Genomic DNA, 144,179 nt, shown 5'->3' on the forward strand with positions numbered 1-144,179 from the left:
AGGCCTGAGGGTGTGTGGTACCATGCATTGGGAAAGTATTCAGACCCCCTCACGTTTTCCACATTTTGTTACGTTACAGCCTTATTCTAAAATGTATTAACCCCCTCAAAAAATACCCCTCATCAATCTAAACACAGTACTCCATAATGACAAAGTAAAAACAGTTTTTTATAAATTTAAGCAAATTTATCCAAAATACAAAACTGAAATATCGCATTTACATAAGGATTCAGACCCTTTACTCAGTACTTTGTTGAAGCACCTTTAGCAGAGATTACAGCCTCGGATCCTCTTGGGTATGACTCTACAAGTTTGTCACACCAGTATTTGGACAGTTTCTCTCATTCTTCTCTGCAGATCTTCTGAAGCTATGTCAGGTTGGATGGGGTGCGTCGCTGCACAGCTATTTTCAGGTCTCTCCAGAGATGTTTGATCGGATTCAAGTCCGGGCTCTGGCTGGGCCAATCAAGAAATTCAGAGGCTTGTCCCAAAGTCACTCATGCATTGTCTTGTCTGTGTGCTTAGGGTCGTTGTCTTGTTGGAAAGTGAACCTTGGAAGGTGACGCTTGGCATTCAGGCCAAAGAGTTCAATCTTGGTTTCATCAGACCAGAGAATCTTGTTTCTCATGATCTGAGAGTCCTTTAGGTGCCTTTTTGGAAAACTCCAAGCGGGCTGGCATGTGCCTTTTACTGAGGAGTGTCTTCCGTCTTGCCACTCTACCATAAAGGCCTGATTGGTGGAGTGCTGCAGAGATGGTTGTCCTTCTGGAAGGTTTTCCCATCTCCACAGAGGAACTCTGGAGCTCTGTCAGAGTGACCATCGGGTTCTTGGCCAAGGCCCTGACCAAGGCCCTTCTCCCCAGATTGCTCAGTTTGGCCAGTCGGCCTCCTCTAGGAAGAGTCTTGGTGGTTCCAAACTTCTTCCATTTAAGAATGATGGAGGCCACTGTGTTCTTGCGGACCTTCCATGCTACAGAGATTTTTTTCTACCCTTCCTCAAATCTGTGCCTTGAGACAAGGAGAGCCCACAATCCTGTCTCGGAACTCTACGGACAATCCCTTCGACTTCATGGCTTGGTTTTTGCTCTCAGGTCCAATCACAATTGAATTTACCACAGGTTTACCACAGGTGGACTCCAATAAAGCTGTAGAAACATCTCAAGGATGGTCAATGGAAACAGGATGCACCTGAGTTAAATTTTGAGTCTCATAGTAAAGGGTCTGAATATTTATGTAAATAAGGTATTTCTGTTTTTAATTCTGAATAAATGTGCAAACATTTCTAAAAACCTGTTTTCGCTTTGTCATTATAGGGTATTGTGTGTAGATTGATGAGGACAAACATGTATTTAATCCATTTTGCAATAAGCCTTAACATTACAAAATGTTGAAAAAGTGAAGGGGTCTGAATACTTTCCGAATGCACTGTGTATGGCCAAGATATGATGGCTAAGGGCTGTTTTTATGCACAACGCAACGGTGGAGTGCCTGGATACAGCCCTTAGACGTGGTATATTGGCCATATACCACAACCCCCCAAGGTGCCTTATTGCTATTATAAACTGGATACCAATGTAATTAGAGCAGTAAAAATACATGTTTTGTCATACCTGTGGTATACAGTCTGATATGCTTCAGAGGACAAAAATCAGTTAACCACCTAACCGAGGAACTCAATTTAACCTTGCGCAATACCCTAGATGCAGTTGCACCCCTAAAAATTAAAAACATCTGTCATAAGAAACTAGCTCCCTGGTATACAGAAAATACACAAGCTCTGAAGCAAGCTTCCAGAAAATTGGAACGGAAATGGCGCCACACCAAACTGGAAGTCTTCCGACTAGCTTGGAAAGACAGTACCGTGCAGTATCGAAGAGCCCTCACTGCTGCTCGATCATCCTATTTTTCCAACTTAATTGAGGAAAATAAGAACAATCCAAAATTTATTTTTGATACTGTCGCAAATCTAACTAAAAAGCAGCATTCGCAAATGGAGGATGGCTTTCACTTCAGCAGTAATACATTTATGAACTTCTTTGAGGAAAAGATCATGATCATTAGAAAGCAAATTACGGACTCCTCTTTAAATCTGGGTATTCCTCCAAAGCTCCATTGTCCTGAGTCTGCACAACTCTGCCAGGACCTAGGATCAAGGGAGATACTAAAGTGTTTTAGTACTATATCTATTGACACAATGATGAAAATAATCATGGCCTCCAAACCCTCAAGCTGCATACTGAACCCTATTCCAACTAAACTACTGAAAGAGCTGCTTCCTGTGCTTGGCCCTCCTATGTTGAACATAATAAACGGCTCTCTATCCACCGGATGTGTACCAAGCTCACTAAAAGTGGCAGTAATAAAGCCTCTCTTGAAAAAGCCGAATCTTGACCCAGAAATTATAAAAAACTATCGGCCTATATCGAATCTTCCATTCCTCTCAAAAATTTTAGAAAAAGCTGTTGCACAGCAACTCACTGCCTTCCTGAAGACAAACAATGTATACGAAACGCTTCAGTCTGGTTTTAGACCCCATCATAGCACTGAGACTGCACTTGTGAAGGTGGTAAATGACCTTTTAATGACGTCAGACCGAGGCTCTGCATCTGTCCTCGTGCTTTTAGATCTTAGTGCCGCTTTTGATACCATTGATCACCACATTCTTTTGGAGGGATTGGAAACCCAAATTGGTCTACATGGACAAGTTCTGGCCTGGTTTAGATCTTATCTGTCGGAAAGATATCAGTTTGTCTCTGTGAATGGTTTGTCCTCTGACAAATCAATTGTACATTTCGGTGTTCCTCAAGGTTCCGTTTTAGGACCACTATTGTTTTCACTATATATTTTACCTCTTGGGGATGTCATTCGAAAACATAATGTTAAATTTCACTGCTATGCGGACGACACACAGCTGTACATTTCAATGAAACATGGTGAAGCCCCAAAATTGCCCTCGCTAGAAGCCTGTGTTTCAGACATAAGGAAGTGGATGGCTGCAAACTTTCTACTTTTAAACTCGGACAAAACAGAGATGCTTGTTCTAGGTCCCAAGAAACAAAGAGATCTTCTGTTGAATCTGACAATTAATCTGGATGTTTGTACAGTCGTCTCAAATAAAACTGTGAAGGACCTCGGCGTTACTCTGGACCCTGATCTCTCTTTTGAAGAACATATCAAGACTGTTTCAAGGACAGCTTTTTTCCATCTACGTAACATTGCAAAAATCAGAAACTTTCTGTCCAAAAATGACGCAGAAAAATTAATCCATGCTTTTGTTACTTCTAGGCTGGACTACTGCAATGCTCTACTTTCCGGCTACCCGGATAAAGCACTAAACAAACTTCAGTTAGTGCTAAATACGGCTGCTAGAATCCCGACTAGAACCCAAAAATTTGATCATATTACTCCAGTGCTAGCCTCCCTACACTGGCTTCCTGTTAAGGCAAGGGCTGATTTCAAGGTTTTACTGCTAACCTACAAAGCATTACATGGGCTTGCTCCTACCTATCTTTCCGATTTGGTCCTGCCGTACATACCTACACGTACGCTACGGTCACAAGACGCAGGCCTCCTAATTGTCCCTAGAATTTCTAAGCAAACGGCTGGAGGTAGGGCTTTCTCCTATAGAGCTCAATTTTTATGGAATGGTCTGCCTACCCATGTGAGAGACGCAGACTCAGTCTCAACCTTTAAGTCTTTACTGAAGACTTATCTCTTCTGTAGGTCCTATGATTAAGTATAGTCTGGCCCAGGGGTGTGAAGGTGAACGGAAAGGCTGGAGCAACGAACCGCCCTTGCTGTCTCTGCCTTGCCGGTTCCCCTCCTTCCACTGGGATTCTCTGCCTCTAACCCTATTACAGGGGCTGAGTCACTGGCTTACTGGTGTTCTTCCATGCCGTCCATGGGAGGGGTGCGTCACTTGAGTGGGTTGAGTCACTGACGTGGTCTTCCTGTCTGGGTTGGCGCCCCCCCTTGGGTTGTGCCATGGCGGAGATCTTTGTGGGCTATACTCGGCCTTGTCTTGGGACGGTAAGTTGGTGGTTGTAGACATCCCTCTAGTGGTGTGGGGGCTGTGCTTTGGCAAAGTGGGTGGGGTTATATCCTGCCTGTTTGGCCCTGTCCGGGGGTATCATCGGATGGGGCCACAGTGTCTTCTGATCCCTCCTGTCTCAGCCTCCAGTATTTATGCTGCAGTAGTTTATGTGTCGGGGGCTAGGGTCAGTCTGTTACATCTGGAGTATTTCTCTTGTCTTATCCTGTGTCCTGTGTGAATTTATATATGCTCTCTCTAATTCTCTCTTTCTGTCTTTCTTTCTTTCTCTCGGAGGACCTGAGCCCTAGGACCATGCCTCAGGACTACCTGGCATGATGACTCCTTGCTGTCCCCAGTCCACCTGGCCATGCTGCTGCTCCAGTTTCAACTGTTCTGCCTGCGGCTATGGAACCCTGACCTGTTCACCGGACGTGCTTGTTGCACCCTCGACAACTACTATGATTATTATTATTTGAACATGCTGGTCATTTATGAACATTTTAACATCTTGACCATGTTCTGTTATAATATCCACCCGGCACAGCCAGAAGAGGACTGGCCACCCCTCATAGCCTGGTTCCTCTCTAGGTTTCTTCCTAGGTTTTTCGCCTTTCTAGGGAGTTTTTCCTAGGGAGTTTTTCCTAGCCACCGTGCTTCTTTCACATGCATTGCTTGCTGTTTGGGCTTTTAGGCTGGGTTTCTGTACAGCACTTTGAGATTTCAGCTGATGTACGAAGGGCTATATAAATAAATTTGATTTGATATACCATGGCTGTCAGCCAATCAGCATTCAGGGCTCGAACCATCCAGTTTATAATTTCCAGTAATTTGCAGATTGCAAATTGACTGCAAGAAGCCCAATCAGATATGATGTTTGACTAAAACATAATCATTTCAAACCTTGCTGACATTAGCATATGATCACGTGTCTCTATTAGGCATGGGAATACCTTGGAACAGATTTCTTAAATTAAAATCACTTGGAGCTCATTTCCTGGTGTTTTTACACTTTAATGTCCAACAATAACAATACATTTAAAAAAAGCCTGACAAATCTGAAGATGAGAAGTAAGGCCCACATGGTTTCAACCATGCCTTCAGAAGCACTAAATTCCCCAACAACCACATGTCCACCCAGTGGTAACACTTCTCAGAGTGCAATTGCCCGCACCAGAATTACATTTTAGTCATTTATCCAGTGCTTACAGTTAGTGCTTTCATCTTAAGATAGCTAGGTGGGATCACCACACATCACAGGCATAGTAAGTAGCCTAGTGGTTAGAGCATTGGGCCAGTAACCAAAAGGTTGCTGGTTAGAATCCCTGAGCTGACATGGTAAAAATCTGTCATTCTGCCCCTGAACAAGGCAGTTAACCCACTGTTCCCCGGGCACCGAAGACGTGGATGTCGATTATGGCTTTGATTATGGAGTCACTTTAAACAATGCCACTTTATATAATGTTTACATACCCTACATTACTCATCTCATATGTATATACTGTACTCTAAACCATCTACTGCATCTTGCCTATGCTGCACGGCCATCGCTCATCTATATATTTATATGTACATATTCTTATTCATTCCTTTACACTTGTGTATAAGGTAGTTGTTGTGAAGTTGTTAGATTACTTGTTAGATATTACTGCACGATCGGAACTAGAAGCACAAGCATTTCACTACACTCGCATTAACATCTGCTAACCATGTGTATGTGACCAATAACATTTTATTTTATTTTATTTGGCAGCACCTTTCTATCAGCAAAATCAGTGCTGGTATGGGGGGAGGGGGAGTCAAGTGCAAGTGATGGTTCAGGACATTTTATCTTTGAGGTGAAGCGGGGGATTATTTAAGATACTCTGAAGAGCTAGGGTTTAATGTGTTTTTGGAAGATGGGCAGGGACTCTGCTGTCTGTCCTAGCTTCAGGGGGAAGCTTGTTCCATCATTGGGGTACCAGGACAGAGAAGAGCTTGGACTGGGCTGAGCGTTAGCTACTCTCCCTCCAGCCTCTCCCCAGACAGAGATTACCCCAGCTGCGGTGCCTGTACCATGGGCACCAATGAACCCTGATGAAGGCTACCCTGGAAGTCATAATGAGGGTGCTGCTATACCACTCCTAGAGCAATCAGACCTCACCCTGGTAACTCCTGCTGGGACTGACCTGGAAGGGAACCCTGAAGAAAATTATGAAAATAGTGATGAATAAATAGTATGTTGTGATGACCATGAGCCCATTGAAGCCAGACGTGACCCAAGCATCTCAGGATTTGTCCACAGCAAATACAACCCAGTCTGACCAAACTACCGAGGACCCTGGCAAGAGGTACACTAATGGTTTACTGTGTTGAAAGATTAGTGCATTTATGGTTTTAATGTGTTTGCAAGCAATCAAAATGGATCCTCTATCTGTCCAAGTGATGCAGGTAATGGTGGTGATAAAATACCAGTGGTGAAATGAAATTAAAATGAAGTCGTTCAATTCCTATTGTTAGAGGAGGTTAGACTTTATTGCTCATTATGCATTTTTTTCCAGGTTTGAACCGCTCCTGATATGACCTGGCGCCCTGCAATGGTCTGACTTTGAATACATGGTTAAATCCTGAGCCCTTGGGAAATATTTGATTTCAGGGATTAGAAATGCCAAAAAATAAGTGATGTGGTCTGAGTAAATACAACATTTATACACTCATTTTACATGGTCCCATTTTTTTCTCAGTACAGTGTCGGGGCTTCATCAAAATGTGATTATTCAAAGATTGTCTTATGAGTTGGTGACCTCAAGTGGTGAATATCTGGAAATACACTTTCGAACCAGTCAGACCAAACCTAACAGGACAGAGTGCAGTAATACTGAACTCTTCAGGAAAGGAGCCCAGTGAACTGCTCTTCCACTGCACACTGCTGGTATGGGTTGGAGCTGATCTCATGAACACCATCTACATGGCCCCATATTTGAAGCAGGTTTATATGGTTGATTTGCTTATGTTTTATTTTGAATCTATATAGTTATTGTCAGGCATGACTGTCAAAATGGTTCTGGTTGAGTCGGCCAATTGTTATATTTGTAAATTATAAAAAAAATTGTGCGACAACTACAACCACTGTAGTTGAATGCATTCACGTTCACGACGCCAGATGGCAACAAAGTCATTTTGCCAAGTTCAAACGCATTTAAATTAGTGACGTCTTACCTGCGCCGGAAGTGTAATTCTTAAACGCTGATGTGTTACCTTCATTGAGATCTCGTTACAGTTGAACTTCAAGGCTGTGTTTGGTATAACAGTCCATCCAAATTGCTCAATACTGTACAAATCGATGTCAAAAAAGGACCTACTTCGCGTACGTGAAAGAAGCAGCAGCACAGGGTTGAGGAACTAATGGCGGTAGGTGGATCTTTGATCTGCTTATGTTTCAGGTTGGGCAGACAAGCTGACGCCATAGGATAACGAGTCTCCTGTGCTTTATAACACCACATTAACTAATTCACCTTCAGTTATGTGAACCTATTGGCTAATTAATTTAATAGAATGGTAAACTAATGTGTATCAAAGCCAATTAATTAGTTTGAGCCGACGTTAGTTAACAAACCCTACACAGCCTGTCTCCATATTGATGCTAGTTAATTGCTGGTAAGCTATCTTCTGAAGTCCATGCAATGTTGACTACACTAATAGCCCACCTTTATAATGCACACAGCCAAAAGGTAAGGTCGGCACTAAAGGCAAGAAGCAAATCTACGAGGAAAATGAGGGGACACTCAAGTTCTACACCAGAGTAATCTTGGGAGCCAACGTAAGACACCATCTTCTTTTTCAATGTTACCTTTTGAATGGGAATTGGGACTAGTACAACACCTGACACTTGTTTCTCTCCTAGGCGATATACACTGCGTTAAACCTCTTGGTCTTCTATAGCTCTTCAACGTTTTGGACATGGGTGAGTGAGTTCACTCTGTATGTTATTGACATTGATGCCTCCTCTACTGTTGAGCAGTAAAACTGAAACGGGACTGATTGGGGATTACTAACGCTCTCTACTTTATTCTTTCCTCCTTCTCTCTCGTTCCTCCCTTCTTGGTCTCTCCCCCACTCTCATTCCCCCCTTATCTCTCTTCTTCCTTCCTCCATCTCCTTCTCCCACCCGTGTAGTTTGCGCTGGTGTTTGCCCTGGCAGTGTATGTGGGCAGTTACCGCTCCATGACTGCCATGGCCCAAGCAGTGTTTGGTGAGGATGGGAGTCTGCTCGACGGTGGGATAGATCTGAACATGGAGCAGGGGATGGCAGAGTGAGTGCTCACACTGCAGGAGTCTGTTTGTTTCTGTGAACATGAGTGTGCGAACATACAGTGTGTGTGTGTGAGATAGAATTGGTGAGTATTACAGCATGTTCAACATGCATGTAACAATGGTGCCCTTATCTCCCTTCAAAGGTAGATCTCTCAAAGCTATAATGGTAGTGTGGTGCGTCATGATGGATTTTTTTGTCGTTATAGGCATCTGAAGGATGTTATCCTGCTAACTGCTATATTACAAGTGCTCAGCACCATCTCCTCCTACTTCTGGTACCTTTGGCTGCTGGTAAGAGTTTATCCCATACTTGTTGTACGCTCTCTCTTTGGTTGTTTATTTTCCCTTTCTCATGGCCCTCATTGATCTTTTAATCAATCTGTGTGTGTGTCAGGCCCCGGCCCGAGCAATGTTCCTGCTGTGGGTGAACTTCCTAGGCCCCTGGTTTTCGGCCGAGACCCCTGGTGCAGCCCCAGAGGAGGTGAATGAGAAGAAGCAGAGACGACAGGAGCGCAGACAGATGAAGAGATTCTAACTTGGCAGACTGCCGTAGTATTTCTATACACAGAATGAATCTAAGTACAGCCAGGAACTCTACAGTTAAGTTATTCAGGAGGAACTTTTGATGTGTGCACAAAGACGTCCAGGTATGGATAAAGAATTGAACTGAACCCTGTGGGTTATCTGGTTTTCCTCTCTCCCTATCCCTCCATCCTTCCAATTCTTCCTCTCCCCTCTATCATGATCCTTTTTCTTCACATCTGGAGAGGAAATCGTCCTTGTTGGGCTGATGACCTCATCACCAATACATGTTGTCATATACCTTGGCCTGTAATTTGTTTACATCCGATTGTTCATAATCTAGGTCGATGTATCACACCAATTTCATCTGAACTAGTGAAAAGGATGTGGTGATCTTACCCAATGGCAGACCTTTTATTTTAGACTATGCTCATCAGATCACACGCTCATGCCCAATTCCAAATAGACCACTAGCCACTACCACCTAGGTGCTAATCTAGACCAAGGGGGAACTATGACCTAACTTTTACAGATATTTATTTCAGATCTACATGCAGTGCATAGGGTTAGGTGCTAGGTGTTGATTTGGAATTGGGCATATGTGACGAAGGTCAAAATTAAATCGGATTGTCCTTTGTCCGCAATGCACAGTTTAAAGGCATTGTTCTCGCGGAGACTACATTCACTGTTAATGCTGCATATGTTGGCTCAATCGGAAAGGACTTTTACACTGAACAAAAATATCGACGCAACATGTAAAGTGTTGGTCCCATGTTTCATGAGCTGAAATAAAAGATCCCAGAAATGTTCCATACGCACAAAAAGCTTATTTCTCTCAAATGTTGTGCACAAATTTGTTTACATCCCTATCAGTGAACATTTGCTTATATAATCCATCCACCTGACAGGTGTGGCATATCAAGAAGCTGATTAAACAGCAGGATCATTACCCAGGTGCACCTTGTGCTTGGGACAATAAAAGGCCACTCTCTAAAATGTGTAGTTTTGTCACACAGATGTCTCAAGTTTTGAGGGAGCATGCAATTGGCATGCCGACTGCAGGAATGTCCACCAGAGCTGCTGCTATAGAATTTAATGTTAATTTCTCTACCATAAGATGCCTCCATCATTTTAGAGAATTTGGCAGTAAGTCCAATTGGCCTCACAACCGCAGACCACGTGTATGGCTTCATGTGGGTGAGCGATTTGCTGATGTCAACGTTGTGAACAGAGTGCCCCATGGTGGGGTTATGGTATGGGCAGGCATGAGCTACGGACAACAAACACAATTGCATTTTATCGATGTCAATTGGAATGCATAGAGATACCGTAACGAGATCCTGAGGCCCATTGTCATGCCATTCATCCACTGCCATCACCTCATGTTTCAGCATGATAATGCACGGCCCCATGTTGCAAGGATCTCTACACAATTTCTGGAAGCTGAAAATGTCCCAGTTCTTCCATGGCCTGCATACTCACCAGACATGTCACCCGTTGAGCATGTTTGGGATGCTCTGGATTGACGTGTACGATGGCATGTTCCAGTTTCCACCAATATCTAGCAACTTCGCACAGCCATCGCAGAGGAGTGGGACAACATTCCACAGGCCGCAATCGACAGCCTGATCAACTGTATGCGAAGAAGATGTGCCGCGCTGCATGAGGCAAACGGTGGTCACACCAGATACTGACTGGTTTTCTGATCCACGCCCCTACATTTTTTTTAAGGTATCTGGGACCAACAGATGCATATCTATTCCCAGTCATGTGAAATCCAAAGATTAGGGTCTAATTTAATTTATTTCAGTTGACTGATTTCCTTAGATGAACTGTAACTCAGTAAAATCTTTGAAATGGTTGCATGTTGCGTTTTATATTTTTGTTCAGTATAAATGACACAATCTGATAGCGGATTTAGACAGTGTATCTCGACCCTAATCATCGTTATCGCTCCCATCCTTCACAGTGCTTAAAAATGATTTGATTATAAACAATAACAATCGTGTATATACATTTTTAACATTTCAAGTGCATTTCTTCACCGCATAAATAAGCAATAGGAAATGTAGTGCCTTCAGAAGGTATTCAGACCCTCTTACTTTTTCCACATCTTTGTTGATACAGCCTGAATTTAAACTAGATTAAATAGAGATTTTGTCAATGGCCTACACGTGATATCCCATAATGTCAACATGGAATTATTTTTTATTTTTACAAATTAGGATAATTATTCAACCCCTTTGTTATGGCAAGCCCAAATAAGTTGCATGGACTCATTCTGTGGGCAATAATAGTGTTTAACATGATTTTAGGAAGACTACCTTGCATCTCTGTACCCCACATATACAATTATCTGTAAGGTCCCTCAGTCAAGCAGTGAATTTCAAACACAGATTCACCCACAAAGACCAGGGAGGTTTTCCAATGCCTCGCAAAGAAGGGTGGCTATTTGTTGATGGCCAAATGTTTACAACATTGTAGTTACTCCACAATAATAACCAAATTGACAGTGAAAAGAAGGAAGCCTGTACAGAACAAAAATATTCTAAAACATGTTTGCAACAAGGCACTAAAGTAATAATGCAAATGATGTGGCAGAGCAATTACATTTTTTGTCCTAAATAAATTCAATGTGTTGTGTTTGGGAATGGAATGTAGCTAAGCAAAGGCGGAGGAGAACCTGGTTCAGTCTGCTTTCCACCAGACACTGGGAGATCAATTCACCTTTCAGCAGGATAATAATCTGAAACACAAGGCCAAATCTACACTGGAGTTGCTTACCAAGAAGACCGTGAATGTTCCTGAGTGGCCGAGTTAGTTTTGACTTAAATCTACTTGAACATCTATGGCAGTACCTGAAAACGGTTGTCGAATGTCTAGCAATTATCAACAAGAATTTGACAGAGCTTTAAGAATAATTAAAAAAAAAAAGAATAGTGGGTAAATGTTGCACGATCCAGGTATGGAAAGCTCTTAGAGACTTACCCAGAACTCACAGTTGTAATCGCTGCCAAAGGTGCTTCTACAAAGTATTGACTCAGGAGTATGAATATTTCATTTTCAATACATTTTGCAAAAATGTCTAAACATGTTTTCACTTTGTCATTATGGGGTATTGTGTGTACAGTAGATGGATGAGAGGGATTAAATAGATTTGTTCCATCTTGAATTCCAGTTGTAACACCGCAAAATGCGGAATAAGTCAAGGGGTATCCATCAAAATGCTGGATTTCACACCATCTCCATATCTCTCAACTGAATGACCCAGGCTGTGTCATCACTTCCTTTTGCAGAAATGATAGAACTGTCGTCGCAGATGCTCAAAGGGGAGCGATGGAGGGTAGATTGTAGAAAACAGCTTCCTGTGGCTAATGCTTCCCCAGTGAGTGTGTTATTGCCTGAGTCATTGATGAGCATAGGCAAGGTGCTAGGAATGGGACTATGACCTATGACTGCTGCTCTGGCTTTGCCAAAATCATATTTGAATAATACACAAATAAAATGGAAGTATATATTGAGGCACTCGTAGTTAGTTGGCAGCAACTTGTGTGATCAATATGCCTATACAATGTAAGCATGTCAAAGCAGAGGTGGTTGATCTCTTCAGAAATGTCTGCCTTTTTATAATCAGCCAACACAGTACCAGTCAAAAGTTTGGACACACCTACTCATTCCAGGGTTTTTCTTTATTTTTACTGTTTTCTACATTGTAGAATAATAGTGAAGACAAACTATGAAATACACATGGATTCATGTAGTAACCCAAAAAGTGTTAAATACATTAACATATTCTATATTCTTCAAAGTAGCCACCCTTTGCCTTGACAGCTTTTGCACATGTTGGCATTCTCTCAACCAGCTTCACGAGGAATGCTTTTCCAACAGTCTTGAAGGAGTTCCCACATGTTGAGCACTTGTTGGCTGCTTTTCCTTCACTCTGTGGGCCAACTCATCCCAAACCATCTCAATTGGGTTGAGGTCAGGTGATTGTGGAGGCCAGGTCATCTGACCCGTCTAATGTCCATTGCTGTTGTTTCTTGGCCTAAGCAAGCCTCTTCTTATTATGGGTGTCCTTTTAGTAGTGGTTTCTTTGCAGCAATTGGACCATGAAGGCCTGCTTTTACGCAGTCTCCTCTGAACAGTTGATGTTGAGATGTCTGTTAATTGAACACGGTGAAGCTTTTATTTGGGCTGTAATCTGAGGTGCAGTTAACTCTAATGAGCTTATCCTCTGCAGTAGAGGTAACTGGGTCTTCCTGTCCAGTGGTGGTCCTCATGAGAGCCAGTTTCATCATAGCGCTTGATGGTTTTTGCGACTGCACTTGAAGAAACTTTCAAAGTTCTTGAAATGTTCTGTGTTGACTGACCTTCATGTCTTAAAGTAATGATGGACTGTCATTTCGCTTTGCTTATTTGAGCTGTTCTTGCCATAATATGGACTTGGTATTTTACCAAATAGGGCAATCTTCTGTATATCCCCCCTACCTTGTCACAACACAACTGATTGGCTCAAACACATTAAGAAGGAAAGAAATTCCACAAATGAAAATAACACCTGTTAATTGAAATGCATTCCAGGTGACTACCTCATGAAGCTGGTTGAGAGAATGCCAGGTGTGTGCAAAGCTGTCATCAAGGCAAAGGGTGGCTACTGTGAAGAATCTCAAATATAAAATATATTTTGATTTAACACTTTTTTTTTGGTTACTACATGATTCCATGTGTGTTATTTCACAGTTTTGATGTTTTCACTATTATTCTACAATGTATAAATACAGAAAAACCCTGGAATGAGTAGGTGTGTCAACTTTTGGCTGGTACTGTATGTAAGCCTAGATACTATTGCTACAAAGTCTTAATGTACATATTATTAAATTGATTTCAGTATATAAACAATAACCTGTCATTTGTTTGTCAACAAGTATATTGTTTGTATTGTTTGTTTTCAATAAATGTATATTAAAGTAACCTTTTCACGATTTTAAATCAAACTTATTGTAAAACTTTAACGTTCGTGTTTTAATATTTGGGGGACTTTTATGGTCACCTGACCTTAAAGGCAGTTGCTACATCCATTTTCGGACTCTTAAATGAATTATGTGCACCTATTGATTCTTGAAGAATATAACTTATAAATGCCTCATAAACTTGGTTCAACTGCTGTACCACATTTGAACCCAAAATATAACTTTGTTTTACGCCAATGTTTGTGAACAAACTATATAGCCTCAAAGCATGGTTAAAACTATAATTTTGATATCATGGATGATCAGTTTTTGCATCCATAGCTCTGTCTTTGAATTTGAGAGTGGTTACATTTCTCCAGCCCCATCCCTCAGCTTTTTACCGAAACAGGTGGGTTGTCCTCTTATTGTTTCAATGGCAGATTGCCGCTTTAATGGAGCTTGCTTCACAATGCTTCCAATTCAAAAAGAGATTGTAAACATTTTTGCACAATCCCTGTATTTCTATGGACCTCTTCCTCTGTTCAGAGTTTGAACAGGAACCTGGTCTGAACTTCAGGGAAACACTCTTAACGCCACTTCGATATTGAAGTTGCATTTTTGTAGCAGGTTAGGAAACTGAACAGGGTTAGAGTTTGCGAAAATGCTATCCTAACCTGCTACAAAAATTACTTTGAAAACCATGTAGCGGGTGAAAATGTATTGGTCGTGGGTTGCAGGTTTTTGGGCTACTTCTAAATTGCACCAGGGCCGTCATGGCATTTTTCTTAAAAATATATATTTCACTGTGACCTGCTGCTGCTGCCTATCAGGTAGTGAGGCAGCCTGTTGCTGCTTGAGTGGTGGGGAGGGCCGGAGGGTTGTGTGTATGTTGAGCCTGAGGCTGCAGCTGAGTCACTTGAGTGACAGGAGACAGTCATGACAAATTTTTACCAGTTGTAGGTAGGCTATTTAGATTTGTCATTATGGAGAAATATATTTCCAACCCTCTTTCATAAAACATACTAATGCGCTAAAACTGATGTGCATCAAAAAATAAGGCGACAATGCACAGGGAAACGACTAGGCGCTCTAGAGCGCATTATACTAATCCTCAGTTCTTGGGTCTGGAGTGCTGCGCCGGTGGAAATTGTAGATGGAAGTTATGGAACTCCCTCGTGTGCTTCTGATATGGGGAAAAGGCCACAATGAAACTGACATTGAATGTGGAGAGTGATACTTCCAGGGGTGCAAATTTCACTGGGGACGGGGCCACATTCTGAAATTGCATTTTTGTCCCTCACAGTTTTATCATTGGAATGTGATACAAAACGAGGCAAAGGTGTGCTTTAGGGCCATGCGGACGCCTCCGAGCAATCGGGTAGGCTATTTGACGTGTTTATCCGACTGGATAAAAAATATATATATTTTATGTCCCCCCCACTTCTAAAACCAAAGTTGCGCCCCTGGATACATCTGTTGGCCATTAAGTAACCTATTCATTTCTATGGAGGCTACAGTAGCCTACCATTTGATACAATGCATTTGTTGTTGTAGAGTTGTTGTTGTAGAGTTGTGTTATTATGCTATTATTAATGGCCATGTTTAGTTAATTAAATTGGAAGTTATCAAGCGTGATCATGGTCACAGTCTTATCACATTTGCATCAGCTGTTAGAATGCATTATATTGAAGGTAACAGTTAGTCAGATTAGGCTACAGGTAAAAAAGAAAAAAAATTACCCTGGCTGTTGTTGACAGGTAATATCCATATAATTAATATATTATTTAAATGTAATTATTAGTGATCTAAATTACGACCCCCAGCCTCAGTAGCCTATTCCAGTAGGCTATTGGGCAACATAAGCCCTTCTTACCTAGAAATCACCTCGCTATTCATGTTAAATAAATTAGTCTGTCAATTTGAATTAAGCAAACTGCTAAATCGTTCATTTTACATCGTGCCTAGGCTACTGTAGGCTATCAGGGGCTATAGGCTACCTGGATCTAGCTAACCAAGCCATGGCAAAATTGAATTACAACCATAAACCCAGATTTTAGTAGGCCTAGCCTATGCCTATTGAAATGTCAAGTCAATCTTGCTAATTGGCAATTTTTAATGGTTTGTAGTCTTAACATCAGCCATACAATAATGGCACAATTTCCAGAAAATAGCCTAACATTCTTTTGAAGGTTATCCAAGTGTTTCTTGCACAGAGAGTTCGAGATCATTTGTCCAACTTTCATCCCTCAAACTCTCCTGTTGGATTTAGTTATAGTTATGCACATGCGCATAAGGGATTTATTCACAATGAAACGAGTTAAATCGACATCCATTGTTGGAAAACGATGTGGCGAGTATAAAATAAGGGCGAATTATATTTTCTCTTGCGGCATATACAAAATCCTTTATTAGTCACCTTAGTTGGCATTAATTATTATTTTGATGGAAAACTGAATTTGTCTTCTTTCGCCGTTACAAGTTACGTCGATATTCTTTCTTAATTTGCTCGATAACGTTATGGGAAAAACTCTTCTCTTGCTGCTGAAAAAAATGGTTCTAGATTTCAGGCTTTGTGTGCGGGTCTTGGGTAGTCATTGGAATATACATTTTACCTTGTCATGGCAACCCTGAGTGTGTTCCTTGAACTTCAGACACCCGGAAGTGAATAAGTGATCTCATCGCAAAGCCCAGTTGCTAAACTGCAAGTGTGGATTGGTGTCGGCGTTCCATAGCAAACAGCCACACAAACATGACATCAACAAGGACTGAAGGAGCCAGACAAAAACCAGATTCGTAGTTGGCATCAACTAGCTAGGGATTCTGGTCTTAACCATTCTCTTTTCACCAAACATAGCTAGAGATATTCTACTGGCAATTAGCTTAAAATGCAGGTATGTTCTGTATTATATTTTGCCCTGCCCCAGGACGAGCAATCTAATTAGGTAGCTACTGCACGGTAGCTAGCTAATTGAGCCGTTAACGTTAGCGAGTTATGCTAATTTAGCTAACTGGTTAGTTAATAAAGTTCAACGTAACTGTTTAACCATCGAAAAAGCGTTTACTAGTTACGTTAACTAACAGTTATTAGAATTTGCATGACTTTGACATTTGCCCAAATTGCAGCCTGAAATAAATTGTTACTTTGTTTGTTTTGTTTAAGATAACAGTACATAGCCCGCTAGTTAACTAAGCCTGCTAACTAGCTAGCGAACCAGTTTGCTAACGCCAACAGCGTATATTCGACTATCTAGCTTGTAATAATCCTCCCTCAGCTTCAAGATAAGCTGACAGGGGGCATGAAGCGGAGAAGTTGTGCCACCATCAACAATTTGTCATACAAAGTATTTTCCCTTTGCCTCTTGTTCCTTCATTGGAGAGAAGCTAACGGTCTCATCATACAGTCAACACACCTGAACCAGCTAGCTCTGTGTGAATAATAACAACACTCCGTTGAGTGTTGGACGCTCAAGAATCACCATGGCTGTGGCCAACACCACCAAAACATCATGGAGATTGCGTGAGTCGAGTCTCCATTTCACTAACCCTTTCAAGACCCTAATTCAGGCCCACAATTGTATTCGTTTAATTGACCCAGAGATTAATCATGGTGTGTTGTACATCATTTTCTGTTCCAGAGGAGATTGTAGCCCACTCCAGTAATGTGGTGTGTCTGGCCCTGGGGAAGAACTCCGGTCGTCTGCTAGCCACTGGGGGAGAGGACTGCCGAGTCAACATTTGGGCAGTCAGCAAACCCAACTGCATCATGGTACAGACTAGTTAGACCATTAGGGAAGATGTGTGTGTGTGTGTGTGTGTGTGTGTGTACAGTTTGATCTCTGCTTATTTCTGGTGAATGCTGCCTGTCACTAAAACTCTTATTTCCACCTCTCTTTCCCTTTCTCTTTCCCTCTCTCCCTGTCTCTTTCTCAGAGTCTGACAGGCCATAATAACCCAGTGGAGTGTGTAAAGTTTAATAACTCTGAGGAGCAGGTGGTGGCTGGCTCACAGTCCGGATCACTGCGCGTATGGGACCTGGAGGCTGCGAAGAGTGAGACTGCATTTCTCCTATATTGTGTGTGTGTATGGAGAGGTTAGGCGTGTGAGATGTGGATATGTTTATACTAGAGTCAACTAGACCTAGGCTACCAGTTGTTCTGAGAATGCCATAACAATATTTATGTTATTTTATCCCAGTCCTAAGAACTCTAATGGGACACAAGGCCAATATCTGCAGCTTGGACTTCCACCCGTTTGGGGAATACCTGGCATCTGGTTCCATGGACACCAACATCAAGGTGTGTATGTGTGCTGCATTAGTGAGTGTTGTTAAGAGCTCTACTATGTAGAGTACCAGTCAAAAGTTTGGACACACCTGCTCATTACATGGTTTTTCTTTCTTTTTACTGTTTTCTACATTGAAGAATAATAGTGAAGACATCAAAACTATGAAATAACACACATGGAATCATGTAGTAACCAAAAAAGTGTTAAACAAATATATTTTATACTAAATATATTTTATATTTGAAATTCTTCAAAGTAGCCACCCTTGCCTTGATGACAGCTTTGCACACACAGTATTAGTGCTGATTCAGATCCTACAATGTAGAAAATAGTGAAATAAAGAAAAATCCTTGAATGAGTAGTGTCCAAACTTTTGACTGGTACTGTATGTGGATTGTTATGTGATATCTGTGCTTAAACAGAGTTTTTCTCTTTCAGCTGTGGGATGTACGGAGAAAGGGCTGTGTGTTCAGGTACAAGGTAAGACTTGCACTCGTGTGTAATTCATACCCAACTGAAGAGCACCAAGGTTAATTATCGACTAAAGCTTTTTTGTGGTTAGGTAGCCCCCCCCCTCTCACTCTCTGTGAGCGGCCTGCTGGCTGGTCAGTGGCTGATTGTTTTGTTAGCCGTGGGAGTGGGTCTGCTAATCAGCACTAATACTGTGTGTCTATGTCTGGCAGCAGGACTAAGCCAGGGATTACAGTGAGACGGTGAACACTGTCTTGTCTACCCTGGCCTGGGGGGGAGGGGCTGGGGACTGACCCAGCCCCTTCACTATTATTATGTGTGCTTATCAATTTCATATGGCATAATGTGTGTGTTTGTGCAGGGTCACACTCAGGCAGTGAGGTGCCTGGCCTTCAGTCCAGATGGGAAATGGTTGGCCTCTGCTAGTGATGACAGCACCATCAAGGCATGAACCCACCTACACATTGTCAGAAGCTTACTTTCACATGTTTCTCATCTCGCATGACTGTAGTCAGTTTGTAAACCAGGGCTCTCCAACCCAGTTCCTGGAGAGCTACCGTTCTGTAGGTTTTTTGCTCAGCTGAGTCAGGTTAGTTACAACTGGGTCTTGAGTGAAAACCTACAGGACGGTAGCTCTCTAGGAACAGGGTTGTAGAACCCATTGTATACTCTCAACCGTATGTTCAGAGGATTAATGAGTTAGCCAGCTAACTTGCCTAAGTATTTTGAAATAACTTTTTGGAAAAATAAGCTTGAAATGGGCATGGCCTAATTGACTCAAGAATCAAACACAAATCTAAGTTTAACTTTCTTAATGAACCAGAAAATCAATAGTTACTTCGGGTTGTTTATCAAAGTTAGCTGGCTAACTCATTAATCCTGTTTTGTAGTTATACCCCTCTGCATATAAGTTCTCCTTCTATAGGCACAGATCTGATATCAGCATACCGGATTCTTAAGGGCAACATCATAATATTCCTAGCTGTGCCAGTCAGGAACTCATATTGCCCTTTGACCTGTGTGTCCTAGCTGTGGGACCTGACTGCAGGGAAGATGATCACAGAGTTTACAGCACACACCGGAGCCATCAACATCATCCAGTTCCACCCCAACGAGTATCTGCTAGCGTCAGGCAGCTCTGACAGGTATGGTATCCACACACACACACACACACACTCTGGGGGTGAAATATGGTAAATCAATTCGTATGAGGTAACTGAACATTTGCTTACGATGGCTTCAACTCCATTACTAAAGCGGAATGCCTTAGTGTATGTCTATTCCCTACAGGACCATCAAACTGTGGGATCTGGAAAAGTTCAAGATGATTGGATCTTCAGAGGGAGAGATGGGACCAGTCAGGTGAGGGCTACCTTCACTATTAACAAGTGTGGTTGGCGGGACATCACGATATTAGAAGTTCAGATACAACTAACACACTATACTGTATATAAACTATCCCTACATCCTTTTTCCTCTCCCCCATTTCTCTCTCCAGGTGTCTGGCCTTTAACCTGGATGGCTGCTGTCTGTATAGTGGAGCTGTGGACTCCCTGCGTGTGTATGGCTGGGAGCCCGACCGCTGCTTTGATGTGGTGTCAGTGGGCTGGGGCAAGGTGGCAGACCTGGCTATCTGCAACCACCAGCTGGTGTGTGAGCGTGACATTTACTTTCAAATGTTTTACATTTGAGTAATTTAGCGGACACTTATCCAGAACGACTTAGTCAATGCATTCATCTTAAGATAGCTAGGTGAGACAACCACATTTCAGTCATTTGTAAGTACATTTTTCCTCCGCAAAGTCGGTGCTAGTAGGAAAAGACAAGTGCGAGAGTTGGTGTTTATTTATTTTTAAAAAATTGGGGGGGTTGCTCTTTTAATGTTACTACTGTGTTACTGCAACCGTGCGTGTGTGTGAGCCATAGGGATTACATTTACATTTTAGTCATTTAGCAGACGCTCTTATCCAGAGCGACCTACAGTAGTGAATGCATACATTTCATACATTTTATTTTTTTTCTCCGTACTGGTCCACCGTGGGAATCGAACCCACAACCCTGGCGTTGCAAACACCATGCTCTACCAACTGAGCCACACGGGATCTTATTAAATGACTATTAGGGATTCTTTATGTGAATCTGTGGCGTCAGCATGACAATTTTACATTTATTACTGTCACTGGAACTGTTGCTGTTAGTTTTACCCAACCCCTCGTTTTTTTTTCTTCTCTACTGTCCCCCCCCATCTCTCTCTCAAAGATTGGCGTGTCACACAAACTGACTAATGTTTCGTCCTACGTGGTGGATTTGACGCGGGTGAAGAAGTCTGGCTCTGTGATCCAAGGCGTAATCCAGGACGACCAGCCGCTCACGGAGCCCTCCCCGAAAGGATCCACGCTGCGACGCAACTACGACAGACCCCTGACCACCTGCAGCACACAGAGGTACTTCCCACTTCCAAACGCCGCTATTCTACTTTCTATGGAGCGAACCCTAACGTGAGATGGGCACACTTAACTCAGATTTAGCGTTTGTGCCCTATATGCTACGGAATCTGTTTTCAACAAAATCACCTATGAGTTGAGTTAAAATCGTAGCGGTTCAAATCATGTGGTCGTCTGTAGCTTAGTTGGTAGAGCATGGTGCTTGCAATGCCAGGTGGCTTCCATTCCCAGGGACCACCCATATATAAAATGTATGCACGTTGCTAAATGGCATATGTTATAGCAAATACTGCATCAAAACAGCATCCGTTAGTTTCCGTTGTATCAATAAGCAGACTAATTGAGGGTGTGCTCTTCCAGGGTAAAGCAGAGTTCTGAGTCAGACCGCCGCAGTCCCGAGGGGGAGAGGAGGAGCCCCAGTAGCGAGGACGAGAAGGAGTCCTCCGCCGAGATCCGTAACCCTGAGGACTACAAAGAGATCTTCCAGCCAAAGAGCGCCATCTGTAGGCTCATATTACATCTTACGTTTCATTGCTATCTAGTCAGTGTTCACACTAACAGCAGAATGCATGTATTACTACATTAACCTCTAGCAGTGTCTTAATCATTCTTGAATTTCATACTAAAAGTCTCCTTGTTTCCCCCTTCCAGCTCGCACCCCCCCAAAGAGTGAGCCCTTCCCTGCCCCCTTGGAAGATGGTGAGTCCCTTCTACCAAGTATGAGCAGTATTACATTTGTGTTTGTGGTAAAACTATCACATTGATCTGTTGTGTATAAGATGTGTTGCTGTCCTTTGTTTGTTGTATTTTAATATTTATGTATTGTATAGAAGTACAGAATGGGAGATGGATAAAGAAATGAAGGGCGCAGTCGGTCGAGCTGGGGCTCGAAACCCCGTCGTCAAGGTGCGTGTGGGGTCTGCTTCACCAGACTCCGGCACTCATATTCAATTCTCTCTCTCCCTCTTTTTTCTCTCTTTTTCTCAGAGAGTTTTGTGGTGAGGGCTAACCAAGGGTTGGTGGAGCTCATGACTCCTATGACTGACAGACAGCAGGTTTGTACTCTACACCTGTACTGTATAGCTGTGCTTGTGTGTATGTGGGATTGCCTCTGTCAGTGTGAGTTTCTCTATGTAAATAAGTTAGAGTTGTTTCTAGTGTGTGTGTGTGTGTCACTGCAGCCCGGCCTGTTGAACCTTCCCGTGGCATCGTCCACTCCGGTCCTGAGGGTGGAGCCTACCGTGGTCGCCACGGCGCCCCGTCCCATCCCTGTGGTAACCGCACGACCTCCGACCTCTAACCACCCCCCCGCACCCCACCCAGCCCCCCCACCGGTCGTTGCTATGGCGAAGGCCAAACCCCAGCCCAGCGTTATCCTCTCCACCAGGAATGAACCAATAGGACTCAACGTGGGAGATTTCCTACCTGTGAGTGTGTATATACATGCATCACACACACACAATCATGTTTGTTTCATTTACCATGGAGAAATTTCACTCAGACACATCACAATTTGTATGGTTAAATTCTAATGTATTTATGAATAATTCAAAAAATCACATCACTTCTTATCTTAGTTCTAATAGTACTAAATCATTTATTATTTCAACAGTCCATTCACAGTAGAGGCCCTCATTCTTCGCTCACCCAAGTCTTTCTCCTCTGATCAGAGAGTCAGCAGGAGCAGTCTGCCTTGGGTCTTTCTCACTCCCACACTGTAAAAGTAAACCCTGCGCTCCACCTCTATGTGCCAGTTGGCCAGGCAGAGTTGCTCCAGCTCATGCAGATGCTGGCTGTGCTAGCGGATAATCGCTGTGTTTCTGAGCTCGTACCTCCAGTACTGCTCGCGTTCCCAGGAATTCTGGTTTGCCACCTGCACAGTGCTCCTCACACTGTACTTACTGTGTGAGGAGTGTACCCAGGAAGATAGTGATGCTCCTGTGTCATCCATGGTATAGACTGGTCAAATTGCTGGTGCCAGAAGCTGATTTGAGAAAAATCTATCAGTCTTACATAGCAGATGCTGGTCACACGTGTAGTCTTTTGAATGTATTTATTTAACTAGACAAGTCAATTAATAAGAAATTCTTGGTTGCCACCAAAACTGAGTTGGTGCCTAACAACCAAAGATTGCTATACATTCAAATGTGATATAACATTCAAATGTATTCTTATGGTTTAGATTTGCCATGGAACTGTTTCAAATCAGCACATTTGAGGTCATGAAATTAAAATATTGTTTGCCATCTAGAATTGTCATGTCAATGGAATTTAGTATATGTTGTTTTTATTACTCGTATAGCCTTCAATACAAACTGAAATCCATAAGCATACAATGTATTCATACAAGTAGCCAGAATAATTACTGAAGCAAAGTCAGGAAGTCGGCATGGGAGGCTGATGCAGCTACTTTTGGTAGCATCGAGTGGTGGGAGGCAGAATCACGGTCACAGGGATGGAGCAGCATGACGGTCACGGCCAGCGGGGAATAGTGGGTCAGGAGACGGGTCCGGAATGATTCAGGAGAGCACCGCCCTCACAGCTATGCCATAGCTTAGCCACTTGACTTTGTAGGTGGAAAGACCGCTAGCTAGCTACTCGTTCACTGCCAACAAGTAGCACCCACTTGGATGATGCCCCGGTAGCTGCTGCCGGCGCCAGTAGCTCAGTGGAATAGTACAGTTCTATTATTAACCTCTGACATCTCCACTGTCTTTAACTTCAGACTTCTTCTCTACCACAAGCCCCATAAGATAAACTGGGTATAGAATGAAATGGAACACAAATAGTAATTTAATGCACATGTTACTGATCAACATGTAAAATCAGCTCAACATTAAACCTACCATAGTGGTACAGTTTTAAATTCACTCAGAAATGCTCCAATCACCTAGTTGTGTACGCATAAAAAAAAAAATACAAAAACCAAGATGGTCAGCTTTTTAAAAACATGCGCATTGAAATGGAATTGACCCCTAAATGTATGTAGGTTTAGGGTGTGATCGAACAGGTGTGTGCATTTACCAGGTTCTATACGTTTGGGTATCTCTGTTCCTAGCCTGCTCGTAACAACCGGCCCAGTGTGCTGGGTGATGACGAGGCTCTGGCCCAGATCCGAAAGGGCCACGACACCATGTGTGTGATGCTCACCAGCCGACACAAGAACCTGGACACCATCAGAGCTGTGTGGGGCAGCGGGGATGTTAAGGTATGGCACTTAACAGACAACGCAACATTAAAATTGCTCAACACCCGATGCTCAAGGTTCATGCAACATTAACATCGCTTGAAATAAATAATGACTTGACTTTCAATGTTAAACTCGGACAACGTCCTTGACAGACGATGAGTTTTTGATTGATTAGCTGTTTGTGGCATGAAGTATGGAGAAACGTTACTGGCTGCCTCTAGGTGTTTTTTTTAGTGGTTGCTGCTCTGTCTTCAGACCTCCTTGGACTCGGCCGTCTCGATGAAGGATCTCTCTATCGTCGTGGACATCCTCAACATCGTTAACCTCAAACCGTGAGTGGATGTTGAACCGGGTGTGCACGACAAACGACTACAGATCTTTATTTAGCTAAGGAGGCGCCACACATACTCTCGCTGTCACTCTTGGTGTTGGTGTGAGCACCATGACTGTCCTCTCTCAAGTGACATTGACCTGTCCCCCCCCCCCCCAGGTCGCTATGGAAACTGGACCTGTGTACCTCCATCCTGCCCCAGATTGAAGAGCTGCTGCAAAGCAAGTATGAGAGGTGAGACAGCAGAGACGAAAGCGATAACAAATCCGTGTGTGTGTGTAAATGTGTATTAACCCGTCGTCTCTCCCCGTGTGGTCAGTTACGTGCAGACGGGTTGCACCTCTCTGAAGCTGATCCTGAAGCGTTTCTGGCCTCTCATCTCAGACACGCTGACAGCGCCCCCCTCTGTTGGGGTGGATATAACACGGGAGGAACGGTGAGTTTCAACCACATTTTAGAAATCCTAAACCGGCTTGAACTTTTAAACCATCTATCTGAACGTGTGCGTTTAATGCAACGGTCAATAATCCTGGTCCTGGAGAGTTACACTACGCAGCCCATCACTAAAGAACCATTGCTCTAGTCCCATATTGCTTGCAGAAAGACTCCGATACATTTGGATAGAGTTCATACTGCCACAGTGAGGCAGGCCATTTCCATTGCAGACTGTGTGTTAATGGTTTTTGTGTTTGAGCCCAGCCACCAGAAGTGCAAGGCATGCTACAAGCAGCTGAAGAACCTCAGCAACGTGGTGAAGAACAAGGCCGACCAGGTGGGTCGCCACGGCAGCGCCTTCAAAGAGCTGCAGCTGCTCATGGCCCCACTGGACTACTGACAGTCGACTGTGCAACTGGAGATGCACAGACCCGAAATGGCTGAGCACTGTGCTGTGAGGACTCAAGTCTGACTGACTGCATTCTCTCAACCATCTGAGTGGTAAATCAGGGGACAATCACGGATTCACACTGCGTGTGGATGGACTGAAGGAATGGACGCAGAAACCGGGTGGGATATGAGTCCTGTGCCCATTGCATCCAGAAGGAGTCCATGTTAGAGCTCACTGAGTACGTGTGTTTTCAGGGCGCAGCTCTATTTAAACACTGGGCACTGATGATTCCTTAATCTGTATGTATTTGTCTGTGTAAGAGTAATTATGTTCTCTGTAACCTTGACATGAGAGCACACACTTTAATTCCACACACACACAAACCTTACTAGGGCCGGGTTTCAATCCGATTGTGGCTTTTAAAGGTAATGTTCACGAGGAGATTCTGTTCAGTAGAAGCTGCATATTTCAACCTGCGATCGGATTGAAACCCGGCCTAATTTACTCTGATTTCTATTTAAATATTCTCTCAATCTTTTTCTACATTCTGTACCTGAGATGTCAACCCTAGATGCACTCTTTGAAAGTCGTTAACACTAAAAGAACATGTTTTTCAAATAAAGTATTGTTTAAAAAGGAAAGTCTAGTTTTAGGCATGTTTCTGGAATTGATCAGCAACAAGACTTGTTAAGATGTCTGTAATTCCACTCCAACAGACAGTGGTAGTGTTTGAAAGGCGCGACAGATGTCTAAAATTACAAGAACAAGGCAGACTAGTCCATCCACCACTCCATAGGGCAATGTTTGTTTCTTATAGAATGTTGCAACTTTATCGGTCCCATTATGGCATCTGTGAGCACGTGGGCAGCGCCATTAAGGCCATCTCCATTTTTTTTCTTTTCGGGAAGAGGCAATATCAGGTGGGACCAATTTTGACTGAACAATGGTGTCCAGTCAAAATTGGCTATATCACAGTAATTCATAAAACCAAAAAGCAATTTTTTTGTTTAAGGTTAGCGTTAAGAGAAATTGTAGGAATAGGCAGGTTTTTATTATTGCCAGGATGTCACGTGTCCTACTTGTACACCTGTAACAATCTCAGTATGAAACAACTATTTGATCAAATAAGCCATTACATCTTTTTGTTAACCAAATTGGGTTCCATATGAGAAGAAACCGCTACCTGCAATCTCTGTCCAGCTTTCAACTTAGTCTTGAAAGTTGTAATAGTAGAATGCGCAATTTCAAAATTGGGTAGTGCATCACTTCTTTTCATGTTAGTCATTGCAGACATTTATCCAGAGCATCGACAGATTTTTTCACCTAGTCAGCTCAGGAACTCGAATCAGTGACTGGCCCAATGCTCTTAACCGCTGGGCTACCTGCCACATACTTTGGAGCTATTTATCTTATCAGAAATGTCAGCTAAAGTTATTTTATTTAAGTTAAGCCCATTGTTGTAATTTTGTCACTCAAACTGTATAGAATTGCAAGACACACTTTAAAACCAACATTTACTTTGCACCCCATGACTATGTAGAAATGCAGGAAAGAAGCTTTAAACCTGCAAAATTCTCAAAAGCAACAAGAGGGGTGTGAAGTGCTTGTGGCCATAGAAATAGACATGGTGACTGCTTGGGAAAAGTTTGGGTACACCTGTTCTATGCAACCATCCTGAACCAGTTGGTCAAAGAGCATTGTCTCCGAGTCGGTGTTATAAAACCTACCGTTTAGTAAACGGTGATGAAATATATGCTGCTTTAGTGGTTATATATTTCAACAAACATCTGCTAAAGTCCTGTGGTCTCAGAGCTCTATAGAGACAGCATAAGACTGTAGAGTTCCATTTGGTATTGAGTGTTTATTAAAAAGGGTGTACAAAAACAAGACTGTAGAAACCTACGGCAGCAACAAAGACAAAAAGCAAGCAGATACCCATCAACAACCGACATGATGCAGCGTGTCCTCAATGTTCCTTGGACATCCTGGTAGTGAAGGGAACATTGGTTTAACGTTGAAGAAACACGACCGATCAGCTGATCAAATGTACTAAGCATTCCTATTTACACTGGATGCATTTTCAAACAGTTCACAAGCTGAATCACTCCCGCAGGGGCAGCAATGTCTGTAGCTACATATGTGTCTGTTCTGTGAGGCGATCTGTTGTCATTGGCTGCTTGTGGTCAGCCATAGGGAGTAGGATAAAGCTGTCCTGGATGCGGATCTAGGGTCAGTTTTGTGTTGTGTCCCTATTGGATAACCTGATCCTAGAAATGTGCCTCTGGGCAACTCCAACCGGCAGCATCCAATAACAGGAATGGCATTTCCTGTCTGTCAGGGAGTTTGAGTCGGTCTAGCTTTATTCGCAAGAAACACGACAACATGAACGTTTCCATGCAGTACTGAGGCAGCTCTGTATTGCCCTGGAGAAATCTAAAACACAAACGGCTACACAGGAAGATAACCGATCTCTGCACTCACGTCTCTATCGCTTGCGTCTTATTGGGCAAAATAAGCCCAGCTCCATATCTGTGGAGTACCCTGATTGGATGAGGGGGAGAAGAGACCAGGATGGAACCCTCGTTAAAAACAAAAAACAAAAGGAGACTTAAGGGATTAAAAACATCTCAAACACACATATATACTGTATATGCATATTAGCATAATCCGTAACTGGAGCATTGTTAGAAAACACATCAAGAAGGTAACAGCCTTGTTTAAAGTGCATTTTTACCCAGAAATACTGTGATTAGAAGGACTATACTGTTAGTGGATGATGGGACTGGTTAGCACTAGGGGTGTGGCATTATGGTGAGGGGTGGCCAATGGGAGAATAGATCACAGGCTCAGTTGAAGGGTCAAAGGGGAAGGAGTGAAAGGTGGGGTGGAGTTGTTCTGGGCTGTGAGGAGTAAAGGGTTTCTTTATGAGAGTTGTTTTTAGGACACGGGCCTGTGTTACTCTCAGGTGCTCCTCCCATTTGGCCCCTAGTCAGGTGTGGAAGTCTGGTGTGTTCCTTCAGGGGTATAGACGAGGGCACGTAGTTACGATATGGGGGGCTGTACAACAGTCCTGGCTAAAATGAACACCTATCGATTCCTTTCAGCTATCAGTGGTAATGAAGAAAAGGAGAACTGGAGGCCATTTTAGAGCATTGGGACCGAGTCTCGCTATGCAGCATGAGGCGGCCTTCCGCGAGGGTCAAAGTTCATATCCCCCTCTTCATCCCTCTGCTGTTCAAATAGCTCAAATTAAAATGTCACCGTTCGATCGGTCAGATCTGATAATTTGCCTACTCCAGTTGCTCTCACCCATTGGCTGAGTGAGATCAGCAGAAGGAGACAGGGCTGATAGTGGATAGGTTGATCCCAAAGCAGAGAGTTTCTATTGGTGGGTCAAGGTGCTGGTTAACACCCTCCTGTTCAGATAGCCCAATGGCTGACTGCATCAGGGTCTGGTTTCATTCTGAATCCATTGGAGCCTTCAGACAAACAGTTTCAATCGTCCTGTAGGGGGAGAGTAATAGGTTTAGGAAACTGTGAATAGTGGGGAGTGGTGTCCCTGTGTTAATAAGACACCTTCACCCACACACACATGGATCTCACTACAACCCAGCCAGAGAGCAGCACAGATGGAGGAAAGGAAGAGGTGATGTATCCACAGATTCCACAGATTCCACACACACACACACACACACACACACACACACACACACACACACACACACCCCAAATCCATATAGACAAGACACACAAACACCCTCACATCATACAATATACATATCACATTGATAAGAATTACATTCAGACAGACCGTCAGTCACAGACAAAATCACAGACAGCCAGAAGTCAGACAGTCTCAAACATGTACGGACACCTTCACCCACACACACACACATGGATCTGCAGATAGAGAAACAAAGCTTGCAGTCTCTCACATAGACAGAGGGACAAGAGTCAAGACCCACACAAACAGTTTCCTGGGGTTAGAGGCGTGGTGTGTTAGATAGGTGGGCATTGACCAGGTGACATGGGTGGGCACTGGGCACCATGCCATGCTGAGCATTTACTTTCCATGCCAAGCGACCAATCAGCATAAACCCCTACCTACCTGCCCACCGTCCCCCACCAATGGGCTGGCTCTGCCTAACAGCCTGTCTGCAAACCAACCAATCAGACCAGAGGATCAGGACACAGGAGTGAATGGATTCACACTGACCATTCACACCTCACTTGAGTTCACTTTGTTTGTGTATATTTTGTATCATCCCAATAATGGTGGCATGTGTGTGTGTGTATGGGGTGTGCGTGTGTACATGTTAGTGTTGTTGTATATTGATGGGTCCCAGGGTTCTTGGTGACAGTGTACCTGTTGAGACCTGGGACTAAGGGGTGTGTTTGTATGTGCGTGTGTATACACATTTACCTGTAGAGAGCTGGGACTGAGACCTCCGTCGTGTGGTGGGGGTTTTGGAGGAAGCAGAGAGGGTGGAGCCGGCACTGCTGGCTCGAGAGATGGGGAGGGGCACGGGAGTCACCGGGGGAGAGTCCAGCTGCAGAAAGGTCAAAGTTCAATTATAGAAATACCAACGTTCAAGATCCTCATTCAACCCCATTCCGCTAAGGATCCGGTCTAACTGGATTACGATTGTTTCTCATCAGACTGAAACTTAAGTCGATCTTAGATCGATTGTCTGGGGCCAAGTTAACCTCCCATTTCATGTAAGAAAGTCATGACTATCATGCTTTTAGGGAAAGAGGATCATTTACATGTGCGCTTGACCAGTTCCAGTCCCCTTTCTAATTTGTATGTAGAAAGACTGAAGCTCAGTTCTGGTGACATTTTAATAAAAATAAAATGATGTTGACACCTGACATTACCATGTTCTGACCACTAGATGGTGTCAGAACCATCTGAGATGGTGGGTGTCATGGCTTGTTGAAAGTAAATGGAAGGACCCTGCTGCAAGCTTGCGAGTTCCACTTTGTGTACAGGTGTAAACACTTCTCGAACCCAGCCTGGATGCATCTATTATGCATTTGAGTGCAGGCTCTGTCTGGCATTAACTCGGGGAGTTTTCATCTGATGAAAGCAGTGTGTTTGAATGGTCACCTGTTGAAATGATCTCCTAAATTAACAAAGTGCATAACTAATCATAACTAAGTGGTCATCAGGAATGGTCCATAAGAGAGACCGTTTTCAGCACCTTTCCTGAATGTGTAAAATCTCTGCACCATTTAGTGGTCAGAACCTGGTGATATGAAGATGAAGAATTGGACATAAACCTAAAAACTTCAATTACTAATTCCTCTGAACAGGGGGAGAACAAAAAAATTTTGAGCACCAAATTCACTGAGAATACATTATAGGATTAATAAACAATACATGAGCCACAGCTCAATGCTACTTGTCAAACAGAGAATTGATACCGTATACTCATTGTTGGGTTAGGATTGGGCGTGGGTGCCTTTTGGCCATTTCTTTGGATTCCTCATACTCATTGTTAGAAAAAAAGTTTGGTCTAAATTGGATGTTAGCTACTATATTTAATGAATATTGTATGAATCCTAAAAATGTATATGGCCAATTTGGGTGCAATCAACTACCTTAATTTTTCAGATTTCAAATTATATTTCAACAAAATAATGTTGCAGAAATGCTACTCTTATCGGTTTCTAACAGAAACAATTTCAGAACAATCTGAGACGGTGGATGTCATGACTTGCTGAAATAAAATCAAACGACCCAGAGGCTTTTTGGAGATAACCTTTTCAAACATCCTGAGCCTACTAGATCTTCTTTGCTAGACAGTGGGTTTCCCGACCTGGATCATTAAGGGCAGAGGGACAGAATGAAACCTGATGCCCCAGATTTGGCTCAGTGATCTGGGGAAGGTTTGACGTAAGGCCTGGGCTGACCTAGCACACGTGTGTGAGATTTCATGTGTGAGTGCGTCCCTCACTCTCTCCAGGGTGCGTGTGTGTTGTAGGTTACCTCCGCGCTGTCGTGGGTGGGCGAGGAGGAGGTGGAGGAGTTCTCCCACTGTCTCCTGGTGGCGTTGCCCAGCTCAATGGTCCGTACCCGCTGGGCAAACTTCAGAGAGCACACCGACTCACTCATGTTACTGACCAGGGGAGACACCTAGAGAAAATACCTTCTGATATTAGCCTGAAGTCTAGCATTGACGGCTTTGATCATTTTATCATAGGCTAATATACAATTTAATTTGAAACCCCATACCCCCCCACCCCTCTCTCCCTCCCCAATCCCCCCTCTACCCCTCCCTCTCTCACCTGCACCATCATCAGGGTCTTGCTGTCCCCGCTCAGTGAGTCAGACAGCAAGTAGGTGAGCCGGGAATTCCTGAAGGGCACGTGGGAGTGTCGGCTCCGTAGCGCATTGATGACGTCACCCAGGGCCGACAGGGACTTGTTGATGCACTGGGCCTCTCGCAGGCGGCTGCCCTCTGCCCCAGATTTAGCAATCCGCTCTGAGCCAGCCAGGTCAACCAGGTTCAGCTTACCTAGTAGAGGGTGTACAGAGATATCATCCTGAATGACTGTGTGTCTGTGTACCTTGTGTGCGATGTCCGGTACAGGAAGTGTGTGTGTACCTTGCGTGCGGTGCCCGGTGGAGGAGTTGACGCCTGCTACGGTGATGATGAGGAGGGCGTGAGAGCGGGAGCTGTGTTCGTTCAGATTGGTGCAGGCTGTGGCCCTGTTCATGTGACCCAGCTCAAACACCTACACAGAGGGCACAGGCCAGGGGTTAGAGGTCAAGGGTCATATGAAGTGAATAACTGCTCCTTCATCCGCACAGGCACATGGCAGAACACACACAGGACCAGATTTCAATCATTAACACACAAACTAATCTGTAGACCAGAGACAAATCCAGGCTTTGGCACATTCCACTCGTTCAGGGAACACAAGATGAGAACTCAGTCTCAGGCCTGAAGAACCGTGGGAGCCATCTTATTAACTGACACATGATTGTAAACAACGCCCAAGTTCAGCTTACTCTAAACCTCTATTTAATTGGAAAACAGTACTGAAGGAAATGTATTGCTTTGGGGTTTCGGTAAGGAATACCATTTGGCACTGTGTGATTGGTAAGTAACACCATATAAACAAAATGTGATTCACTGATTGCAGATCAGAGCACAAAGCTACCTCACTAACCCAACGTCCTGTGGCAGGCATAGTGTAAGTGGTAGTAGTAGAACGGTGGCCTCACCCTGTTGATGTCCTCAGGGCTCTGGACAGTGAACTCCGTGAGGCCCGGCACATAGAGGTGACCACTACCGTCTGGGTTCATCTTGATGTCCAGCTTCTCACCCTGGTTGTCCCCCAAAAGGTTCCTACACGAAACAGCAACACACTGTCACAAAGATGGTTCCCACTCAAAGAAAAAGACTGTCTTAAAATGATACCCATACGGCACCACTTTGGGTGTATGGTGTCATTTCCTATGATATCCCCCAACAATATTCGGCAGATAGAGAGATAGATGGATAACTAGATAAATCGTTTTTTTGTTCATTTGAGCTCTGTATCTATCAAGATAATCTGTAGTCAACTCTCCAACTAAGTGAGGCCAAAACTGCTTCTCTCATGTGTTGTGCCATTCCACCCCTCCAATTCTCTTCTCGTGGTGAGTCCTGCTGTCACGCTTTGGCAGAAAGGACACACAGATGTTCAGAGATTACATAACAGAGAGACGGTGAGATAGACAGAGGAAGGGGATAGAGGGAGAAAAAGAGGGAGGAAGAGAATAGAGGGTGGGTGGAGAGGAGCTCGTGTTCAACAGATGAACCGAGGACGTTAAATATAATCCACTTTTATATAACTGCTGGCCCCATGCACTCAAATTGCTTACACACATGCACACAGGAACTGTGTCAAAGACAGCTTAGGTCTAAATCCCAATGAAATAACGCTTCAGCCGTGATCTAGAAAAAGTCTTCTCATAAAGGTACGTATTGTAACTACGTGACCCCTTGCTTCCGCTCTGTCATTGTGTAACCTCTGAGGCAAGGCCGCACCTGCACTCAAATCCAAACCTACTCACCCTGTCTGACCTTATACTGACGCGTGTGTGTGTGTGTGTGTGTGTGTGTGTGTGTGTGTCCCCCCTCACCGTAGGGTCTCGTTGTAGATCTCCACCATGCTAACAGTGATCTTGAAGTCCCAGTCGGGCGCTTTCTCAGTCACCTCAGAGAACAGCAGTCTGAGAGCCCTCTGGTTAATGCCCGGGTCCTTGGCCACACCCTAAAGACATTTGCTATTAACAATCACTACAACACATCTCTTGATTTCTTTTTAACCTTAATTTATCTCCTGTGGTATGAGAGAGAAGGAGAAAGAGCGAAAGTAAGTAACGAAGGGTGTGTGTGTATTAGCAGCGAATACCTCCATGGTGTAGGTCTTTCCTGAGCCCGTCTGTCCGTAGGCGAAGATGCACACGTTAAAGCCATCAATACAGGACGTCACCAGGGACTGGACCTCCTGGAACACCTGGTTAGCCAATCAGAGAGGGACAGTTAGGATGACAGGTGTTGTGATTGGTGACAGTAAACCATTAGAATATATAGAGACAGTGACATCCTTTAGGTATATCTCGATAATTAAAAAAAGGGGCTTCCTCTCATGTCATTTCCTTCATCTGTGCTGATGAGAAACATCATGTTGCTTTTACCTGTGGATGCGTTTTCAGATCAGTAAAGATGAAGGCAAGGAAGCCACTTCAGACTATTGAGATGTACTCCAAGTCATGATGTTCTACTGACCTCTTCCTGTGTGGCCTGAGGGTGGAACACCTTGTCCAGTTCAAAGGTCATCAGTTTGACCTTGTTGGAAAGATAGAGTAGGGCATCGTCGTCTGGGTCAAAGCTGACCATGTTTTCGGCAGAATCATGCTCCCCCCGGCACACCGGCCGCACCCGGCAGAACACCCTGATGTTACCTGGGAAGTGAAGGCAGAGGAGAGACACATTACAATACTGTTTTGGGACAACAAATGCAAAGATCCACTGCTTTTGAACAGAATTGATCTGTTATGTCCACAGATGCACCTGTGGAATCAAATCAAGCTTTGTCACATGCACCGAATACAACCTTACTGTGAAATGCTTACTTACAAGCCCTTAACCAACAGTGCAGATCAAGAAGAGTTAAGAAAACATTTACCAAATAAACTAAAGTTAAAAATGTAACACTAAAATAACAATAACGTGGCTATATACTGGGGTACCGGTACCGAGTCAATGTACTGGGGTACAGGTTAGTCGAGGTAATTTGTACATGTAGGTAGGGCTAAAGCGCCTATGCATAGATAATAAACAGCGAGTAGCACCAGTGTAAAAATAAATGGGTGGGGGTGTCAATGTAAATAGTCTGGTGGCCATTTGATTAATTGTTCAGCAGTCTTATGGCTTGGGGGTAGAAGCTGTTAAACCTTTTGGTCCTAGACTTGGCGTTCCGGTAGCACTTGCCGTGCGGTAGCAGAGAGAACAGTCTATGACTTGGGTTATGGGAGTCTAACAATTTTTTGGGCTTTCCTCTGACACCGCCTAGTATATAGGTCCTATTTGGCAAGAAGCTTGGCCACAGTGATGTACTGGGCCTACCCACTACCTTCTGTAGCGCCTTATGGTCAGATGCCAAGCAGTTGCCATGCCAGGTGGTGATGCAACCGGTCAGGATGTTCTCGATGGTGCAGCTGTAGAACCTTTTGAGGATCTGAGTACCCATGCCACATCTTTTTAGTCTCCTGAGGGGGAATAGGTTTTGTCGTGCTCTCTTCATGACTTCTTGGTGTGCTTGGACCATGTTAGTTTGTTGGTGATGTGGATGCCAAGGAACTTGAAGCTCTCGACCGCTCCACTACAGCCCCGTCGATGAGAATGGGGGTGTGCTCGGTGCTCATTTTCCTGTAGTCCACAATCATCTCCTTTGTCTTGATCACGTTGAGGGAGAGGTTGTTGTCCTTGCACCACAGATGCGGATGTGCTGTTACCGGCTGCCCCGTCATGAAGTCCAGGATCCAGTTGCAGAGGGAGGCACTTAGTCCCAGGGTCCTTAGCATAGTGATGAGCTTTGAGGGCACTATGGTGTTGAATGCTGAGCTGTAGTCAATGAAGAGCATTCTCACATAGGTGTACCTTTTCTCCATGTGTGAAAGGGCCGTGTGGAGTGCAATATAGATTGCATCTTCTGTGGATCTGTTGGGGCGGTATGCGCCAATTGGTGTGGGTCTAGGGTTTCTGGGATAATGGTGTTGATGTGAGCCATAACCAGCCTTTCAAAGCACTTCATGGCTACAGATGTGAGTGCTAAAGGTCGGTAGTCATTTAGGCAGGTTACCTTCGTGTTCTTGGGCACAGGGACTATGGTGGTCTGCTTGAAACATGTAGGTATTACAGACTCAGTCAAGAAGAGGTTGAAAATGTCAGTGAACACACTTGCCAGTTGGTCAGTGCATACTTGGAGTACCCGTCCTGGTAATCCGTCTGGCCCAGCAGCTTTGTGAATGTTGACCTGTTTAAAGGTCTTGCTCATATCGGCTACAGAGAGCGTGATCATACAGTCGTTCGGAACAGCTGGTGCTCTCATGTATGCTTCAGTGTTGCTTGCCTCGAAGCGAGCATAAAAGGCATTTAGCTCGTCTGGTAGGCTCGCGTCACTGGGCAGCTCGTGGCTGGGTTTCCCTTTGTAGTCCGTAGATTTCAAGCCCTGCCATATCTGACGAGCGTTACAGCCGGTGTAGTAGGATTCAATCTTCATCCTGTATTGACGCTTTGCCTGTTTGATGGTTTGTCTGAGGGCGTAGCGGGATTTCTTATAAGTGTCCGGATTGGTGTCCCGCTCCTTGAAAGTGGCAGCTCTAGCCTTTAGCTCGATGTGGATGTTGCCTGTAATCCATGGCTTCTGGTTGGGATATGTATGTACGGTCACTGTGGGGAGTATCGATGCACTTATTGATAAAGCCGATGACTGAGGTGGTATACACCTCAATGCCATTGGAGGAATCTCGGAACACATTCCAGTCTGTGCTAGCAAAACTAGCAAATCTACTGGATGTACACACTATACACTAGCTAGTATGAATGGCTGATAACACACACACACACACACCTCTCAGAATGCACGGTCAAGGGGTCGTACCTTTCATGCGCACCAACTCGTTGTGGCATTTCTTCCTCAGGTTCATCTCTCTCTTGTACTTCCTCAGCAGCTCTTGGTTGGCACTGCTCACCTCGCCTATCACCTGGCAGATCTCCTGCTTGGCCTCGGTGATGGCCTTCTCCAGCATGAAGGGGAAGTCCTGAACCTGTCTCTTCAGGCAGTTGTAGTCACAGGTGAGAGTACGCAGGGCTGGCTGCAGGGTCAAAAGGTTCATACGCACACCTGGGGACAGGGAGGGACACACATACATTTGTTACATCAGTAAATAACGACAAAAAAACTGAGCACACAAACATTCCTGGGTAATATTCATTAGGAAGGGCAGCAAAATTGAATAAAACCTGAAGTGAAAAATGTTTCGCAGTGTGCCCTAATGAATACTGCCCGGGACTAAGATGTGCATACGCGCAAATGCAAAAAGTACATTGGCATAAAAGTCCTAAACTTTCGGCTTACCTGCCAGGTTGTCATGCACGGCCTTCATCTCGCTTTCGGCCCTGATGAAGGCCTCCTCTATCACCCTGTTCTTCTCCTCCTCCAGGTTCTGCATTTCAGCCTCTAACTGGCCCTGGGCCCGCTCCATCTCCCCCTCGTACACCAGGATCTACACGGGACAGAGAGAGGGAGGTTAGAGGGGGTTGGACATGGGGATTGGAGTAGATCTTGGGACAGTACCAGCACACCATACTGGTCTAGGTGGGGACTGGAGCGTGTTTGGTGGTGTACCTGGAGCTAAGGGCTGAGAGCTAAAATCTAGCATAAAAGCTAACACAGCACTGGAACTCAGATCTAATAGCTACCAGGGCATTTGAACTAAAGGCTGACCCTTAACATCTTTGTTGAGATCTGAAGCCTATAACTAACTCATGGAGCTAATTAAAGGTTAGCTCCCAGCAAAACTATTGGGTTTGCTTCTTCTCAGCTACTGGATACATGAATGGATTCACAATGGGTTGGGAACCATCATTACAGCTAAAAGCTAATCCAAAACCACACACTGCACCCCCAATACAAGACTGGAGGACCCTCAAACAGATTTAGGGCACAGTTTTTGCAAGTCACTACAGCACACAGGTTTTTGGTAGGGGTTGAAACCACACAGATGGGCAGAGTTTGGGGAGCAGGGTACCTGAGACACAGGAAGTGATGTAGTGAGAAAACAGGAAGCACTATGAGGGGCCTAATGTGTCTTTCAAGGGGGGGGCCCAACCTTAGACAACCTGCAAATGACCTCGCCATTGCCCCTTCCGACGGCCTTGGAGAGCAGGCCGCAGATGCGGCCACGGTCCGCACGCAGCTAGAACCAAACGTAAGCGAAGAGAGAGGGGTTAACATGGCCCACGCCACTACAGGGGAGGGGATGGGACGAGGGTTGAACCATTCACCTCTACTGGGAGGGGAGGGTGTTTTTGTGAAGGACCGTACCGCCACAATCTACTACAAGGGGGTGAGTTGGATTGTACCAATGCTGGTACCAGGGGGAGGAACGAGGAGAACTTGAGAAACAACAAAGACCAACTGGTTAAGGAGCCAATGGGATTAGGAAGGGGCACAGAGGGTTATGCGTGTGTGAGAGTAGTATGTGTGTGTTGTTAGATGGTTGTGTGTGTGTGCGCGCGTCTGTGTACATGTACATATCCTTATGTGTGTACCTGAGCTCGGAGCTGGGTGCTGGTCCTCTGGGAATCGTGCAACTGTGTCTCCAGCTCTCGGAGCAGCTGTCTCTGCAGTGATAGCTGCTCCTGCAGGGCGGCGCTCTTGGCCTGGGCCTCGGCTACGGCCTGCTGAGACTCTGACGACTCCACCTCCACTATCTCAGTCACAAACTGGACGGATAGAGAATAGAGAGAGCGAGATAGATAGGGTAGGAGAAGAGAGAGAGAGAGAAAGGTGGGGAGCCGGAGAGAGAGATTGATATCGTGAGATCATCAGGGAACACAATTCAGCAGCAAATGCTCTCGTAACATCCCAGTCATTCATATAACTCAAAAACATTGGATAGGTGGTAAGCTACCGACATATAACGTACCCATCCTATCATTTCAGATCTATGAGGGACCATTAAGTAACATAGGAGCTAGCAAGGGGTTGTTTTTGAAACGGGACAGTTTTTCCCCGATTCCTCACCTTAACCTGATGGGGCCGGGCGGCCTGTCTGGCCAGCTCCTCCTCACAATCTCTGAGCCGGACGCTCAGCTGCTGCTCCACCTCCCCCTGCTGACACTTAGACTCCTCCAGTTGCCCCTGCATCTCCCCCGCGTGGCGCTTGGACTCCTCCAGCTGTCGGCTGAGGGTCTCCACCCTGCTGGCCTTCTCCAGGACCTGCTGCTCCAATTCAGCCAGCCTCTTCTGCCTCGGTCTGGCCTGGCTCTCCCAGCAAGACACCGCTTCACGCAGGGCATCCGCATCCTATATAACACAATGTACAGTTATAATACACCACACATACTTATAACACAGCCTCTTCTCGCTCTCTGGCCTGGTTCTTCCAACGAGACACCTTCCGTATCCTACACACACAAGAGCTACAATAGACACATAAAAAAACACGGTTTTCACAGCCTCTACCCTCACTTGATTCGCCCATGCCACACCCACACCCATACCTGGCTGTGGGGGCAGTCAGTGGCTGTGCAGGCCGGTGGAGGAGCCTCCTGGAGCAGTGAGGTCTTGCATGCCTTCAGCTCCTGCTTCAGCCGCTCGTTCTCGACCACCAGCAGCTCCAGGTGCTTCTCCAGGTCGGTCGCCCCCTACAGGACAGGAGGGACAGGCACATGCCAGTATCACACAAAGGCACCACACAGAGGGATATCAATACACACAGGAAGGAATTAACACGCATTCACACACACAGCAATGCACAAGCACTTTTTCCTCTGACTATTGTTCATTATCTGCCCCCCGGACACAAACATCAGGAGACAGTGAAACAAAAGAACACATACACATAACATAGCACTTGCCCCCTCTCCCTCACCTCCCCCTCTTACACACACTCACTCACATGCAACACCTTAGAATGCCTGTGAAGCAGAAGTGTGTCACGGTGCAATCTTACACCTGGAAGAAAAGGTGCCAATTATCTTGAGCTTGTCTTTCCCAAGCTTCCCAAAAATGTAGGCCAGCTGGGTTCTGCCCTCATTCTCTTTTTCCTTTCCTTTCCTCTCCCCTCCTCCCTTACTCACCAGTCTTTCTCCTCCCATTTCCTCCATTCCCCTCTCTCTCTCTCTCTATTCTACTCACCAGCTCGGAGCGCAGTCTCTCCACCTCCTGGGTCTGGTCTAGCAGCTTCTCCTCCAGCTCCCCCACCTGTGTGCGCAGCGCTGCGATGAGCTGCTCTCCTTCCTGAATGAGACGGTTGCTGTGCTGCTGATGCTCCTGTGGCTCACCCAGCCTCTGCACTGCCCTCACACCTGCAACACACACGCACAGTGATAATACATTATATACACGCACCCACAGAATTTAAAAACAGACACACACGCCATCCAGCCCCACAGTATTGGATAATGCGTGTTGACAGTCGGTCACAGCCATGACACACAGCCCTCTTCTTGCTGACAGGCTGGCTTGTGTCAGTACTGTGAACACCGTCCTGACAGACACAAACCATTCGGAGTCATTCACTTCACAGTAATTACTGCCGTATCAGTCACGACTCACAGTCCTGTTTTTACATCTGCAGTTCTCCTTCCTAATACTCTATTACGGATCTCCCTCTCTCTTCCTCCCTCCCTGTATCCATCCATCTCCCCGTTCCTCTCTCACCGTTGGGCAGTGCTGTGTGCAGCTCCTCTTGTAGAGTGTGTATGACGTTAGTCTTCTCCTGCAGACTCTGTTCGTGACTCTGCTGCAGTCTCTGCAGCTGCAGACACCGGGAAGCTTCCTCGCGTCGCAGACGCGCCTGGAACTCACACACTTTCTCCTGCAGTGTCTAGACACACGCACACGCACGCACACACACACACACGGCAAAGGTCACAGGTTAGAAGCCAGACAGGTCGTTAATAACGTCACATTTCCAAGGGAAAAAAATAAAAAAATAAAATCTGAATGTACACTTTTGGAATTACAGTAACACTGCAATGCTATCTAAGTATGTACACAGAGCACAATGGATGATTGGTCAGTTTATAACATCATCCATGTTCACAGGTCTGATCAAAACTGAGCCATCCAGTCAAGTCTATAGGTAAATCGATTTGAATTCAATCACTTTTTGACTGCATCCATTTTGATTTAAGCAACATTTATTATACATGTTTGCCCATGGAAGAAGCAGTCAGAAAGGGACTTTTTGGACCTGAACGCCAAAACATTCAGGAGATAAAGGTGCTCGATGTTGACCCATTTTGCATACCCCACCATGCCATGAGACATCCATGTCTTCATCACTGGAAAAGTGATGAGTTTTATATAATTGAAAAGCTTATTAACAGTGTTGTCAAACTGTATTATTTCTTGAAAATATATACATTTAAAACATTTTATATTTTAAACCTTGAACGTCATTTATCAAAAAACGGGTAAACTTATTCAAGTGTCTCAACTGATGGCGGGCACAACACAAAAACCTTAGATTATGGAAATGGGCTCTAAACTACAACAAAAATCGGAGTTTTTGCGTTTTTAGACAATTGACTTGAAAAAGTAAAGAAATGACAATTTGTATCAAAAACAAAAAATATTTTTTTTCTCCAGAAATTATAAAAGTTTGACATTTTACATTTAACATTTAAGTCATTTAGCAGACGCTCTTATCCAGAGCGACTTACAAATTGGTGCATTCACCTTAAGATATCCAGTGGAACAACCACTTTACAATAGTGCATCTAAATCTTTCGGGGGGGGGGGGGGGGGGTAGAAGGATTACTTTATCCTATCCCAGGTATTCCTTAAAGAGGTGGGGTTTCAGGTGTCTCCGGAAGGTGGTGATTTGACAACCCTGTTTGCAAGCTTATAAATTGTATAAATGTCAACCGGTGATCTTTTTCTACCAGTGATGAAGACATGGATGTCTCATGGCATGGTGGGGTTTGCTAAATAGGTCAACTATGAGCACTTTTATCTCTTGAATGTTTTGGCGTTCAGGTCCAAAAAGTCACTTTCTGAGCACTTCTACAACAGTAGATCTCATTCAAATCAAAAGGGGTGCTGTCAAAAAGTGATTGCATTCAAATGGATATACCCCTACACCAGTGGTTCAAACAACTCCTCTGGGAACCCCAAGACATTTCACAATTTTTTTACTAGCCCCGAACTGCACTCACCTGCCAGTTTATTAAGTACACCACCCAGTTTACGAAAATGGATCGCTCCTACAGACAGTGAGTCACGTGGCTGTGACTTGCTATATAAAGCAGCAAGACAGGCATCCAGTTACTGCTCGATTGAACGTTAGAATGGGCAAAACGAGTGACCTAAGCGACTTGGAGTGTGGTATGATTATCGCTCCCAGGCGCGCCCGGATCCAGTATCTCAGAAACGGCAGTCCTGTGGGCGAAAACAGCTCGTCGGCGAGAGAAGTCGTCGGAGAATGGCAAGAATCGTCCAAGCTAACAGGCGGGCCACAAACAGACAAATAACTGTGCAGTACAACTGTGGTGTGCAGAACGCCATCTCGGAACACACAACTTGTCAATCCTTGTCACGGATGGGCTATTGCAGCAGACGACCACACCGGGTTCCACTACTACCCACTAAAAACAAGAACCGGCTCCAGTGGGCATGTGATCACCAACACTGGACAATTGAGTAGTGGAAAAACAGCGCCTGGTCCAACAAATCCTTATTCCTGTTGTGTCATGCTGATGGCAGATTCAAGATTTGTTTTCCTGGCACACGTTAGGTCCCTTGATACCAATTGTGCAACAATTGAACGCCACAGCCTGTCTGAACATTGAACAACCCCTACCAATAGAGCATCTTTGGGATGAGATGGAATGGGATGTTCGCAGCATGACTGTACCGCTGTCCAATCTGCAGCAGCTGTGTGATGCCACCCCTGTAGAACATTTGACACATTGTAGAATCCATGCCCTAAAGAATTCAGGCTGTTCTGGAGGCAAAGGTTGGTCCGACAGTACTAGATGGGTGTACCTAATTAACTGGCCAGTGAGTGTAATTCACCTAATCAAGGGTTTGATGATTAATTGAAGATTAAAATCAGGTGTACTAGTTCTGGAATAGACCAAATACATGGAACTGCATGGGGTCCCCGAGGAGAGGTTTGAAAACCACCGGTCTATACAACTAGACTCGGATGCAGAGACGAAACTGCTATTCTACCCACTGAAACCACCTACAGCCATACAAATCAGACTTATGAAACTAAGACTACATACAGAGACACGCAGAGACAGAAAGAGAGACAGAGACAGACAGAGAGAGCAAGAGAGACAGATCTAACTAGAGACTGTAGAGAGAGCGAATGAGGACATTACATAGGCAGATGTCCAGGCACAGGACCAGGTGACCTTCTGTGGATGAAAGCGGGACGGGGAGGGGAGAGAGGGATGGGAAGGTGTACAACAATGAAAGGTGTAGAGGAGTGGAGGAAGACAAAGCGAAATGGCCGATGAGATGAAGGAGAAACAGCACAATGATGAATGAAAGAGGAATATGGAGGAAATGCAATGGTTTGTTGAAGAGACAGACAGCTTTTTGCGTAAGTTCGCGCGTGTCCAGTTAAAAGCCACGCGTCAAAAGGCACGGACAGCACAGTCACCTTTAATCTGCAAGATCTGTCGCTATGAGGCGCCAATGTCATTTTATGAGGTGCTGATGTGAGCTTTATGACTCTGCACTGGGGCTGTCAACTGTCTAGGTTGGACTACTGCAAAGCTCTACTTTCCGGCTACCCGGATAAAGCACTAAATAAACTTCAGTTAGTGCTAAATACGGCTGCTAAAATCCTGACTAGAACCAACATTTTTTATCATATTACTCCAGTGCTAGCCTCCCTATACTGGCTTCCTGTTAAGGCAAGGGCTGATTTCAAGGTTTTACTGCTAACCTACAAAGCATTACATGGGCTTGCTCCTACCCATCTTTCCAATTTGGTCCTGCTGTACATGCCTACACGTACGCTACGGTCACAAGACGCAGGCCTCCTAATTGTCCCTAGAATTTCTAAGCAAACAGCTGGAGGCAGGGCATTCTTCTATAGAGCTCAATTTTTATGGAATGGTCTGCCTATCCATGTGAAAGACGCAGACTCTGTCTCGACCTTTAAGTCTTTACTGAAGACTCATCTCTTCAGTAGGTCCTATGATTGAGTGTAGTCTGGCCAAGGGGTGCAAAGGTGAACGGCAACGCACTAGAGCGACGAACCGCCCTTGCTGTCTCTGCCTGGCCGGTTCCCCTCTCTCCACTGGGATTCTCTGCCTCTAACCCTATTACAGGGGCTGAGTCACTGGCTTACTGGTGTTCTTCCATGCCGTCCCTAGGAGGGGTGCATCACTTGAGTGGGTTGAGTCACTGACGTGGTCTTCCTGTCTGGGTTGGCGCCCCTCCTTGCGTTGTGCCGTGGCAGAGATCTTTGTGGGCTATACTCGGCCTTGTCTCAGGATGGTAAGTTGGTGGTTGAAGATATCCCTCTAGTGGTGTGGGGGCTGTGCTTTGGCAAAGTGGGTGCAGTTATATCCTGCCTGTTTGGCCCTGTCCGGGGGTATCATCGGATGGGGCCACAGTGTCTCCTGACCCCTCCTGTCTCAGCCTCCGGTATTTATGCTGCAGTAGTTTATGTGTCGGGGGCTAGGGTCAGTCTGTTATATCTGGAGTATTTCTCCTGTCTTATCCGGTGTCCTGTGTGAATTTAAGTATGCTCTCTCTAATTATTTTTCTTTCTTCTCGGAGGACCTGAGCCCTAGGACCATGCCTCAGGACTACCTGGCATGATGACTCCTTGCTGTCCCCAGTCCACCTGGCCGTGCTGCTGCTCCAGTTTCAACTGTTCTGCTTGCGGCTATAGAACCCTGACCTGTTCACCGGACATGCTACCTGTCCCAGACCTGCTGTTTTCAACTCTCTAGAGACCGCAGGAGCGGTAGAGATACTCTCAATGATCGGCTATGAAAAGCCAACTGACATTTACTCGAGGTGCTGACTTGTTGCACCCTCGACAACTACTGTGATTATTATTATTTGACCATGCTGGTCATTTATGAACATTTGAACATCTTGGCCATGTTCTGTTATAATCTCCACCCGGCACAGCCAGAAGAGGGCTGGCCACCCCTCATAGCCTGGTTCCTCTAGGTTTCTTCCTAGGTTTTGGCCTTTCTAGGGAGTTTTTCCTAGCCACCGTGTTTCTACACCTGCATTACTTGCTGTTTTGGGTTATAGGCTGGGTTTCTGTACAGCACTTTAAGATATCAGCTGATGTAAGAAGGGCTATATAAATACATTTGATAGCGGCAGATTAGGATCCTTAACATGAGGCGTTGGGCAGAACAATGCAGAATACCCACACCCGAGTGATCTACTACAAAGCAAGATCAATGACTTAGCCAGCTAACTTGGCTAAATATTCTGAAATAACTTATTGTATAGAAAGATAGGCATGTCTGGTTGACCCAACAACCAAAAATATACCTTAGTTTATCTTTCCTAATGAACCAGAAAATCAGTACTTATTTCTGTTTGTTTATCCAAGTTAGCTGGCTAACTCATTGATCCTGCTTGGTAGTAGACCCCTCTGTGCTGTGTTCAGTGGGGCACAACATTGTCGAACGTTCTGATGGAAACATCCTATGTAGAACAGACAACAGGTGTGTTGTTGTGACAGTGTGTGCTCTACCCTGTGTTTTTCCAAAGGCAGACAAAGTAACACAATCCCGAACACACATGAAATGAAACCACAAGAGGGACACTATGCAGACACAGGATTCTCTGTTCTGCAGAGTACATACAGAGTATACAGGATAACGACAGCTAGGCTGTGTGTGTGTGTGTGTGTGTGTATTTGCATTGGTGTGTGTGTTAGAAGCTCATTAAAACCTGATCGATAAATCGACTGTGTCTCACTCCCCAGGGCTCTTACTGACCTGAACCCCCCCTACCAGTTTAGCCAGTGAAACCAGGACAAACAAGTGTCATGTTGAGAAAAGACCCACCAATATGAACGATACGCTAGCCACATTGACCTAGTGTGTGTGCGCGCGCGCGCACACAGTCATCTCACCTGTATGAGTAGCTGTTGGTCGTGATTGTGCTGGCTGGTTTCTAACTGGTCAGTAGTGGTCAGAGCGGTGCGTTGTGGGAAAGTGGCTGCGGGTAGAGACAGGAAGGCGCAGTCCTCCTCACCATCACTCATCAAAAAGTCCACCGAGCTCGCTACGGACACACGGGAGGGACAAACAAAGTTTGGAAACACAAACATACACTGTACACTCACAATTAAACACAGTACACAAACAAGCCTGAGCCGAATGGGTTGATTGTGTTCTTATCCACTGTGGCAGAGCTGATCCTGTATTCACTTGAGTCAGAAAAACAATCTCTATACATCTTTGTCCCTCTACCCTTTTCCATCTTATCCCAATCTCTCATTTCCTCTCTCTACCTCCACTTATACATGTGAGAGGTAATTTTCTATGGCCCACTCTTCTCCCCACTTACCTTTCTCCCCCCCTCTCCCTCCACTATCCATTATTATCTCCTCTCCCCTCAGCCGAGAGTGATTCTAGGCCTCTCTCCCCTATTTTCCCTCCCCGACCTTCCAAGGTTCGCACAGACAGTACCATGGAAACGAGCACAGCTAGATAAGCAGTGTGATAACACAGGAACCAGCAGGTGATACATTAACTCCATACAGGCCTGTTTACCTGTGTGTATGCATGTGTGTCTGGTCACCTGTATGGGGCCCCAGTCTTATCAACCTGAGGACAATCAGTGCCCTGTACTACTGCACTGGGTCTATTCTACACACAATCAACCCTACAATATTAACCTGTATTGACACACATACTCACACTCAAGCACAGACGTGTATTTCCTAACACACACGTAAGAGCAATTTAACTGAACAAAGCGCCTTATACATACAATGGTTCACAGACTAAGGCAAACACACACCAAGAAAAACACACTTATTCAGGGAAGTAGTGCTTAAAGTATCCCCCACACAGTCCACAAATACATTGTGTGTACAGACTGTGCGTACACACTGTGCAAATCAGTTTAATACACGGGTTTACTCGTACCTCTCTAAGGCTGGGAAAAAAAACAGCATGCATTCGGTAACTGATGACACAGCAGATTAAGTCCCAACAGCGGAGTCACACACGTACGATACAGACACACAAACTCACACACCATTAGGACACACATTGTTAAGTATTACACAACTGGACACGTTAACGCTACCATCCTCTCCTCCTCTACCTTCTGCCCTCCGCTAGCAACACTGTCCCTTTCTCTCTGCCTCTTTCTTTCTCAGTCACTCTCCTGCTTTCTTTTCTGCACTAGCACAGTCACAGTTCTGCTGCTCCATCGTCACCTTGAGCAGTCCTGCAAGAGCATTAGCGCAGAGAAACGCACACCCACAGACCGATGGACACACAACATGGACGCACACAATAGGTCCAGTGTTTGCACTCCTGGCCCCTGCACTGTAAGGGGATCAGCTTTAAGATCTGTACCTGCTAGACGCACTCCTTCAGCTGAGAGAGGTAGAGAAAGAGAGAGAAGCCTGGCACACACTCACTCACTCACTCCTCACCGCTTTCTCAGACAGCTGGCATACACTCCTCCTTTCCCCTCTCCAGTCAGATACAATAATTCCTTCTCCTCTCCAGTATTTCCTGTTCTTCCCAGTTTCACCGAGAGGCACAGCTCATGGGAATCTGTCACACACTCCTCTCCTCTTAGTAAGAGTCCTGTCAGACAGGCAGAACACACCTCTCCCATTCCCTCCCTCCCTCTGTCATCCCAAAAATGCAGCCACACTGGTTTAGTCCCACAGAGGGACTCCCTTGCTGCCCAATGGGGTGGGCCTACAGAATCCACTCACCATCCAATGAGACGTCTTTCTTCCAGAGCTCCTGCAGACAGGGGGCGTGGCCAAGGTCCCAGGTCTTTCTTGTACCGAACATGACCGCAGGGCTGAGCAGAGCACTGGGTCTCTGGACCGGCTAGAGAGAGACAGAATGAGATAGAGAGAGAAAAGAAAGCGCGAGAGAGAGCGAGAAAGAGACAGCGTGAGATGTAAATATATCTTTCTATTTTTGTCACTAAGCAGACGCTCTCAGTGCATACATTTTTCATACTGATCCTCGGTGGGAATCGAACCCACAACCCCGGTGTTGCAAGCATCATACATGGGATTACATACACAGAGTGAGAGAGAGACAAGAGCGATAGCTTGTGGTCAATATTCCCTTTGTTATAATTTCATTGCTATTATTGATTTAATAGGTTCTTCTTTGGCAATATAAGAACTTGTCATGCCAATAAAGCTCAATGAAAGTTCAGCAGTAACGTGTCTGAAAGAGAGAAAAAGACAGACAGTACGGTATATGAGAGTGATAGGAGAGAGGAGAAAGAGAGCATTTGTGTGTACATCCGTTTACACAGTGGGCGGTGGGAACAGCCTTCAGAGTTCATGAGGAAACAGGAGAAATGAGAAAGAGATGGACAACATTCCTGCATGACTGATAACCACATTCACAGCCAATACTGGGTTTTATTCATTAGTCAGACACCATTTACTCCAAACAGAAAAAAACATTTTGCAACTATTGGCCAATTTCAGGTAGGTCCCTCCCTATGTCATTTTGTTAGCTTCAGCTTGGTTCCTAGTGAATACATCCCTGGTAACCAGTTACCTGTTTACTACAGCCACACCGGATACACGAAAACTGATCTGGGCCCGGTTTCCGATAGCGATGGAACTTAAGCTGTTTTTTTCATCACGTGTAGTCTGTTTTAACGATGTATCGTTCCTATAAAACGGCCAAATTACTCACATGCATTTCCCACAACACCACGTAGGGAGAACTTTCAGTGTGTCCATACGGATAGGACTGAAAAAGAATGCAGCACTGCTCTCGGATCAGCTTTCTCCATTCAAAATCTTACCTTAACATTGGGAATTATTCCACAATACTGACAATGGATCAGCTCCTAGAGAGATATCACCTACAGCGCCTTCAGAAAGTATTCACACCCCTTGACTTTTTCCACATTTTGTTGTGTTATAGCCTGAATTTAAAATTGATTAAATGTACTGTTTTGTCACTGGCCCACACACACACACACAACTTCATAAAGTCAAAGTAGAATTATGTTTTTAGATATTTTTTACAAATTAGTAAAGATTTTCTTAACAAGTCAAACTCACTGTGTGCAATACTTTTTAGTGACTACCTGATCTCTGTACCCCACACATGCAAGGTCCCTCAGTCGAGCAGTGAATTTCAAAAAGATTCAACCACGAAGACCAGGGAGGTTTGCCAATGCCTCGCAAAGAAGGGAATCGATTGGTAGACGAGTAAAAATCTTAAAAGCAGACATTGAGTAAGTTTACATACACACTAATAATTCAATATTAAACTGATTACGGCAGTAGGCAGATTATGCAATATTCATGTAAACACCTTACTCTGCTGATCTTAAATTGGCGTGAGGTCAAAATCGAAGTAAGCATACAGCGATTAAAATACCCGAGCAATCTTTAGAATTATTAGGACATGTAAACACCTTAATTGGCTTTCCAGCAGTGTAAAAGATTTAGATGCACTATTGTAAAGTGGTTTTTCCACTGGATATCTTAAGGTGAATGCACCAATTTGTAAGTCGCTCTGGATAAGAGCGACTGCTAAATGACTTAAATGTAAATGTATTTGATCTGTGCATCTGCCAGCACCAGCCGCGTGAGCCTCCCTCTTCAGCGTGACTGAAGTGTCTTCAGAACAACTGAATGTATGCGTCTTAGAAGTAGTGTTCACATAGAAAATGTGTATGTCTGAACTCAGAATCAAATATGCCTCCCAAAATGAACATTTGATGTGGTAGAAATTTCATTTTAATTGCCGATTTTCTGCCATCAGGTAGCCTGATTTCTGATGTGTACATGTAAATAGGATTATTATGGAAATCGTTCTTCTTGCAAAGCATATACATGTTTCTATGGTGTATCAGTTCACCCAGTCACTACAAAAACACAGGCGTCCTTCCCAATCTGTTGCCGGAGAGAAAGGAAACCACTCAGGGATTTCACCATGAGGCCAATGGTGACTTTAAAAGTTCGAGTTTAATGGCTGTGATCGAAAACTGAGGATGGATCAACAACATTCAGTGGTGGAAAAAGTATCCAATTGTCATACTTGAGTAAAAGTAAAGATACCTTAATAGAAAATGGCAAGTAAAAGTGAAAGTCACCCAGTAAAATACTACTTGAATAAAAGTCTAAAAGTATTTGGATTTAAATATGCTTAAGTATCAAAAGTAAACGTAATTGCTAAAATATACTTAAGTATTCAAATTCCTTACATTAAGAAAACTAGGCGGCACACTTTTATAATTTTTTTTATACGGAAAGCCAGGTACACACTAACACTCAGACATCATTTACAAACGAAGCATTTGTGTTTAGTGAGTCTGCCAGATCAGAAGGCATGACCAGGGATGTTCTCTTGATAAGTGTGTGAATTGGACCATTTTCTGTTCTGCTAAGCATTCAAAATGTAACAAGTACTTTTGGGTGTCAGGGAAAATGTATGGAGTAAAATGTACATGATTTTCTTTAGGAATGCAGTGAAGTAAAAGTTGTCAAAAATATAAATAGTAAAGTACAGAACATGCATCAAGTTTGCAACAAGGCACTAAAGTAAAACTGCAAAAAATGTGGCAAAGCAATTCACCTTTTGTCCTGAATACAAAGTGTTATTGAATTTGCCCCAAGCATACAACACATTACGGAGTATTACTCCATATTTTCAAGCATAGTGGTGGCTGCATCATGTTATGATATGCCTGTAACCGTTAAGGACTAGGGAGTTTTTCAGGATAAAAAAAAGAAACGGAATGGAGCTAAGCAAAGGCTAAATCCTAGAGGAAAACCTGGTTCAGTCAGCTTTCTACCAGACACTGAGAGCAGGACAATAACCTATAACACAAGGCCAAATCTACACTGGAGTTGCTTACCAAGATGGCAGTGAATGTTCCCAAGAGGCCGAGTTGCAGTTCTGACTTAAATCTAGCTGAAAATCTATGGCAAGACGTTAAAGTGGTTGTATAGCAATGATCAACAACCAGTTTGACATAGTTTAAATAATTTTAAGAATAATGGGAAAATGTTCTACTATCCAGGTGTGGAAAGCTCTTTACATTTAATTATATCAACGTAACCTTTATTTAACTAGCCAGGCACGCACCGGTTTGAGTGTGTCAAGAACTGCAAACGCTGCTAGGTTTTTCACACAACAGTTTCCCGTGTGTATCAAGAATGATTCACCACCCAAAGGTCATCCAGCTAACTTGACACAACTGTGGAAGTGGGAAGCATTTGCGTCACATGGGCCAGCATCCCAAAGTGACACCGAAGGGCAAAAAAAAGCATCCAACGTTCTACGAGTGGTCTGAGGCAGTCGGTAAATAAACTTTAGAAACGATTGTTTTGAGAAATAGCACAGATTTAACAATGCTCCTACAAAGGTTGTAACGATGAACTCAGCCTTATGATGCTTTTGGGAAACTTGGTCCTGCTTGGCTAAGTTCATCATTAGAACCTTCGTAGGAGCATCGTTAAATCTCTGAGCTGTTTCCCAAAACCATCGTTATTAAAGTTGCACTTGAAAATGCTCGTAATATAAACGCCTGCCTCAGGCAGACCCCTCGTAGAAAAGCTAAGAGTGTCGTTAGATGCGTTTTTGCCCTCCCGCTTTACTTTATACACTGAAGATCTCCGCTAACCAAAGAATCACATGGTTTATCCGTCTTTGTGACCACTGATAACGTGAGACAAAAGTTGACTACAAATACAAAGTTGCCAATGTTTTTGCAATTGATACAAACAAGCGATGCATAAAAATATGCTTCAAATGAAAACCGAAATTACTGCATTAAAATATAAAAATCGGTATTTCAGTCATATTGAAATACATTTAATGTTCAATCGATTGAGCTCTATTTTGCTACTTGTAGGCTACTGTCTGTAACGTGTCTCAATCCATTTCATCACTAGTAGGCTAACATGTGCGCTCAATGATGTGCCAAATCGGTGATTTAGAGCATTTTTATAGGCTAAGCATTAGAATAAACCACCTCAATATTTGCAGTCGTAGGTGGTGATCTCTCTAGTAGCTGATCCGTTGTCAGTATTGTGAAATAATTATAATGTTAAAGGTAAGATTTAAATGGAGAAAGCTGATCCGAGAGCAGCGCTCCCTTTTTTTCGATCCTATCCAGTGGCGGTTCTAGCTTGTATGGCTCCCTGGGCGAACACCCCCTTCAGCGCCCCCACCAAAAAAAAAAAAGCACCATTCTGCACTAACTGTAATTATTATTCAGACATTTGGAACACAAATAAATAATCATAACATTTAATACTATATAAATATAAAAATATATACAAAAATAAGTAACAAAAAACAAATAAACAAATTGTAGTATATAAATACAAATAAAAAAAGAGAATCAAATTATTACACTATTACCCTATTGCTAACAAAAAACACACAAATAAAACTAAATCGCACAAATACACAAATAGAATAACACACTTATAAAGAAGAGAACCTGATTATTACACTATTGCACTTCAAACAAGAAACACACAAACTAAATTGCACAACTAATTGCATTAGTACTGTACAAAGTTAGAGGTGCGCTATTTGATAGATCCCCACGCTCCCCTTACCTCGGGCTTCCAGTGGGGAGACCTGAGGTCAACCTACCCGTGCCCCCTTCCCCATCTCGTACTTCTGAGTGGGAGACCTTTCCAGCTCACAAACTAGAGTCAGGGCGCCCACTCCGACAAGGTTAATTGACCCACAGTCCCACACGGTGAAATATCATTGACGTGACGTGCAAATGAGCGATAGAAAACCGATCACGCAAATGTCACATTCAGATTATTTTTTTTTTGTGCCGGCAAGATGCCGCCCTGGGCGGCTGCCCATGTTGCCTATACCTAAATCCGTCACTGATCCTATCAGTACCGACACGTTCCAACAACGCACTTAGCGACTGTTCTCTCTGCGTGGTGTTTTGGGAAACGCATGTTACATCTTCAGAAGTTGTAGGAAAGATGAATCATTAAAAAGAAACACTCGTAAACCTAAGTTCCATCGATATCGGGAAACCGGGCCCTGGACAGTTGGAGGTTAAGTAACACATTCAGGTATGTACTGTATGTGGCAATGACATCGGGACATTGGTCTCAATGAAATGCCTGTATATTTTTATTGAACCTTTGTCAGGCCATTCTGGTGGCTCCATCACCACCCGTCCCAAATGGGCCAGAACGTCATCCTATTCAGTCATCCCACTGCCTTCCAGACTCTCCCTGGTCCTGATCCCTGGTCTGAGCCGGGGCACGAGGGTCAAGCCAATCAGATTACACAGGACTGACCTCAAACTGGTCAATATTGACCAATCAGATTATACCGACAGTGATGACCAATCACATCCCCATACAGACTGCCCTGATATTAACGCAATCAGTAGAAGAGTAAGGGTCAAGACAGGCGCGCACACACGCAACATTACACAGACACGAAAGCCTACGTTGAACAGTTAAACACATTACCCAGTACTAAACTGTCTCTTCAACTCTATATTCCACTACACCACCACACACACAGCAATACAATACTATTCAACTAGAGTATACATAAAAACTCCCGCACCACACACACGCCACATGAATTCATTTCTCGACTCTATTCAATTACAGAGTGGGATACAATACATGTGAATGTACCCAGTGTGCAAATATAGCAATGCCTGCACCAAAAAAAACAGGCAGAAACGTCAAAACTCACACCTGTGTGTTTGGTGAGTCCCATGATTGTGTGAGTGAAATGTGTGAATGTGACCACTGATCGTGTGGTCAGTCTGGTTCAACCCTTGTGTGTATGTGGTTGTACTGACCGTGACCCAGAGTTGACCGTTCTGTCGGAGACATGGTGGGTCAGCAGGTCCAGTCCAGTGCTGCTGTATTAGCTAGGCTAATCTCTCACAGCGGGAAGTTCCCCAAAGTACTGGCCACATAGAACACAAGGAACTGTATTCAGCAAGTGTGTGTGTTCATCAATGTTTTGTATGTTGTACCGTTTCCTACAGCAGAATATCTAGAACAGAGGTTTACCGCAAAAAGGTCCCCAGAGTTCTTCAACAAAGTGCTACAACAGCTACAGTACTATACTAAATTCGGCCCTTGGTCCATACAGGGTCTATCCGGGATCCAGAGCCCATGGATGGATCTCAAGTATAATGGGTCTTCCTTTCCTCATCTTATTTCCTTCATACACTGATGTGATGAAACTGGCTTGCTAAATGCAAATGCCTAATGTACGGAGTTCCTGTCACCTGTCATTGACTTCTTGTCACCTGTCTTCAGGTCAGACTATGGAGATGCACCAAATTAACTGGACCGTACTCTGGGCCTCCATCTACCCTCCCGTAGAGTGTGTATATCAGACTTTACCCTCAGTCTATACATAATCTAAGAACCGATCCTGTGTCCCTGAATGAAACCATACCCTGTGTGCGACTCCAGAGGGAATCCGGTCCTGTGTGTAGTAGTGGTCTTTGTCTCGATCTCGGTCCAGCCAGCGTTTGTTGATCAGAGATCCCATCCAGCCAATCATCCTGCCTGCCCCTTAGCCAGACTTGTGGCAGTCACCCTCCTTCTACAGCCTGAACAACACACACTCTACCATTTGACCACTCTTACACACGCCTATGTATTTCAAATAACTCCAAATGAAATAATGCAACTTGAACACACCTGCAGTCCCTTCCCCAGGCCTGGCGGCCATCATAACATCCTCACTCTACCACCTGACCACACGCTTGGCATCCATAGAAAGATGTCGGTATCTGTAGCGACAGGCCATAGTTTCCTAGCGGTATGGGCAGGGTTAGGCCCCGCCCACAAAGACACAGCAAACGCAGAATGGACGTTGCCATTAATCACCGATCTGAGATCGGGTTATTTAACACCCCAACCTAACCTTAACCATTAGGCTGATTAAATAATACCTGACCCTGGACCAGTGGTAAGAGGCAACCTCTACCTTCTCCACTTATTTACCCCTAATCCTTTAAACCCCACAACAGATGGCCTCCTTCATAAACACCTCATCTTCCTCTGATGAGAAGGATCAAGGTGTCCCTAACCACAGATCTCGGATCAGATCTATCAACAGGGATCTATCTTCAAATCCTAGCTTTTAGCATTAGGCGGGAATCCAAAACTGACCTCATCATACTCTCTGGGGTGACTGGGGTGTTCACTTTAAGGATTTTGTCCTCACTCGTCTCCCCTTGTCCACCCCAACCTGCTGTTTCTCCCTCTATGACTGCAGGAGAAAGGTGGGTGGCCTTTTGATCTCTGCTTCCCTCCCTCCCTCTATCACCTCATTTCCACTCTTTCTACACTGAATTCACAGCTCATAGGCTCTAAAATTCCCGACACTTTGCTAAGACGGTTGTGCCGTCTCATTATTATTACAACGCCCCTGTGGCTTTTCCTAGGTAGTAGAAAATGAGTCGGTAGAGGCAAGGTAATGTAATATATATTGTGTAATATAGTGTAGATCTGTGGTTAAAGGCAACTTTTACACTAAACTTGTGATACATGAGGCGATACAGTATAGAGTTGTGGGTGCCTTTGTGGTAAATGCAGTTCTCTGCCAGCCCCATAGAGGGTGTTATGAGCACAAAGGGCTGGAAATAAAAAGAGTAAAGTCATTCAGCTAATCTGGTTATTTACTGCTTCCAAGGTATTATCCTCACAGAAACATACACACACACGCCTGACAGGTTTCTAGGTTACCACGCTCTCCATGGTTCTTTGAGCACAAGGCATGGTGTGTAGGATAAGGTTACACACTCCTGTCGGCACTCTGCCTTCTATAGTATCACCTCTATGCACCAGGAATATTGCAATAAACTATTTAGCTCTAGTACAGTGGGTGATATCAATGTGCTTGTGTGGGAGACTACTGTTGTGGAACATGGGGAGGACAGGAGGGGCTGGCTAGCTGTGAGGAGCTAAAGTTGCACCCCCCCAGTACTCTCCCTCCTACTTTAGCTAGTGTTTAGCTTCACTCTGCTAAAGCAGAGCATTCTAAAAGTTGATGACAGCACAGAGGAAGGGCTTAACATAAAGCAGAGAGGATAAGATCGGACTCCCCCCATCCCCCATGCTTCTCTCTCTTACTGTTTGTATATCCCTCCCTCAAGTATTTTCATCCCTCTTATCGCTCTCCTTCCATTTGAGTGTATCCTCTGAGTATCCCTCCCTACTCTCTTCCTCTCCACAGTATGTGAATCTCATTAGCCCAGTTACAGTTCTCCCTGTTAAGACTCAGCTATATATAAAAAATAGTGTATGTATGTATGTATGTATGTATGTATGTATGTATGTACAGTGGGGGGGAAAAGTATTTGATCCCCTGCTGATTTTGTACGTTTGCCCACTGAAAGAAAGGACCAGTCTATAATTTTAATGGTAGGTTTATTTGAACAGTGAGAGACAGAATAACAGCAAAAATATCCAGAAAAACACATGTAAAAAATGTTATAAATTGATTTGCATTGTAATGAGGGAAATAAGTATTTGACCCCCTCTCAATCAGAAAGATTTCTGTCTCCCAGGTGTCTTTTATACAGGTAACGAGCTGCGATTAGGAGCACTCTCTTAAAGGGAGTGCTCCTAATCTCAGTTTGTTACCTGTATAAAAGACACCTGTCCACAGAAGCAATCAATCAATCAGATTCCAAACTCTCCACCATGGCCAAGACCAAAGAGCTCTCCAAGGATGTCAGGGACAAGATTGTAGACCTACACTGGCTGGAATGGGCTACAAGACCATCGCCAAGCAGCTTGGTGAGAAGGTGACAACAGTTGGTGGGATTATTCGCAAATGGAAGAAACACAAAAGAACTGTCAATATCCCTCGGCCTGGGGCTCCATGCAAGATCTCACCTCGTGGAGTTGCAATGATCATGAGAATGGTGAGGAATCAGCCCAGAACTACACGGGAGGATCTTGTCAATGATCTCAAGGCAGCTGGGACCATAGTCACCAAGAAAACAAATCGGTAACACACTACGCTGCAGGACTGAAATCCTGCAGCGCCCGCAAGGTCCCCTTGCTCAAGAATACAAATACATGCCCGTCTGAAGTTTGCCAATGAACATCTGAATGATTCAGACGACAACTGGGTGAAAGTGTTGTGGTCAGATGAGACCAAAATGGAGCTCTTTGGCATCAACTCAACGTGTTTGGAGGAGGAGGAATGCTGCCTATGACCCCAAGAACACCATCTCCACCGTCAAACATGGAGGTGGAAACATTATGCTTTGGGGGTGTTTTTCTGCTAAGGGGACAGGACAACTTCCCCGCATCAAAGGGACGATGGACGGGGCCATGTACCGTCAAATCTTGGGTGAGAACCTCCTTCCCTCAGCCAGGGCATTGAAAATGGGTCGTGGATGGGTATTCCAGTATGACAGTGACCCAAAACACACAGCCAAGGCAACAAAGGAGTGGCTCAAGAAGAAGCACATTAAGGTCCTGGAGTGGCCTAGCCAGTCTCCAGACCTTAATCCCATAGAAAATCTGTGGAGGGAGCTGAAGGTTCGAGTTGCCAAACGTTAGCCTCGAAACCTTAATGACTTGGAGAAGATCTGCAAAGAGGAGTGGGACAAAATCCCTCCTGAGATGTGTGCAAACCTGGTGGCCAACTACAAGAAACATCTGACCTCTGTGATTGCCAACAAGGGTTTTGCCACCAAGTACTAAGTCATGTTTTGCAGAGGGGTCAAATACTTATTTCCCTCATTAAAATGCAAATCATTTTATAACATTTTTGACATGCGGTTTTCTGGATTTTTTGTTGTTATTCTGTCTCTCACTGTTCAAATAAACCTACTATTAAAAATATAGACTGATCATTTCTTTGTAAGTGGGCAAACGTACAAAATCAGCAGGGGATCAAATACTTTTTTCCCCCACTGTATGTATGTATGTATGTATGTATGTATGTATGTATGTATGTATGTATGTATGTATGTATACACACATACACACTATATACATACACAGTGATTAATTAGTAAAGGACAAACTACACCAGGAACTTGATAGTGTTATAACGCTAGAATAATTCCCTGGAGATGTTGTGTTCATGTTTTACCGTTGTGCTCTCGTGGCTCATGAAGCCGGGGTACCTGAGCCAGGGTGTAGTGTGTTTCATTTATAATTCCCTGAGGAACAGTGACTACCCTGAGAACACCTTCTGTGTGTGTCTGCTAGTTTCTCTGTATATACAGTTGAAGTCAGAAGTTTACATACACCTTAGCCAAATACATTTCAACTCAGTTTTTCACAATTCCTGACATTTAATCCAAGTAAAAATTCCCTGTCTTAGGTCAGTTAGGACTTTATTTTAAGAATGTGAAATGTCAGAATAATAGTAGAGAATTATTTATTTCAGCTTTTCTTTCTTTCATTACATTCCCAGTGGGTCAGAAGTTTACATACAGTTAATTAGTATTTGGTAGCATTGCCATTACATTGTTTAACTTGGGTCAAACGTTTTGGGTAGCCTTCCACAAGTTTCCCACAATATGTCGGGTGAATTTTCTATACAGTTGAGGTCAGGGCTTTGTGATGGCCACTCCAATTCCTTGACTTTGTTGTCCTTAAGCCATTTTGCCACAACTTTGGAAGTATGCTTGGGGTCATTGTCCATTTGGAAGACCCATTTGCGACCAAGCCTTAACTTCCTGACTGATGTCTTGAAATGTTGCTTCAATATATCCACAAAATGTTCCTACCTCATGATGCCATCTATTTTGTGAAGTGCACCAGTCCTTCCTGTAGCAAAGCACCCACACAACATGATGCTGCCACCCCCATGCTTCACGGTTGGGATGGTGTTCTTCGGCTTGCAAGCCTCCCCCTTTTTCCTCCAAACATAACAATGGTCATTATGGCCAAACAGTTCCATTTTTGTTTCATCAGACCAGAGGACATTTCTCCAAAAAGTACGATCTTAGTCCCCATGTGCAGTTGAAAACCGTAGTTTGGCTTTTTTTATGGTGGTTTTGGAGCAGTGGCTTCTTCCTTGCCTGGCGTTTCAGGTTATGTCGATATAGGACTTGTTTTACTTTGGATATAGATACTTTTGCACCCGTTTCCTCCAGCATCTTCACAAGGTCCTTTGCTGTTGTTCTGGGATTGATTAGCACTTTTCGCACCAAAGTACGTTCATCTCTAGGAGACAGAACGCGTCTCCTTCTTGAGCGTATGACGGCTATATGGTCCCATGGTGTTTATACTTGCGTACTATTGTTTGTACAGATGAACGTGGTACCTTCAGGCATTTGGAAATTGCTCCCAAGGATGAACCAGACTTGTGGAGGTCCGCAATTGTTTTTCTGAGGTCTTGGCTGATTTCTTTTGATTTTCCCATGTCAAGCAAAGAGGCACTGAGTTTGAAGGTAGGCCTTGAAATACATCCACAGGTACACCCCAATTGACTCAGATTATGTCAATTAGCCTAGCAGAAGCTTCTAAAGCCAAGACATAATTTTCTGGAATTTTCCAAGCTGATTAAAGGCACAGTCAACTTAGTGTATGTAAACTTCTGACCCACTGGAATTGTGATACAGTGAATTATAAAGTTTAATAACCGGTCTGTAAACAATTCTTGGGAAAAATTCACCTGTGTCATGCACAAAGTAGATGTCCTAACCGACTTGCCAAAACTATAGTTTGTTAACAAGAAATTTGTGGAGTGGTTGAAAAACGAGTTTTAATGACTCCAACCTAAGTGAACGTAAACGTCCAACTTCAACTGTATATATGCTGCTCAAAAAAAATAAAGGGAACACTTAAACAACACATCCTAGATCTGAATGAAAGAAATAATCTTATTAAATACTTTTTTCTTTACATAGTTGAATGTGCTGACAACAAAATCACACAAAAATAATCAATGGAAATCCAATTTATCAACCCATGGAGGTCTGGATTTGGAGTCACACTCAAAATTAAAGTGGAAAAACACACTACAGGCTGATTCAACGTTGATGTAATGTCCTTAAAACAAGTCAAAATGAGGCTCAGAGTGTGTGTGTGGCCTCCATGTGCCTGTATGACCTCCCGACAACACCTGGGCATGCTCCTGATGAGGTGGCGGATGGTCTCCTGAGGGATCTCCTCCCAGACCTGGACTAAAGCATCCGCCAACTCCTGGACAGTCTGTGGTGCAACGTGGCGTTGGTGGATGGAGCGAGACATGATGTCCCAGATGTGCTCAATTGGATTCAGGTCTGGGGAATGGGCGGGCCAGTCCATAGCATCAATGCCTCCTTCTTGCAGGAACTGCTGACACACTCCAGCCACATGAGGTCTAGCATTGTCTTGCATTAGGAGGAACCCAGGGCCAACCGCACCAGCATATGGTCTCACAAGGGGTCTGAGGATCTCATCTTGGTACCTAATGGCAGTCAGAGGTAGCGGTCCTGCTGCTGGGTTGATGCCCTCCTATGGCCTCCTCCACGTCTCCTGATGTACTGGCCTGTCTCCTGGTAGCGCCTCCATGCTCTGGACACTACGCTGACAGACACAGCAAACCTTCTTGCCACAGCTCGCATTGATGTGCCATCCTGGATGAGCTGCACTACCTGAGCCACTTGTGTGGGTTGTAGACTCCGTCTCATGCTACCACTAGAGTGAAAGCACCGCCAGCATTCAAAAGTAACCAAAACATCAGCCAGGAAGCATAGGAACTGAGAAGTGGTCTGTGGTCTCCACCTGCAGAACCACTCCTTATTGGGGGTGTCTTACTTATTGCCTATAATTTCCACCTGTTGTCTATTCCATTTGCACAACAGCATGTGAAATTTATTGTCAATCAGTGTTGCTTCCTAAGTGGACAGTTTGATTTCACAGAAGTGTGATTGACTTGGAGTTACATTGTGTTGTTTAAGTGTTCCCTTTATTTTTTTGAGCAGTGTATAATAAACAAACTCAGCAAAAAAAAGAAGTGTCCCCTTTTCAGGACCCTGTCTTTCAAAGATATTTGGATTTTTACGAATTAACATCACAGATCTTCATTGTGAAGTGTTTAAACACTGTTTCCCATGCTTGTTCGATGAACCATAAAAAACGAATGAACATGCACCTGTGGAACGGTCATTAAGACACTAACAGCTTACAGACAGTAGGCAATTAAGGTCACAGTTATGAAAACTTAGGACACTAAAAAGAGACCTTTCTACGGAAAAGAAAGATGCCCAGGGTCCCTGCTCATCTGCGTGAACGTGCCTTAGACATGCTGCAAGGAGGCATGCAGATGTGGCCAGGGCAATAAATTATAATGTCCGTACTGTGAGACGCCTAAGACAGCGCTAAAGGGATACAGGACGGACAGCTGATCGTCCTCGCAGTGGCAGACAACGTGTAACAACACCTGCACAGGATCGGTACATCCGAACATCACACCTGCGGGACAGGTACAGGATGGCAGCAACAATTGCCCGAGTTACTCCAGGAACGCACAATCCCTTCATCAGTGCTCAGACTGTCCGCAATAGGCTGAGAGAGGCTGGACTGAGGGCTTGTAGGCCTGTTGTAAGGCAGGTCCTCACCAGACATCACCGGCAACAACGTTGCCTATGGGCACAAACCCACTGTCTCTGGACCAGACAGGACTGGCAAAAAGGGGTCTTCACTGACGAGTCGCGGTTTTGTCTCACCAGGGGTGATGGTCGGATTAACGTTTATCGTCAAAGGAATGAGCGAGGCCTGTATTCTGGAGCGGGATAAATTTGGAGGTAGAGGGTCCGTCATGGTCTGGGGCGGTGTGTCACAGCATCCTCGGACTGAGCTTGTTGTCATTGAAGGCAATCTCAATGCTGTGCGTTACAGGGAAGACACCCTCCTGCCTCATGTGGTACCCTTCCTGCAGGCTCATCCTGACATGACCCTCCAGCATGACAATGCCACCAGCCATTCTGCTCGTTCTGTGCGTGATTTCCTGCAAGACAGGAATGTCAGTGTTCTGCCATGGCCAGCGAAGAGCCCGATCTTAATCCCATTGAGCACGTCTGGGACCTGTTGGATCGGAGGGTGAGGGCTAGGGCCATTCCCCCCAGAAATGTCCGGGAACTTGCAGGTGTCTTGGTGGAAGAGTGGGGTAACATCTCACAGCAAGAACTGGCAAATCTGGTGCAGTCCATGAGGAGGAGATGCACTGCAGTACTTAATGCAGCTGGTGGCCACACCAGATACTGACTGTTACTTTGATTTTGACCCCCCCCCCTTTGTTCAGGGACACATTATTCGATTTCTGTTAGTCACATGTCTGTGGAACTTGTTCAGTATATGTGTCAGTTGTTGAATCTTATGTTCATACAAATATTTACACATGTTAAGTTTGCTGAAAATAAAAGCAGTTGACAGTGAGAGGACAATTCTTTTTTTGCTGAGTTTATTCATTTAAGTGAATTGGCCATACATTAAAAAACTTGAAAGCCGGATCAGTGATTATTGCAAAAAAGCATATATATATATTTTTAACCTGCTTTTTTGCAATAATCACTGATCCGGCTTTCAAGTCTATGAAAATGACCTTTTTGTTACAAATTTAACCAGAACCATGCACTAATGATGAGCAGGTTGACTTTTATTGTTATGAGTCTTGTCCTGGAGGCAGAACTGAGTGATCTCCCCTTAGATAGGCCAGTTGCAAAGTCAAAACTGGCTATATTGTAAAAAGTCATGAAAACGAAAATGTGCTTTTTAATCTTAAAGGGATACTTTGGGATTTTGGCAATGAAGCCCTTTATCGACTTCCTCAGAGTCAGAATAACTCATGGATACCATTTGTATGTCTGCATCCAGTTTGAAGGAAGTTGGAGGTAATTTTGCAAGCCAATGCTAACTAGATTTAGCGCAATGACTAGAAGTCTACGGTATCTACTGGCATCCTAGCAGTTACTCATAGACGTCCAGTCATTGCGCTAACGCTAGTTAGCAAATGCGCTAACACTAGTTAGCAACTTCCTTCAAATTGCACGCAGAGGTACAGCATAAAAATGGCATCCACTGGTTCATCTGACTCTGGAGAAGTAGATAAAGGGCATTGCCAACTTCCAAAAGTATCCCTTTAGTTTAAGGTTAGCGTTATGCATTAGGGTTAGCAGTGTGGTTAGGGTTAAGGTTAGGTTTAAAATCTGATTTTATGACTTTGTTGCAGCGCCAGCTAGTGACCACTGCTTATAGCAGGCATTATAGAAAATTTAAGGAAACTCCACCCAAAAACTCTCTTTTGATATTTGTTTCATTAGTCCACTGATGTAGTCCCAAAATGTTTTGCATGTCAGCAATCAAGTTTTCAAGAAACTGCATCGTATTGGCTGTAGTCTTGAAAACTTAATTGCTGACATGCCAAACATTTTGGGACTATATCAACAATGGACTAATGAAACGCATACCAATAGATAGTTTTTGGGTGGAATTTCCTTTAACATTCTGTAGGTCTCAAACTCTCTGTCTCAAGCACAAGCCCACATGCTTGTGAGTAGCCAGCTAATCTATTTGCTTGCTAACAAGGTAGAGCAGTTGAACTGCTATGAATACACCCTCCTGTCCATCTCCAACCGTTTGAACAACGTAGCCTGTTCACTTTGTTTAGATGATGAAATCAAGTGGCCTACCTGGATAAGAAGATGCGTGTTTCTTTCTCAGAATGAGAACGAGTCGCCAATTCCTTATATAAAATTTGTATTTTTATGCTCATTGCACATTTATAAAACACTGACTAGATAGCTAGCACATAACAGCCTGAAGCTAAAATGCTGCTAGTGGACAAGGACATAGCCAGAGACAGAAAGGATAGACAGACAGGATAGACATAGCATGCCAGATAGGATAGACATAGCATGCCAGACAGGATAGACATAGCATGCCAGACAGGATAGGCATAGCATGCCAGACAGAGCGAGCGCAGGACTCTGACAGAAGGAATCTGCTTCCTGTTATAATGAGCACATCACAGAACCCTTACTCACAGGGTTCAATTCCCCCCTCTCTCTTCCGCGCTCATCCCCCTCTCCCTCCTCCTCCTCCCACTAAACTGGGTCAAATCATTCAGTGGTAGCTCAGCTCAGCCACCATGCGTCAAGTGTCAGAAACTGTCTGCTCAAAATCACACAGGTCTGGGAGGTTCAGGGCTGTTTTTACTACCAACACACACCACAGACATGAATCTGAATAAAACCCAATGCATCAGAATAAGGTTGAGATGAATTCATCAGCACGTCATCATATAGACTGGGATTACTAGATATTGGTAAAACCTTAACAAAGACAAAGGAGAGAATCCTACCATACAGGGACAATCAGTCAACAACTGGGAAACAACACTATAACAGCCCTTTCTCTCCTTCTCCTGCAGTTATTCTATCCCTTGTTATTTCTCTCCATCTAACCTCTTCCCCCCCTTTTCCCCCGCTCTCCATTTCTCACCCCCCCATTCCTTTTTCTTAATCTTAAAATCGGTAGGATACTCACCTCCCTCCCTGCAGTCTCTGTGTCCTGATCATCCCTGCATCGCTGTAGAGACCATCTTTACGTGGCGGAAACACACGCACACACTCGCCAATCAACACACCCCCACGGCTCACTGTCACCAGCCAGCCAGCCCCCCTTCTCTAACACACACACACTCTGCACTCTCTCGCTGTTCCTTAGTAACAGCAGAATTGGAGCCAGCATCATATCCCTCCTGTAGTCACCCTCATTCTTTCCCCCTCCAGTCCCCTCCCTTTTTTTTTGTTTTTTTTGTTAAAATCGCTCGCTCCTCCGCAGTGGAGGAATAAATATTTTAGCCACAAATGAAGCGTGGCTCTTCTCAGTTCTCCTCCCCCTGCTTGCAATATGTAACAGAGAACTGTCTGTGTGCAAATATGCATTCATGAAACCCTGTCTCCACACATCCTTGATTACTTAAAAAGCAAAATAGCTCTTGTAACAAGACATACACTTGTTCCTAAACCATACAGTACACATAAAAGTATACACTGCAATATGCACACACAAAGAACATATGGTATCCTATGGCTGCTTCTGCTCAAATATATATTTATCCAAACAAGTAGTACGGTAAATCACACCATGTGAGAGCTGCTTCACTGACAATTCACTAGCACCCAAGCCAGAGCCCCTCTCCACTCACTAGAGGCTGCTGGGTAATGGAGTTCTGGGCCAGGTCTGTGTGAATATTCATACTGAGGGAAACTGAGATAAAGGCTGGTGTGTGTGTGTGTGTATACAGTTAAAGTTGGAAGTTGACTCCAACCTAAGTGTATGTAATTAAAACTCATTGTTCAACCACTCCACAAATTTCTTGTTAACAAACAATAGTTTTGGCAAGTCGGTTAGGACATCTACTTTGTGCATGACACAATTCATTTTTCCAACAATTGTTTACAGACAGATTATTTCACTGTATCACAATTCCAGTGGGTCAGAAGTTTACATACACTAAGTTGACTGTGCCTTTAAACAGCTTGGAAAATTCCAGAAAATTATGTCATGGCTTTAGAAGCTTCTGATAGGCTAATTGACATAATTTGAGTCAATTGGAGGTGTACCTGGGGATGTATTTCAGGGCCTACCTTCAAACTCAGTGGCTCTTTACTTGACATCATGGGAAAAATCAAAAGAATTCAGCCAAGACCTAAGAAAAACAATTGTAGACTTCCACAAGTCTGGTTCATCCTTGGGAGCAATTTCCAAACGCCTAAAGGTACCACGTTCATTTGTACAAACAATAGTACGCAAGTATAAACACCATGGGACCACGCAGCCGTCATACCGCTCAGGAAGGAGACGCGTTCTGTCTCCTAGAGATGAACGTACCTTGGTGCGAAAAGTGCAAATCAATCCCAGAACAACAGGAAAGGACCTTGTGAAGATGCTGGAGGAAACGGTACAAAAGTATCTATATCCACAGTAAAACGAGTCCTATATTGACATAACCTGAAAGGCCGCTCAGCAAGGAAAAAGCCACTGCTACAAAACCGCCATAAAAAAGCCAGACTACAGTTTGTAACTGCACATGGGGACAAAGATCATACTTTTTGGAGAAATGTCCTCTGGTCTAATGAAACAAAAATAGAACTGTTTGGCCATAGTGACCATCGTTATGTTTGGAGGAAAAAGGGGGAGGCCTGCAAGCTGAAGAACACCATCCCAACCGTGAAGCACGGCTCAGTTGGTAGAGCATGATGTGTGCAACGCCAGGGTTGTGGGTTCGATTCCCACGGGGGGCCAGTACAAAAAAAAAATGCATGAAATGAAAAATGAAATGTATGTATTCACTACTGTAAGTCGCTCTGGATAAGAGCGTCTGTTAAATGACTAAAATGTAAAATGTAAAAAATGGGTGGCAGCATCATGTTGTGGGGGTGCTTTGCTGCAGGAGGGACTGGTGCACTTCACAAAATAGATGGCATCATGAGGTAGGAAAATAATGTGGATATATTGAAGCAACATCTCAAGACATCAGTCAGGAAGTTAAAGCTTGGTCGCAAATGGGTCTTCCAAATGGACAATGACCCCCAAGCATACTTTCAAAGCTGTGGCAAAATGGCTTAAGGACAACAAAGTCAAGGTATTGGAGTGGCCATCACAAAGCCCTGACCTCAATCCTATACAATATTTGTGGGCAGAACTGAAAAAGCATGTACGAGCAAGGAGGTCTACAAACCTGACTCAGTTACACCACCTCTGTCAGGAGGAATGGGCCAAAATTCACCCAACTTATTGTGGGAAGCTTGTGGAAGGCTACCTGAAACGTTTGACCCAAGTTAAACAATTTAAAGGTAATGCTACCAAATACTAATTGTGTGTATGTGAACTTCTGACCCACTGGGAATGTGATGAAAGAAATAAAAGCTGAAATAAATAATTCTACTATTATTCTGACATTTCACATTCTTAAAATAAAGTGGTGATCCTAACTGACCTAAGACAGGGAATTTCTACTAGGATTAAATGTCAGGAATTGTGAAAAACTGAGTTGAAATGTATTTGGCTAAGGTGTATGTAAACTTCTGACTTCAACTGTATATACAGAGAAACTAGCAGACACACACAGAAGGTGTTCTCAGGGTAGTCACTGTTCCTCAGGGAATTATAAATGAAACACACTACACCCTGGCTCAGGTACCCCGGCTTCATGAGCCACGAGAGCACAACGGTAAAACATGAACACAACATCTCCAGGGACTTATTCTAGCGTTATCATAACACTATCAAGTTCCTGGTGTAGTTTGTCCTTTACTAATTAATCATGTGGCAGATGTTGAATGTAGAGGACATCAGATGCCTGCACAGTGACCATGCTCCCTCTGATGTTACTTAATAGAAATACCTTAGCGTTCCCTCAAAGTCTTAGTTGTGTAACCAAAGCGTTGTTTATGGATTTACAGGGACAAATGTCAAAGGAGGGTGATTCAGTGAGAGGGCCCTCCCTATGACCAGGAGGAATGGGGTTAGGGTTGAGAGAGAATGGGTGGGTGAAGTAAAGGTAGGGCTGGGCTGGGCAGTATACAGTATTTTACAATATACCAGTATTGATGCACAGTATTGTGTTTTTACTTTACCTTCTATAACGTATTTAAAATGTTTGGTTTGTTAAATGTGATACGCCATATGTAACGTCCATCTTTACAGTTTACTTCGCTTCTTGAGTCATCCCTCTCCGCTCTCTCTCTACATGCTGCTTTTCACACAGACCTAACCCTGCCCTGTCACTAAAGGAGCACATTTGTTGTTCCTCGACCACGAGACACTGCAAGGTCAATGCAGCGCATCAAACTAGATTTTATTGGTCACATACACGTGTTTAGCAGATGTTATTGCGGGTGTAAGCGAAATGCTTGTCTGCAAAGTTTCCTAATAGCTAGAAGCGAGGCAGCCCTCCAACAGTTCACCTTAGTGTTTTGCTCTAAATGGCAAGTCAAATCAGATATTTTGCCCATATCGTGCAGACCTACGTGGCAGTGTGGAAATTATTTCAAATGAGTGCAGCATTTTTTTTGGGGGGGGGGGGGTTGAAGTTGAATTGAACAGTATAAAACAATCAGAACGGAGAAAGACCCATTTAAATCACTTAGAATGTATGTGATGCCACCCTAGGGTCACGCACTATTCATAAAGAAAATATATAATTTATTATTCAAAAACATAAAATACTGTCAAATACCGTCCATTTAAAAACACGTTTTTACCGTTATATGAAATATATCATTGGGCCGACAGCCAGAATTACAGCATTGTGAGGGATTAAAGCCCACTTTACCCCAAACACACAGAGCAGAGAGAGTGATGCTGTCCTCAGATTAACAACATGGTTACATAAACGATGATCTGAATCCGTTTCCCCGGAATGCTTGGACACTCCGGCCCACTTTAGCATCAGCACGCATTCTGCCATTACTCATTTCTCATACCACCAATATATATATATATAGTCAGCAGGTTAGGAGGGGATTTGACTGGGCTTGGAGGGAGAGGGGGGAAAATAAGAAAGACAGGAGGGGAAAACACTTTTAAAGAATAAGGGAGAGGAAGAGAACGAGGGAGAGAAAAGTAGAGAGATGGAGAACAGGAAAATCTATTTGGCTATACAAACCCAAGTGAGCGGTAGGGAGGTAGGAATGTGCTACGGTCATCACATTCCTCACTAATGTGAGCCTCAAGGTAATCAATGGTGAACTACCAAGGTCCATAATCAACCATAAACAACCACACACATTCCATCAATAGCCCAGAAAGGTTGACTGTTGGAGCAGCGCTTAGATTATCTCTCCAACTTGGTCACACAAACACATAATTACTTAAATACTAAACCAACATGGTGCTGCTTCTCATTAAAAAGGATTTCAACATAATCTTTTTTATTTTTGCCCAATTTCATGATATCCAATTGGTGCTGCAACTCCCATATGGACTCGGGAGAGGCGAAGGTCAAGAGCCATGCGTCCTCTGAAATATGACCCGCCAAGCCGCACTGCTTCTTGACACAATGCTCGCTTAATCCGGAAGCCAGCCGCACCAATGTGTTGGAGGAAACACTGTATAACTAGCGACCGTGTCAGCGTGCATGCGCCCGGCCCACCACAGGAGTCGCTAAAGCGCGATGGGACAAGGACATTCCAGCCGGTCAAACCCTCCCTTAACCCAGACAACGCTGGACCAATTGTGCTCAGTCTCATGGGTCTCCCGGTTGTGGCTGGCTGCGACACAGCCCTGGATCGGACCCGGGTCTGTAGTGACGCCTCAAGCACTAAGATGCAGTGCCTGAGATCACTGTGCCACTCGGGAGGCCCCAAACCTTGGACTTCTGTACCACAATATTTATGATTGGTTCTTCATTAATTAGATTGGTGCCTTATCCGTGTCTGTAATCCCATGCCAGTCTCATAAACATACCTGTGCCAACATGCTGGTTTGGACATCTGGGTACACTGCTCTCCCCTCCCTCCCTCCCGTTCTGTTTAGCATGCCCTCCCTCTCTGCTCTTTTCTCAAATACCCTCTATCCCCATCTTCCCCTCTCACCTGCAATCGTTTTCTGCTGTCCGGCACATTCTCCAGGCTGCCTTCTTCGCATCCCAGCATGCCCTGGCTGCAGCGCAGCTCCCCGTCACCTCTATGTTTGTCTGTGAAGTTGCAGCCTGCAGCCTTCCTGTCTACAGCAGGAGCCCTCTGCCTCTTATCCTGAGAGAGGGCTACAGTCATTCCTCTCTCCTTCTCCCTTGGCCCCACAACCCCTCCAAGACCGAGGTCCCTTGACCTGCCTCCCTCCCCTAGTGGAGGGGCCTTGTCCCTAGGCAGCGTGGCCCCATCTCTAGCCTCTTTGTCGCCGGGCTCCAGGGCCTTGTGTCGGCTCTTAAAGAGGCTGTGGATACTCAGTACCACCAGGGTGCACAGCACGTACATGATCCTGTCCGTCCGTGGAGACAGGCAGGTTGGTTCGATCCGTTCTCCCCCAAACAATGTCCCCCTTGTTTGAATGGGACAGGAACTGTTGAAGTTCCACAGGTTGTTATGATAGCTTACAAGCTGTTATGGAGGGGTTCCATTGTTGAGGTCTAGGTGTGAATGGCAGTCAGAGCTCCAAGCGTATCTGCTGTGGTCCGAGTCCTTGCATAGTTGTCATCAGTTGGAGAGCTGAAGACTGAGTGCGAGAGATGGCAACAAGTGTATCCACAACGAAAACAGTTCCAAAGTTCTATCCTGTACTGTAGTGTCTGTACTGTAGCCAAGTTCAAAGACAAAAAGACTACAAATACCCAGTCTACTCTCCTCTTTTAGGGCATTCACCACAATACACAACGCCGGTGCTCTTTAGAGGGCGAGAGTGGTTCCAGTAGGGAGTCTCACTTTCTCTTCTCTGTGTGTGTGTGTGTGTGTGTTGATCCCCTGGACAATGGCAGTGCCCTAAAGCTCATCAACTGTCCGATAATCCCCAAGTCTGTTCTCTGGTCAGCAGACGCAGACAGACGAGAGGTGAGTGAGTGTGATCCTCAGATACACACACCTGCTTTTGTATCTCACCTGCGTCACCTCTGTCCCTGTGCCTCTACTAGTCCTTCCCACTCCGAGACTACACTTCCACAGAACTACACACACAAAACACACCACCTTTACAGTTCCTCAGAACAACAATAAGGTTTTGGACTCTGTCCTGTAGTAAAGGTGATTGCTGTCCCGCTGCCAAGCCGGTGGAGCTCAGGTAACCCAAACCTCTAGGAGCAGACGGCTGGCTAAGTACCTCCAGGTACCTCCAGGTAACTACAGACACACACCTCGTCCATCAACCATACACAGAAACTAATAGATATTAAATCTACACCCAAGCAGATAACTCACTCAATGTTCTCACACACGCACTAAAACCCTTACAAAACACACACGCACGCACACACACCCTAAACCGTCGCAAACTTCGAACAGTGTAGGAATGTCTCGGATGTTGATTCATCCTCCTCTGCCCTGCTAATTTATGTGTTTACAGTCCAGTCCAGGATGGTGTAAAGAAGATTCTCATTAAATGATTAACAGGTCCAAAGTAATGCCTCTCCCCTTTCCCTCTTCCTGCTGCGGACAGCCGGGGGACTGTCCAGTCCTCCCTGAAAAGTCCCTGGACAGAGAGAGGGGCGATATCTACACCCCTTCACTTGTTCAGTCGCTCTCCCATCTCCCGCTCCACTCATGCACAGAGTTCACGGTCCTATCATGTGCTGTTCTGCAACTCTCCAGAGAGAGAGAGAAAGTATCTTCATCCACTCTCCCTCTCACCCTCCCTTCCTGTGTTCTGTCCATCTGTCGCTGCGGGATAAACACTGGAATGGGACAGAGCCGGCCGTGCGCTGGTGATGTAACACATAATACACTATTGATATGGATGTATGTAAAAAGCAAAACCAACGCGGAGTGCGGAAAGAGTAAAAAAAATATATTAAAAAGCTTCCCACCTGCGTCCGTTAGGAGTTCCACCATATCAATTCAAACTGATCTCTGGGCTCTGAGGGGCGACCTCGTTAGTTGGTGTCCTGTATGCCTGACCTTCCTGGTACGTGACAACCCTGCACGGTAACGCCATGACAACCGTGCTGCTAATGGAACCAGGCCACAATGGGAACTGACAGTGTCGATCACGGCGGTTGAATCGTGATGCGCGGTCCACGGCAGTCAGCGAGGTCACTTTGTGCCCAGCGGTCCTGGTCATTCACAGCTCTGGTTCATTGTTCTGTGACATACTGTAAACATGGAGTGATTCTCTAGCCTAACTTGGTCCTATGGGGCCAAAGGTGAAGTCCTCCGCTTGAGTGGTCACTTTTAGGATCCTAACGAAGGGGACGGGAAGGGACAGGGCACACACACACTTGGGGAGGGGACTCCAGAAAGGAGGCTGGCTAGGATGAGCTACTACACACAATGAATAAGACACTATGACTGAATGAATCCCAAACTGCTCAGACCAGTGACCCACCAAGTCACCGTGGTCTCAAGGTAATCATTTTTCTGTTTGTAAATCCGTTACACTCCATTTAGTATGATATATTATGTTAGGTCACATTATACGTCTTTCTCTGAGACAAGGTTGCTTATTGCACCATAACAAATTAGGATTATGGGGAGAATTTATGTTGGTGGTTAGGGGAACTAAAAGGACAAATGTCAGGGAAATTTACATAGCAGGTTAGCTGAATTGGGTTAAGTTCAGAATAAGGGTTAGCTAAAATGTTAGTTGTCCCTGACGCGAACTCACAATTTATGGATTGCTAGACCGACCCATTCTCCTCGACCAAATAGGAATTAGACCAAATATTATGCCAAAATGTGTTCCAGCAGACCATTTGGATAACACAATCTACCCACACCCTTTTGGCTCAAATTACCAGCCCTCTCGTGGGACTCAAAATGGCACTTTCAGCGACCCATGACAATACATGGCACGTGGCAGGCCAGCTGAGCAACCACATGAAGTGACCTGATTAACAAAAACAGATTGGTTAAGAATTTCACCACCACTTAAGACCTGTACCATCGGGCAGTATAGAATAGACCTTTCTACTCCACACACAGTAAACCCTTACAACCAACAGAGTAAGGAAAGGCCACAGAGAGAGACTAGTAAACAAGGTCTGAGCTTCAATAGCAGATTAAGTGGCTGATAATTTTGAATCAAACCATAAAGCTGATAAGGCAGGGGTGGAGTGATCAGATTTGTTTCCAGTGTATTAGTGGTTTGGTAGTAGTGCATTAGGGGTTTCCAGTGTTATAGTGGTTCCAGTGGTTTGGGCGGCAGGTAGCCTAGTGGTTAGAGAGTTGGGCCAGTAACCGAAAGGTTGCTAGATCAAATCCCCGAGCTGACAAGGTAGAAATCTGTCGTTCTGCCCCTGAACAAGGCAGTTAACCCACTGTTCCTAGGCTGTCATTGTAAGTAAGAATTTCTTAACTGACTTGCCTAGTTAAATAAAGGTTAAATAAAATAAAATTAAAGAACCATAATCTCAGCCTACATTACAGAGACAAGTCAAAACAATTACAGTGGGACACATAGTGTGGTGTTACAGAGTCAACCAGGAAGTCAACAAACATTTCGCTTGGCCTAGAAGTATTTGAGAATGTGTGTGAAAGAGAGACCGTAAATGTGTGTGAAAGAGAGACCGTGAAAGAGAGAATGAGCTAGTGAGAATGTGCAAACCTGTGTGTGTGCGTGCAAGAAATCTCAGGTGTGTGAGTTGGTCTCACTTTAAGTAGCTTAGACCCCCTGGATTAAAGGACCCCCTCCAGAGGAAGTTAACGCCACTATTTCGACAACATTTCCTGAGTGAGAGAAGAAATGCACGTTTAGGTTCCACTTCACCTTATTCAAAATATTAGCCAGCTGGCTCTTTGGTTGTTTCTGGAACTGAATTTGTCATAAGCATTGTTTTAGGGAAAACGTAGGCCAATCATTTCCATCTGTGGCCATCTTTGACTCCGACATCTATTGTTACCTCCAAAGTTTTGGCATCTTCCATAAATTGCAGCCACGAATCCGCCATAAAAAAAATTGCTACAAACAGAATAAGATGAAGTTCCGGTAATATGGATAACTATTGAAAGATGGCTGATATGAGTTTTTCTACATTGTAATGGACATGGTGCAACCTATGGTAGGTAGGCTGCTGGCAGGCTTTGGCTGCAGTACAGCAAAGTCAAGTCAGCCCGTGCTCAAGGTTCTCACAGGTGAAGTGAAATGATAGGCTACAATGACTTTGCTCATGATCGTACATGCCTCAAATGACATATGACTTGAATGCATTTGCTGTTTGTGTTTCAGACTATTTTGTGCCTAATAGAAATTAATAGTAAATAATGTAGTGCCATTTTGGAGTCACTATTATTGTAAATAAGAATAGAATATGTTTCTAAACAGTTTGTAAATGTGGATGCTACCATGATTACGGATAGTCCTGAATGAATCGTGAATAATGATGAGTGAGAAAGTTAGACGCACAAATATCATTTACACAGATTTGTCACTTCAAGCACAAATGTATCATACTTTGACTAAAACTATGACTTAAATCATTGTGCAACATGGGTAAGCTCTGACCATCGTCTTTCAGCTTGAAAAAGTGGATTTCTACTGGTGTGGGCGTTTAAGCAGCTTACAGGAGAAATGTGCCACACTTCACTTTATGGCTTTAGGTAAAGGCTTTAACTCGGTCACCCCACACCCAAATATGGTATTAGAGGCCGTCTGAATTAGGGATGGGCATATTCGAATATCTGAATGGATGTTAGTATTTGATTACTTGTGAGTATTCATTTAAAAAAACAAAAAAAACAAGTATGTCTATTTTAACAATGAAAAGGCTTTTTCTAAATACAATAAAAAAATCCATGTGACATTGTTACTTACAAGGATATACCATGTCATTACAAATACTTCATTTAATAAAACAAACTTTTGAATGTAGTTTTTATGACACATAAAATGACCGGTAGCCTTCTTTCTGTTGCTTGTTGTTTTTGTCGGCCAATCAAAGCAGCACTACAGTCAAAGGCTCAATGTGTAACAAGAAGTGAGAGATCACTAACGCAATGCAAGATGGAATTACAAGTTAGCTGAGTTAAATGACAAGGAATAGACTACAACGAGCAACCAACAGGTAGGATGTTGTTTAACAATCTCAATGGGGTTGGGGAGAAAGCGCAGCATGTAGCCTGCAATTAGCCTAGTTCGCTAGTTTCTCTAGGTTACTCCAGTCAAGACAGGCACTGTTATATGGGATGATAAATAACATTGTGGTTGCTACAAGTTAGCTAGTCTTGGCTGTAGCTGAGTTGGCCCTCTTCCTCCCGTCCGCTCCACTCCCAGCTCCCACACACCAACCCCACCCCTTGCTCCAGCAATAGAGCGCATGGTCTCTCCCTCGCGCAGCAGTGCTCAGGTTAAAAACTGTGCAAAAAAAATATTTCAAAACACCCATCCATCCATCCCTAGTCTGAGTCAAAGAGATGGGAGGAGGGGGAGTCAGGGAGGAAGAAAGAACGTGGGGGGAGGATGTGAGAGAGAGAGAAACAGGCAGATTGAGGCTTTCTGCCGACTATCTTAACTCTTGGACTAGCCCACAACGCACTACACACACCCTTTTCATCTTTCTCAACTGGGCTATTTCAGAGCTAAATTACAGTGACAGAGCAGGGAGGGACAGGCACACACACGCACACACTTAATAACAGGTTAGAGGGAGGACCATCCCTGCCACAGTGTGGCCAACACACCACTGACGTCACTCCACTAAGGATGAGGTTTGAGAGGAAGACGATGGGTGGAGAGGCAGCCAGACAGCCAGAGGGTGGAGAGAGAGAAAAAGGACAGAGGGAGGCTGTTGAGAAACGGTGAGGGGGGAAAAGGGCTAGGGAGAGTGACAAAGGGAGGAAAGAAGAGTGCCAAAATCCCACAAGAGAGAACCCTGAGGTTCTGCCTTCTCCCCCTCTTCCGGTCTCTGTGCTCCCTCCCTGGTTGGCCCTTAACATGTTTCACTCTCAACCCGTTACCGCACATGGTTCGACCTTACAGACAAACAGGCGTGTGGAAAACCGACTTACCCTTGCAGCCTTTTTCGACATATGTGAGACACATGTTCCTTCCTCTCATGGCTGTTCAAATGCCAAGACGACTCCCACTCAAACAAACTGGTGATTAACGCATACAGTCCAGACTTAACTGCATATGCTGTAGGTCTACACCATGAGCTCATGGCCAGAGGGGACTCTATGTGAACAACAACCGCAAAGCAGCATCGAGTGGCACACGAAACAGGGAATATATCTCCAAGGTTTGTCAACTCTTCTGGGCATCTACCATGGTAACAGTCAGACTCACGAGATACTCACAAACTATATATTTCTGACTGACACACACACAGACATGGCTTAGTGCTGAGAGAGGGACCTCGGGCTGTTGGGGCGCTGCTTCAGATATGCAAACACAGACCTGCTAAAAACCAAATACGGTTGTGTGTGGTCGGAGACCTTCACCTCTGACCCGGGGTGCTAGTCACACAGGTAGTGACTAGCACATGTCTCCCTCTCCTCCCTGCTGCTGCAACCACCACAGAACATCAGTGTTTATCGAGCTGTCAGAGCTGCTGAAACTGCAACATAATTACAGCCATTTCTGACTAAAAGGTTCTGCTACTGAAATCCCTCATTTGTTTAGGAAAAACATTCCCTTATTCCCTCAACAATTGCTCTCTTTACGTGAAATGTATGCATCAAATGCACGTGACCAATAGGGCCTGACCTATAGCCTATCATAATCACATCAATAAATAGGTTATAACAAACTCCGAAAATCATAACACATTGACAGAAAAATAGATGCAGAGGACATGACAAAATCAACTCCAAAACAAGGGAATGTTTACTGGTTGCTCAGGAGGTAAAGGGGAAGTCAGATGCATGGAATACATTTGACTAGTTGTGGAAAATACTGGAGATCAAGAAAAAGAAGGTAAGGAGCAAGCGCTGCATGCATATTATGTTTGCCAAACAGGTGCTGTTAGATTACAATCACATTTTGGAACCATGTAAATAGGGTTGCAAAGGGTAAGACTCCATCAAATCATCAGCGCTCCCTCTACTTCAATTCAAGGTGAAAATGATGATTCAGACACCTTATCGATAGCAACAGATCATGGTCCTTCTGGAATCAGAAGTTTTTTTGACTCAATGGAGGAACGTAGTCAAAGAAATGCTGATGAATGTCTTGCTCGAGCTGTGTATGCAACTGGTTCAACTCTGATGCTCATAGGCAATGAGTATTGGAAGAGATTTCTGAATGTTCTTCGCCCAGCATACACCCCTCCAACCAGACATGATTTATCTACTAAATTTGCTGGATGCAGAGTTCAACATAGTTCAAGTGAAGTTCAAGCAAATCATAGAGAAAGCAGACTGTAATTGCAATCGCCTCTGATGGGTGATCAAATGTTCGTGGGCAAGGAATAATTAACTACATCTCCACCCCTCAACCAGTGTTCTACAAGAACACAGACAAGACACACCGGTCTCTACATTGCAGATGAGCTGAAGGCAGTCAATGACCTTGGACCACAGAAGGTATTTGCACATGTGACAGACAATGCCGTCAACAGGAAGGCTGCTTGGTCTAAAGTGGAGGAGCCCTACCCTCACAGCACACCCATTGGCTTTGCTGCTCATGCATTGAATCTGCTCCTCAAGGACATCATGGCACTGAAAACAATGGATACACTATACAAGAGAGCCAAGGAAATGGTTAGGTATGTGAAGGGTCATCAAGTTATAGCATCAATCTACCTCACCAAGCAAAGTGAGAAGAATAAGAGTATCACATTGAAGCTGCCCAGCAACACCCGTTGGGGTGGTGTTGTCATCATGTTTGACAGTCTCCTGGAGGGGAGGAGTCTCTCCAAGAAATGGCCATATCACAGTCTGCCAATATGGACAGCCCCATCAAGAGGATCCTCCTGGATGATGTATTTTGGGAGAGAGTGGTAGGCAGCCTGAAAGTCCTGAAACCTATAGCAGTAGCCATTGCACGGATTGAGGGAGACAATGCCATCCTGTCTGATGTTCAGACTCTGCTTGCAGATGTAAGAGAAGAAATCCATACTGCCCTGCCCACTTTACTGTTGCTCCAAGCAGAGGAAACTACAGTTTTTGAAATACATCTAAAAGCGTAAAGACTTCTGCCTGAAGTTCATACACGCCGCAGCGTACGTTGGACCCCAAGTATGCTGGAGAGAGCATCCTGTCTGGTGCAGACCAACAAGGCCTATGGTATCATCACCACCGTGTCTCACCACTTTGGCCTGGATGAGGGCAAGGTTTTTGGCAGTCTGGCGAAGTACACTTCCAAGCAAGGGCTTTGGGATGGAGATGCAATATGGCAGTTGTGCCAACATATCTCATCAGCCACCTGGTGGAAGGGACTTTGTAGATCTGAGGCTCTTTCCCCAGTCTCAACGTCAACAGTGAAGAGGCGACTCCGGGATGCTGGCCTTTTAGGCAGAGTTGCAAAGAAAAAGCCATATCTCAGACTGGCCAATAAAAAGAAAGATGGGCAAAAGTACACAAACACTGGACACAGGAACTCTGCCTAGAAGGCCAGAGTCGCCTCTTTACTTTTGACTTTGAGACTGGTGTTTTGCGGGTACTATTTAATGAAGCTGCCAGTTGAGGACTTGTGAAGCTTCTGTTTCTCAAACTAGACACTCTAATGCACTTGTCCTCCTGATCAGTTGTGCACCGGGGCCTCCCACTCCTCATTCTATTCTGGTTAGTGCCAGTTTGCGCTGTTCTGTGAAACGAGATCTTCAGTTTCTTGGGAATTTCACACATGGAACAGCCTTCATTTCTCAGAACAAGAATAGACTGACGAGTTTCAGAAGAATAGTCTTTGTTTCTGGCAATTTTGAGCCTGTATTCAAACCCAGAAATGCTGATGCTCCAGCTACTCAACTAGTCTAAAGGCAGAGAGTTTTATTGCTTCTTTAATCAGGACAACAGTTTTCAGCTGTGTTAATATAATTGCAAAAGGGTTTTCAAGTGATCAATTAGCCTTCTAAAATGATAATCTTGGATTAGCTAACACAATGTGCCATTGGAACACAGGAGTGATGGTTGCTGATAATGGGCCTCTGTACACCTATGTAGATATTCCATAAAATCTTCTTTAAAAAAAAAATAGAAAAAAAAGCTGTTTCCAGCTACAAGTCATTTACAACATTAATAATGTCTACACTGTATTTCTGATCAATTTGATCTTATTTTAAATGGACAAATAAATGTGCTTTTCCTTCTAAAATAAGGACATTTTTAAGTGACTCCAAACTTTTGAACGGTAGTGTACATACAGTACCAGTCAAGTATGGACACACCTACTCCTTCAAGGGTTTTTATTTATTCATTTAGACTATTTCTACATTGTATAATAATTGTGAAGACATCAACACTAATGAAATAACACATGGAATCAAGTAATAACCAACAAAGTGATAAATCTAAATATTAGTTATATTTGAGATTCTTCAAAGTAGCCACCATTTGCCTTTGACAGCTTTGCACACTCTTGGCATTCTCTCAACCAGCTTCACCTGGAATGCTTTTTCAACAGTCTTGGAAGGAGTTCATATACTGAGCACTTGTTGGTTGCTTTTCCTTCAGTCTGCGGTCCATCTCATCCCAAACCATCTCAATGTTTTATGAAGTGAAATAAAAGATCCCAGAAATGTTTTGTACAGAAAAAAAGCTTATTTCTCTAAAATGTTGTGCACAAATTTGTTTACATCCCTGTTAGTGAGCATTTCTCCTTTGCCAAGACAATCCATCCCTCTGACAAGTGTGGCATATCAAGAAGCTGATTAAACAGCATGATCATTACACAGGTGCACCTTGTGCTGGGGACAATAAAAGCCAGTCTAAAATGTGCAGTTTTGTCACACAACACAGATGTCTCAAGTTGAGGGAGTGTGCAATTGGCATGCTAACTGCAGGAATGTCGACCTGAGAATTTTCAAGATAAAGCTCATTTTCTCACACATTTCAAAACAGAGATAGCTCAAAAGCGAAGAACAAATAATTACAACTTATTTTTAAAGAGCACAAGCTCTTCTTTAACATGACACCACATTCATGTCAATAAGAAAAACTCAGTCTTCCATTGTGTAAAGACGATTTGCAGATTTGATTATTTTTTTTACTAATATTTTTTAACTAGGCAAGTCAGTTAAGAACACATTCTTATTTTCAATGACGGCCTAGGAACGGTGGGTTAACTGCCTTGTTCAGGGGCAGAACGACAGATTTTTACCTTGTCAGCTTGTGGATTCAATCTTGCAACCTTACGGTTAACTAGTCCAACGCTCTAACCACCTGCTTTACATTGCACTCCACGAGGAGCCTGCCTGTTACGCGAATGCAGTAAGAAGCCAAAGTAAGTTGCTAGCTAGCATTAAACTTATCTTATAAAAAACAAATCAATCAATCATAATCACTAGTTAACTACACGATTGATGATATTACTAGTTTATCTAGCCTGTCCTGAGTCGCGTATAAATCGATGCGGTGCGCATTCGCGAAAAAGGACTGTCGTTGCTCCAATGTGTACCTAACCATAAACAATGTCTTTCTTAAAATCAATACACAAGTATATATTTTTAAACCGGCATATTTAGTTAATATTGCCTGCTAACATGAATTTCTTTTAACTAGGGAAAATGTGTCACCTCTGCAACAGAGTCAGGGTATATGCAGCAGTTTGGGCCGCCTGGCTCGTTGCGAACTGTGTGAATACTATTTCTTCCTAACAAAGACAGCCGACTTCGCCAAACGGGGGATGATTTAACAAAAGCGCATTTGCGAAAAAAGCACAATCGTTGCACGACTGTACCTAGCCATAAACATCAATGCCTTTCTTAAAATCAATACAGAGAAGTATATATTTTGAAACCTGCATATTTAGCTAAAAGAAATCCAGGTTAGCAGGCAATATTAACCAGGTGAAATTGTGTCAGTTCTCTTGCGTTCATTGAACGCAGAGTCAGGGTATATGCAACAGTTTGGGCCGCCTGGCTCGTTGCGAACTAATTTGCCAGAATTTTACGTAATTATGACATAACATTGAAGGAAGGTTGTGCAATGTAACAGGAATATTTAGACTTATGGATGCCACCCGTTAGATAAAATACGGAACGGTTCCGTATTTCACTAAAAAAATAAAAGTTTTGTTTTCGAGATGGTAGTTTCCGGATTCGACCATATTTCTGTGTGTTTATTATATTATAATTAAGTCTATGATTTGATATAGCAGTCTGACTGAGCAGTGGTAGGTACCAGCATGCTCGTAAGCATTCATTCAAACAGCACTTTCGTGCGTTTTGCCAGCAGCCCTTTGGAACTCTTCAAGCATTGCGCGGTTTATGACTTCAGGCCTATCAACTCCCAAGATTAGGCTGGTGTAACCGATGTGAAATGGCTGCGCGCTAATAGCGTTTCAAACGTCACTCGCTCTGAGACTTGGAGTAGTTGTTCCCCTTGCTCTACATGGGTAACGCTGCTTCGAGGGTGGCTGTTGTCGATGTGTTCCTGGTTTGAGCCCAGGTAGGAGCGAGGAGAGGGACGGAAGCTATACTGTTACACTGGCAATACTAAAGTGCATATAAGAACATCCAATAGTCAAAGGTATATGAAATACAAATCGTATAGAGAGAAATAGTCCTATAATAACTACAACCTAAAACTTCTTACCTGGGAATATTGAAGACTCATGTTAAAAGGAACCACCAGCTTTCATGTTCTGAGCAAGGAACTTAAACGTTAGCTTTTTTACATGGTACATATTGCACTTTTACTTTCTTCTCCAACACTGTTTTTGCATTATTTAAACACAATTTAACGTTTCATTATTTATTTGAGGCTAAATTGATAGTATTTATGTATTATATTAAGTTAAAATAAGTGTTCATTCAGTATTGTTGTAATTGTCATTATTACAAAAAAAAAAAAGAAAGAAAATCGGCCGATTAATCGGCAATGTCTTTTTTTGGCCCTCCAATAATCGGTATCGGCGTTGAAAAATCATAAATCGGTCGACCTCTACTAAGCACACAGCCAACACAATGCAGGAGTGGCTTCAGCACAAGTCTCTGAATTTCCTGGTGTGGCCCAGCCACAGCCCGGACTTGAAGCCGATCTAACATCTCTGGAGAGACCTGAAAATAGCTGTGCAGCGACACTCCCCATCCAACCTGACAGAGCTTGAGAGGATCTGCAGAGAAGAATGGGAGAAACTCCCCAAATACAGGTGTGCCAAACTTGTAGCATCATACCCAAGAAGACACAAGGCTGTAATTGCTGCCAAAAGACACTTCAACAAAGTACTGAGTAAAGGGTCTGAATTCTTATTGTAAATGTGATATTAAAATGAAACTGAAATGGATTCTCTAAACGCACACAATATGGGGTATTGTGTGAAGATTGATGTGGAAAAAAATCTATTAAATACATTTTAGAATAAAGCTAACAAAATGTGGAAAAAGTCAAGGGGTTTGAATACTTTCCGAATGCACTATATAGTGCTCAATATGTTTGGAACATCAAATCACAATAACATCACACTATCGAATCGCAATACATACAGTTGAAGTCGGAAGTTTACATACACTTAAGTTGGAGTCATTACAACTCATTTTTCAACCACTCCACAAATTTCTTGTTACCAAACTATAGTTTTGTCAAATCGGTTAGAACATCTACTTTGTGCATGACAAGTAATTTTTCCATTGTTTACAGACAGATTGTATCACAATTCCAGAGGGTCAGAAGTTCACTTCACTGTGCCTATAAACAGCTTGGACAATTCCATAAAATTATGTCATGGCTTCAGAAGCTTCTGATAGGCTAATTGACATCATTTGAGTCAATTGGAGGTGTACCTGTGGATGTATTTCAAGGCCTACCTTCAAACTCAATGCCTCTTTGCTGACATCATGGGGAAATCAAAAGAAATCAGCAAAGACCTCAGAAACAAATTGTAGACCTCCACAAGTCTGGTTCATCATTGGGAGCAATTTCCAAACGCCTGAAGGTACCACGTTCATCTCTACAAACAATAGTACGCAAGTATAAACACCATGGGACCACGCAGCCGTCATACCGCTCAGGAAGGAGACGCGTTCTGTCTCCTAGAGATGAACGTAATTTGGTACGAAAAGTGCAAATCAATCCCAGAACAACAGCAAAGGACCTTGTGAAGATGCTGGAGGAAACGGGTTCAAAAGAATCTATATCCACAGTAAAACGAGTCCTAGATCGACATAACCTGAAAGGCCACACAAGGCAAGGAAGAAGCCACTGCTCCAAAACCAACATAAAAAAAGCCAGACTACGGTTTGCAACTGCTCACATGGCTAACGATTGTATTTTTTGGAGAAATGTCCTCTGGTCTGATTAATTTTTTAGTGACAGAGGGCAGTATTCGGAAATTCAGATGAATGATGTGCCCAAATTAAACTGCCTGCTACTCGGGCCCAGAAGGTAGGATATGCATATGATTAGTATATTTGGATAGAAAACACTCTGAAGTTTCTAAAACTGTTTGAATGATGTCTGTGAGTATAACAGAACTCATATGGCAGGCAAAAACCTGAGAAAAATCCAACCAGGAAGTGTGGAAATCTGAGGTTTGGAGGTTTTCCAAGTGATTCCCTATCCAGTATACAGTGACAGTGTTCATTTTGCACTTCCTAAGGCTTCCACTAGATGTCAACAGTCTTTAGAATGTTGTTTCATGTTTCTACTGTGAATAGGGAGAGAATAAGAGGTCCTGGAAGTAGACGACAGAGAATGACGTGTTCAGTGGCGCACGCTCCCGTGAGAGTTAGCTGTGTTCCTTTTCTTTTCTGAAGACATTGGAATTGTCTGGTTGGAATATTACTGAAGATTTATGATAAAAACATCCTAAAGATTGATGCTATACATCATTTGACATGTTTCTACGAACGTAAATAGAACTTTTGACTTTTTGTCGTGAAATTTTGCGCGCGCTTCCAGCGTAGTGGACTAAACACGCAAACAAAAAGGAGGTATTTGGACATAAATGATGGACTTTATCGAACAAAACAAACATTTATTGTGGAACTGGGATTCCTGGGAGTGCATTCTGATGAAGATCATCAAAAGTAAGTGAATATTTATTATGCCATTTCTGATTTTAGTTGACTCCAAAATGGCGGGTATCTGTATTGCTTGTTGTTGTTGTCTGAGCGCTGTACTCAGATTATTGCAAAGTGTGCTTTCGCTGTAAAGTTTTTTTGAAATCTGACACAGCGGTTGCATTAAGGAGAAGTGTATCTATAATTCTTTGAATAACAGTTTAATATTTTATCAACGTTTATGATGAGTATTTCTGTAAATTGATGTGCTCATTCACCGGAAGTTTTGGGAGGCAAAACATTTCTGAACATTACACGCCAATGTAAAATGGGGTTTTTGGATATAACTATGAACTTTATCGAGCAAAACATACATGTATTGTGTAACATGAAGTCCTATGAGTACCATCTGATGAAGATCATCAAAGGTTAGTGATTGATTTTAGCTGTATTTCTGTTTTTTGTGACACCTCTCCTTGCTTGGAAAATGGCTGTGTGGTTTTTCTTGTCTCGGTGCTGTCCTAACATAATCTAATGTTATGCTTTCGCCGTAAAGCCTTTTTGAAATGTGGTTGGACAATGTGGTTGGATTAATGAGAAGTGTATCTTAAATGGGATATAATAGTTGTATGTTTGAGAAATTTGAATTATGAGATTTTTGTTGTTTTGAATTTGCCGCCCTGCTATTTCACTGGCTGTTGAATAGTGTGTACCGCGGGTGGGACGTTAGCGTCCCACATTTCCCAGAAAGGTTAAACAGAAATAGAACTGTTTGACCATAATGACCATCGTTATGTTTGGAGGAAAAAGGGGGAGGCTTGCAAGCCGAAGAACACCATCCCAACAGTGAAGCACGGGGGTGGCAGCATCAAGTTGTAGGGGTGCTTTGCTGCAGGAGGGACTGGTGCACTTCAGAAAATAGATGGCATCATGAGGTAGGAAAATAATGTGGATATATTGAAGCAACATCTCAAGACATCAGTCAGGAAGTTAAAGCTTGGTCGCAAATTGGTCTTCCAAATGGACAAGACCCCAAGCATACTTCCAAAGCTGTGGCAAAATGGCTTAAGGACAACAAAGTCAAGGTATTGGAGTGGCCATCACAAAGCCCTGACCTCAATCCCATAGAAAATGTTTGGGCAGAACTGAAAAAGCATGTGTGAGCAAGGAGTTCTACAAACCTGACTCAGTTACACCATCTCTGTCAGGAGGAATGGGCCAAAATTCACCCAACTTATTGTGGGAAGCTTGTGGAAGGCTACCTGAAACGTTTAACAACGTTTAAACAATTTAAATGCAATGCTACCAAATACTAATTGAGTGTATGTAAACTTCTGACCCACTGGGTATGTGATGAAAGAAATAAAAGCTGAAATAAATAATTCTCTCAACTATTATGACATTTCACATTCTTAAAATAAAGTGGTGATCCTAACTGACCTAAAACAGGGAATTTTTACTTGGATTAAATGTCAGGAATTGTGAAAAACTGATTTGAAATGTATTTGGCTAAGGTGTATGTAAACTTCCGACTTCAACTGTATATAGTTTCATATCGCAATATTATTTTGGTCAATATTATAGCGATACTTTGACTCCAATTATCGACTTGTAAAAAATGCTGGGTTGGCTGTACCTGCGGGTCATGGCTAGAAGGGCTGTAACTTATGTCAAATTAAACTTAAATTTAATTTTGGGGAATTCTGGCTAATCCCATTCTACGCGTTGCCATACCTCTAAAATCATGTCGTTGTCACGCCTCCCATGGAGATCTGGAGAATTTTGTATTGCCAGAAGTGTGCTCTATACACAAAATTAACAGACATCAACATCTTTTGATGGGGTTTTAAGCTGCGATTTCCTGGCCATCCACACGCACTGTTGCACCTACAACACTAATCTAGTTAGTACTATTGGAGCTCCCCTCAAGAAAGGCATTTTATTGACGGGTTGCACTGATTTACACTGGGTTCCCAGCCCTATTTAGCCATCTTTCTACCATGGACTTTGCCAGGCTTCCCATTTTAGTGAAGCCTGTTCCATTACGAGGCTAACCCTTTTCCTAATCTTAACTTATTTTTCCTAACCTGCTACGTTAATTATCCTAACCTGGTGTTTAAGTTCTGCTAACCTGCTACGAAAAGTCAAATTTGACCAAAGCTGAATCCCATCTAGTCAAAAGCGTACCTGCTCCAGAACTACAGTATTTTTCATGCTGCAGCTTGTTCTCCATCTTTTTAAATAGCGAGCCAGCATGTTTTTTTTCACTTTTATTTCCATGACTGATCAAAACTAAATTCTTATGCTCTTTTGTCTAGTGTGTAATATGTTTGGTTACATCAAAATCGCAAAAAATGAATACAATCGCAGTACATATAGAATTGTGATAATCACAATACATATCGTATCGGGAGGTCCCTGGCAATTCTCAGCCCCGACACACACACACACACCTCCCGTCTCCTCGCCTCAGAACACAGCCTGTCTCTCCACACTTTCACTCTCTAACCTACTGCTTGTGATGCCTCGCGGCAAGGATAGGCAAGGAAAATCAAATCAAAGCGCCGAATACAACAGGTGTAGACGTTACAGTTAAGCCCTTCCCAATGATAAGGATTATGTACTGAACAAAAATATAAAAGCGCAACAATTTCACTGACTTACAGTTCATGTAAGGAAATCAGTAAATTTATTAGGCCCTAATCTATTTCATATAGACTGGGCAGGGACTCAGCCATGGGTGGGCCTGGGAGGGCATAGGCCCACCCACTGGGAGCCAGGCCCAGCCAATCAGATTGAGTCTTTCCCCATAAAAGGGCTTAATTACAGAGAGAAATAATACTCAGTTTCATCAGCTGTCCGGTTGGCTGGTCTCAGATGATCCCGCAGGTGAAGGAGCCAGATGGAGGTCCTGGGCTGGCACGGTTACACGTGGTCTGCGGTTGTGAGGCCGTTTGGACGTACTGCTAAATTCTCTAAAATGACGTTGGAGGCGGCTTATGGTAGAGAAATTAACATTAAATTATCTGGCAACAGCTCTGGTGGACATTCCTGCAGTCAGCACACCAACCGCACGCTCCCTCAACTTGAGACATCTGGGGCATTGTGTTGTGTGACAAACCTGCACATTTTAGTGTGGGCTTTTAATTGTTCCCAGCACAAGGTGCACATGTGTAATGACTAATGATCATGATTTTTAATTAGCTTATTGATATGCCAAACCTGTCAGGTGGATGGATTATCTTGGCAATGGAGAAATGCTCACTAACAGGGATGTAAACTAGTTTCTGGGTTCTTTTATTTCAGCTCATGAAACATGAGATCAACACCTAACATTAGTGAAACACGATATAGTCGGCGAACATATCGGAATCGGCCAATGTCTAGTTTAACGTCCGATGTCAAAGCTGACGTGCATTCCTATATAACAAAGATACATGATGTAATGACGCCATGTAAAATGTTACGCTATACGTGCAACACAGCATTCCTAAACTAGCCCACAATGTCTGCTGTATGGATCGAGCAGTCAACAAGTTAAGCAGTCATTTGAAAGAGTAACAAAATTTCAGCGAGACAACTCAAAGGCAAAATCCATTAAAGTCAAGATAACGGAATTCATTACCCTTGACAATCAACCATTCTCTGTCGTGGGTGATGTTGGCTTTCTCTGACTGGTTGAGTGCCGGTTAACACTACCAAGTGCGCTATTTTTCCGACGTTGCCCTCCCGGAGTTACACAGTAATACCGTCACTGCTATTAGCTTCACGTCATACATACTATGGAACGCCGTTTGGGTCTTTGCATGTCAAAAAATATACAGTAGCACTCTCAAAGCTGTACAAAAAAGTCTGCAAACACGATGTGAACGATGTGTTTACAATACCATGTTGGTAATAAAGCATAATTTATTCGACCGCAACTTCTGGGGTAGCTGGCTTTAGCTTGGTACCTAGCTAGAACCAATACAAACAGCCTGAAAACAATGACCAGTAGAAACTGCAGTTATATTCGTTATTCTTAGCAATGATTTAGGAATCCTTGTGAGTAAGTATTAGCTAGGTTGCCACTTGTTCGCCTATTGAAATTGAACTTCAGTTCATGAAAATAAATAGCTAGCCAGCTACTTAACCCTTTTGCCAAAAGCTAACGTTATAAGCAGCCAACTAGCTTCATCTGGCTAGTGACGCTCGACCGGACCGAGTTATGTGTTGCGAAGCTAGCCACAATAAGGATTAGGCACAATAATGGAATTTGCAGTTTGCCTTCAAAATAAAATTATGTCATTGACAGTGATGCAAATTAATACAAATAGTATAATTATGCTATACTTTTATTTTGAAGGCTAACCGCAAAGTCTCCTATTGTGGCTAATCCTTACTGTGGCTAGCTTCACATAGATGGGTCCGACCACCATTAATCAAATAAGAACCATCTTATAAATTAGGGTTATTTTAGATGACACCTAGCTATATAGTTAGCTAGAAACGACTGAACAAGTGAACAACGAAACAGCACAGCAAGTAAGTGAAATAGGTTTTGACTATGTTTTACTGGTAATGGCGACATACGTAAATGCCAATAAAATAACTTTTTGGTCAGTGTGGTGTGTGTGTGTAACCTTTATTTAACTAGTAAAGTCAGTTAAGAATAAATTCCCCGGCCAAACCCGGTCGACGCTGGGCCAATTGTGTGCCGCCCTATGGGACTCCCAATCACAGCCAGATGTAATACAGCCTGGATTCGAACCAGGGACTATAGTGACGCCTCTTGCACTTAGATGCAGTGCCTTAGGCCGCTGTGTCCATGTGTGTGTGTGTGTTAACTATTCAACTGTTCTAGAATGCTTAAAAGGCCGCAAAAATGTTAAATATCGGTGGCGGGTTTTTTTTGGCAAGGAAAATATCGGATATCGGTCAAAAATGTCATATCGGTGCATCACTACTTTACATGTTGCGTTTATATTTTTGTTGAGTATAATAAAAGAGAAAAATAGTAACAAGAGAATTAAAATACACAAGAATGGAGCTATATTCAGGGAGTACAACTACCAGATCACTATGCAGCAAAACATATAAAGTGACTAGGCATCAGGATATATAATAAGAGTAGTAAGAAGAGTAGCAGCAGCATATGATGAGTGTAAAAGTGTATGTGTGTTTTGTGTCGGTATGCACGTATGCAGTGTATGTGTGTGGGTTTTGTTTCAGTGTAATGTGGTGTGATTGAGCGTGTATATAGTGCAGGGGTCTAGGACTCATTTTGCACGGGGACCGCACTTGGTCTTCAACAAGGTCCGGAGGGCCGCAATGAAAATTGGTTATATTTGCTTGCTGTCAAAATGTGCAAAAGAATTGTCCTCTAGCCATCGTTTTTGGAATTTGAGACACTCACTGTCATTTTAAAAGTATACGGAGTTTGTTCCACCCCCCAAAAACATGTTTTTTTTTGTATTTACTCAAACCACCCACGGGCCGGATTGGACCTGCAGGCCGTATGTTTGACACCCCTGATATAGTGTAATGTTCTAACTCACGCTCACACTTAAAATAGCCTAGTCATTTTCTTACTGTGTCTTATAGCAATTAACATGCAGAATGAAGTTAGGCAGTAATCCGCTGTGGGCAACATGGCATGAACATTTCCTAATATAAAATCTACCCCTCTTTCATACACAGTTTAATTGGGCCAGATTAGCTACAGCTGAACTGAGGCTCTGCTGTCGTTTACACATCTTCTCTTGTTCAGAATCTAATCCGATTTAAAAGTTGTGTTGAAATGACCATGAGACTAAGTAGGATGAAGTTGTCAGTTTCCCTAGATCAGGGGTGTCAAACTCATGTTGACACAGGGGCCGCATTCGGTCTTCGATGAAGTCCGGAGGGCCGCATTGAAAATTGGTTGCATTTCCTCACCATCAAAATGTGCAAAAAATAAAATAGTACTTTATCCATTGTTTTTCAATTGCAGATGCTCCCTGAAAAGCAGCTACCTGAGCTGCTAACCGATCGCTGCAGCTGTACATAGTCCATCTGTAAATTGCCCACCCAATCTACCTACCTCATCCCCATACTGTTTTTATTTTATTTACTTTTCTGCTCTTTTGCACACCAGTATTTCTACTTGCACATCATCATATGCTCATTTATCACGCCAGTGTTAATCTGCTAAATTGAAATTATTCGCTCCTACGGCCTATTTATTGCCTACCTCCTCATGCCTTTTGCACACACTGTATATAGACTTTCTTTTTTTTTTACTGTGTCATTGACTTGTTTATTGTGTTATTGGCTTGTTTATTGTTTACTCCATGAGTAACTCTGTGTTGTTGTCTGTGTCACACTGCTTTGCTTTATCTTGGCCAGGTCGCAGTTGTAAATGAGAACTTGTTCTCAACTAGCCTACCTGGTTAAATAAAGGTGAAATAAAAAAAAATGTATTAAAAAAATGTCATAAAAAATGTTTAAAAAAAAGAGAAGGTATATTTCACTCAAACCACCACCCAGGGGCCAGATTGGAACCCCTCGTGGTCAGTTTTGTGATTCACCTCATAATGAATTGCGGGAAGATAAACTGATCCTAGATCTGTGCCAAAGGGTAACTTCTACCCTGAGCATGTCATCCATGTAGGCTAACCAACATCAGTGCCAAGAGACTGTAGTCCATCTGTGTGACAGACACTGCAGCAAACAGCACCACCTACTGGTTCTGGTCATGTTCACATTCTACGATAATATGCTTCCAATCAGAGCCGTTACATAATGCCTGAATGCATGGAGAAGTCACAACATGCCATCCTTTATATGATGAAAGGGAAAAAGTGGTTCACACGCCCCACTCTTTAACCTCATCATCTCCACTACCGCAGCAAAACAAGTCAAACCGTCCAGGACTTATTTAACAAACAGCCTACAATAGAGCACCAAACCAGAGACTGACTGTGATCCAAACAAACACTATCCTCATGTGTGAGCTCACGCACGCTTGTGCACATGGCACATTTCTGAACAGATTTCCCCATACAGTGTCTTTGGCAAATATTTAACGGAATACATTGTCTGATGTGTAGCTAGTAGCCACGCACGCACACAAGCACGCACGCACACAAGCACGCACGCGGTTGGAGCTACATAATCACTCTGTATGACATGTAATTTCCACGAGCAGACTCTTATTCTCTTTACAGCCTGTGACTCAACCAGCCCATCGTCTGGAAACCACAGACTGTGTGTGTGTGTCTGCTCTCTGTCTCCACACCCTCCCAGCCTACACTGGTGTCTTGTCCAACTATACCTTGCTTGGGGGACCATGATTATTATAATTGTTTTTATTATTTAACAAGGCAAGTCAGTTAAGAAGAAATTCTTATCTACAATGACGGCCTACCAAAAGGCAAAAGGCCTCCTGTGGGGACGGGGGCTGGGATTAAAAATACAAATAAAAATATAGGACAAAACACATCATGACAAGAGAGACAACACAACATAAAGAGAGACCTAAGACAACAAGATAGCATGGCAGCAACAAGATGGTAGCAGCACAAAACATGGTACAAACATTATTGGGCACAGACAACAGCACAAAGGGTAAAGACAACACATTACGCAAAGCAGCCACAACTGTCAGTAAGAGTGTCCATGATTGAGTCTTTGAATGAAGAGATGGAGATAAAACTGTCCAGTTTGAGTGTTTGTTACAGCTCATTCAAGTCGCTAGCTGCAGCGAACTGAAAAGAGCGACCCAGGGATGTGTGCGCTTTGGGGACCTTTAACAGAAGGTGACTGGCAGAACAGGTGTTGTATGTGGAGGATGAGGGCAGCAGTAGATATCTCAGATAGGGGGGAGTGAGGCCTAAGATCTAGAGGGGGGCAGAATTGTGTCGCCATCTCTATGGGAGTCCAACATAACATATGAACGGTCTAAGCAGTTCCCACAATAACAGTCCGAACAACTAGAGACTTAGCAGACATGCCCTGACCATCTTCCCTCACATCAACATGAAATTGAATTAAAGCGGTGTAATCTTTCTCAGCTATGCAGGTCTAACAGAGAGGGGTAGGGTCAATGTGTTCTGCTCGTGACTCCTGCCTCTGGAATGCCATGCCAGTGATGACGCGAGGAGATGTACTGTAGCGAACATGGAGAACATGGAGAACAAAATGGAATGTCCCTGTACTCTGCGCTCTAGCGGTATGTATTTTACAAACACAGCCCCCTCTGGTGCAGTAACAACTGGGAGGGCTTTTAAAAACAATGGTCTGTCAAAATAAGTCCGCCCCACATTGACTGAGCTATTACATTTTCTAACAGTAAGAAGGGAAGGATGTTACACACAGTTACTCCATTACCCAGCGTGTAGAAAAATCTGCTCCGATGTCAAATCAAGATCACTGTCCCTGACACTTGTTTGTAATTTTTTTAAAGGATAACTCATAAATAAACTCTTCTATTTTTAGATCATACATCCGTTCATTGGCACGGTCTGTAAAGACGACTAGACACACCCTGGTCTCTCTCAACAAACATAAATAACTTATTTACATAAGTATTAGCTCAGGCGCATCCTGTTTCCGTTGGTCATCCTTGAGATGTTTCTACAACTTCATTGGAGTCCACCTGTGGCAAATTCAATTGATTGGACTTGATTTGGAAAGGCACACACCTGTCTATATAAAGGTCCCACAGTTGACTGTGCATATTAGAGCAAAAAACAAGCCATGAGGTTAAAGGAATTGTCAGTCGAGCTCCGACGAGACAGCATTGTGTCAAGGCACAGATCTGGGGAAGGGTACCACCGAGACTCTTCCTAGAGCTGGCTGTCCAGCCAAACTGCGCAATCGGGGGAGAAGGGCCTTGGTCAGGGAGGCGACTAAGAACCCGGTGGTCACTCTGACAAACCTCCAGAGTTCCTCTATGTAGATGGGAGAAACTTCCAGAAGGACAACCATCTCTGCAGCACTCCACCAATCAGGCCTTTATGGTAGAGTGGCCAGACTCAAGCCACTCCTCAGTAAAAGGGACGAGAGTCCGCGTGGAGTTCGCCAAAAGGCACGTAAAGGACTGACTGAGAAACAAGATTCTCTGGTCTAATGAAACCAAGATTGAACTCTTTGGCCTGAATGCCAAGCGTCACGTCTGGAGGAAACCTGGCACCATCCCTACGGTGAAGCATGTCGGTGGCAGCATCATGCTGTGGGGATGTTTTTCAGTGGCAGGGACTGGGAGACTAGTCAGGATCGAGGCAAAGATGAATGGAGTAAAGTACAGAGATATCCTTGATGAAAACCGGATACCCGAGACACACTTCAATTTGCATACCATCCCAACAGATCCACAGATGACGCAATCTCAATCGCACTCCACACTGCCCTTTCCCACCTGGACAAAAGAAACACCTATGTGAGAATGCTGTTCATTGAACACTAAGCTGTAGTCAACGCCATAGTGCCCACAAAGTTCATAGTGCCCACAAAGCTCATCACTAAGCTAAGGACCCTGGGACTAAACACCTCCCTCTGCAACGGGATCCTGGACTTTCTGACAGGCTGCCCCTAGGTGTTAAGGGTAGGCAACAACACATCTGCCACGCTGATCCTCAACACTGGGGCCCCTCAGGGGTGTGTACTTAGTCCCCTCCTGTACTCACTGTTCACCCACGACTGCGTGGACACAACAGTGGCAGGCCTGATCACTGACAACGATGAGATAGCCTATAGGGAGGTCAGAGAACTGGCAGTGTGGTGCCAGGACAACAACCTTTCCCTCAAAGTGAGCAAGACAAAGGAGCTGATTGTGGACTACAGGAAAAGGCCGGCCGAACAGGCCCCCATTAACATCAACGGGGCTGTAGTGGAGCGGGGTCCAGAGTTTCAAGTTCCTTGGTGTCCACATCACCAATGTACTATCATGGTCCAAACACACCAAGACAGTCGTGAAGAAGGCACGACAAAACCTTTTCCCCCTCGGGACACTGAAAAGATTTGGCATGGGTCCCCAGATCCTCAAAAAGTTCTACAGCTGCACCATCGAGAGCATCCTGACCTGTTGCATCACCGCCTAGAATGGAAACTGTTGGGCATCTGACCATAAGGTACCACAGAGGGTAGTGTATATGGCCCAGTACATCACTGGGGCCAAGCCTCCTCCCATCCAGGACCTATTTAATAGGCAGTTTCAGAGGAAAGCCCATACAATTGTCAGAGATTCCAGTCACCCAAGTCATAGACTGCTTTCTCTGCTACCGCACGGCAAGCGGTACCAGAGCGCCACATCTAGGATCAAAAGGCTTCTTAAGAGCTTCTAACCAAGCCATAAAATTGCTGAACAATTAATGAAATGGCAACCGGACTACTTACAATGACACGCCCCTCCATTTGTTTTGTACACTGCTCACTGCTGCTACTCGCTGTTTATTATCTGTGCATAGTCCCTTCACCTCTACCTACATGTACAAATTACCTCAACCTGTACCGTCACCGGTACCCCCTGTATATAGCCTCGTTATTGTTGTTATTGTGTTAGTTTCTATTATTTTTTACTTTAGTTTATTTGGTAAATATTTTCTTAACTCTTCTTGAACTGCACTTTTGGTTAAGGGCTTGTAAATAAGAATTTCACAGTAAGGTCTACACTTGTTGTATTCGGCGCATGTGACAAATAAAGTTTGATTTGCTCCAGAGCGCTCAAGACCAAAGCTGTTATAAAGGCAAAGGGTGGCTACTTTGATGAATCTCAAATATATTTTGATTTGTTTAACACATTTTTGGTTACTACATGATTCCATGTGCTATTTCAGTTTGTCTTCAATATTATTCTACAATGTAGAAAATAGTAAGATAAAGAAAAACCCTTGAATGAGTAGGTGTCCCAAATTTGACTGGTACTGTACATAAATGTAATTTCAGTTTTTTATAAATTAGGGGAAAAAAATTGTATAAACCTGTTTTTCCTTTGTCATTATGGGGTATTGTGTGTAGATCGACGAGGGAAAAATACTATTTAATAAGTTATAGAATTAGGATGTAACAAAATGTCAAGGGGTCTGAATACTTTCCGAAGGCACTGTGTGTGTGTGTGTGTAATGTAGTGTGATATAATTTTTATATGAGTGGGGGCGCGCGCGCGCGCGCGCACACACACACACACACACACACACACACACACACACACACAGTTCAGCACTGAAATGAAAACGCTGAGAACATTTTATTTGACAGAAGAGGGAGGCTTTTTGACATGCGTGGAAACGACTGGAATGGTGTGAACCACAGCTGTTTTCAGTGAATTGGATGTGCTCCGTTGCAGTGTTCTGTAAACAACGGAAACAAAACGGAGCAATTTGATAAAGTGGCTTTGGGCTGTAGTCTAGGGCGCCTTGCCAAGTAGCCTAATATTGATAGTCAATATCACTAATTAAACTGCACGACCACGCTGCCAAATCAGTGTGCAATTCGCGGTTTGACAAAATTGTTAATACAAACCAACATTATTTTGACATGGCAACTACAATTTATTGTGTGAGCAAATCTTAAACAATTTACTATAAATGGCGAAATTGAAAGCAAGCAATGTGCTAGAGGAAAGGAAAATAGTGCAACGTTTGTAACTCTTACCTCTCGGTCCAACACGCGAAACCTCGCCTTGTTATTTTATCCGTACATTTCCCAAATTGACAAAATAAATCAACCGCACATAAAGTGTCAATCAAAAAGCGGTTGGACTGTGTTGCAGAGTCCAAAACCCTGAAGTAGCCTATTCAGAGTTAAGTTTTTCTTTTTTTTCGGTTGCGTCTCCTCGCGATTTGGAGTGGAATTCACCAGCTGACAGCGCTTCAGAGACAGTGACGTAGGTCAGACATCGCCGCGTTCAAACCAACTCGGAAATCTCAGACTTCTGACTTCAGTGCGTTCAAGGCAACTATGTACTCGGGAAAAGACAAGTTTAGATTGGGAAAAACAGTTTTGAACGGTCATCCACGTCGGAATTCTAAGTCGGGAACTTGAGCATCTTTCTAGAGAGCTTCAACTTTCCCAATGACCGACGTCATGATTTGTCCTAGGTTATTTTCGAGTTCCCAGTTGTCCTGAAAGCACCAAAAGAGAGAGACGTTTGACAGATGTTTAACCCGTTGTATTGTTGCTTGACCGCTGACCAATCTCACACAACTGTTTGGAGTAAATATCTTAACGTTGTACTCGTTTATCCAAGAACAATACTTGAAGAAGCAGAATGCAGTCACAGTATATGCACACTAACCTAACATTGCAGGCATAAATACACGCCTGAAACTAGATCCCCTACATACTGGTCTTGACGTAAGAAAAACTAAACTGGGGGAAAAAGCGGTTATCTTCTGCTCTGTTCCACCAATCCAGTGGATGTGGAGTTAAACTACAGTATCGCCTTGTGTAACCGATGTGAAATGGCTAGTTAGTTAGCGGTGGTGCGCGCTAATAGCGTTTCAATCGGTGACGTCACTCGCTCTGAGACCTGAAGGGGTTGTTCCACTTGCGTTGCAAGGGCCGCGGCTTTTGTGGCGCGATGGGTAACGATGCTTCGTGGGTGTCAGTAGTTGATGTGTGCAAGGGTCCCTGGTTCGAGCCCAGGTTGGGGCGAAGAGAGGCACGGAACATACACGGTTACACTTGCTAACGTTCAAAAGCGGAAGTCGTGTCACAGGCTCTCTTTCCATTTCACCTGAAAACCGGAACATCCGGGACTCGGCAAATGATATTTGGCAACAGAATAGATTTTCCCTCAGCGTGTTTCCTTGCCTTTCTCAATGGTCCAAAAAATTACTGCTAATGTCCTGTTTAGCAGACCAGTCAAAAGCTCAAAACTAAAGAGAAACAGTTGTCAATATGCCCTGAAATGTCTTAATTACCAACCAGTGGTCTTAATGCAAATCAGATGAGGCCAAAATGGAGATGAGACCAAAATGGAGCTCTTTGACATCAACTCAACTCGCCGTGTTTGGAGGAGGAGGAATGCTGCCTATGACCCCAAGAACACCATCTCCACCGTCAAACATGGAGGTGGAAACATTATGCTTTGGGGGTGTTTTTCTGCTAAGAGGACAGGACAACTTCACCGCATCAAAGGGACGATGGACGGGGTCAAATCTTGGGTGAAAACCTCCTTCCCTCAGCCAGGGCATTGAAAATGGGTCATGGATGGGTATTCCAGCATGACAATGACCCAAAACACACGGCCAAGGCAACAAAGGAGTGGCTCAAGAAGGAGCACATTAAGGTCCTGGAGTGGCCTAGCCAGTCTCCAGACCCCATAGAAAATCTGTGGAGGGAGCTGAAGGTTCGAGTTGCCAAACGTCAGCCTCGAAACCTTAATGACTTGGAGAAGATCTGCAAAGAGGAGTGGGACAAAATCCCTCCTGAGATGTGTGCAAACCTGGTGGCTAACTACAAGAAACGTCTGACCTCTGTGATTGCCAACAAGGGTTTTACCACCAAGTACTAAGTCATGTTTTGCAGAGGGATCAAATACTTATTTCCCTCATGCTCTCTCTAATTCTCTCTTTCTCTCTTTCTTTCGTTCTCTCGGAGGACCTGAGCCCTAGGACCATGCCTCGGGACTACCTGGCATGATGACTCCTTGCTGTCCCCAGTCCACCTGGCCATGCTGCTGCTCCAGTTTCAACTGTTCTGCCTGCGGCTACGGAACCCTGACCTGTTCACCGGACGTGCTTGTTGCACCCTCGACAACTACAATGATTATTATTATTTGACCATGCTGGTCATTTATGAACATTTTAACATCTTGACCATGTTCTGTTATAATATCCACCCGGCACAGCCAGAAGAGGACTGGCCACCCCTCATAGCCTGGTTCCTCTCTAGGTTTCTTCCTAGGTTTTTGGCCTTTCTAGGGAGTTTTTCCTAGGGAGTTTTTCCTAGCCACCGTGCCTCTTTCACATGCATTGCTTGCTGTTTGGGGTTTTAGGCTGGGTTTCTGTACAGCACTTTGAGATTTCAGCTGATATACGAAGGGCTATATAAATAAATTTGATTTGATTTGATTAAAATGCAAATCATTTTATAACATTTTTGACATGCATTTTTCTGGATTTTTTTGTTGTTATTCTGTCTCTCACTGTTCAAATAAACCTACCATTAAAATTATAGACTGATCATTTCTTTGTAAGTGGGCAAACGTACAAAATCAGCAGGGGATCAAATACTTTTCCCCCCCACTGTAGTTGGCTAAGGTGTATGTAAACTTCCGACTTCAACTGTGTGTATATATATATATATATATATATATATATATATAATATATAGCTTTCATTTCCAAAATGGTTCAGTGTGTCTGATACTTTCTCAGTTGAAAATGACACCAAAAGCACGTCCAGTCGACTGAAACATATCCATGTTAAAAACAGGCTCATAAAAACATGAAATATGGGCATAATCCCTGAGCGTTACATTTAAGGGCCGGATTCAATCCGTATTGTGGAAGTATCTAGGAAGATCTGCGTCAAAATGTAAAGGTAATTTTAGATTGAGCCGACATGTGCAACGTTTACCGTGAATCTAGTATGCGATGAACATTGCCTTGAAATTGAAATCAAGCTATAACGCAGATCTTCTGCGATATCCTACTTCTGCGATAGGGATTTAATCTAGCCCTAAATCTTCTAGTAGCACCTAGGCATCTATGCTATGGTGTTTAAAAAGAACCCACTCTGACAACCCACTCTGTCTATGACCTTAGGTCACTGATAGATATGGGAAAGGGTTGGAAAGTTAACTTGAACTTAAGTTAAAATGTGACTCCTACCACAAGTATGCACACACACCCACAGCCTAAGATGTAGCACAATGTCGGACAGAGGTTAGTTCTGAGGCTTGCTCAGCATTGTTTTATTCCCGCCTTTTTTTTTTATTCTGCCTTTTCCCGTTTGGTTGAGACGGACACAATGAACACTTCCTCTGGCTTTCTGCACCTCTTCCTGCTCATACACACTCATTTCCACATCTTACACACACACACACACACACACACACACACACACACACACACACACACACACACACACACACACACACACACACACACACACACACTGACCTCAACTCAGTAACTCAGTAAAATCATTGAAACCCATTTGTGCTCCTGCTGTGTCAGACAGGAGGACACATGGCAACGACCCTGAATTCGTCAATCAGATATCGACCTGTGTGATGCATCACGGCGCCATGGAAACCAACACAGGACCACTCACTCTCAGAGTTCAGATAAGAAAACGTTTTCTTCCCATATTCCTCAGATAAGAGAAACAGATGTTTTCCCAACGATTAAATGCTAAGCATTGTTTTAGAGTGAAAGACTAGTGTTCACTCTTGTGGCACAGACTACAAAAGAAAATGGCCTCTCTTTTAAAAAGGAATGGCTAAGGAAACCAGCAACATCTAGGTTTGGTTAAGGCCATATTGCCTCTGTCACAGGTCCTTGGGGAGAATGGCAGTACATAGAAGCTAAGCCCCCTGGGTAATGGAGTTCTATAACCATAAAGGCTCTTTTGGATTATGAAGCATCAATAAGGATTAAAGGGGCAATCTGCAGTTGCTACAAACATTTTTGGATATATAAATTAATGATATGTACTCATTAATTCTTTAAGAATGTAACTTATAAATGTCTCATGAGTTTAGTTCAACTGTCGTACCATTTCACAATCCCAAATATAAGCTTGTTTTACTTCAATGTTTGTAAACAAAGTAAACGTAAACAAACGCTATATAGCCTCAAAAGAAGCATAACACTACATTTTGATATCAAGGATGGTCACATTTCTCCAGCCCCATCCCTCAGCTTTTAACCGAAACAGGGGCGGGAAGTACGCTTTTTTATTGTTTCAACTGCTAATTGCCTCTTTAAGGTACTAAAACGTATTTAACACACACAACATCAGTGAGACCACGAGGGAGTGAGGGATAGAAGGGGTACACAGAATATCCCAGAATATGAAAGGATAACTCTGTAAAGGGAACTTTCCCGAGGGGGACATATGCCGTGTTCACGTCTTGTCGGAAACTCCGAAATGTCCTACTTGCTTACTCATTATAGAAAGATGGTACCCGAGTTTCCCACTTGGAAAATCAACCAATAGGAAGCTCTATGCAAATAACTTACGTTCATTTTGTCTCGTAGGTCCAGAGTTTCTAACATGAAGTGAACGCGGCAATAGAGAGAGAATGTTTTTTTTTAAAACTATTTCGGTCTAAAATCTCAATGTCAATATATAACAAGAAGAGCATAGAAGAGTAGTGGAGGATCACATTTCTTCCCCTTCTCTTTCTGTCTATTTCCTTTTCAGTCTCCTACTTCTTCTCCTTCTCCTCCTCTTCATCTCCAGGCTTCTGCTCGACGGACAGGAGCTCCTCGCTTTTGTGACGGCGTGTCATGCGGATGAGCATCATCATGCTGTCGGTCGTCTCGGAAAACGCATCTTCGTCATCCTCGGCGTGGGGATGTGCAGGGGGGATGGGGGAGCGACGGTGCACCATCGGGGAGGGAGGAGGCATGGGGAGTCCAGAGGACTGGGGGGAGAGGGGGTTGGGGGTGAGAGAGAGAGAGAGTAAGAGGTAGGGTGTGAGAAGGGGAGTTGGGGACAGACACAGAGGTAGTTGTTTATGACACTAGGTGTGTGCATGTAAATGCATGCGTGTACTATTTACCTCAGTCTCAGTAGGTTTGTAGCCCTCTTTCAGCTTGGCAAAGGTGCCCTTAATGCCTGCCTGCTCTGTAACCACCAAGGGTGCTTTTTTGAACAGCTTTTGGGTCTCTGGCCTGTCTGGGATCACCTCGGCAGTCTCCTTCACCTCTGCCTTTTCCTCTGGCTTCTTACCCTTAGTCAGCATTTTCCAAGAAGTAGGGAAAAGTTGTGGTCAGGTCAGTCAGACTGAAGTAAACTCTTTTAGATATGGTCTCACTGTGCATATACACTGTGTACATTGATGCACTTTGTGGGCTTGAAACATTTAGGCACACACACACATATACACACACACACACACACACACACACACACACACTGCACCGCCCTGTCCTCACTCATGAGGCAAATTGATGCCACGGATGAGTTAGAGTAGGTCATGAGACTGTCTGTTTTTCCAGATCTGATTCCCTCTCAACTTCTGCCTGCCTCTCACTTAAACCAATAATACTTCTTCAGGAGCTCAAACTCCTCTTAACCACTATCAACGAGAGAGAGAATTACAGTAGAGAGGGAAAGAGATAGAGATAAAGAACAGATGAACAGACAGAGGGAGAGAGTTACAGATGGACGAAGAGATGAAGCGGAGAGATAGAGGCTTGGTAAAGAGAGAGAAAGAGAGAACACCGTTTTGCCTCGCCATCACGTGAGCGATCACAAGATCGGTGGGTATGATAAAAAGCGCTATGTACAATATGTAGTGGGATATGTGTTGGCTGTGTGTAGGTTATCCATCCCCTCCACCCTTCCCTTCTCCAAGACTCATATCCCACGTCCCAGCCTTTCCATTTGACCTCCCTCCTCGGGCCTTTGGGCTGTGTCCTGGGTAAGAAGAGAGGGATAGGGGAAGTGGAAAAGGTAGGAAAGTTGGATTCCAGAAATCACCCCCTCACTATGCCTTCTTGCGGAGGAGTTTCTGGGACTCGGGGTAGTGCACCAGGATGTCTGAGAGGTCCCTCTTATCCAGGATGAAGAGGTTAGCTAATCCGTGAGCCACCACGTTGGCCGTGCGTCTGTTACCCCCGCCCCCTGCCAGCAAGCTGTCCAATCGGAGGACATGTATGGGTTATACGCCAAACAAACACTAAACACATGCTTAGAGACATGCTAGAGGCAAGCTAGAGGCATAGCATGCACATTGTTGCATGCATGAGCGCTGAAACAGGTTCATTGGGATTGTGTACAATGTACAGCCCTTAGATATTCCAAAACATGATACTGTATATGAGGAAAAGATTTGGACCAGGGATTAAGGGGGAGCTCTCACCTGATTTCGCCAAACACAGAGCCGGCCCTGATTGTTACAAACACAGTTTTCAAATCAGGTCCTCCCACCACCTGAACCTCCCCCTGCTTGCTGATATACATCTCCCTGCTGATCTCACCCTGCCCACACGGGACACACAGCACATGGAATAGAGAGACATGAAAGAGGGAGTTTAGTACAATTGGAGAAATAAAGAAAACACGAGAGAGAGAGAGAGAGAGAAGAAAGAGTACAGTATGTACTATTGAAGATTTGACAAAGATGAGGGCTGCAATGTCTGAGTTTCTGCATTAGACTCTTTCCCTCCCCTTACCTGGAACAGGGCCACCTTACTGACAATGTAGTAGTTAACATCCACAGCCATGTCCATCCTCATCTTATCTGGCAGCTGGATCAACAGCTCCTGCTCATCTGTAGGGAGAGAGAGACAGAGAGAGGGATAAAGGTAAGGAGGGAGACAGATGGGCAGAGAGAAGAAGAGCGACAGGGGGAGGGTGAGTGAGCAGATAGGCCCATAACAGAAACAGCCTCTTTGTAACGTTTTCACATGCAGCACTTTCACAACATTCAGCCAACGTTCCTCACCCAGCATGCCCTGTGTCTTCCAGGTGTAGTCGTACCAGGTCTTCACTCGGTTCTGGACCTCTTTGGGGATGTGGTAGGAGGTCATGTACTTGATGGTGTTGTCCGGTAGTAGTTCTGTCCTGCTTTGGCAGCCCCCACCACATCTCTCATCTGGAACAACAGCAGAACAACAAGCCTTGTGTTCAGTAGGCATGAAATGGACGAAAACGCTCAGAAACAAGAACATACTATCTGAGCCATCAAGAAACGCTTGTTTTCATTTTCTCTTGGAAAACATTTTTGCTACAGCGTACCCTAATGAACCTACCTGACCAATCATGATGGAGAAAGCAAAGGCGCCAACAAAGTAGTTGACGAGCTGGAATGTGATCTCGAACACGGTGGTGGGGTCCGGGAGACTACCGATTGTGATCAAGGTCTTTACAGCAAAGTAGTAACACCGGATATAACTGGGCACACAGACAGACAGAGGTACATTATACACACAGATGTCAGACAAATACATGCAGACACACATCTGGGATAAATACACATTTTAAAGGTGACAGCAGAAGAGGACTTAGAAAAAGCTGTTTTGTATTGTGGTAATGTGGTTGGTATGAGGTTTTTGACTGTTTTGTGACTGTTTAGCGGTATTCTCCTCACCTGTTCCCTCTGCTGTCGTAGACCCACTTAGTGGACCCCAGACCCTCATAGTCAGAACCTAAATAGAACAGACAGGCGTTGATGTGGAGAGAATACAACAGGTAGGAAGTGGTCAGGATCACTCCGAGAGAGAGAGGAGGGGAATGAGAAAAAGTTATTTAAGCTCAGTAAGGGCTACAGCACCCTCTGCTGGCTAAATATGTGTATCGTGTTTTGAGTGTGTTTGCTTAGTGTTCTCTGCTGAGTGTTTCGTGCTGAGCGAATGTCCTGTGTAGAGTATGTATGTGTTGTTGATGGTCAAAGTGTGTTCTATGTGTCTCTCTCTGGTACCTGTAGATGTAGGCTTTCTTCATTACTGCTTCCAAACGGTCGTTGAACTCAAAGAAAGCCATGTACTGAAACAGAGAGAGAGAGAGAGACAACAGAGGCATCAATAATCAATCACTAATCACTGAGATCTAAGCACTACAAAGAATGTACGAGTATGTGTGTGTACCTTCAGTAGGCGGGGGAATCTGAGGAGGGAGTTAACTCCAGTAAAGTAGTAAAATATCTCCATGGGGAACACACTGATACAATTCAGCTGAAAGACACACAATTCCTTAACAAACCAACACTCCTCACGTCCATCTTAGAAATATAGAGTTACTTATCTACTAGCCTAGTCAACAAGGAGAAACGGTGTAGCTTCAGCCTCACCTTGAATTGCTCTGTTGTCATGTAGTTGTCTCTCATGTCCTTTTTGTCACACTGTAGGAAAATATAAGAAATTAAAACATAATTTTGTTCCTTGTATCTATAAATATGTACATGTATGTGTGTTTTAGAATTTTTTTCTGACTCTGTGTGTATGACTGTCTGTGTTGGCATACATTTTCTAGTACTACTTCCCATAGAGGGCCTGTTTGTGTGAGGGCCTGTTTGTGTATATGTGAATCTCTGTATACGCATGTGCATATGTGATTGCCTACAGCATGTATGAGTATCCAGATCCCCTTACCACAATATCTCCTCTGCGTACAAACTCCAGGCGGGGCTGAAAGACCAGGATGTCGGTGATGTAAATAAGGTCACAGGTGTAGTCCATTAACAGCCACAAGTAGATGTTGTCTGCAGTCTGGTAGGGGAAGGCCCAGCTCACAGGGATCAGCCACACGTTCCAGTTCCACGCCATCATCACAAAGAACAGCTACACCACGTAGACCAGGTCTACAGGGAGACAATAGGCACTAATACAGAGCAGAGCAGAGTCAACTACAACGTGAATATAAAAACTCAGTCGGGGCTAAAATGCATATTATGATTTCATTACATTAGTATCAGGGCCGAAGATCAGGTTGGTAAAGATAGTTCATATTTTATTGTCAAGATCCAGAAGTGATATGAGACTGTAAGAGGCGCACTCATTCGCCAGTTGGTCAAGTCGGTAAAGTATTGTGTTGTATAGGAATGTATAATGGTACAGGGGTATATGGTAGTCAAGTTGGTGAGGGATATTATCCACTATTATATAGTTTGGGTCCTGGATACTGATTGGCTGAAAGCCGTGGTATATTAGATTGTAGCAAATGGCAAATTATTTGTTTACTGTTCTAATTATGTTTATAATAGTGAAAAGGCACCTCTGGGGTTTGTAGCATATGGCTAATATACCACGGCTAAGGGCTGTATGCAGGCAATCCGCGTTGCGTCGTACCTAAGAACAGTCCTTAAACATGGTATATTGGCAATATACGACAACCCCTAGTGCCTCATCGCTTAAATACAAAATTACTTGTTCACTGTATAATTACAGTGCCTTGCGAAAGTATTCACCCCCCTTGGCATTTTTCCTATTTTGTTGCCTTACAACCTGGAATTAAAATAGATTTTTGGGGGGTTTGTATCAGTTGATTTACACAACATGCCTACCACTTTGAAGATGCAAAAATATTTTTTATTGTGAAACAAACAAAAAATAAGACAAAAAAAATTAAAACTTGAGCATGCATAACTATTCACCCCCCAAGTCAATACTTTGTAAAGCACACCATTTGCAGCAATAACAGCTACAAGTCTCTTGGGATATGTCTCTATAAGCTTGGCACATCTAGCCACTGGGATTTTTGCCCATTCTTCAAGGCAAAACTGCTCCATCTCTTTCAAGTTGGATGCATTCCTGCTGGTGTACAGCAATCTTTAAGTCATACCACAGATTCTCAATTGGATTGAGGTCTGAGCTTTAAATAGGCCATTCCAAGACATTTAAATGTTTCCCCTTAAACCAAGTGTTTCTTTAGCAGTATGCTTAGGGTCATTGTCCTGCTGGAAGGTGAACCTCCGTCCCAGTCTCATATCTCTAAAAGACTGAAACAGGTTTCCCTCAAGAATGTCCCTGTATTTAGCGCCATCCATCATTCCTTCAATTCTGAACAGTTTCCCAGTCCTTGCCGATGAAAAACATCCCCACAGCATGATGCTGCCACCACCATGCTTCACTGTGGGGATGGTGTTCTCGGGGTGATGAGAGGTGTTGGGTTTGTGCCAGACAGTGTTTTCCTTGATGGCCAAAAAGCTCAATTTTAGTCTCATCTGACCAGAGTACCTTCTTCCATATGTTTGGGGAGTCTTTTGGCGAACACCAAACATGTTTGCTTATTTTTTTCTTTAAGCAATGGCTTTTTTCTGGCCACCTCCGTAAAGCTAGCTCTGTAGAATGTACGGCTTAAAGTGGTCCTATGGATAGATATTCCAATCTCCGCTGTGGAGCTTTGCAGCTCCTTCAGGGTTATCTTTGGTCTCTTTCTTGCCTCTCTGATTAATGCCCTCCTTGCCTGGTCTGTGAGTTTTGGTGGGCGGCCCTCTCTTGGCAGGTTTGTTGTGGTGCCATATTCTTTGCATTTTTTAATAATGGATTTAATGGTGCTCAGTGGGATGTTCAAAGTTTCAGATATTTTTTTATAACCTATCCCTGATCTGTACTTCTCCACAACTTTGTCCCTGACCTGTTTGGAGAGCTCCTTGGTCTTCATGGTGCCGCTTGCTTGGTAGTGGTGTTGCAGACTCTGGGGCCTTTCAGAACAGGTGTATATATACTGAGATCATGTGACACTTAGATTGCACACAAGTGGACTTTATTTAATTAATTATTTGACTTCTGAAGGTAATTGGTTGCAACAGATCTTATTTAGGGGCTTTGTAGCAAAGGGATTGAATACATATGCACGCACCACTCTCCGTTTTAATTTTAATTTTGGAATTTTTTGAAAGAAGTTATTTTTTTTCATTTCACTTCACCAATTTGGTCTATTTTGTGAATGTCCATTACATGAAATCCAAATAAAAATCCATTTAAATTACAGGTTGTAATGCAACAAAATAGGAAAAACGACAAGGGGGGTGAATACTTTTGCAAGGCACTGCATGTTGATAACCAGTTTATAATAGCAGTAATGCAGGGATTTGTGGTATATGGCCAATATACCACGGCTAAGTTGTGTACCAAGGCACTCCGCATTGCGATGTGCGATGTGCATAATGTGCGATGTGCATAAGAACACATATTGGCCATACACAGTACCACACCTCCTCGGGCCTTAGTGCTTAAGTATAATGTGTTTTGGTATTTAAAACCTCTTAGGGCTAGGGGGCAGTATTTTCACAGCCGGATGAAAAACGTACCCAATTTAAACAGCTTATTACTCTGTCCAAGAAACTAGAATATGCATATTATTAGTAGATTTGGATAGAAAACACTGAAGTTTCTAAAACTGTTTGAATGGTGTCTGTGAGTATAACAGAACTCATATGGTAGGCCAAAACCTGAGAAAAAGTCAAGCAGGAAGTGGAAAATCTGAGGTTGTTGTTTTTTCAAGTGATTGCCTTGACTGTATACAGTGACTTAGGGTTCATTTTACACTTCCTAAAGCTTCCACTAGATGTCAGCAGTCTTTAAAACGGTGTTTGAAGATTCTATGGTGAATTTGAAGGGAATACCAGCTGTGGTAAACTGGTGTCCCATTATAAGGCATGGGCTCAAGTCACGCGCAATGACTTGGGAGCGAGCTGAGTTCATATTCACTCCTAAAGAAAACGGATAGGTCCGGTTGGAATTTTATTCAAGGTATATGATAAAAACAACCTAAAGATTGATTCTATACATTGTTTGACATGTTTCTACAAACTGTAGTATAACTTTTTTGACTTTTCGTCTGGACTAAGTAAGCACGTGCGTAGTGGATTTGGATAGTGAACCTAACGCGCGAACAAAATTGATTGTTTGGAAATAAATATGAACTTTATCGAACATTTTTTGTGGAGCTGGGATTCCTGGGAGTGCCTTCTGAGGAAGATAATCAAAAGTAAGTGAATATTTATAATGTAATTTCTTAGTTTTATTGACTCGAAGATGGCGGGTTTCTGTTTGCTAGTTGTTAGTGTCATCTGGGCTGTACTCAGATTATTGCAAATTGTGCTTTCGCCGTGAACCTTTTTTGAAATCTGACAAAGCGATTACATTTAGGAGAAGTGTATCTATAATTCCGTGCATAACACTTCTGTATTGATCAATGTTTACGATGAGAATTTACGTACTATGTGTGCTCATTGTGCTCATTCACCGAAGGGTTTGGAGGGAAAACATTTCTCAACATTACGCGCCAATGTAAAATGCTGTTTTTGGATCTAAATATGAACTTTATCGAGCAAAACATACATGTATTTTGTACATACATTATGTCCTCGGAGTGTCATCTGATGAAGATCGTCAAAGGTTAGTGCTTCATTTAGCTGTGTTTTGGGTTTTTGTGATGCATCTAGTTGCTTGGAAAATGGCTGTGTGGTGTTTCTTGTGAAGTTTATGTCCTAACATAATCTAATTTTACGCTTTCGCCGTAAAGCCTTTTTGAAATCGGACAATATGGTTAGAATAACACGAAGTTTATCTTTAAAATGATGTAAAATAGTTGATTGTTTGAGAAAATGGAATTATGAGATTTTAGCAGTTTTAAATTTGGCGCTCTGATTTTCCACTGGCTGTTGTCAAAATCAATCCCGTTAATGGGATGAGAATGGGAAGGGGTCACCAACAGGATAACTCACCAGTATAGGGGTTGATGCTGGAAGGGAAATGATAGTCCACTATGGTTTGAAGCCAACTAGGAAGTGGGGGCATTTTGGGAAGTTTGAGGATTTTGATTGGGTATCCATACAAGTCCCAGTACTCCTCCGCCTCTTCCTCCTCCACCGGGCCTGGGATGTCCTTCTTATCCTCTTCTGGGGGCGGGGGAGGAGGGGGTGCCTTGGCTGGGACTGGGAGTCAAAAGTTATAGGTTATGTGAAAAAGGATGTGGGTCAGGGTTGCATTTGTATATTTTAGAAAATCGTATGGCAATTGCGTATTTTGCTTGTCAAGGGTCAGGGTCACAGGTTAAAGGTCATGTTTAGTGGTAACCTATAGGCTTGGGGGCTGTCTTCCTCAGAGTCATCAGGGTCCATCAGTTTGTCCTTCTTTCGGACCATCCTCGCCTTAAACAGCTTGAACAGTGTAGTCACTGTCTCTTGGATATTCACACTGCCATCGCTGGCCGCTGATGCTGGACAATCCCTGCAGCATATGACATCATCAGTGAGCGAGAGTGTGTGTGTGTGTGTGTGTGTGTGTGTGTGTGTGTGTGTGTGTGTGTGTGTGTGTGTGCAAGTGTACATGCATGTTTGCATCACAGGAGGTTGGTGGCACCTTAATTGAGGAGGACGGGCTCATAGTAATGGTATCAAATACATCAAACGCATGGTTTCCATAACGAGGGGACAAGATAAAAATTGTTCTGCCTCTGAACAAGGCAGTTAACCCACTGTTCCTAGGCTGTCATTGTAAATAAGAATTTGTTATTAACTGACTTGCCTAGTTAAAAAAAGGTACAAATATATATGTTTGATTCCATTTACTCCGTTCCAGCCATTGTTAAGAGCTCTCCTCCGCTCAGCAGCCTCCACTGGTTTTGCATGCATGTTGTGTATTTGCCTGTGTGGCATCACTCACTCATCTTCCACAGTCAGGAGGCCGGTCTGCATCTCCAAGTCATCAACACCACAAACATCATCCTCTTCAGCACTTCTCTCTTCGACCAGGAGGAGCAAGCCACTGAGGGGAAGGCGATACAAGGTTAGGCAATAGGAGACAAAGAGAAAAGGGTAGGATAACTGCACAAACAAAGCTGCCATAACTTACTCTGTAGCCACAGCTTTGCTGAATGTGTGACAAAAAGAGAGAGTAATATTAGGGTCATCCTAGGCAAATCACTATAGAGCAAGTCTGTACAGCTAAACTCAGCAAAAAAGAAACGTCCCTTTTTCAGGACCCTGTCTTTCAAAGATAATTAATAAAAATCTCAATAACTTCACAGATCTTCATTGTAAAAGGTTTAAACACTGTTTCCCATGCTTGTTCAATGAACCATAAACAATTAATGAACATGCACCTGTGGAACGGTCATTAAGACACTAACAGCTTACAGACGGTAGGCAATTAAGGTCACAGTTATGAAAACTTAGGACGCTAAAGAGGCCTTTCTACTGACTCTGAAAAACACCAAAAGAAAGATGCCCAGGGTCCCTGCTCATCTGCATGAACGTGCCTTAGGCATGCTGCAAGGAGGCATGAGGACTGCAGATGTGGCCCGGGCAATAAATTGCAATGTCCGTACTGTGAGACGCCTAAGACAGCACTACAGGGAGATAGGACGGACAGCTGATCGTCCTCGCAGTGGCAGACCACGTGTAACAACACCTGCACAGGATCGGTACATCCGAACATCACACCTGTGGGACAGGTACAGGACGGCAACAACAACTGCCCGAGTTACACCAGGAATGCACAATCCCTCCATCAGTGCTCAGACTGTCGGCAATAGGCTGAGCGAGGCTGGACTGAGGGCTTGTAGGCCTGTTGTAAGGCAGGTCCACACCAGACATCACCGGCAACAACGTCGCCTATGGGCACAAACCCACCGTCGCTGGACCAGACAGGACTGGCAAAAAGTGCTCTTCACTGACGAGTCGCGGTTTTGTCTCACTAGGGGTGATGGTCGGATTGACGTTTATCGTCGAAGGAATGAGCGTTACACCGAGGCCTGTACCCTGGAGCGGGATCGATTTGGAGGTGGAGGGTCCGTCATGGTCTGGGCGGTGTGTCACAGCATCATGGGACTGAGCTTGTTGTCATTGCAGGCAATCTCAACACTGTGCGTTACAGGGAAGACATCCTCCTCCCTCATGTGATACCCTTCCTGCAGGCTTATCCTGATATGACCCTCCAGCATGACAATGCCACCAGCCATACTCCTCATTCTGTGCGTGATTTCCTTCAAGACAGGAATGTTAGTGATCTGCCATAGCCAGCGAAGAGCCCGGATCTCAATCCCATTGAGCACGTCTGGGACCTGTTGGATTGGAAGGTGAGGGCTAGGGCCATTCCCCCCAAGAAATGTCTGGGAAATTGCAGGTGCCTTGGTGGAAGAGTGGGATAACATCTCACAGCAAGAACTGACAAATCTGGTGCAGTCCATGAGGAGGAGATGCACTGCAGTACTTAATGCAGCTGATGGCCACACCAGATACTGACTTACTTTTGATTTTGACCCCCCCTTTGTTCAGGGACACATTATTCAATTTCTGTTAGTCACATGTCTGTTGAACTTGTTCAGTTTATGTCTCAGTTGTTGAATCTTGTTATGTTCATACAAATATTTACACATGTTAAGTTTGCTGAAAATAAACGCAGTTGACAGTGAGGGGACGCTTATTTGCTAAGTTTACTATAATCATCAGATAGGCTTTTGAAGCAGCAGAGTGTATAGTCAGTTTACCTGTGCTTGGTCATGGGGACGAGAGGCACGGTCAGAGAGATGGACAGGGGGTCCTGGGAGGTGATGATCTGGGGGATGTTGAGACTCCCTTCATCCCTACGTCTCTGTCCACATCCTCTACTTTAACTGCTGGCAGCACATTCCCTCTGTCCTTACCAACGTTCTCTGAAGAACACAAAGTAGGATTCTAGAACTCTGATACACATCAACGTTCCAGAACTCTCTGAGGAATCCCTGACAGATTATTCTAGAACTCTAGAAAACTCACTCAAGAGCGTTCTGTTGATACACACCAACAACCCAGAACTGTCAGATTAAAATTCTAGAAACAACACTTGAAAGCGTTCTAGAACTTTTGTAGGAAGACGAAAACATTCTAGAACCCATGGGGTTTGCTTAGCCCAGGGATAACTTGAGTACAACAGTAAAGAGGCTATTGTCAATTAACAGGTGACTTCCTCATGAGGCTGGTTGGGAGAGTGCCAAGGGTGTCCAGAGCGGGGGGTGGCTACTTTGAAGAGTCTCAAATGTGGAGTGTGTTTTGATTTGTTTGGCACTTTTTTGGTTGCTACAATGTAGAAAAAGTTTTTAAAAATGAATAAATAAAGAGGCTATTGTCATTGATGTGAAAGAACGACACAACACAACACAGCACAACATGACACAGCACTGCACAACACAGAACAGCATGGCACAGGACATTTCACCCTTTAGATGGTTCAGTTCACCTTAGCAGTGGGTGGATGGCTGCTGCTCTTTGCGATGAAGCAGGGGGGACTGTAGAGAGCATGATGGCAGAGATGTGGCGGTCGGGGGTCAAGGGGTCAGGGGTGAGGATGGGGTCAGGAAGTCTCAGGATAGGTGAAACTTGATTTGGTGCTCTGAGGAGAAGGTTGATCTAATTTGACACTCATTTTATGAATCTAACTACAGGTCTGCAGGGAGGGGAATGCGTTGGGACAGGGGAAGGGAGTGCTACACCTTGGAGGCATCTTCCTGGGGTTGGGGTTGGGACACTGTGTTTGGGTTAAGTCTGTTGAGGCAGTTGAGGATCATTTGGCAGTACTGTTGTGCCTGCTTGGGTAGCTCAGACATGTCATGTTTTAGCAGGGTTAGCTCTTCTGGAAGGGCGAGCATGGACAGTTTAGGAGGGGTCAGGTTGTTGTCGCGTAGCAACTGTGTGAGACTGTCGAGGCACTGGCAGGTGTGGGGGATATGCACAAGCAGGCTCCTGATTGGAGAGCAACTGGAGGCCACTGGGTGGAGACACGGTCAGACAGCCAAACAGATCAACACAATCGAGCAAAACTGGAAGTCATGATAAGATCGAAAATGTTAGAGTAGTAGTTAGTAGTAGTAGTTTTAATGTCTGGTAATTGTGCTGTCAAATGAACTATATATACAACAGTATGTGGACACCCCTTCAAATTAGTCGATTTGGCCTTTTCAGCCATGCCCGTTGCTGACAGGTGTATAAAATCGAGCACACAGCCATGTAATTTCTATAGACAAACATTGGCAGTAGAATGGCCGTAATGAAGAGCTCAGTGACCTTCAACGTGGCACCATCATACAGTAGGATGTCACCTTTCCAACAATTCAGTTTGTCAGATTTCTGCCCTGCTAGAGCTGCCCCGGTCAACTGTCAACTATTGTGAAGTGGAAATGTCTAGGAGCAATAACAGCTCAGCCGCAAAGTGGTAGGCAACACAAGCTCACAGAGCGGGACCGTTGAGTGCTGAAGCGCGTAGCGTGTAAAATTGCCTGTCCTCGGTTGCACCACTCACTACTGAGTTCCAAACTGCCTCTGGAAGCAACATCAGCACAAGAACTGTTCGTCGGGAGCTTCATGAAATGGGTTTCCATGGCAGTTTGTTAAAAGCCCCTCCAACTGGTAATAACTAGTGGGAAGCTCATCTATCATCCCTGAGCTTCGACTTCTCCCACATGCTGGACTCTGACATCACCTACTAAGGAAATTACCTCTAACAGCACTTTCGGCAACGCATTTAATCCCATCAGTCACAATAGTGAAAAATATATATTTTGTATTTAAGAGGTTCTACAGTAGTTAAAGTTGTACTTATTAGCAAATAAGTCATATATTATGCATAACCAAGGTGTCTAATATGATTCAGAGAAGTTTCACATGATTTCTCAAAATGGTCAAAAGACCACAAGCGTAAATCTCCAAGGTATACAGCTGAATTTGGCACCAGAAGTCTGCATTCAACAGCTTCAGACATAATGTTTAAAGGGTGTAGTTCACATATGTGATTTCATTTTCAATACATTGAATCCATGGTGCTTGTGGTATATGACTATCTTAGTGGTCATATTTGCAACCAATGGGAAAGTACAGTGGCTCTAATTTATTATACAGTATATATTTAATCATAGCAGATTATTTATTTTTTCAGAAGATTGAAGTTGAGTGGGTTATGGATATACTTGATCAAGATGCTCTTAAAAATGATTTGACGATTATCCATTAACCTTTATATATGTTTAAATCAGCGATTTTGACTGTAAAATGTCATATTTTGTAATTTTGGGGGGAATTGCCATTGGGGAATTACTAGACTTTCAGCGCGCTTATAGGGAAGGACATTCATCAAGCACAGCACTTACACAAATCACTGATGATTGGCTGAGAGAAATTGATGATACAAATATTGTGGGGGCTGTTTTGTTGGACTTCAGTGTGGCTTTTTACATTATCGATCATAGTCTGCTGCTGTTAAAACGTATGTATTATGGCTTTACACCCCCTGCTATACTGTGGATAAGAGGGTGTTACTTAATGGAAGCCTATCCAACATAATCCAGGTAGAATCAGGAATTCCCCAGGGCAGCTGTCTAGGCCCCTTACTTTTTTCAATCTTTACTAACAACATGCCACTGGCTTTGAGTAAAGCCAGTGTGTCTATGTTTGCGGATGACTCAACATTATACACGTCAGCTACTACAGAGACTAAAATGACTGCAACACTTAACAAAGAGCTGCAGTTAGTTTCATAATGGGAAGGAATAAGGAATAATTTAGTCCTAAATATTTAAAAGAAATAAAAAAATGGAAAAGTGGTGCGTGCATATGTTTTCACCCCTTTGCTATGAAGCCCCTAAAAAAGATCTGGAGCAATCAATTACCTTCAGAAGTCACATAATTAGTTAAATAAAGTTCACCTGTGTGCAATCTAAGTGTCACATGATCTGCCACATGATCTCAGTTTATATACACCTGTTCTGAAAGGCCCAGAGTCTGCAGCACCACTAAACAAGGGGCACCACCAAGCAAGCGGCACTATGACGTCCAAGGTAAGCTTCGACCCAGCCTGAGGTCCTGAGCGCTCTGGAGCAGGTTTTCATCATGGATCTCTTCGTACTTTGCTCTGTTCATCTTTCCCTCGATCCTGATTAGTCTCCCAGTCCCTGCTGCTGAAAAACATCCTCGCAGCATGATGCTGCCACCACCATGCTTCACCGTAGGGATGGTGCTAGGTTTCCTCCAGACGTGACGCTTGGCATTCAGGCCAAAGAGTTTAATCTTGGTTTCATCAGACTAGAGAATCTTGTTTCTCATGGTCTGAGAGTCCTTCAGGTGCCTTTTGGCAAACTCCAAGTGGGCTGTCATGTGCCTTTTACTGAGGAGTGGCTTCCATCTGGCCAGTCTACCATAAAGGCCTGATTGGTGGAGTGCTGCAGAGATGGTTGTCCTTCTGGAAGATTCTCCCATCTCCACAGAGGAACTCAGGAGCTCTGTCAGAGTGACCATTGGGTTCTTGGATACACTTAATTAGCATTTGGTAGCATTGCCTTTAAATTGTTTAACTTAGAACAAACGTTTCGGGTAGCCTTCCACAAGCTTCCCACAATAAGTTGGGTAAATGTTGGCCTATTCTTACTGACAGAGCTGGTGTAACTGAGTCAGGTTTGTAGAACTCCTTGCTCACACACGCTTTTTCAGTTCTGCCCACAAATTTTCTTTAGGTTTGAGCTCAGGGCTTTGTGATGGCCACTCCAATACCTTGACTTTGTTGTCCTTAAGCCATTTTGCTACAACTTTGGAAGTATGCTTGGGGTCATTGTCCATTTGGAAGACCCATTTGCGACCAAGTTATAACTTCCTGACTGATGTCTTGAGATGTTGCTTCAATATATCCACATCATTTTCCATCATCATGATGCCATCAAGTGCACCAGTCCCTCCTGCAGCAAAGAAATCCCACAACATGATGCTGCCACCCCCGTGCTTCACGGTTGGGATGGTGTTCTTCGGCTTGCAAGCATCCCCCTTTTTCCTCCAAACATAACGATGGTCATTATGGCCAAACAGTTCTATTTTTGTTTCATTAGACCAGAGGACATTTCTCCAAAAAGTACGATCTTAGTCCCCATGTACAGTTGCAAACCGTAGTCTGGCTTTTTTATGGCGGTTTTGGAGCAATGGCTTCTTCCTTGTTGAATGGCCTTTCAGGTTATGTCGATATAGGACTTGTTTTACTGTGGATATACACTGCTCAAAAAAATAAATGGAACACTTAAACAACAGATCCTAGATCTGAATGAAAGAAATAATCTTATTAAATACCTTTTTCTTTACATAGTTGAATGTGCTGACAACAAAATCACACAAAAATAATCAATGAAATCCAATTTATCTGGATTTGGAGTCACACTCAAAATTAAAGTGGAAAACCACACTACAGGCTGATCCAACTTTGATGTAATGTCCTTAAAACAAGTCAAAATGAGGCTCAGTAGTGTGTGTGGCCTCCACATACCTGTATGACCTCCCTACAACGCCTGGGCATGCTCCTGATGAGGTGGCGGATGGTCTCCTGAGGGATCTCCTCCCAGACCTGGACTAAAGCATCCGCCAACTCCTGGACAGTAGGCAGCAGAACGTTCTCCACGGCGTCTCCAGACTCTGTCACGTCTGTCACATGTGCTCAGTGTGAACCTGCTTTCATCTGTGAAGAGCACAGGGCGCCAGTGGCGAATTTGCCTATCTTGGTGTTCTCTGGCAAATGCCAAACGTCCTGCACGGTGTTGGGCTGTAAGCACAACAACCACCTGTGGACGTCTGTTTCTGACCGTTTGAGCAGACACATGCACATTTGTGGCCTGCTGGAGGTCATTTTGCAGGGCTCTGGCAGTGCTCCTCCTGCTCCTCCTTGCACAAAGGCGGAGGTAGCGGTCCTGCTGCTGGGTTGTTGCCCTCCTACAGCCTCCTCCACGTCTCCTGATGTACTGGCCTGTCTCCTGGTAGCGCCTCCATTGCTCTGGACACTACGCTGACAGACACAGCAAACCTTCTTGCCACAGCTCGCATTGATGTGCCATCCTGGATGAGCTGCACTACCTGAGCCACTTGTGTGGGTTGTAGACTCCGTCTCATGCTACCACTAGAGTGAAAGCACCGCCAGCATTGAAAAGTGGCCAAAACATCAGCCAGGTAGCATAGGAACTGAGAAGTGGTCTGTGGTCTCCACCTGCAGAACCACTCCTTTATTGGGGGTGTCTTGCTTACTGCCTATATGTTCCACCTGTTGTCTATTCCATTTGCACAACAGCATGTGAAATGTATTGTCAATCAGTGTTCCTTCCTAAGTGGACAGTTTGATTTCACAGAAGTGTGATTGACTTGGAGTTACATTGTGTTGCTTTAAGTGTTCCCTTTATTTTTTTGAGCAGTATAGATACTTTTGTACCTGTTTCCTCCAGCATCTTCACAAGGTCCTTTGCTATTGAGCTGGGATTGATTGCACTTTTCACACCAAAGTACGTTCATCTCTAGGAGACAGAACACGTCTCCTTTTTGAGCAGTATGACGGCTGCGTGGACCAATGGTGTTTATACTCGCGTACTATTGTTTGTACAGATGAACGCGGTACCTTCAGGCATTTGGAAATTGCTCCCAAGGATGAACCAGACTCGTGGAGGTCTACAAATTATTTTCTGAGGTCTTGGCTGATTTATTTAGATTTTCCCATGATGTCAAGCAAAGAGGCACTGAGTTTGAAGGTAGGCCTTGAAATACATCCACAGGTACACCTCCAATTGACTCAAATGATGTCAGTTACGCCTATCAGAAGCTTCTAAAACATGACATCATTTTCTGGAATTTTCCAAGCTGTTTAAAGGCACAGTCAACTTAGTGTATGTGAACTTCTGACCCACTGGAATTGTGATACAGTGAGTTATACGTGAAATAATCTGTCTGTAAACAATTGTTGGAAAAATGACTTGTGTCATGCACAAAGTAGATGTCCTAACCGACTTGCCAAAACTATAGTTTGTTAGCAAGAAATTTGTGGAGTGGTTGAAAAATGAGTTTTAATGACTCCAACCTAAGTGAATGTAAACTTCCGACTTCAACTGTATGTTAAATTACAAAAATGCAAAACATTTTTTTTGCTGTGCTTTTAGTTTTTTGCGCATTAGCCAATTGACGTTTCTCAATGAGTTTAAAGCACATGAATTCATCCGACTGGCATTTGAAACTTCAAAACTGGTAATTACCACCTTTCCAGTTGGTAATTACCAGGATTAGTCCACTCTCAATTTGAATATTCAAATGAATGGGATAGTCTGCCGAATTTACAACTTCATCTTATGGATGGCTAGATATTAGTCTTTGGACACAGAACGTCAGTGGCCCACTGATTTGCCGTTATATACTGTATCGCAAATTTTTGGGGTAGACCTGACCAGGACTCAAACCTGGGTCCAGCGACTGTCAAGCCAACACCTTAACCGTTACACCAAAAGGTCAGAACCTTTTGACTAGGTTACTAGGTGTTGGAGTTAAGGTCACTACATTATCTCCTTCCTTCAGGAGAGTGTTCTTAGTCCCTCACTTGTACACGCCTCTCCGATGGCCTCACAGGCGCCATCCTACTTCTGACACCAATGTAGCAAATTCGGGAGGTAGCCCCAACCGGGACTCGAACCCGGGTCCAGCAACTGTCAAGGAAACACCTTAACTGTGACGCCAAGAGGACCAAACCTGTTTGTCTTTATAATCCCTGTTTTTCAGTTCACTTGTTCTTCTAAGTAATTGTCTGTACAGAAGCTGCTATTTAATTATTTATTTTTGTTGGCTTAAGGTTGCTACAATACATTGCAGTACTGTGCTTTACGAAAGGTTAGCATTAGCTGTACGGATCCTTTGAAAATATATTCAACAGATACAGTGAACCCAACTTTTAATCATATCACGTAATTCAGACCCCTTTCTATACTTGGCTGTTTGAATATTTATAAGTATACGCATGATTGATTGGTAGATTGGTAGATTGGTAGATTGATTTGTAGATTGATTGGCAGATTGATTGACTGTCACACAATACACCAGACTGCGTTTCAAACTCTTTATTAATCGTAAACAAACTGCATATAATGTAACAACATCTTCATGAGAATAGTATAGCTGTCTGGGCTTAGCTAGTTGTTTGTTTCATTTGACAAACATAATAACAACAATACTAACAGTAGTGTGTACTATGCTAACAGTACGTCAACTACAAACCGTGTGTGAAATATAGTGCTAGCCAATCCAACTGTTTTTTTTATTGTCACGGTTCCATACAATCTAAAAACAATTGATAGCAGTGTATTGATTCGACACCGTTTAAAATGAGAATGGAAGTTGTTGGCAAAAGCATGTGATCACCCTGTCTCTCCGGAGAAAACAGAATTCCTAGATTTTTTTGAGATTCCTAGGCTTTTTGGGTAATTGTTTATGGAATAATCATTAGTATAATTGTGCCATTGCTATTAGAGTGAGATATTGTCTCCAAAATGATGATTCTAACAGATAATGATCATAGCATCGAAAGCACAATAAACCACTTTGGCTATGTTTACGCAGCCATCCTAGCAACCCAATTCAGATTTTGTTTCATATCCAACCATTTTTTCGGACTGTTTACACTCAGGTTTATATGGGACAGGTTTGTGCATTCACACATTTAACATCTGAAATAGCACACATATGCAACGCTAATTTACACATTTTTTCATGTAAAAAAACAACCTTTCAGAGCAAAAGAATACATTTGATCTGAGCATCCACACTGAGGTTGCATATGGAGCATCAAAATCGTATCAGAATTGAGAGCCACATACGGATGTGATATAAATCAGAACTTGCTGTTTAGACATTGGGGGAAAGATCATATATGTATCAGATATGCCAAATAATTGACATACAATCAAAATTGAGCTGCCTGTGTGAACACAGCCTTTGTAAATTAGGCTACATTCACTTCCATGCTTAGGTAATTTGCTGGTTTATGGGTATTTAAACATAATTAGAAATTTCATTCAGAATCTCTTATTGGTTCAATCGTTTGTGGAAAGAAGAGGGGGAAAGTGCATTAAGCGTTATAGCTGCGCAAGAACTGAAAGCTCTTTTGCTTTACAGATCCATTGACTATTTCTATCTATAAGAAATTGTTCTTAACTGACTTTCCTAGTTAAATAAAGGTTCAATAAAAATACAAATGAATACAAATAAAATCTATGTGTGTGTCAGAGGAGGCTGGTGGAAGGAGCTATAGGAGGACACACTCATTGTAATGGCTGGAATGGAATAAATTGATCGATATCAAACACATCAAACATATGGCACCCTTAGCAAAGTTGCCAACAACTGGATACATCTGGTTTTCAGGGATACTGCTATCTTCAACCTAGGTTCCTTTTCCGCTGAAAACCAGACACGGGAACTCCGCTCAGGCGTTTCTTTTACGCCTGCTACGCTAGGTTGAACATATGGAAACCAGATGTTTGACTCCATTCCATTTATGCCATTCCAGCCATTACAATGAGCCTGTCCTCCTATAGCTCCTCCCACCAGCCTCCTCTGGTAAGTGTGTGTCCATTTATGAATTCCTCTGTCTTTTTTGCCTGTCTGTTTAACTGCCTGTCTCGCTCCAATCTTCACTGTGTGCCTGCGGTTTAGTCTACTCTTCTATGTGTGTGTTTATGTTTTTGTGAGCAACTTTTTCCCAGTCTTCCTTCTCCTTTCGTTTAAGGGGCTCTCAGCACACCTTCCCCCCCTGAAACAGAATGAGAAGAGGAGCCCAGTTAGAGTCTGCCTCATCATGGACACTAGCCCTAATCAACCAATCAATACACCCTGTAATTAACCAATCAACCAATCAATGAACCTGCAAATCACCACTTTCACTACACTACTGATCAATCAATCAAACTACCTCAATGCATAACTCAGGTCACTGAAGTGTGTCCACAACTGATATCAGACTCAAAGGAACAGTGCCAATGTCTGGTTGTAGTCTCTGTTGTCCTGCCTGTCTGTTGTCTATTGGAAGTTCAGACATCTTTGTACACTGTTTTGGATTTTATATGACCATAATGCTGATTGTCTTTTGAACACCATTTTGATTTTTATGATCAGCCAATTACTTAGAGGTCTAAAGCATCTGAAAACGGGTTCTGTGAGATGCTGTATGTGTATGAGATCGCCATGAGAACAGCTTTACTTACTGTTCTGCACAGCCTCAGCGTTCTCCTGTCAGAGGGGGAGACACAAAACAAACAATGTTAGACTTCAGCTTCCATTTACAGTACCTACGTACTCTTTCAGCTATGTCCTGTTTAGTTGAAGTTTAAGAACAACTTTGAATGAAAAATATAATTTAACCCCAAACCAGGGTCTTGTTCATTCTTCATTAGGCACCAAACGGAAGAAAATGTACTGAAACACGGAAGGACTATCTGAACGTATCCATTAAGAAATGTGGTTTGCCATGCAAAGTGTTTTCCTACAGTGTGCCTTAATGAATACTATCCTGGTTTGTTGCCTTGTGCTATTAGGAGGTTAGTCACTCACCGATCCACTGGGAGTCAGGACAGGCTGAGGTAACATACGAGCGAAGCCCTGAACAATCCAGCCCACCACACTGTAGAAGGAGAACAGAGATATTGGAGTATGGACTGTCTACATCACAGGGCATGTTTAACAGCTGCTATCATGCTTTAGCAGTATAGCACATTTCAGGGCTATTACTATGTTATAACAGCGTCACGAATGTGTTTGCAAGCCGTTCCCATGTTATAGCAGCGTAGAGAATGTGTCAGATCATTGGGAAGGGAAAGGGGATACTTAGTCAGTTGCACAACTGAATGCATTCAATCAAAATGTGTCTTCTCCATTTAACCCAACCCCTCTGAATCAGAGAAGTACGGGGGGCTGCCTTAATCGATGTCATCGGTGCCCGGGGAGCAGATGTTGGAGGTTAACCTCATTGCTCAAGGCGATTCGAATGAGCAACCTTTTGGTTACTGGCCCAATGCTCTTAGCAGGTACTCTAGAGTAGACAGGGCAGACAGTTGAATATAATTTCCACCTGTTGTCTATTCCATTTGCACAACAGCATGTGAAATGTATTGTCAATCAGTGTTGCTTCCTAAGTGGACAGTTTGATTTCACAGAAGTGTGATTGACTTGGAGTTACATTGTGTTGTTTAAGTGTTCCCTTTATTTTTTTGAGCAGTGTATTTGAACAGTTTAAGGAAAAAATATATTTAACTTTGTTGTATTGTTATCCTCTCTCGGGTATGTGGGACGATTTCGTCCCACCTACGTAACAGCTACTGAAATTCCAGTGGCGCAATTTTTGAATCGTTAGAAATACTATTACTTCAATTTCTCAAACATATGACTATTTTACAGCTATTTAAAGACAAGAATCTCGTTAATCTAACCCCACTGTCCGATTTCAAAAAGGCTTTACAACGAAAGCAAAACATTAGATTATGTCAGCAGAGTGCCCAGCCAGAAAAAATCATACAGCCATTTTTCAAGCTAGCATATCATGTCACATAAACCCAAACCACAGCTAAATGCAGCACTAACCTTTGATGATCTTCATCAGATGACACTCCTAGGACATTGTGTTATACAATACATGCATGTCTGTTCAATCAAGTTCATATTTATATCAAAAAACAGCTTTTTGCATTAGCATGTGACGTTCAGAAAAAGCATAACCCCCACAAACTTCCGGAGAATTTACTAACAGTTTGCTAAATTACTCACGATAAACGTTCACAAAAAGCATAACAATTATTTTAAGAATTATAGATACATTACTCCTCTATGCACTCGATATGTCCGATTTTAAAATAGCTTTTCGGATGAAGCACATTTTGCAATAATCTAAGTACATAGCCCGGCATTACAGGGCTAGCTATTTAGATACCCACCCAGGTCAGCCTCCACCAAAATCACATTTCCTATAAGAAAAATGTTCTTACCTTGCTTGTTCTTCATCAGAATACACTGCCAGGACTTCTACTTCAATAACAAATGTTGGTTTGGTCCCAAATAATCCATCGTTATATCCAAACAGCGACGTTTTGTTCGTGAGTTCTAGAATGCTTCTTCACGGTCTCGCGCATGGCGCATTGGCGTGTCAAAAATGTCTAAATATTCCATTACCGTACTTCGAAGCATGTCAACCGCTGTTTAAAACCAATTTTTATGCCATTCAACTCGTAGATTAGTGATAATATTCCGACCGGGAGTATGCATTGAGCCTAAACAGCCGAATAAAATTTCTCCTCAGAAGCGACTCATGCACGCGCATCATTCAAAGGTCCTCGGAGCAGCCACTTACAAAAGGTGATAATGTGTTTCAGCCTGAGGCTCCCTCGTAAACCTTCACGTTTTTCGCGGGTTCTGAGAGCCTATTGGAGCCCTGGGAATTGTCACGTTACAGCTAAGATCCTTACTTTTCAATAAAAAGATGCAAGACGCACGACTCCTTGTCAGACAGGGTACTTCCTGCTTGAAACCTTGTCAGGTTTTTGCCTGCCATAGGAGTTCTGTTATACTCACAGACACCATTCAAACAGTTTTAGAAAATTCAGAGTGTTTTCTATCCAAACCTGAACAATAATATGCATATTCTAGCTTCTGAGTTGGTGTAGGAGGCAGTTAAAAATGGGAACATATTTTTTCCAAAATTCTCAATACTGCCCCCTAGCCCAGACAGGTTTTAAGTATCTGTTGTCATGACAGTGAAGAGGAGAAATAGCCCACAAACTTATAATTGGCAGGAAATTACATGCTTAGCGATCAAAGCCCCTCCTACCTAAGGGCACAGCTAGGAAGCATTGTACCACAGCTGTATCAGACTACCCTGCATGCTGTGTAAGCCCCTCACACTCTGGGGAAAAGACGTGGATGTTTTATATGGCTGCTTCCGTTACTGCCTCACCCTAGCAGCTTTTGGCCCACCTAGAGAGGGGCAATATCATTCCCTGTGGCTTTGGGACAAGTCTCTGAATGTCATTGAATGGCTCAGCAAGAGCCCGGACTTGAACCTGATCGAACATCTCTGGAGAAACCTGAAAATAGCTGTGCAGCGAAGCTCCCCTTTCAACTTGATAGAGCCTGAGAGGGTCTGCAGAGAACAACGGGAGAAACTCCTCAAATAAAGGTGTGCTAAACTTGTAGCGTCATACCCAAGAAGACTTGAAGTTGTAACCTCTGCCAAAGGTGCTTTAACTTAAAGGATTGGACCCTTTTTTCAATTTTTGCCTAAAATGACATACCCAAATCTAACTGCCTGTAACTCAGGATCTGAAGCAAGGATATACATATTCTAAATATAATTTGAAAGGAAACACTTTGAAGTTTGTGGAAAAATTAAATTAATGTAGGAGAGTCTAACACATTACATCTGGTAAAAGATAATACTAAGAAAAAAAACGTCTTGTTTTGTAATTTTCTTGTACCATCATCTTTGAAATGCAAGAGAAAGACCATAATGTATTATTCCAGCCCAGGCACAATTTAGATTTTGGCCACTGGATGGCAGCAGTGTATGTGCAAAGTGTTAGACTGATCCAATGAACAATTGCATTTCTGTTCAAAATGTTGTATCAATATGGCCCAAATGTGCCTAATTGGTTTATTAATACACTGCTCAAAAAAATAAAGGGAACATTTAAACAACACAATGTAACTCCAAGTCAATCACACTTCTGTGAAATCAAACTGTCCACTTAGGAAGCAACACTGATTGACAATACATTTCACATGCTGTTGTGCAAATGGAATAGACAACAGGTGGAAATTATAGGCAATTAGCAAGACACCCCCAATAAAGGAGTGGTTCTGCAGGTGGTGACCACAGACCACTTCTCAGTTCCTATGCTTCCTGGCTGATGTTTTGGTCACTTTTCAATGCTGGCGGTGCTTTCACTCTAGTGGTAGCATGAGTCTACAACCCACACAAGTGGCTCAGGTAGTGCAGCTCATCCAGGATGGCACATCAATGCGAGCTGTGGTAAGAAGGTTTGCTGTGTCTGTCAGCGTAGTGTCCAGAGCATGGAGGCGCTACCAGGAGACAGGCCAGTACATCAGGAGACGTGGAGGAGGCTGTAGGAGGGCAACAACCCAGCAGCAGGACCGCTATCTCCGCCTTTGTGCAAGGAGGAGCACTGCCAGAGCCCTGCAAAATGACCTCCAGCAGGCCACAAATGTGCATGTGTCTGCTCAAACAGTCAGAAACAGACTCCATGAGGGTGGTATGAGGGCCCGACGTCCACAGGTGGGGGTTGTGCTTACAGCCCAACACCGTGCAGGACGTTTGGCATTTGCCAGAGAACACCAAGATTGGCAAATTCGCCACTGGCGCCCTGTGCTCTTCACAGATGAAAGCAGGTTCACACTGAGCATGTGACAGACATGACAGAGTCTGGAGACGCCGTGGAGAATGTTCTGCTGCCTGCAACATCCTCCAGCATGACCGGTTTGGCGGTGGGTCAGTCATGGTGTGGGGTGGCATTTCTTTGGGGGGCCGCACAGCCCTCCATGTGCTCGCCAGAGGTAGCCTGACTGCCATTAGGTACCGAGATGAGATCCTCAGACCCCTTGTGAGACCATATGCTGGTGCGGTTGGCCCTGGGTTCCTCCTAATGCAAGACAATGCTAGACCTCATGTGGCTAAAGTGTGTCAGCAGTTCCTGCAAGAGGAAGGCATTGATGCTATGGACTGGCCCGCCCGTTCCCCAGACCTGAATCCAATTGAGCACATCTGGGACATCATGTCTCGCTCCATCCACCAACGCCACGTTGCACCACAGACTGTCCAGGAGTTGGCGGATGCTTTAGTCCAGGTCTGGGAGGAGATCCTTCAGGAGACCATCCGCCACCTCATCAGGAGCATACCCAGGCGTTGTAGGGAGGTCATACAGGCACGTGGAGGCTACACACACTACTGAGCCTCATTTTGACTTGTTTTAAGGACATTACATCAAAGTTGGATCAGCCTGTAGTGTGGTTTTCCACTTTAATTTTGAGTGTGACTCCAAATCCAGACCTCCATGGGTTGATAAATTGGATTTCCATTGATTATTTTTGTGTGATTTTGTTGTCAGCACATTCAACTATGTAAAGAAAAAAGTATTTAATAAGATTATTTCCTTCATTCAGATCTAGGATGTGTTGTTTAAGTGTTCCCTTTATTTTTTTGAGCAGTATATATTTCCAACTTCATAACTGTGCACTCTCCTCAAACAATAGCATGGTATTCTTTCACTATAATAGCTACTGTAAATTGGACAGTGCAGTTAGATTAACAAGAATTTAACCTTTCTGCCAATATCAGATATGTCTACGTCCTGGGAAATGTTCTTGTTAATTACAACCTCATGCTAATCACATTAGCCTACATTAGCTCAAACGTCCCACAGGGACCCACCGATCCTGTAGAGCAGTGGTTTCCAAACGTTTTATAGTCTCATACCCCTTCCAACATTCAACCTCTAGTTGCATACCTCCTGTAGCACTAGGGTTAGCGCACTCTCAAATGTTGTTTTTTGCCATCATTGTAAGCCTGCCACACACACACTATACGATACATGTATTAAACATATGAATGAGTGTGTTTTTGTCAAAAACCCGGCTCATGTGAAGTGTCAAAGAGCTCTTATAGGACCAGGGCACAAATAATAATATAACAATAATCAATAATTTTCCTCTTTATTTAACCATCTTACATATACAATCTTATTTGTTCATCAAAAATTGTGAATAATTCACCACAGGTTAATGAGAAGGGTGTGCTTGAAAGGATGCACATAACTCTGCAATGTTGGGTTGTATTGGAGAGAGTCTCATTTTTAAATCATTGTGCACACACAGTCTGTGCCTGTATTTAGTTTTCATGCTAGTGAGGGCCGAGAATCCACTCTCACATAGGTACGTGGTTGCAAAGGGCATCAGTGTCTTAACAGCGTGATTTGCCAAGGCAGGAAACTCTGAGCGCAGCCCAATCCAGAAATCTGGCAGTGCCTTCTGATTAAATACAATTTTCACAGAACCGCTTGTTGCAATTTCAATGAGGCTCTCTTGTTCAGATATCGGTAAGTGGACTGAAGGCAGGGCATGAAAGGGATAAAGAATCTAGTTGTTTGTGTCGTCCGTTTCGGGAAAGTACCTGCGTAATTGCGTACCCAACTCACTCAGGTGCTTCGCTATACCACATTTGACATTGTCCGTAAGCTTGAGTTCATTTGCACACAAAAAATCATACAATGATGGAAAGACGTGTGTTGTCCTTGTTAATGCAGACAGAGAAGAGCTCCAACTTATTAATCATAGCCTCAATTTTGGCCTGCACATTGAATATAGTAGCGGAGAGTCCCTCTAATCCTAGATTCAGATCATTCAGGCGAGATAGATAGGACAGTCATGTGAGAAACTCGTCATCATGCATGAGGTCAGACAAGGGAAAATTATGGTCAGTAAAGAAAACTTTAAGCTTGTCTCTCAATTAAAATAAACATGTCAATACTTTGCCCCTTGATAACCAGCGCACTTCTGTATGTTGTAAAAGCATTACATGGTCGCTGCCCATATCATTGCATAGTGCAGCAAATACACGAGAGTTCAGGGGCCTTGCTTTAACAAAGTTAACCATTTTCACTGTAGTGTCCAAAATGTCTTTCAAGCTGCTTGCATGCGCATTACCACTCTCAATGTCTCCCTGTCATGGCTTTTTCAGTACAGATACCAACACATCAAAGTCCATTTGATGTCACAAAGCTGTCCAGTACTTTAAACATATCCTCTCCTGTTGCCATGGTTTCCAGTGGTTTGCAGAAGAGGATGTCTTCATTAATTGCGCCCCCATAAACGTGACGGACATATGCCAGGATCTGTGCCAGGCCCGCCACGTCTGTTGACTCATCCAGCTGTAACGTATAGAATTCACTGGCTTGTATGCAAACCAGTAATTGTTTCAAAACATTTCCTGCCATGTCACTGATGCGTCGTGAAACAGTGTTGTTTGATGAAGGATTTGTCTGTATAGTTTTTGGGGCCTTTTCCCCCAGCATTGTCCCAGCCATATCCGCGGCAGCAGGAAGAATTAAGTCCTCCACAGTAGTATGGGAATTGCCTGTCCTAGCCAGTCAGTAGCTCACCATATAAGACGCTTCTAGACCCTTCTTATTAATGGTATCTGTTGCTTTTATACATGTCTTACTACTCTTACTCCGGTGCCTTATTTTTCAAATTGGCATGTTTTGTTTCTAAATGTCTGCGCAAGAGGGAAGGTTTCATCGAGTTGTGAGATAGTACCTTTGCACATATAACACATTGTGGCTGAGGAAAGGCACTACTTCCAATATAAGTGAACCCCAAAACAATGTAGTTCTCATCATATTTGCGCCTCTTCGATGGTCCAACGTCCCTGTCTGTTGTTCGGTGCTTTCCCGGGTAAGGGGGCAGTTGCTCTTCGGCTGCATCAGATTCACAACTGTCAGTGTCCATGCTAGCTGGGCTAACAACAAATGTAGAATTACTGATGCTAGCATTGGATGTGCTCGTGGAAGCAAAATAACTTGTGTCGTCGACAGGTGCATGTGTAGTACTGCTACTGTCAGCTGTACTACAGTAGCAGTAGAGCTGGTATGTGTCTCTATGGACTCGAGCCTTACTTTTTTTTAACCAATTTTCGAGCAAACAGAATGAGCAGCAGCTACATTTGGGCGTACCCCTCCATTATTATTTTTAATAACTTAGCAAAAAAGTTCTAAACCTGTTTTAGCTGTGTCATTTTGGGGAATTGTGTGTAGATCGATGAGGAAAAAAACTGTTTTATCCATTTTAGAATAAGGCTGTATGTCACGGTAGTCGTCGGTGAAGGAGGACCAAAACGCAGCAGGCATGCGGTTGTTCATTTTTGAACATTTATTAAACTCCAAAATGAACGTACAAAAATAACAAAAAAAAACACGAACGATCAACAAAAACAGTCTGGTAAGGCACAAGGCGAAACACAGAACAAACACAAACACACCCACATATATGGGACTCTCAATCAAAGGCAAATAGACAACACCTGCCTTCAATTGAGAGTCCCAACCCCAATGAATCCAAACATAGAAACAGACATACTAGACTCAACATAGAATTCATGAAACTCACCCAGTGCCCAAAACCCCGGAATACTAAATCAAATGCCCTCCTAACTCATACAACACCCAGAACCACATAAAACAAATACCCTCTGCCACGTCCTGACCAAACTACAATACTAATTAACCCTTATACTGGCCAGGACGTGACACTGTAACATAACAAAATGTGGAAAATGTCAATGGGTCTGAATACTTTCCGAATGCACTGTATTTATTCATCCTTTACAATTGTTCATACACTGGTGCTTTTGTTTAGGAATAGCAAATCATTTCATCTATGCACCTGGCTGGTTATAATATTATCATATCTTTTTTTGTACAGTACTTCGTCAAAAGAAGATCTAATTGGACTTTATAAATTACTATAACTATATTACTAATCTAATCTACAAATAAAGTTGATCAAATGGATTACACTAATGTTTTTATTGAAAGGGAAAGAAAAATAGGCTATAGGCCTATGTTTTTTTCTAGGACTTTGTAGACCTATTCAAAAGATATTCTTGAATCTATCTTAACAAATAACTATTGTTTTACATTTATTATTGATATGTTTCCACTAGTATTTTTTCATGCAATTAATCTTTTACAATAGTTTATGCACTATTTATCAAGTGTTGGTGCTTAAGTTTGCTGCACCTTGTGTGTTGATATGCATCTGATGCGTATGCTAAAGGTGACTCCCGGCAATGTTCTCTAGCAGGTATTTATAGGCTGATAGGCCAGGCGGTTCTAGTGTTAAAAGGCCAGTGTCAGAGGATCTGAGGGACCTACTGGGTACATAACTAAAAAGCATGTCTGATATGTATTGGGGTGCACAATCGTGTATTGATTTAAAAACCAACAGAAGAAACATTAAACTAATTCTAAAACTCACAGGTAGCCAGTGCAGACTTTAAAACCTGTGTAATGTGTGCTGCCGGCAAGGACTGATATCCCACCATTTTTTTATAATACCTCTTCGATATTAGCACTCAGCCTCCTAGCCCCTCTCCTGTTCGGGTGCAAGGAATAAATCCAGAAAAGATCATCCGCTTGCCAATAGGCTGTCCCTCAGGTATGCCAATAGGCTGTCCCTCAGGTATGCCAATAGGCTGTCCCTCAGGTATGCCAAAATGCTGTCTCAACTCCCTGATGTTGTTAGTACCAGCATGCATGACCACCGCGTGCAGCTCTGGGTTTCGGTTTAGGATGAGGGTAAGTTCCCGGGTAATGTCACGCACCCTGGCTCCAAGGAAGCAGAAAGTCTTTGCCCCGCCAACTACCACATCCCGGACAACGATCCCGACGATAGCTACCTTGAGGGGAGGTGATCATGGATTCCCAGGTCGCACAGAGCCAGAGACCCTGATGGCTGATGTACGCCGGGGGAGCCTGTGGGATCTGGTCTATGGGTAACCCAGGACCAGAGGTTGAGTGGGAAGGCCTTGGGGGGCAGAGTAGGTCCTCGTCGGAGGACCCCGGTGAACTCAGGGGGCTCAGAGCCGAAAAACGGTTATAGAGTCGCAGGTCTGGAAGAGAGGGGAGAGGGAGAATGCATTGGAATGATCCTCCTCTCCTACTTCTAACTCAATTCCACTTTGCTTCTGAGGGTGTAGCTCAAAATGCAGAAGATCTCCGGTTCATGTCGGTGGGATGTGTTAATAGGGAAAGTGGTCCAAGCTAGTATCCTCAGTAGCTACTTCAGAAGATGGCGTCGACAGATATGGCAACTCTGCTTCTAGCTCACAAGCATTTCGCTACACCGGCAATAACGTCTGTTAAATATGTATGTGACCGATAAAATTTGATTTGAAGAGCCTAGTCTAATATTGTAGGCTGCATTTATTTGGGTTGCACACTATGGCAGTTAGCCTGTCTAGTCTTGGTTTTACATAGGAACTGCTTTACATTTAGCATATTAGCATAGCGTAGCCAATGCATAATTTGGGCTGTTATGTTCTGGAACATGTTTGCCAGGATCCAGTACCGCTCTATTTTCACTACCACTTAAATAAACCTAATGTGACAATGTGCCTGATATTCAAAAAATGTATACGATTTGGGCGGGCCCGGGTTTATGGTTTGTGCAACATTGTAGCCTATAGACCAACGCTTGGCCATTGCTGTGGTGAGAGTGAGAAGCATGCCTATATTTCTCACAGAACTAGAATGACATTCATTTTCTATGATCTCCCTCCGTCTCTGCTTTGATGGACTACAGCCTGTAACTCTCATCTCTCCAGCGTTGCACTTCATCACTTATTTCCTTATAGAATCATAAGAGTGCTGGTGGTGCCGCAACACCCCAGGTAAACTGAAATTTGCCAAAGATATAGAATTACTGTTGTCTGTTCAGAATGGAATTAAATAATTCAGAAGGCTACACCAGGAGTAGGCCTACAATTTAGCCACAGAGGATCAATAGCTATACAAAAAAACAACTACAATCTAGCTCTGGATTGTGTGATTCATCAAATCAAATGTTATTTATCACGTGCCGAAAATAACTGGTGTAGACTTTACAGTGAAATGCTTGCTTACAAACCTTTCCCAATGACCAGAGTACGAAACAATTATGATAAAAAATGAAATAGTAACTAAGACAAGTGGAATAAAATAAAATACACACGAATGGAGCTAGATACAGGGAGTACCAGTACCAGATCAATGTGCAGAGGTACGAGGTACTTGAAGTAGATACTGTATGTACAGTGCATTCGGAAAGTATTCAAACCCCTTGACTTTATTACGTTACAGCCTTATTCTAAAATTGACTAAATCGTTTTTTCCCCTAATCAATCTACACACAACACCCCATAATGACAAAGCAAAAACAGTTTTTTTGAAATGTTTGCTAAACTAAATAAAAATAAACTGAAATATCACATTTACATAACTACTCAGACCCTTTACTCAATACTTTGTTGAACTACCTTCAGCAGTGATTACAGCCTTGAGTCTTCTTGGGTATGATGCTATAAGCATGACAGACCTGTATTTCGGGAGTTTCTCCCATTGTTCTCTGTAGATCCTCTCAAGCTCTGTCAGGTTGGATGGGGAGGATCGCTGCACAGCTATTTTTATGTCTCTCCAGAGATGTTCAATCGGGTTCAAGTCCGGGCTCTGGCTGGGCCACTCAAGGACATTCATAGACTTGTCCCGAAGCTACTCCTGCGTTGTCTTGGCTGTGTGCTTAGGGTCGTTGCCCTGTTGGAAAGTGAACCTTCACCCCAGTCTGAGGTCCTGAGTGCTCTGGAGCAGGTTTTCATCAAGGAACTCTCTGTACTTTGCTCCGTTCATTTTCCCTCGAATCCTGACTAGTCTCCCAGTTCCTGCAGCATGATGCTGCCACCACCATGCTTCACCGTGTGGATGGTGCCAGTTTTGCTCCAGGCGTGATGCTTGGCATTCAGGCCAAAGAGTTCAATCTTGGTTTCATCAGACCAGAGCTTCTTGTTTCTCATGGTCTGAGAGTCCTTTAGGTGCCTTTTGCCAAACTCCAAGCGGGCTATCATGTGCTTTTTACTGAGGAGTGGCTTCCGTCTGGCCACATAAAGGCCTGATTGGTGGAGTGCTGCAGAGATGGTTGTCCTTCTGGAAGGTTCTCCCATCTCCACAGAGGAACTCTGGAGCTCTGTCAGAATGACCATAGGGTTCTTGGTCACCTCCCTGAACAAGGCCCTTCTCCCCCAATTGATCAGTTTTGCTGGGTGGCTAGCTCTAGGAAGAGTCTTGCTGGTTCCAAACTTCTTCCATTTAAGAATGATAGAGGCCACTGTGTTCTTGGGGACATTCAATGCTGCAGAAATGTTTTGGTACCCTTCCCCAAATCTGTGCCTCGACACAATCCTGTCTCAGTGCTCTACGGAGAATTCCTTCGACCACATGGCCTGGGTTTTGCTCTGACATGCACTGTCAACTGTGATCCTTATATAGACAAGTCTGTGCCTTTCCAAATCATGTCCAATTAATTGAATTTACCCCAGGTGGACTCCAATCAAGTTGTAGAAACATCTCAAGGATGATCAATGGAAAGAGATTGCACCTGAGCTCAATTTCTAGTCTCCTAGCTAACGGTCTGAATATTTAAGTAAATAAGGTATTTCTGATTTTTATTTTTTATAAATGTGCAAAAATGTCAAAAAAACTGTTTTCTCTTCGTCATTATGGGGCATTATGTGTAGATTGAGGAAAAATGTTTTTAATCCATTTTAGAAGGCTGTAACGTGACAAAATGTGGAAAAGGTGAAGGGGTATGAATACTTTCCCGAACGCACTGTACATGCAGGCAGGGTAAAGAGGTAGATAATAATGTGTGTGTGAGTGTGCATGTGTGTATGTATGTTTGTTTGTGTTGTGTTGGTATGCGTGTCTATGTTATGTGTGTGTGTGTGTGTATGTATTGTTTGAATGTGTGAGGGATTTGTGTGGGAGTGACAGTGTAGTGTGTATGAGTGAGTATGTATATAAAGTCTAGTGAGTGTGCGTAGGGTCAGTGCAAGATAGTTTGGGTACCATTAGTTGACTATTTAGCAGTCTGGCTATTTAGCAGTCTTTTGGCTTGTGGGTAGAAGCTGCCTGTTGGTCTGAGAGCCGATGCTCCCGGACGGTAGCAGGGTGAACAGTCTATGAATTGGGTGGCTGGAGTCCTTGGCAATTTTTCAGGTGTTCCTCTGACACCGCCTGATATAGAGGTCCTGGATAGCAGGGAGCTCGGCCCCAGTGATGTACTGGGCTGTCCGCACCACCCTTTGTAGAGTTTTACGGTCAAGGTGGTGCAATTGCCATACCAAGCGGTGATGTAGCCAGTCAAGATGTTCTCGATGGTGCAGCTGTATAACTTTTTGGTGTAGCTTAATCACGAGGCATGCCTACTGTTGGGATCGCTCTGCAAATCTGTCAGTAAACAGCATACAACGAAAACAGGTATTTCGCAGTATTTAAAATACAATCCTGGGAAAACACAGATTGGAAAGCAAATGACTCCTGCCGAAAAGAGAAGACGAATCTGCCTGTAGGCTACTAAATATGTTATCAACTTCCAACCAGGCCCATTGAGCGAACAGCATTGTTTTACAAAGTAAAACAAGATAGATGTTTTTGACATGGGCATTATCCATCACCGGTGAGTGAGCTGCGGGTGAGTCAGTGAAACTGGAAAGCTTTTTTAGGACTGTAATTTCCCCTAATATTGTACAATATGTATATCTCCACTCACCTAGGCTATTGATAGATTCAAGACAAGGCCGTTTTGTTTCATCTCAGATTCTCCGTTTGTCAGTGTCAAAGTAGTCATTTAGATCATCTGCTACATAGAATCCAGCCCAGGACCTCCACATCCGGCTTTCTCACTAATTCACTCACACTCACACACACTCACACTCACACACACACACACACCCTCACCCTCACCCTCACACACACACACACACACACACACACACACACACACACACACACACACACACACACACACACACACACACACTAGTTCTGTACCTGTTCTCCTCTTGTTTGGTGGAGGGGGGAAGGATAAGGATGAACAGAGAACAGAGTCACACACGGCACTGTGAGATTGAACTCAACACGATCTTGCAGTAACGTTCACACAAATCTGTAGTGGATCTTAACTCAGTGTTGGCTCTGCCTAGCCGGAGTGTCCCAGCAGGCTGGGGAAGAGAATTAGTAAAACCATGGATGATCCATGTCAACACTCCAGCCTCACCACTACACAGAGATGGGGAGAGGGTGGTAAAATAGTTGAAGACAATACAAAACATTAAATTACATAGACTGACCAAGTGAATCGAGGTGAAAGCTATGATTCCTTATTGATGTCACTTGTTAAATCCCCTTCAATCAGTGTAGATTAAGGGGAGGAGAGGTTATTAAAGAAGGATTGAGCCTTGAGACAATTGAGACATGGATTGTTTATGTGTGCCATTCAGAGGGTGAATGGGCGAGACTAAATATTTATGTGCCTTTGAACAGGGTATGTTAGTAGTTGCCACCAGTTTGTGTCAAGAACTGCAATGCTGCTACGTTTTTCACGCTCAACAGTTTCCCGTGTGTATCAAGAATGGTCCACCACCCAAAGGACACCCAGCCAACTTGACACAACTGTGGGAAGCTTTGGAGTCAACCTGGGCCAGCATCCCTATGGAACGCTTTCTACACCTTGTAGAATCCATGCCCTGTCGAGTTGAGGATACTCTGAGGCTAAAGGGGAGGGGGGGGGGGGGGGGGTTGACATTATGTGGCATTTGTGTTTGTGCACCCCTGAAAATTCATATCTCGAAATTCATAACTTTGTCATGACTGACCAAGAGAATCCAAATAAGATTTGGTTTGCAATTAATAACTTCAATCAGACCCCCTTTCCCCCGTAGAGGGGGGAGGAAAAAACTAGTGGGGATTGACACTCACATCCTGTTGTAAATCAAGGGAGAAGATCCAGGCCTGTGCTTGCCAAATTCACCAAAGGAATGTGCTTTGTCTCAACAGACCTTTTCCCGCTGAAACTCTAACACGTTAGAAAGCGAATACTGGAACAACATTTTGAACATAGAACTTGGGGAATGGTCAGAGGCGGTACGTAGAACACTAATGTAATTGTGCTTGTTATCGTATAGCCTCGGCACCTACATACAGCTGAGTGACTCACTCATTCATGGCCTTGGATCAAAATATATAAGTACCAACATTCTTTCTGATAGTCCAGAAGTGAAAAATAGAAAATAGAAGTGATTATAAAAAGTCACGACTCTACAATTGATCGCTAGTTTTGGTCTCAAATAATCACGGTCTGTGAAGAGCCTTAAATTAACTGATCACTAGTCAATTTAAACAATGCCACTCTAAATGTTGGCACTTTAATAATGTCTACATATCTTACATTACTCATATCAGATGAATATACTGTATTGAGACCCAATCACTGGACACTTCAATAAATGGATCACTAGTCACTTTAATCAATGCCACCTTAAATAATGCCACTTTAATAAAGTTTACATATCTTACATTACTCATATCACATGTGTATATACTGTATTTAATACCATATACTGCATTTTGCCTATGCCGCTCGGCCGTCGCTCATCCATATACTTATATGTACATATTCTCATTCACCCCTTTAGATTTGTGTGTATTAGGTAGTTGTTGGGGAATTGTTAGATTACTTGTTAGATTTGTGTGTATTAGATAGTTGTTGGGAATTGTTAGATTGCTTATTAGATATTACTGCACTGTTGGAACTAGAAGCACAAGCATTTCGCTACACTCGCATTAACATCTGCTAACAATGTGTATGTGACCAATAAAATTTGATTTGATGATGATTCAACCATATACGTATCAGCAACCACAGCTAATGAAGTCGCTGAAACCCTTAACAAAGAGTTGCAGTCTGTTTTGGAATGGGTGGCCAGTAATAAACTGGTCGTGAACATCTCTAAAACTAAGAGCATTGTATTTGGTACAAATCATTCCCTAAGTTCTAGAACTCAGCTGAATCTGGTAATGAATGGTGTCGCTGTTGTACAAGTTGAGGAGACTACATTACTTGGCGTTACCTTAGATTGTAAACTGTCATGGTCAAAACATATAGATTCAATGGTTGTAAAGATGGGGAGAGGTCTGTCTGTAATAAAGAGATGCTCTGCTTTTTTGACACCACACTCCAAAAAGCAAGTCCCTCAGGCCCTAGTTTTGTCATATCTTGATTATTGTCCAGTCGTGTGATCGAGTGCTGCAAGGAAAGACCTAGTTAAATTGTAGCTGGCCCAGAACAGAGCGGCATGTCTTGCTCTTCATTGTAATCAGAGGGCTGATATTAATTCCATGCATGCCAGTCTCTCTTGGATAAGAGTTGAGGAGAGACTGACTGCATCACTTATTTTTATAAGAAACAATGTATTGAAAATCCCAAATTGTTTGCTTAGTCAACTTACACACAGCTCTGACACACACTTACCCCACCAGACATGCCACCAGCGGTCTTTTCACAGTCCCCAAATCCAGAACAAATTCAAGAAAGCGTACAGTATCATATAGAGCCATTATTGCATGGAAGTCCATTCCATCTCATATTACTCAAGTGAACAGCAAACCTGGTTTAAAAAAACAGGTAAAGCAACACCTCAAGGCACAACGCCTCTCCCCTATTTGACCTAGAGAGTTTGTGTGTATGTATTTATATGTAGGCTATGTGTTCCTTTTATAAAAAAATAAATATTTATGTAGTTCTGTCATTGAGCTGTTCTTGTCTATTAATGTTCTGTATTGTGTCATGTTTCATGTTATGTGTGGTTCCCAGGAAGAGTAGCTGTTGCATTATAACAGCTAATGGGGATCCTAATAAAATACCAAATACCAAATGCATTTGGAATCGATCAAATGGGCGGCATGCAGTTCCCAATGAAGCTCATTTAAATTTGAGAGAGAGAGTTCCATATGACCCGGTGGCCTAGTAGGCTGTGGGCACAAATGGTATGCCAGGAGGATAGAGAGGATCAGAGTGATCAGACCAGGATCAGAGGATATCCTATAGCGGAATGCCATTGAGCCCACATAATGCAACGTGGGTTGTGACAAGCATACATAGATAGGTAAGCTGCAGAAGGACGAGCAGGCTACTATTCCCCATCATTTATCAGTGCAATTTTGACAGTCAACTACAAGCTGAAAAAGTTTGAGAGGGTTTATTTACTCTTGCCTGGTTAGATTTTAGCTTATCTCGCTCTGGCTAACATTAGTTGTTGATCTTAGGGAGGGAGAGAGAGCCTACCTGTTCATTTTCTTAACTCAATAGGACTGTAAAATTCCCAAATGAAGAGGACTCCCGTGGTACTGATATATTTGCAGAAATCCATTTAGGTGTGGTCTAATGGTCTAAAGTTGTGCCTGTAAACACACAGTCCAGTTCATAGTGAATGATGTCTGGGTCTTGTGTCAAATGGCTTATTTGCATATAGGTCTACTGTAGCTCTGATTGGCTATAGTGCCCCGGTCTGTGTTGAGTCCGGTCCTTGACAAGACTTACACGTTTTTATTAGGTTTTATTTACTGCAGTGTGTTAATTGTCCAAAGCACAGCCGCTTTTCCACTATATATTGCTATAGAATTTTCACAATTGTCTTATTCTACCTCATTCCCAAACATTCTATGAAAGTATGAAAATACCATATATAAGTGCTCGCTTGTACTGCTGTGGCAGTACTGTTGATATTTAAACTAGGTAGCTTGCTACACACACTCAACCGGTGACCGCATCTCAGGCCATGGTAGAGGTCAGGGGTGGCGAACTTGATGACGTCACAGCGACTTGGGTGCAGTGGGTTCAGAACAACAACGACAAAAACTGTATTAAAAAAAACAATTATACCACCGCCCAAAAGGGCACTTGGCGAGTGGGAGAGTAAAGGGCAGGTAATCGGTAACAGGTAGACCCCTATCTGTGCACGTGCCCTGGTGTGTGTGTGGGGGGGTTGCGTGCATGCGTGCGTGTGCGCCTGTGAGTGTAGAGAGAGGATGATGTCTGTACACTAGCAAATTGATGTACATTTTGATCAAAAATGTTAATTAGCTACTGGAATTCTATATTATAGTCCAGTACTGTAAAGAGCAATGCATTATGTGGGCTCAATAGCATTCCGCTATAGGATATCCTCTGATCCTGGTCCGATCACTCTGATCCTCTCTATCCTCCTGGCATACCATATGTGCCCAAAGCCAACTAGGCCACCGGCTCATATGGAACTCTCTCTCTCTCTCTCTCTCTCTCTCTCTCTCTCTCTCTCTCTCTCTCTCTCTCTCTCTCTCTCTCTCTCTCTCTCTCTCTCAAATTTAAATTAGCTTCATTGGCAAGAGAGGGGAAATCAATGTTGCCAAAGCAATACAATACAGAAAGAAATAGTGTCAAATCAATGTTGAAAGACCCCCTCCCTTTCTCTGTTGGTGAGCATTGACAAACTATAAGTATTGAATTGCGGCCACTCACCCGTTCTCCTCGGCGACCTCCTCCTCTTTGGCCTTGGCAGGTTTTGGAGCTGTCGATCATAGTTAGAGAACAGTGTGAGACGGATGTCGCTCTATGCTGCTTATACAGATCAGTTTACTGACTTCTTAGTACACAAAGGGAATTGTTTATAGATTTTCTTTCTCTCGCTTGTGGGGGACTTACTGGTGCAGGTTTGGCATTGGTCTTCTCCTCATCTCCTAGTTTCCCAGGAGGCTCAGGAGGTTGGGGAACCACTATCACCACCCAGCTGAACATCCTGCAACATACACATACACATATTGGTCACATATACGTGTGTTAACTCAATATCAGGTGCTATATATCCTATGTCTTCATACAGAGATCAAGCTGATGAAAGCAAGCCCTGCAAAGTGACAATTGCTGCGCTAAATATTTACTTGAATCCACTACCATGGTAAACTCACAAACAGGGAAACCACTGATAAACTGGCTCTTGAGGGAAACCACCAGGCAAATACACAAATAACTTGTTAAAGGGGCAATCTGTACATCCATTTTTGGATTTATAAATGAATTATGTGTACCCATTGATTCTTGAAGAAATAACAGTGCATTCAGAAAGCATTCAGACCCCCTCACTTTTTCCACATTTTGTCATGTTATAGCCTCTTAAAAAAATGATTACATTATTTTTTTCCCTCAATCTACACACAATACCCCATAATCCCCGCAATCTGCTGCAGATAGCCTGCAGAATTCTGTCCTACTATCCAGGTCTGTACCCAAACAATTTGAACTTCTACTTTTAAAAATCCATCTCTCTAAAAACAAGTATCTCACCGTTGCCGCCTGCTATAGACCACCCTCTGCTCCCAGCTGTGGTCTGGACACCATATGTGAACTGATTGCCCCCCATCTATCTTCAGAGCTCGTGCTGCTAGGTGACCTAACCTGGGACATGCTTAACACCCCAGCCATCCTACAATCTAAGCTTGATGCCCTCAATCTCACACAAATGATCAATGAACCTACCAGGTACCACCCCAAAGCCGTAAACACGGGCACCCCCATAGATATCATCCTAACCAACTTGCCCTCTAAATACATCTCTGCTGTTTTCAACCAAGATCTCAGCGATTACTGCCTCATTGCCTCAAGCCAAGGCTAGCGTTTTCAAGCAGAAATTTACTTCCTGCAACACAAACACAAACTCAAAAACGCTTGGAGAATAAGAGCACCTCCTCCCAGCTGCCCACTGCACTGAGGATAGGAAACTCTGTCACCACCAATAAATCCACTATAATTGAGAATTTCAATAAGCATTTTTCTACAACTGGCCATGCTTTCCACCTGGCTACTTCTACCCCGGTCAACAGCACTGCACCCCCCACAGCAACTCGCACAAGCCTTCCCCATTTCTCCTTCTCCAAAATCCAGTCAGCTGATGTTCTGAAAGAGCTACAAAATCTGGACCCCTACAAATCAGCCGGGCTAGACAATCTGGACCCTTTCTTTCTAAAATTCTCTGCCGAAATTGTTGCAACCCCTATTACTAGCCTGTTCAACCTCTCTTTCGTGTCGTCTGAGATTCCCAAAGATTGGAAAGCAGCTGCGGTCATCCCCCTCTTCAAAGGGGGGGACACTCTTGACCCAAACTGCTACAGACCTATATCTATTCTACCCTGCCTTTCTAAAGTCTTCGAAAGCCAAGTGAACAAACAGATTACCAACCATTTCGAATCCCACCGCACCTTCTCCGCTATGCAATCTGGTTTCAGAGCTGGTCATGGGTGCACCTCAGCCACACTCAAGGTCCTAAACGATATCTTAACCGCCATCGATAAGAAACAATACTGTGCAGCCGTATTCATTGATCTGGCCAAGGCTTTCGACTCTGTCAATTACCACATCATCGGCAGACTCAATAGCCTTGGTTTCTCAAATGATTGCCTCGCCTGGTTCACCAACTCCTTCTCTGATAGAGTTCAGCGTGCCAAATCGGAAGGCCTGTTGGCCCCTGGCAGTCTCTATGGGGATGCCACAGGGTTCAATTCTTGGGCCGACTCTTTTCTCTGTATACATCAATGATGTCGCTCTTGCTGCTGGTGAGTCTCTGATCCACCTCTACGCAGACGACACCATTCTGTATACTTCTGGCCCTTGTTTGGACACTGTGTTAACTACCCTCCAGACGAGCTTCAATGCCATACAACACTCCTTCCGTGGCCTCCAACTGCTCTTAAATACAAGTAAAACTAAATGCATGTTCTTCAACCGATCGCTGCCTGCACCTGCCCGCCCGTCCAGCATCACTACTCTGGACGGTTCTGACTTAGAATATGTGGACAACTACAAATACCTAGGTGTCTGGCTAGACTGTAAACTCTCCTTCCAGACTCACATCAAACATCTCCAATCCAAAGTTAAATCTAGAATTGGCTTCCTATTTCGCAACAAAGCATCTTTCACTCATGCTTCCAAACATACCCTCGTAAAACTGACCATCCTACCGATCCTTGACTTCGGCGATGTCATTTACAAAATTGCCTCCAATACCCTACTCAATAAATTGGATGCAGTCTATCACAGTGCCATCCGTTTTGTCACCAAAGCCCTATATACTACCCACCACTGTGACCTGTATGCTCTCGTTGGCTGGCCCTCGCTTCATACTCGTCGCCAAACCCACTGGCTCCAGGTCATCTACAAAACCCTGCTAGGTAAAGTTCCCCCTTATCTCAGCTCGCTGGTCACCATAGCAGCCCCCATCTCTAACACACGCTCCACCCCCAAAGCCAATTCCTCCTTCGGCCGCCTCTCCTTCCAGTTCTCTGCTGCCAATGACTGGAACAAACTACAAAAATCTCTAAAACTGGAAACACTTATCTCCCTCACTAGCTTTAAGCACCAGCTGTCAGAGCAGCTCACAGATTACTGCACCTATACATAGCCCATCTATAATTTAGCCCAAACAACTATCGCTTCCCCTACTGTATTTATTTATTTATTTTGCTCCTTTGCACCCCATTATTTATATTTCTACTTTGCACTTTCTTCCACTGCAAATCTACTATTCCAGTGTTTTACTTGCTATATTGTATTTACTTCGCCACCATGACCTTTTTTGCCTTTACCTCCCTTATCTCACCTCATTTGCTCACTTTGTATATAGACTTATTTTTCTACTATATTATTGACTGTATGTTTGTTTTACTCCATGTGTAACTCTGTGTTGTTGTATGTGTCAAACTGCTTTGCTTTATCTTGGCCAGGTCGCAATTGTAAATGAGAACTTGTTCTCAACTTGCCTACCTGATTAAATAAAGGTGAAATAAAAATACAAATAAATAAATATATAATGACAAACCAAATACAGATTTGTATAAAACAATTAAATAAGAAATAAAAACAGAAATATTACATTTACATAACTATTCAGACCATTTACTCAGTACTTTGTTTAAATACCTTTGTCAGTGTCCCAAAGCCACTCCTGCGTTGTCTTGGCTGTGTACTTAGGGTCATTGTCCTGTTGGAAGGTGAACCTTTTCCACAGTTTGAGGTCCTGAGTGCTCTGGAGCAGGTTTTCATCAAGGATCTCTCTGTACTTTGCTCGGTTCATCTTTCCCTCAATCCTGACTAGTCTCCCATTCCTTGCTGCTGAAAAACATACCCACAGCATGATGCTGCCACCACCATGCTTCACTGTAGGAATGGTATTGGCCAGGTGATGAGCGGTGCCTGGCTTCCTCCAGAAGTGACGCTTGGCATTCGGGCCAAAGAGTTCAATCTTGGTTTCATCAGACCAGAGAATCTTGTTTCTCATGGTCTGGGAGTTGTTGGGGTTCGTTTCCTTGTTACTTGTCAGTCTTTGGCTCATTGGTGAAATTAGCATTATGACAATATCTTTAATTAAATCATTCAAAATCCTTTATTAATGCAATTGCAGACAGACGTTGACAACAGGAATGTAACGCATGTTTCCAAGTAAGTTCTGCATAAAATAAAAGGTCCCAGGTTACTTTATTAAACCTGAAGTTCAGCCTTAATGATGTCACTGCCTACGTCATTATCTTTTACTCATGAGACCAAAACCATGCCTACTCAACACTAAAACTCTTGTTTATATAGCTATCTAAAAGCTTAGCAGTACATGTCCAAGTTGATTTATAGTGGAATGTCTGACTAATCTCTTATCTCTTACATGAGGCAAAGAGACCAGAACACAACTGTGGAACAATACTAAACCTCTATAATGAATATATATATTGTTAATCTGTAGTCTAGGACCCAATAAATGTAAGGAGGGTGGGGTCTTATAACCCCTCCCCTTCTATTACAGTTTTTCTCAATTGCTAAAACACTAAAACCCATTGGCTGAACAAATTTCTCAGTTGCCTGGACTCATTTAGCTAATTATGCAGTCTGTTGTCAATACCTTCAAACTTTTCACATGGTAAAACACAATTTGCAGATCTCACTTAGACTTTTCAGCAAAACTCTAAACATTCTCATTCTCAAAACACATTCTGCACTCTAATGCACCTGTCATCCATACTGGTAAACACAAGTGGCAACAATCAAATACAAATAGAGAACACATGTCATTGATTGAACACAACCACTCAAACTGACTGCTCAATAGATTTTGACTGGTTGCAGGTTCATATCAACAAAGAACAAGAATTACAGTATCACAGAGACAAAGGACAAGTTTGTGAGATGCAGGGTACAGTACTGTAAAAATAGGGGTACAAGGAGGAGGAAGAACAAAAAACAAAATTGCAAAGAGCAAAGCAGAGTAGTAATTTCTGATCAATTTTGAGCTACTATGATAGAACATGTTATTGTTCATCAAAAGACAATGACGGAAAAATCGGAATATTTTTTTAGATTAAAAATGTACTTCTCCCTGAGAATTGTATGTTTTGAACAATGTATTTTCTATTTTTCGGTGTATTGTTTACTGACTGCTTGAGAGTGTATATCATTTTGATCATTTTGTTTATGATTTGAGAGCAGTGTTTGATTTTGAACACAGGTAAAACTGTTTTGAGGCGAATGTTTCATTTTGTGAGAGGAGTCAGAATTTATGCAAATAGTGCTTGAAGATGAGGCTTTGTGTTTAATGTTTTCAGGAAATGGAGCAAAGTTTCAGAAATTGTGTTTTCGCAATTGAGAAAAACTGTAATACAACATAAGCAAAATCAATTATTATAATACATCAAACATTTGGTACAGCCCCTATTAAGACCCCTAGGTGAACCCCTTTCAGAGTACTTTAGGTGCCTTTTGGCAAACTCCAAGTGGGCTGTCATGTGCCTTTTACTGAGGAGTGGCTTCCATCTGGCCACTCTACCATAAAGGCCTGATTGGTGGAGTGCTGCAGAGATTGTTGTCCTTCTGGAATGTCCCCCCATCTCCACAGAGGAACTCTGGAGTTCTGTCAGAGTGACCATACCTCACCTATGGGGGAAAGGGAGATGGAGTGGGAAGGATAAGGGAGTGGAGAGGATGATGAGGGAGTGGAGAGGATGATGAGGGAGTGGGTAGCTGGGTGAGATATTGTCAATATAATTGCATAATGGAATTATATGTGAACTGTATGTCCAATTACAAAAAACCTTGGTCACATGTCAGCTGGCGATGAACTATATGGCCATTGAGGACAGCAATGTCGATTAGATGGAGAGAAAAAATATTCTAATACCACTAGGTAGTTTTCTGAGAGCATTCCACAAAGCTGTTTAACATAACCGCCTAATCCACTGCCCCCATTTTGAGGTTATAGTCAAGCACACAGTCTGGTTTGATTTGTCACTCTCCCGTCAGATGGTCCACCTTCCCTATGGCCGACATGGTTGCTGTATGGACAGTGGAGAGGACATGGACATCTCGTTTGTCTTGTCACTTTACTGCCAGCTGTTGACCATTCTCCTTAAACTCCACCTTCCCCCTCTGCATCTTCCTGCTTCTGAATGCCGGCACCCCCTACCTATTCGACCGGACTACTGAGCCACAGGCTCCTGTGCTGTTGGAAAGCAACTGCTGGAAGAGTGTGGGATTGCTGTACTAATTGTCTACATACAAAGTGTGGCTCGTCTCGAGATGAGGAGCTAGCGTGGTCATCACCACAGACCCGGACACCACTTATAATGTTGGATGTCAGTGGTGG

At 43.5% G+C, this 144,179-nt stretch overlaps 4 protein-coding genes across 11 annotated transcripts; 2 read left to right on the forward strand and 2 right to left on the reverse strand.

The window, feature by feature from the left end:
- The first annotated feature begins 7,224 nt into the window (after positions 1–7,224).
- On the forward strand, positions 7,225–9,586 carry LOC115167571 (transmembrane protein 208). The gene is made up of 6 exons (XM_029722140.1): positions 7,225–7,420; positions 7,734–7,829; positions 7,914–7,973; positions 8,186–8,322; positions 8,530–8,614; positions 8,718–9,586. Exons 1-6 carry the CDS (start codon positions 7,415–7,417, stop codon positions 8,856–8,858), a joined length of 525 nt encoding a protein of 174 aa, XP_029578000.1. The 5' UTR covers positions 7,225–7,414; the 3' UTR covers positions 8,859–9,586.
- A 6,833-nt stretch (positions 9,587–16,419) lies between these two features.
- On the forward strand, positions 16,420–25,981 carry LOC115167575 (katanin p80 WD40 repeat-containing subunit B1). The gene is made up of 20 exons (XM_029722149.1): positions 16,420–16,685; positions 17,176–17,311; positions 17,430–17,560; positions 17,725–17,842; positions 17,989–18,089; positions 18,517–18,558; positions 18,911–18,994; positions 19,579–19,694; positions 19,840–19,911; positions 20,048–20,198; positions 20,809–20,993; positions 21,354–21,496; positions 21,645–21,692; positions 21,981–22,048; positions 22,175–22,420; positions 24,052–24,201; positions 24,439–24,515; positions 24,674–24,748; positions 24,834–24,950; positions 25,214–25,981. Exons 2-20 carry the CDS (start codon positions 17,272–17,274, stop codon positions 25,347–25,349), a joined length of 2,100 nt encoding a protein of 699 aa, XP_029578009.1. The 5' UTR covers positions 16,420–16,685; positions 17,176–17,271; the 3' UTR covers positions 25,350–25,981.
- A 1,200-nt stretch (positions 25,982–27,181) lies between these two features.
- On the reverse strand, positions 27,182–95,827 carry LOC115167572 (kinesin-like protein KIFC3). 8 transcript variants are annotated; one of them, XM_029722145.1, is made up of 20 exons: positions 95,102–95,827; positions 47,539–47,659; positions 45,709–45,860; positions 40,293–40,458; positions 39,768–39,937; positions 39,131–39,274; positions 38,652–38,933; positions 38,177–38,350; positions 36,981–37,128; positions 36,504–36,746; positions 34,127–34,302; positions 33,750–33,854; positions 33,478–33,608; positions 32,575–32,698; positions 31,952–32,081; positions 31,632–31,861; positions 31,333–31,479; positions 29,764–29,890; positions 29,449–29,495; positions 27,182–28,844 (listed from the first exon to the last, which is right to left on the reverse strand). In XM_029722145.1, exons 2-20 carry the CDS (start codon positions 47,618–47,620, stop codon positions 28,836–28,838), a joined length of 2,787 nt encoding a protein of 928 aa, XP_029578005.1. In that variant the 5' UTR covers positions 47,621–47,659; positions 95,102–95,827; the 3' UTR covers positions 27,182–28,835. The 8 variants fall into 8 exon arrangements, with proteins under 8 accessions (XP_029578005.1, XP_029578002.1, XP_029578001.1 ...); XM_029722142.1 differs by lacking the exon at positions 95,102–95,827 and adding an exon at positions 69,345–70,824 and having other exon boundaries at positions 39,792–39,937; XM_029722141.1 differs by lacking the exon at positions 95,102–95,827 and adding an exon at positions 69,345–70,822.
- A 5,289-nt stretch (positions 95,828–101,116) lies between these two features.
- LOC115167716 (cyclic nucleotide-gated cation channel beta-1-like) lies at positions 101,117–108,186 on the reverse strand. The gene is given in 13 exon segments (XM_029722364.1): positions 101,117–101,264; positions 101,492–101,698; positions 101,788–101,902; positions 102,077–102,181; positions 102,184–102,226; positions 102,384–102,525; positions 102,722–102,845; positions 103,053–103,116; positions 103,218–103,304; positions 103,421–103,471; positions 103,722–103,930; positions 107,801–108,010; positions 108,153–108,186. Coding segments are annotated over 13 exon segments (1,539 nt in total).
- Between the last annotated feature and the right edge of the window lie 35,993 nt (positions 108,187–144,179).

This window comes from Salmo trutta, chromosome 29, assembly GCF_901001165.1.
Source record: "Salmo trutta chromosome 29, fSalTru1.1, whole genome shotgun sequence".
Taxonomy (NCBI): domain Eukaryota; kingdom Metazoa; phylum Chordata; class Actinopteri; order Salmoniformes; family Salmonidae; genus Salmo; species Salmo trutta.

Bases quoted from the DNA above. Each gene is read 5' to 3' on its own strand.
- LOC115167571 (XM_029722140.1), top strand. The intron at 7,974-8,185 runs GTGAGTGAGTTC...CCACCCGTGTAG, and splicing joins CTTCAACGTTTTGGACATGG to TTTGCGCTGGTGTTTGCCCT. The intron at 8,615-8,717 runs GTAAGAGTTTAT...TGTGTGTGTCAG, and splicing joins TCTGGTACCTTTGGCTGCTG to GCCCCGGCCCGAGCAATGTT.
- LOC115167575 (XM_029722149.1), top strand. From the start codon at position 17,272: ATGGCTGTGGCCAACACCACCAAAACATCATGGAGATTGC. The intron at 18,995-19,578 runs GCATGAACCCAC...TGTGTGTCCTAG, and splicing joins GTGATGACAGCACCATCAAG to CTGTGGGACCTGACTGCAGG. The intron at 22,421-24,051 runs GTGAGTGTGTAT...CTCTGTTCCTAG, and splicing joins ACGTGGGAGATTTCCTACCT to CCTGCTCGTAACAACCGGCC.
- LOC115167572 (XM_029722141.1), bottom strand. From the start codon at position 69,725: ATGTACGTGCTGTGCACCCTGGTGGTACTGAGTATCCACAGCCTCTTT. The intron at 47,660-69,344 runs GTGAGAGGGGAA...GTCTCTCTCTAG, and splicing joins ACAGCAGAAAACGATTGCAG to CCGGTCCAGAGACCCAGTGC. The intron at 31,862-31,951 runs GTACACACACAC...ACCCTCTACTAG, and splicing joins CACCGGGCACCGCACGCAAG to GTAAGCTGAACCTGGTTGAC.